This window comes from Leptodactylus fuscus, chromosome 6, assembly GCF_031893055.1.
Source record: "Leptodactylus fuscus isolate aLepFus1 chromosome 6, aLepFus1.hap2, whole genome shotgun sequence".
NCBI lineage: Eukaryota > Metazoa > Chordata > Amphibia > Anura > Leptodactylidae > Leptodactylus > Leptodactylus fuscus.
In genome coordinates this window covers 162,138,154-162,282,332 of record NC_134270.1, presented here as the reverse complement: position 1 = coordinate 162,282,332, position 144,179 = coordinate 162,138,154, and the positions used below count along the sequence as shown (strand labels likewise).

General features: G+C 41.8%; 1 protein-coding gene across 2 annotated transcripts; it reads right to left on the bottom strand.

The window, feature by feature from the left end:
- Nucleotides 1-34,365: 34,365 nt before the first annotated feature.
- PAX7 (paired box 7) lies at nucleotides 34,366-121,635 on the bottom strand. 2 transcript variants are annotated; one of them, XM_075277845.1, is made up of 9 exons: nucleotides 121,227-121,635; nucleotides 119,133-119,368; nucleotides 118,699-118,828; nucleotides 116,468-116,602; nucleotides 74,339-74,538; nucleotides 72,255-72,420; nucleotides 71,892-72,088; nucleotides 39,399-39,645; nucleotides 34,366-34,905 (listed from the first exon to the last, which is right to left on the bottom strand). In XM_075277845.1, the coding sequence occupies exons 1-9, from the start codon at nucleotides 121,309-121,311 to the stop codon at nucleotides 34,790-34,792; spliced, it is 1,512 nt and encodes a 503-aa protein (XP_075133946.1). In that variant the 5' UTR covers nucleotides 121,312-121,635; the 3' UTR covers nucleotides 34,366-34,789. The 2 variants fall into 2 exon arrangements, with proteins under 2 accessions (XP_075133946.1, XP_075133947.1); XM_075277846.1 differs by having other exon boundaries at nucleotides 116,468-116,596.
- Between the last annotated feature and the right edge of the window lie 22,544 nt (nucleotides 121,636-144,179).

Genomic DNA, 144,179 nt, shown 5'->3' with positions numbered 1-144,179 from the left:
CTGAGAATCCAGGATAAAGAGAATGTATTTTCTATCTGACTGTGACGCATTCGATTTTCGGAGGTGTGCTGCACCAGGTATCTATCATTAGTAACACTCTGCTCAGTAATGAATCCTTTTATTTATCCGCCTCATAGCTCATGAATACATAACAAGCCTGTTTCCTGATGCATCTGGCTCCTGCTCCCAAGCTGCACATAACTTAATTTTGCATCCTCTCCAAAAGCAGAGAGAGGGATCACAGCTGTGCTCGGCCTTAAAGGGCTAGAACATTGTGGAGGAACGGATGTAGCAGAGAGGGTTTTGCATTGAAATGCATTCTATCATGGCTACAGGATTCCTTATCGGAATAAGGACCTGTTCTACCTGGAACTCCAATTAGCAATGCCATACAGACATACACATTACAATGATGAACAATCTGATGTGCTTGCATTATTATTGGGATCTACTGTTGAATGTCCAAAGATATCGGGTCAAACCCGCAGAATTCAGTTACGCTCGGCGACAGGGTTGAGCGATCAGGATGGGAAAAGATAGGTGATCGAGCAAATTTCACGATCGCGATCGGCTGGAAAATGATCAGAAATCGGATTTTAAAATCGATCCTGAAATCTCAAGATTGGCTCAATCCTACTCGGCGACCATTTAATATGTATAGGGCAGATGGAGGGGGGACATTGTAATATGGGGGCATACCTGGTCATGGTAATTTTCGGGGTGTTATACTGTTTGGGGGGAACAAAGAGAAACAGAAGCAGGTGGGGCTAAATTCCGTCCCTGTTTCAGTCCTTTGAAAGTTGGGAGGTATGCGACACATGCCGAGTGTGCATGTGTATATGAAGTGGTGTTCATCAAGAATAGCTGTTTGGATGCCAGCTATAGGGGTGTTCACACTTGTGCCGCTGTCCGCCTTTTGTGAGTCCATCGAAAAGCCAGGCACAACCGCTCGTGGACGTTTTGCCGGCGGTCAGTCTAAAAATCCATTGATTTCAATGGGTTTTTAAACCAAACCGCCGGTGTCCATATGCAGCCTCTTCATCATGAAACCGTTTTTTTGCATGGACACAAAGTCCTGCATGTCCAACTCCTTGTCCGTGCAAAAAAAATCCAAAGGTTTCACGACGGAGAGGCTGCATACGGATAACAGCGGTCTGCTTTAAAAACCCATTGAAATGAATGGATTTGTAGACTGACCGCCGGCAAGCCGTCCCTGAGCAGTTTTGCCTGGCTTTTTGACAGACTCACTAAGGGCAGACAGCGGCGCTAGTGTGACTGCCCCCGAGCAGTGTTATGGTAGCATTAGGGTGACTCCTGACAAACCACTTCAGGCTAATACCCCACAAGCCACAGCCAAAGCCAAAAAACAATGCAGAAAAGCCTGCGGCAGAAACACATCACATTTGTTTACGCAGCAATTTTCGCAGGAAGTCCTCAGAGTTCTCCTCTGCGGGTATTCCATCTGTATTATACCTATATAGAAAACCCCAGTATCTGTCGGTATAATTGACAGACTGCCATTTATAAAAACACAAGGGTTTTGAAATCGCAGCTTTTCCGCTGCGGATATTTTTTCAGCAATGTGTGGATGAGATTAGTTAGAATCCCGTCCCCTTTACAGGTACTGTAATATGCAGCAATTTGGGGTTTTTTGTCATAGCGTTTCCACTGTGGCCAAAACACTGCGTATTCACAACATGAGGCCGCAGCCTAAAAGTCACTGGATAAAACAGACTTTGGGCATCTTGCAATGCGTCCAGTCCTGTAAACTTATCGTATACTGAACTTACGTGCGTCCACTTCTACAAGCAACAAGTAGGTTTCAGATGTTTTTGGCCAATGGTGGACGTTAAGGAACCTTTTATGTTAAGGTTTCATTGTTATAAGAGTGTCCAAGCCACTAGATGAGCGGTCGGACCCCATCATGGAACCTCACAGTCTGATACAATATTGCAGCTAAAGAATGGTAGGGACAAAACAACCGTCCTGCTTTACCACTTACGTCATATCACAATGATATGACAAATGAAAATTAACATAAAACAAACATCAACTTAACTAGAAGAATCTCAGTTACATGTTCCACTCATGTTATTTCTCTACGGGGATTTTTTTTTTTCCCCCAATAGAGAAACAACTTTGACAGGTCCAAAAAATGATGAAGAAATGAACTATGGCAGAATAAAACCTATTGTTTGTGTTCTCCATTGTGTTCTGCGTTATCCATCTTTCATATGTATTTGTTCACTTTTTTTCTTTTTTGAAGGACTATTTTTTTTTGCTATTTTTGTAATATTGCTGAAATAAAAATTACGGTATAACAGGTAAACAAATGTGGACTATGAAAACATGGACCAGTCCTACGTACACTATCCATGCGGTCCTATTACAATACGCTCAAATTGGAAGAAAATGTAGAAAGAAAATACACATAAAATAAAGCAAGAATGCGAATTAAGTAATTTAATAATTTTTCCATTATGGAATACAGATCCATAATGTCAGTGTGAATTTGCCTCAAGACAATTTATTTTATTTTTTTTGCTGAATTACATAATCCAAGAAATAGACCTCAAAATTTAAAAGTCCCAAAATCTAAGTTAGGCTAGGTTCACATCTACGTTGGAGTAGGAGACTCCAGCACAGATTCTCCCTAAAATAGGTGGAAAGAAAAGTCCTGCAAGGAGGACTTTTCTCTCCACCGATTTCAAAATAAAAATAACGTAAAACCCGATGGACCCCATTATAGTCTATGGCAGGGGTAGGGAGGGAACCTTGGCTCTCCAGCTGTTGGAAAACTACAACTCCCTGCTGTTCTTGGAACTGCCATGGAAGTGAACGGAGCATGTTGGGAGTTGTAGTTTTACAGCAGCTGGAGAGCCGAAGGTTCCCTACCCCTGGTCTATGGGGTCCATGGGTGCCCTAGGGTAACCGCTTATTAAGCAGACAGGTTCTTCATCTTTCAGGTCCCTAGCCAAACTCTAGTGTGAACCTACTATCAGTTATTTAGCTCTAATGTTTTACGCTGGGGTTACAACACACTGCAAAAAGAATGCATTGCTATCATCGCTGCTGTTGATGGGGTACGACTTGCAAATTTCTTCAAAATCACCGCAGACTAGCGAGTAGCTATCTTATTTTTTTTAGATTTACTACATGCCGGATTTCAGAGCTACTTTATTTTTCTCCATAGAGCAATATGAGAGTCATTTGGAAATCACTTGCAAATTTAGCAGATTTCATAGGGATTTTTCCTCCAGTGATTACGTTGCTCCTGCCACGTCTAAGCTTGTTTGCAAAAGTTACTTAATGCTTTTCTATATACAGAAATATCACTGCGATTTTTTGGAAGGGTGTTAACAAATGATACATTTATTAACAGATGTTGTACGTTCTATTAAATTGCCACTTTGGATTTATGTCTATCGGAGTCCATAATAAATGAATGCTGTCTTCTTTATTTTAAGTATCATAAAAAAGTGAAGCTGTGAAAACAGATGAAGTCCATACAGAGTCTATTTTTACAAGACTTGAAACAAATGTTTTTGGATTGTTTGTACAGAAAACTGTTCCACTGCTCAGTGGTAAGCACTGCAGCCTTGCAGTGCTGAAGTACTGGGTTCAAATCCTGACAGGAATAACACCTGCAAGGAGTTTGTATGTTCTCCCCGTGTTTGCATGGATTTCCTCCCATACTACAAAAACATACTGATAGGAAAAAATATACATTGTGATCTCTATATGGAGCTCACAATCTACATTAAAAAAAAAAAAAGTTCCAAGCAACAAACGCTCAACTACCGCAAACACTGGCAAAGCTAACAGATGAAACTTGGTCAATGTTAATGAAGTGACAAGAAATGACGGACACCTCATGGGATACAAGTAGATGCCCACAACACACAAATAGCCCATGGCAGCCTAGCCCATATAAAAATAATTATACACAACAGGCGGCCAAATGGGAAAAACTTTCATAGGTTTGCTGTATGTACAAACGATTGTCTACCAAACATTAGTTCGGACTGAGTTTTTTGGTCCGGAATTTGAGGCAGAGGCCGCCTCAGGTTCCGGTGCAAAATACGGGTAGCTGCGACTGGAGGCTGGTGTAGTGCATCGGCAGCCAGTCGCGGCACTCCGCTCTGAGTTAGGCCCAAATGAATGCATGTCGCTTCTTTTTTTCTGGGAACCGAAACAGACCGCTTGCAGTAAAAAGAAACGACCGGCTCCCATTGATTTCAATGGGAGACCTTTTTTTGGTCATGATTTTGAGGCGGAATCCATGTGAACTCATTTTAAAATGTGATGAGGAATAAAGCAAATTGTTAACGTTAAGAACAAGACTGTAAAATGGGGCTCCATTGGAATTAATTTGGAAAAACAAGCTAAAATTTTTACTATTTTTTTTTTTTAATAAATACATAAAAAATGTGCTTATACACTACAGTCGAAGCTTTAAATTTTATTTTATTTTTTTAATAAACATACAGATTTGTGCTGCTTTTCTCCCTCCATCGCAAAAATAAAATCATAAAAATCGATGAATAAAATAGGAAATAAACGGTCAAAACAATTCCGGAAAAAAAATTATTAATGGGGTATAAATTGACGTCATATTAACAAGATGATCAAAAAAAAATCTTAACTTTTTAGAGTCTTAAGATTCAAAAACGGGTCTGGAAATAGCGCAAAATAATGCAATAAACCTGCCTTCGGGAGTTAATCCATACCTGGATGGGTCTGCGTGATTAAGATTCTGGTGACAGCGCTGATTCATTCCATGAAAAATTCCTTTTTGTGCAAACTAAAAAAAATAAAAAATAAAAAAAAATCTCCCACACCTAAAGATCACATAGAAAACATACTTAGGAGAGAAAAACGTACGCAGCCGCCCCCTCGGAATAAGCCCACCCCATTTCTGTGCAAATGAAGAGGCTGTGTACAAAGTGAACGGGGAATAAGTGAGTCTGTAACAAGCATGAAGCCACACAGAGCCATTGATACATGCAGACAATTTCACTGCATAATAGACTATCAGGCAGGATACAATTTAAATTAAAAAATGCAATTTTCACCTTGAAATGAACAAATGATTACAATTTCTATACAAATTAAGGCATTCAGTCTGCCTTTGAGTACTGCCACCCAGCCATAAAATCTATCATAATTACCATGAAATACATTTTCAAATATTTTGATTTTTGTCCGCCGCCTTTAAAATACACAAGCGAAGCAGATACGTGCTTCTGTTGCCCCCCACCTCCCGCAGAAAAACACATTAAAAAAGAAAAGAAAACTGTCCAGAGATTAAACTTTCCCTCCTCTATCCGCCTAGTGAGATAAAACGGGCTAAAGGGAGAAAATAATAATAATAATAAAAAAAAAGCAAAGAGAATGAATGAAAAAAAAAAACATAAAAAAAAACCACAAAAAAAACAAAAGACAAGGATTGAGAAGCGCTCGTCTCCAAAGCTGGGAGATTTATCAAAATGATTTCTCTTATCTGCAAAAATCACATTTGCTGCCGATGGCCCATGGTCTGACTGTCGCCGTTCCGTCGCTTGGTCACAATTATTTTAAGGATTCTTCGGCATAGCTCCTCTAATCAAAACCAGCAATTATTTCTTATTTTAAGGGGTTCTTGAGGAGTTAGACAAAAATGTTTAGAATAACCGAGCACGTCTATGGCTCTAGTGTACGTAAAGTTAAAATTCCTTCTCCGATCTTGTCCGCTGCTGAGGTGGGTAGAGGGTTTTGTAACTTTATTTTATGTATTTACTTATAGTTACGTACATTTTATTCCATATATGGACAGCGTATGCATTGAGATGTGGATATATTAGATTTTTCCGAGCTTTTGGGATGTCCAGGGCCATGCCTGTAGGTAGACAAGTGGGGCAGATATATGAAGACTGGCATATTATACGTACAGTATATACTCAAGTATAAGCCGACCTGAATATAAGCCGAGGCCCCTAATTTTACCACAAAAAACTGGGAAAACTTATTGACTCGAGTATAAGCCGAGGGGGGGAAATGCAGCAGCTACTGGAAAATTTCAAAAATTAAAATGGTCGGAGTTTTTGGGTGCAGTAGATGCTGGGAAAGGGGAGGGGGTGTTTTGGTTGTCTGTCTGCCCCTTCCCTGAGCTTGAGGACTGTGAATGAGCCCTAACCATATTGAGCTAGTTTTTGCAGGACAAGGTGCAGCGATTAGAGGCACCATTCTAGGATACATATATATCTCACTGATAAACTTTTATTAAGTGGCACTGAAAACTGCCTCTTAAAGAGGCCTTTTCACCACTTCCAACAAGTCCAGCTCATTGCATCATTTAATAGTCAGTATTCAACTGATTCTGGCACCAACAGAATTTTTCTCTAGCCCCCACCCTTCCTGAACAATCAATGCTGTTAATTTTGATGCCGCATATGCTATTTGGACTTTGTACTGAGGAGGAGGGCGGTGTCAGGCAGGAGCAGACAAGCTGTGTGATTCTGAGCTCTGACACTGGCTGCCTCTGATTGGTGCTCAGAATCACACCCCCTGCCTGACCCCGCCCACCTGACAGTACAGAGGTTAAATAGCATATCAGGTACATTACTTGTTGGTAAGGAATGATGGGGGATAGAGAGAAATTTCCAGCTGTATTAGAATTAGTGGAGCAGGAACTATTAAAAGAGTCTAAGAACTTGGAGAACTTGAAGTTGTTGGAGGTGGTGAAAGGTCCTCTTTAAGTAGAGAATCAATACAACTACATCAGTACCAAAGTTCTCTCTCTCTCACATATATATATATATATATATATATATATATATATATATATATATAAAGTTTTAAAAACTTTTGCATAGCAAAAACTCTTTACCCTATAAAATAAATTATTGTTGCATTACACATTGCAGGAATCAGTAACCCACAAGATAATAATTCATTTAATCCATAATCAAAATCCAAAAAGTTACGATTCCACAAGGAATTCCACTGGCTCTACATCATGTTTTCAGATATTCCAATTGGTTCTCCCAGATATTCCCATTGAGTAATGGAAATACCGTTCTGTGGTTGACTGACAGTGATTTTAAGTGAAATACCAGATATTTATAAATATTAGTAAATAAAGGGTATGTTTTATGGGTTTCCATCAGTCATAGTGTTTGGTTTAGACCTTTATTGGTTTCTGTTATGTTTACAGCTTTCCAAGAACCAAAACTTTTTTTTTTTTTTTTTTGCCAACAGATTTCTGCGAGAGCTTTTATTTTTTTGTGGTAAAACCTGACGCTTTTATTGGTGCCATTTTGGAGAACTTTGCAATTGCTTTTTAAAAAGTTTTTTTGGGCTGAAAGACATACATAATGCAGCATTTCTGGCATTTCAATTTATATAAATATATTTTTATTTCAACATGCAGAATAAGGGCTCGTTCACATCTGCGCCCGGTCTCCGTACTTTAGGTTTCCGTTTCCTGCCTAAAACAGAGGCAGGAGACGGAAACCTGCAGGAGACTTTCTCACCCATTCATTTGAATGGGTGAGAAAGCTGTCCGGCCGTGCGCGGCAGTGAGCATTTTGCGCTCTCCGCCGCGAAACCGGGTTTTATAATCCGGACACAGAGTCGGACATGCAGTACTCTGTGTCCGGATAAAAAAATCCGGTTTCGTGGCGGAGAGCCTAAAACGCTCACCGGCACTCACGGCCGGACCCGGTCTATGGTTTCCGTCTTCTGGCATGCAGAAGACGGAAACCATAGAACGGAGACCAGAACGCAGGTGTGAACCTAGCGTAAGTAACGTGATCTATATTATTGCTTAGGTCATTATGGATTCAGCAATCCCCAAATTTATTTTTTTACTTTTTTTTTTTCTTTTTGGTGGGGAAATTAATGTTTTATATTTGTTGAACCTTTTTTTTTGTAATAAAATGTATTTAACTTTTTTCACAGAATTGTTAGTCACCCAGGGGCAACACGGTGGCTCAGTGGTTAGCACTGCAGCGCTGGTGTTCTGGGTTTGAATCCTGCCAGGTACAACATCTGAAAGAAGTTTGTAGTTTCTTACTTTACTAAATCCAAGGCAAAGAAACCCTGCTGCAATAAAAACACTAGCATATTTTTTACCTCCCGTTCATTTCAATGGGATTTGCAAGGTGTAATCTGCCTGGGGGTAAGTCACGAGTCACGACCCATCTTTTTTTACTTTCATTGAAAAATTAACTAGAGGAAAAAATCTGCTACCAACTCGATAGCCGAATCAGCTTTAATTTTACAGGAAGATTTTCTGAAACATGATTTTAGACTTGTTGCTATGGACAGCTTCATAAATCTTATGGTCACATCTTAAAGGGGTTATCCAGGAATTTTTCCAGGGGTCCGGTGAAGGTGAAAAATAATTAAAAAATAAAATAACATACTGACCCGTTCCTGGTGTAGTTCTCCAGTGTCCAGGCCAGCGGTGCCCCAAGGCTTGTTTTGGCAGAGCTCCTTGCTGTAAACGTGTCCGCTGAGACCAATCAGCAGCCTAAGGAAAGGACCCGGGATGTCACTCACTTAAGCCACCTCTGACGTCCCAGTTCCTTTCCTTAGGCTTCTGATTGGCCTTAAGGGTCACGTGCACCGAGGACTTCCACAGGTACAAGTCCTGGGGCGCTGCTGGACCAGAAAGCGACTTGGGACACTGGAGCACCAGGGACAGGTAAGTATGTTTTTTTTGTAATTTTCACCTACCCTGGAAGAAATATATGATCGCTTTTTAGCTAAGACCCAATGTTAAGAAAGTCGGAAAAAAACTGACTTAAAGTGAACCTCCCATTATAAATGAATAGTGTAAGTGAACATAAACTTTGTGATATAACTTATTAAAGAAATATGTTTCCTTCTCCGCTGATCTGACTGAGGTACTTCTTACATAGAAGTCTATGGAGAGGGGAGTGTGAATGAGGAAGATGATAATTGTAGCTGCTACGGTCTTTTGACATGCTGTATCTTTTAATAATGAGGGGATAAATCCATAGACTTCTGTATGTGAGGCCATTTCAAAGTATCTGGATTCTGATTTGTGAGATTGCAGTTAGCCTTGCCACAGAGTCAGATATTTTCCACCCAGGCTTTCTCCTGCTGCAAACTCACACGAATAGATTCTTCACAGTAGTCAAAAGTTGAGTGGTAGCAAAAGGAGGCCAGCACCAGATATATCTGATTCATTCTCCCTATGCCAGCTCAGGGCTCGTTCACATCTGCGCCCGGTCTCCGTTCTGCAGGTTTCCGTTTCCTGCACAAAACAGAGGCAGGAGACGGAAAGCTGCAGGACTCTTTCATTCCCATTCATGAAAGAGTCCTGCAGTCCTGTGTTCGTTTTTTAAAAATCGGACACAGAGTCGGACATGCAGTACTCTGTGTCCAGTTTTAAAAAACGGTTTCACGGCGGAGAGCATAGAACGCTCACCAGCGCTCACGGCCGGTCCCGCTCTGACAGCTTTCCGTCTTCTGCATGCAGACGACGGAAAGCTCAGAACGGAGACCCGAACGCTAGTGTGAACCTAGCGTCACAAATTTTTTTTAGCCTATTTAAGCAAACACATGAAAATCGAGATTAAAATTGATAACTGCTCTTAAACTGGAATGAAATAGAGATTTTATTTTTAGGTAAAAATTATCCAATTCCAGGCTACAGACAGATACGGATGGTGTAGACTTTGTGAAGGGAAGGAGGGCGGCCTAGTAAGTGGAGAAGGAAACATTTTTTATTAAGATATATTGCAAAGTTTTTTATATTCACTTACACTATTAATTTTTTGGGGGATATCGTCACTCCATAGGGAGAGAACCACCATTTAGATGTGTGGAGTCTTATTAAGCCATGAGCGCTCCACTGTGCAAAGGAACATGGGAAGAATATACAAATCTGACTTCCATGATATAATTAGGAAGCCAGTGCCTCAAGAATGCACACCAATAGAAGGCGCTCCCTTTAACATCATGCCGGCCTTCTCAGAGGCCTTTGTTTGCAATGATGTTGGGATTTAACCAGATACAGTCTTCTCAGCCAAGGACAGCTGTTTCGATGTTATTGCATATTGTCAGCTTGGCGCAGAGAGGACTGACCTGGCAGAGGTGAGAGGCTTAGACAGGGTTGGGGGGATATCGTCACTCCATAGGGAGAGAACCACCATTTAGGTGTGTGGAGTCTTATTAAGCCATCAAAAGTGGTTTTGTACCTGGAAGTACAATAGATGTGAAATTTTGTGATTGAAATGCACTAGAAATAAAATAAATGCGGTGCAAAACATGACATTACTCTTTTGAAAACACAATACTATATGTATACCCAAATTTTTGCACATAAGTCAATTAAAAAGTGAGGTAAAAGTGAGGCTACGTTGACACGGTAAAATTTGTGGAAGGTGAAAAATTCTGCTTATGCAATTCCCGGGAGCTGAATTTTTCCTCTTGACCAAATCTGCTGTGAAATCCACTATGGAATTTGGAAGTTCCACATCAAATTCTGCAACAGCTAGGCAGTATTTAATCGGCCTCCATTTCTTACTATGGAAGTTCTCAGCCGGATTCCAGATAGCGATACAGCTTGATGCTTATTTTTACTTCAGCTAGAGGAAAAAAAAAAATCTGCATCTGCCTCCCATTGAAAGGAATAGGGGCAGAGCATTAGGGTAAGTTCACACGGGGTTTATTGGTCAAGGTTTTGAGGCCGTAATTGCCTCAAAATCCTGACCAAAAAGATGGCTCCCATTGAAATCAATGAGAGAAAGTCAGGTCTTTTTTCTGGGAGCTGGGTTGTTCCTGCTCCCGGAAAAAAGAAGTGAGGTGCTCATTCTTCAGGCCGAGTCACCTCACAATTCGGCCTGACGACACTCCCTCCTCCAGACTAGGTCCATTCATTGGGCCTAATCCGGAGTGGAGTGTGCGCCTGGATGTCGGTGCAGTGCACGGGTTTTCAGTCGCGGCTACCTGGTTTTTGATTCGGAACCTGAGGCGGCCTCCACCTCAGGTTTCAATCCAAAAAACCCTGTGTGAACTTACCCTTACTATTCAGCTGCTAATTAAACAGAGATGAATGGGCCTAAATAGTCTCAAGATAAAACAGCTGCAGAATCTGTGGCAAGATGGAGCAGAATGCCTATTTGTTTAGTGTCGCTACCTCCAATTGACAGTTTAATGTCCCCCTCCAGTTGTCACCACAGTTTAAAACCAGGGACTATAAACTGGGGCACCTGAAGGGGTACATTAAAATGTGGGGACATATAATGTTAGGGTGAATGTACTGGCATTATGTCGTATGTCCGTCTCACAGCGGGGCGAGGTAGGACATAGTGTATATGAGTTCTTGGATATTAGAGAGCTTAGACGAAGGGACAATCCCAGACAGCAGTTGTTGTTAAGGTTTTACTTCTCTTCTCTTCACACAGTCTCCACAGCTATCACATACAGTACATGAGTCTTTCATAACAGATATCACTGTATACTGGCAGTTGTACTTATCACTGGGAAAAGATGGATGTCTCAGTCAGTTCTGGCCTTCAGCTGCTCAGCTAAACTCCCTTCTGTTCTCACTGTTCTGTTCTACAGTCCAGAGTTTCTAGCTTTGCTTCAGGACCAACATGGTGTCTCTTCCCTTTTCCTATTTACTCCCCTGGATCACTGTCTCCCTCCCAGCACACCCTGCTGTGTCACTGACCACTTCCTGTGTCTCTTGCTAGAGCTTTAACTCCACAGGTGCTGGATGATTTTACATCACAGCTGCAGTCTGTCTCTACCTGTCACACTCTCCCCCGCTAATTTCATGTCGTCCCTGACATTGGCTCAAAAATATGGCCTACGTATGGTTAATTTGGACCCAATTGGAACTGTCCTTACTCAAAGGTCAACACCCATTTTTCCCGATTGTAGGACGTCTCCCACATCCAAGATCCCAGTATCTAACTGGTGGATGTCTCCATTGTCCCTTCTACTGTCCTTAGTGAAGAGATGTGAGACAGTGTCCATAGTACTTCCCTTAACATTAACACATCAATGATAACCATAACCTGACTAAACATAACATTAACAATAACCTTTTTTTTCATTCTTCAGCTGGAGCTCTTCCTCCGTCTTCATCCAGCTCTGAATAACTATCCTCAAAGTAGGTTGACTCTATTCAAGATAACCGAACTAGTCTATTCATCACAGTTAAAGTCCTCAGTAAAGTAGATTGTGGGTAAATACCACTCCGGTTGGTTTACCTGATCCTTAGGTGTCCACACCTGTCTGAACTGGACAGTTCTTGGTACTTCTCTTGGTTCTCCTAGAGTGTCATACGTCAGGATTACCGGTTTTCTTACTTCTCTAGTTGACACTTTCCTGCTGGGTAGTTCTCTTGATGGTTCAGTTCCAGAAGCTTCAATGGTCTCTGCTTCCATGTCGCTTGTTAGTTCATTCTCTGATGTGTTCGGAACTGCATCTGTAGGTCCTTGCTCTTCCATTGGACAACCTATTTCTGCATCTTTTAGGGGTTCCTCTGCTCTTACCTCTTCAACCGTTTCTTCAGTAACTGGTGACGGATCATCTGAGACCATACAATTATTGGGTGCATTTTGAGGTACAAACTCAGGAGCCTCAGGACATAACTTACTTTGTTGAGGAATGTTGGTTCCGCGTCTGTTCGGTATACGGAATACAAGGGTTTGATTTTCCTCATCTGAACTCTCACTGTCATCACCTCCATCAATAACTTCCTTCCTAGGTCGTTGTCTGAGAGGTTTTGATTGACGTTTATCAACTTCCTGAATAGCTTGCTGTGGTGGCAGGTAATCACATGGTAGGAGTAGATTTCGGTGCAATATTCTTGTTTTATTATCTCCTATTTCTGTTCTTACTTCATAAACAGGGCTGTCATCAAATTTTCTCCTCACAACCACATAAACCTTCTCTTCCCAATATGATCGAAGTTTTCCTGGACCCCCTTTCTCTCGTAGGTTTCTGACTAACACACGACTTCCCGGTGTCAATTCTGCTCCATGACATCTTCTGTCATAGTATTCTTTGCTCTTTTTCTGCTCTTCCGCATTCACTTTTGATGCTATGTTGTATGCTTCATTCATACGTTCCCTCCATACTCGGACATACTCAGGATACGTCTTGTATGTTTCTGAAACTGGGGTATCGAACATAATATCAATGGGTAGCCTTGGGGATCGACCAAACAAAAGGAAGAATGGCGAGTAACCTGTTGCTTCACTCTTGGTGCAGTTATAGGCATGTACCATTTTTGTTAAGGAATTCTTCCAATCTCTTTTCTCAGCAGTTGTCAGAGTCCTCAACATTGACAGTAATGTCCTATTGAAGCGTTCTACTTGTCCATTTCCTTCTGGGTGATAGGGTGTAGTGTGCGATCTTTGGATTCTACAGTATTTCCCTAACTTGGCAAAGAGTTGGTTCTCAAACTCTCTTCCTTGGTCATGATGTAGCTTGGTAGGAAATCCAAACTTCAGAGCAAAATCATTGAAGATCTTTTCTGCTGCTGTGCTGCCTGATTTATTAGTAGTGGCATACGCTTGAGCAAATCGAGTAAAATGGTCCATCACCACTAGGATGTATTCATATCCACCCTTGCACTGCTCCAGGTGTAGGAAGTCTATTGAAACCATTTCAAATGGGTAAGTAGTTTGGATGTGGCCCATGGGCGCTCTGGTCGCCTTGTTAGGATGTTTGTCTTTCAAGCACCCACATTTTCTGGTCACAAAACTTTCGATATCTCTTTGCATATAGGGCCAGAAAAACCGTTCACGAATTAGGTTCACTGTTCTTTCTACCCCCAGGTGTCCCATCTCCTCATGGAGTTCTTTGAAAGCCAATCTGTGGTATACTCTGGGTAACACTAACTGTTGGTTTAGTCCTCTCTGACGGTATAAGATACCGTCTGAGCTGAAGTATAGCTTTGACCATTCTCTCAGTAAAGTAGTTACTTCTGGTGATTCCGACTCCCTCTCTCGTCTTCCTGGAACCCTGTTCTGGTCCATATACTGGAGGACTCTTCCAATTGTTTCATCTTCTTGTTGCGCTTTCCTGATAGATTCTTTTGACAGTTGTTGGAGGGACATGGGGATATAATCTTGTTCCCTCACTTCCATAGTGCTTGCTACTGTCAATGGACACCACAGTGGTGTATATTCCTGCTTCTGGATTTCTATCGCTTGAGTGGTGCTCCTAATGGTTCCCAGGCAGATTTCCTCTGAGCAAGCTTGCATAAATTCTTCAGGCTCTAACGGCATCCTAGACAATCCATCTGCGTCAGCATTGCATCTTCCTGGCATGTACTTAATACTGAAGTTGAAGTCAGCCAGTTCTGCTACCCACCTCTGACCAGTCGCGTTCAGTTTTGCTGTCGTGAGGACATAGGTCAAAGGATTATTATCAGTATAGACCTCAAACTCTTGACTGTAATACAGATAATCCCTAAATCGTTCGCAGATAGCCCACTTCATTGCAAGGAACTCGAGTTTCCAAGAATGTAGATGATAGTTTTTCTCAGTGGCTGTCAGTGTTCTGGAACCATAGCCGATGACTCTTAGCTTGCCATTCTGTCGTTGATACAGGGCAGCTCCCAGCCCCACCTGAGAAGCATCACAGTGAAGGACGAAAGGGTGGTTAAAATCTGGATATCCCATGATGGGCGGTTTCACAAAATAATTCACTAGTTCTTCTAGTACTTCCTGGTGTCCTGCAGTCCAATTGATTGGCTGCTGCGCAGAAACAGTGTTTCTTTCCTTCGTCTGTGACCCGCCTCTGGTCTTTTTCCTATTTACTGATGTGGGTGAGCTGATTGGTGCGCCCAAGAGGGTATATAGTGGAGCAGCAATCCGGGAAAAGTTCTTTATATATGTTCTGTAGTAGGAGAGGAATCCCAAGATCTTCCTCAACTCCCCCACTGTAGATGGAGGCTTGTCTTTCAATGACATTACTGGAGCGATCTCTGCTGGGTCCATGGTATAACCATCTCCAGACACGATTTTTCCCAGAAATCGAACCTGTCTCTTGAACAATTCACACTTCTTTGGTGTCAACTTTACTCCATGTTGCTGGTAACGTTGGAGTACTGATCTCACATGTTCGACATGTTCAGCAAAGGTCTTGCTGTGTACCACCGTATCGTCTAAGTAAGGCTGGCAAATGTCATCTCTTAATCCTTCTAAACATGTTTCCATACTTCTCTGGAATTCTGCAGGAGCAGAACTAAGTCCAAATGGTATACGGATCCACTCGTACAGTCCCCATGGTGTGATGAAGGCTGTTAAATGTCGGCTGGATTCTTCCACAAAACCTTGGTGATAGGCCTTCCCTTGGTCAAGAACAGAGAACCAGGTACTTCCTGACAAATTATCCAGCATGTCTTGAATTTTAGGGATTGGGTGCCGGTCAGGAATTGACTTCCTATTCAGTTCCCTGTAGTCACAACAGAGTCTCAATGTACCATCTTTCTTCCTGACACATACGATCGGGGAGGAATAGGATGATTTAGACTTTTGGATCCATCCCCTGTTGATTAGATCCTGCAGGTATTCTTTCACTTCTTGGTGTAATGGTTTAGGTACAGACATATAACTTTTAGTTACTGGGGTAGTGTCTCTCAAATTGATCTTCAGGTTCAATGAGGGTATACAGCCTATGTCAGAGTCATCTTTAGAGAATGCATGGCATTCTTCCCTCAGCATCTGTTTCACTACCGGCAGTTCTTCAGCACTCAGCTGTTCCAGAGGTACTGGGGGATCCCACAGTTCTGGTGTAGTTTGTACAGGTCTTTCGACTAGACAACCATTGTTACTGGGTTGTACCACCGAATTCATGGAAGAGAACTGCGCTGGTCTCACATTGGCAGGATACACAGTCTTAATGGTTTCTAGATGGCCTAACACAGTCTTGGGGTTCAGCCTCACTTCATGCTTTGTCGCATTTCTCACCAACACAGCCACCCGAGCAAAACCACCAGTAGGTATAGTCAATATGGTCTCACCTTGGATAATGCCCTCAGGAAGATCTGAAGAGTCTTTCGGTACAAACAGTCTCTCTTGTGGTTTTCTTCAAGGTTCCATTCGTACACCACACTTCACTCTCACCGTTCTATTTGCAGGAATGATGGTTGGACGCGAGCCGAGTTTGACTTCCTTCAACCTCACTGTGTTCTGTGCTTCCTTTATCCTGCTGACCACCTTCTCCGCTTCCCTGCTAGATATGGTAAACGAGGTGGCTATAGCATCTATTAACGGTGTCAAGGAATTAGTTCGCTGAATGACCTCATTGATCACATTGTACCCAAGGATCGGTTCTTCAGCCACCTTTGGATCACTTGTGACTAGAAAGGGTACGAGTAACTCAATAGCGTTGTTCTTCTTAGCTTTCAGCTGAAGCATCACTTCCACCCAACCTAGAAAAGGGATTTCAGTTTGGTTCACGGCTCGACCACAGAGTTCTACCGGACCCATGAGTTCTGCAACTGGATGAAGACAAGTTTGCGGCAAATGACTCCTTCTCCAATCTTCATTTATAATGCTGGCTTGAGCTCCTGTGTCCCACAAAGCTTTCACTAGGAGTCCATTTAGCTTACATTGAATCAAGCACTTCTCACCAATTAAGCTAATGAGTCTGTCTTCACTACCTGAGAACTGTCCTTGGCCTTGGGGATGCCTGATCAGACTATCACACTGATCGCCGAGTGGTTGATGCCCCTGTCCGCCTTGCTGTAACTGTTGAAGACGATCACACACCTGGGGATAAGACTGATACAACTTCTGTATGTCTGAAGCTGTTCTGGGGAGGGGTGGTGTTTGTGTTTGGGACTTCATCTGCTTAGAAGTTACCAGCCGCCCCGCACCAGCAACCTTTTGTCTTTTAAACTCAGGGGTCGTGACTTTGGACATCCACTGGCATAATGCCCTTCTTCACCACACCCCCAACAATGGACACAGGCGGCACTTCGATTTGACACTCGACATGCTTCACCAGCAGGTCGTCTTCTGTTCTGAAAATCCCCTCCAGATCTGACTGGTCTTGGCTCTGGTTTAGCGCAAATCAACTTTTTCACTTCCGCTAATTCAGCTCGGAGTTCCCCAAATGCTTTCTCCCAATTAGTGTCGGCTGTTCTCTCTGTCAAAGATGATTTGGTGTGCACCGCATGTGTAGGAGAATCTTCTTGCCTACCTTCCGGCTGATCGTTAGGCATATTCATTTTCAGCTGGCCCAGCTTGGTCATTTTGGTTATAGAGCCCTTCTTTAATTTTTGTTCACTCTCAGACTCCAAGCTAGCTGCCTCGTTCATCTTCTCAATTAAGGTTTCATCTGGAATGTTAGGATCTTCCAGGTGCTGCTTCATTTGCAACTTTATGTCTTTACTTATTAACCCGGTTCCTAAAGATCTCAAAAACTTCTTCTGTACTAGTCCTGCATCAAACCTTTCCTCTGCATCTACTTCGCTGGATGCAAACAACAGCTTGTCTTTGAGTTCTATGGCTCTGAACAAGAAACTTTGAGGAGATTCCTTGGTATCTTGAGAGATGTTGATGAGTCTATGGAACAGCTCTGAGGTGTTTTCTTCTTTGTAGTGCCCTTTTAAGATCATTTTCAGTTGTGGTAAGGTCAAGTGACTTTTCATTTCTAGCATGTTCCGCAAATTCAGTCCTGGGCTGATAGCTTTTACCACTGCCTCGATAATTTCTTCAGGCAGATAGCCTTTCTGCAATCCTGCCTCTATCTGGTACATCAGGTTTGTGTAAGACAGTTTCTCTTTTTGTTCACGTTCTCCAATCTGTCCCAGGATCTTGAAATCTTTCCTGATGGTGATTTGTGATGCTAGAGAGGTCTGTTGTCTTGACTTCCCTAACCTGGGTGGGCTAAGAGTTCTACTGGGTTCTGCTGCTTGTTCAGGGGTTTTGGTCGATTCTTGCACAGCTCTCTTCAATGCTACCAATTGCTCTTTTAATTCCTGCAGCTCAGTCTGTGGAAGGGATTTCTCACTCTCAGTGTCCTGCACTGCCTCTTTACTCCCCGGTCTCAAACTGGTGATGAACTTCATTAAATCATTAAGGAATGTGCACAAGACATCCTCCTCCTCACTATCCCCTAGCTCATCCATCTGCTTGTTGATGGCTGTTAAGAGCTGTCTGTGGTTGCATGTCTTAGAGACCTGTTCTTCTGGCACCTTCACATGTGCAGCTACAGCACCCAGTTCCTCATAAGTCAATTGAAGGAGCAACTTACTGATGCGGTTAAGCCGTGTCTCAACATCCATAGCTGTCTGTTTGATACTGAGTCTTTAATTGTTGTGGCAGTCTTTACCCAGAATCCCACTGCTGGCAGTCTGATCTTGTCTCTAAATATCCCCGTATGGGCCACCAATGTCGTATGTCCGTCTCACAGCGGGGCGAGGTAGGACATAGTGTATATGAGTTCTTGGATATTAGAGAGCTTAGACGAAGGGACAATCCCAGACAGCAGTTGTTGTTAAGGTTTTACTTCTTCTCTTCACACAGTCTCCACAGCTATCACATACAGTACATGAGTCTTTCATAACAGATATCACTGTATACTGGCAGTTGTACTTATCACTGGGAAAAGATGGATGTCTCAGTCAGTTCTGGCCTTCAGCTGCTCAGCTAAACTCCCTTCTGTTCTCACTGTTCTGCTCTACAGTTCAGAGTTTCTAGCTTTGCTTCAGGACCAACATGGTGTCTCTTCCCTTTTTCCTATTACTCCCCTGGATCACTGTCTCCCTCCCAGCACACCCTGCTGTGTCACTGACCACTTTCTGTGTCTCTTGCTAGAGCTTTAACTCCACAGGTGCTGGATGATTTTACATCACGGCTGCAGTCTGTTTCTACCTGTCACAATTAGACTGTATGGGTGCAAAAAGAGAAATAGATTTGCAATGTCAAAGTAGATGTGGATGGGGCTAAATTTGCCGCATCACACAACTCACCACAAATTCCGTCCCCCATTATGTCCTTTGAAAGTTGTGAGGTTTGCCATTGCATGTAAAGGAAGCAATCTAATCGGGACTGTATACTCTAAGGTCATTCCAAATCTCTGCCTGCTGGGTTGGGACATGTAAAGGGGCTTTTAGTTTACTCTATCTAGACAACATTAGTAAATCTGCCCCAGTGCCATTTCATTTTATACAACATTCGCTGTGTGGGATTCTCCTAGACCTGCGTGTACACAGTCAGACGGCCTATTCTGTTCTAATATCCATATCATCTCTGCTTTTATGTAGTTAACGGTAATTGTTTACATAATACATGTCTCGATGCTCATCTCCTCGGTTTTTACATAACATTTATTAAAATCACAGATCATGGCGAGAACCGAACAGGAAGATGAAGGAGCGGGATGATAATAAACTAGATGTCGGTATATGGAGATGTTTTTGCATGCACATCTTCAGTGGAACAGTAGGAAGTCGTTTCAGGCCTGTACAGTGGAAATAGACACTCGGGGCAAATTCACAGAAAATAGACTTTGTAAGTACTGAATATACTGGAGATTATTCTCTGTGTGTGCTGAACACATTGGTTAAAGAAAACCCATCGTGTAAAAACTCTGGCCTGCCAGACAAACAGCCCAGGATGTAACACTTTCCTTGATATTCTTCTTCCACCCTTCTAATAAGTGGTAGAAAATGCAGCCATTATAATTTGACCGTGATGTTTCTGACAAGATAGAGGAGGAAATACATCATACATCGATCTGTCAGGTGAAAATAAAATGAGAATGAATGTCCATCCAGAGATGAGTACAATGATACTTAAAGAGAACCTTACATGTCCTCGGGCACATGCGGTTTTATATACTGCTAGAAATTTGACAGTGCGCTGAATTCAGCGTACTGTCGGCTTTCCCATTATATGCCCCAGGGGAAGAGATATCGGTGCAATCACCGAGAGCTCTTCATCGTCAGAAGGGCGTTCCTGACAGTCTAGCTGGGAACATCCCTCCTGACTGTCCGTAGCGCTATACTGTCAGGGGGGGCCTTCCTTATCACCCAGTTATGACGCTGAGCGTTGAAGAACGCCTCCCCCCCCCCGGCAGCACTTGTCCATAGACTAATACTGGGGGGTGTGCCTCACCACGCAGCGTCATGGCTGGGCGGTAAGGAACGCCCCCCTGACAGTATAGCATTACAGACAGTACTGTCAGGAGGAGAGTTCCCAGCTAGACTGTCAAGAACGCCCACAAAAAAAAAGCTATCTTCTTTATTTGTCATCATCACATAACAATGTATCTGTGAAAAGTGGCCGATTGATGTCCATGTGCTGCTGTTTTTATCTCAGATCCATAGACTTCAATACATGTAATGGCTTGAGATGAGTAGAGTAAAAAACTAATAAAATAGAGTGTCTCTGTCTGTGAAAATAACGGATGTTTGAGTGGCCATATTCACGTAATGATATTTGAGGTATAGGACAGTGATGATGACACTTGGGGGTACAGGATAGAGATGAGCGAACACTGTTCAGATCAGCCGATCCGAACAGCACGCACCCATAGAAATGAATGGAAGCACCTGTGCCGCTGGCCACCGGCAAAGTCAGCGTCACAGGTGCTTCCATTCATTTCTATGGGTGCGTGATGTTCGGATCGGCTGATCCGAACAGTGTTCGCTCATCTCTAGTACAGTACACGCTGACGTGTGCGGTACAGGATAATAACACTGACATGTGGGATACAGGAAAGACACTTGGGGAAAAGAACAATGACGATGACACTTGGGGTACAGGACAATGTCACTTGGGGGTTCAGTACAATGGCACAATAACACTTGGGATCAGGACAATAAAACTTTGGGCTCAGTAGAAAGGCACATTAACACTTGGGATACAGGACAATGAGACACTGACACTTGGGGTGCAGGATAATGACACTTGTGGTACAAGACAAGGACACACTGACACTTGGGGTACAGGACAATGACACACTGACACTTGGGGTACAGGATAATGACACGCTGACACTTGGGGTACAGGACAATGACACTTGGGGTACAGGACAATGACACGCTGACACTTGGGGTACAGGATAATGACACGCTGACACTTGCTGTACAGGACATTGACACTTGGGGTACAGGACAATGACACACTGACACTTGGGGTACAGGACAATGACACACTGACACTTGGGGTACAGGACAATGACACTTGGGGTACAGGACAATGACACGCTGACACTTGGGGTACAGGACAATGACACTTGGGGTACAGGACAATGACACGCTGACACTTGGGGTACAGGACAATGACACTTGGGGTACAGGATAATGACACGCTGACACTTGGGGTACAGGACAATGACACTTGGGGTACAGGACAATGACACGCTGACACTTGGGGTACAGGACAATGACACTTGGGGTACAGGATAATGACACGCTGACACTTGGGGTACAGGACAATGACACTTGGGGTACAGGACAATGACACGCTGACACTTGGGGTACAGGACAATGACACTTGGGGTACAGGATAATGACACGCTGACACTTGGGGTACAGGACAATGACACGCTGACACTTGGTGTACAGGACAATAGCACACTGAGACTCTGTGGAGCAGACAAAGCCCGTACACTTACATACTGATACTAATAGAGCACTACACACCTTCTGTATTACACCCGTCAGCCATGTCACCTGTGTATTCATCCCTCTCCTCAGCCCCCCGTGTTCTCCTCAGTCACATCGCGCGCCCTCCCTGCCGCAGGGGATTGTGGGAGAGGCCGCGCTCATTACCTCAGGTAGGATCGCACAATCCCCCGTCACGTGACGTCCAGTAGCTTTGGAGGAATACTTTCCCGCCTTTACTGCACAGATCTCCTCGGAGGGGGGCGCAGTCGGGTCTGTGTGCTGTGCTATGTGCTGACGCGGGGGTGGACTTATCTACCATATTGAAAGTGAGTGAGGTACATTTCTAGTTAAGTAGAGACTGTGGAGTCGACCCTCATATGTTACCTCACGTTAGTACTGTACTGAATTGGCCGCCATTTTGAAATGGTTAAAACAAAGCTGCCATATTGGAACTTCTGTGGGAAAAAACATGTTTTCTGAGGTAAATTAAAGGGGTATTCCAGAAAACTAAATGATTCTGAAGTCTTCTTTCTTCTTCTGTTCCTTAGCTGCTATGGACGCCTAGTATATCTTCTCTTCTCAGCTTATGTCTGTTTACATCTGTAATATATTACTGTGTATTATCCTGTATCTGTATTACTATGCTGCTGTAACATGCTGAAATGTCCCCACTGTGGGACTATTAAAGAGGACCTTTCATGGATTTGGGGGGGAGGAATGCCCCCTCCCTCTGCTCACAGTGCTCGTCCATAGACGAGTATTATCAGGAGGGAGCGTTCCTCCCTGCTCACATTGTACAGCAGTATAGGCGCTGCTGTGGAGAAGGACGTACCTGACTGACTGTCAGGAAAGCCCTTCTGACGGCGAAGAGCTACGGTACCGGCACCGATAGCTCTTCACCCAGGGCACAGATCAGGAAAGCCGACAGTACGCTGAATTCAGCCCGCTGTCGGCTTTCCAGTGGTATATAACACCGCATGTGCCCAAATCCATGAAAAGTCCTCTTTAAAGGATTATCTTATTTTTCTATAAAATATTCATTTTAAACCAAAATTGCATGAAGGTGCCATACAGTACCAAGTGAGATTGTGACAATGCTGCAGGTGTCTACTTTCAGAAAATATATACGGGGGGGGGGGGGGGGGGGGGCAAGGTTAGTATGATTTTTTTTAACGTTGCAATTTAGGTTTTGTTTCTCCATATCAAAACTCAAAATTACTCCTGGCTACCAGAGGTGCAAAATATCTGAAAACCTATGGCAGCAAAAGGGTTAAAGCAGAGGGCTGTGCATTTGGTAGACCATACAACCGATTCCTCAAATTTTCCACACACCAACTCTGACTCCAGCGTCTTCATAAATGCGGCTGATAGTCAGGGTCAATCAGAATTGCTAAAGCTCCATTAAAAAGTCAGCGGTTGAAATCCTAATAAAGTAATTATGTAACTAACGCTACGTGTAATTAATTATACAGTGCTAAAAACTGTATAATATTATTAAAGAGAATGAATATTTTATTTTGAAGCTAGAGTTGAAGTTGGAAACTTTTTATTAATCCAAATCCATCCAACATTCCACTCGATTTTGACTCCATAGCCTTATTTTAATTTGGACATGTTACTTAACAAAAGATTCCTTTTGGGGTTTCCTCACAAGACTCCTTTGAGGAGGGGCTCTAAGGATATCAAATCAAACAGGCTTTATTGGCACGTCCGAATAGATATTTGGCATTGCCAAAGCTAGTAAAGTGTGTGTGTGTGTGGGGGAATGGTGGGGTGGGTGGTTTGGGGTATAACAGTCCGTGGAGTCTCATCTTCCTCTTAGTTGGTGACCGCTATATGGGGGAGGGGGGTGGTTTGGGGTATAACAGTCCGTGGGGTCTCATCTTCCTCTTATTTGGTGACAGCTGGACACGTATTGGGCAGCGATCTCCACAGTGGCCTCTTCTTCTCCCAGTAGGATGTAGAGTTTCCTCTTCTCATCTGCAGATATGAAGTCTGGGATGTGGGCCGAGAGTCTTTGGTAGTAGACGGCCCTCACAGCTGAGTATTTGGTGCAGTGTAGCAGGAAGTGGGTCTCGTCTTCTAGGGCCCCCTGGTCACAGTGCTGGCACAGTCTGTTCTCCCGTGGCTTGTACGTCTGCCTGTGTCGCCCCGTCTCCATCTCCAGGTTGTGGGCGCTAAGTCTGTACCGGCTCAGGGTCTGTGTGTGCTTGGGGTGGCGTATTCTTTCCAGGTAGGTGGCCATGGTGTAGTCCCTCTGCAATGACAGGTACACGGTGAGTTTCTTGGAGTTATTTATTGCACTTCTCCATTCTGCCACCAAGTTTCACCCATGAAAGTTGGTCTCTTGGTTTTAGCCAGATTTACCGGCTTGAACGTCATTCTGGGAGCGGTACTCTTATAATCCTACTTATCTATGATAGTAGGAGTCCTTACCTCCCAGCAAGATACTGCCCCATACCAATTACAGTACAAGACCGTATGTTGCTGGGGGGCAGGAACTCCTACCATCATAGACTATACTGCTAAAACTCAGTCGTTTCCAGGGACCCTAAGGGAAGGTGGATTACTTGTCTTGCCCAGTTCCATTGTTGCATCCTTTTAAGTTCTCTTTAAGTTTCTTCTTTCTGCCTGGACTGTGAACCCATTTTAATCCCTTACTTTCATCCCTCATTTTTGTTGCACAGTGAATGTTAGAAAAATAAATCCCACGAAAAAATGGTGCAGTTTTTTTCCTATATTTAATTTTTTTCCAGCTTCCTAGTAAATTGTACAGAATATTGCTTGGTACCTTTATAAAGCAGAAGTTGCTCCGTAAAAAATAAGCCTTCATACAGCCCTGTGAATGCAAAAATTAAAAAAATATGGATTTGGATTGTGGGAAGTAAGAAACTGGCAGAACATACAGCTAGCAGGGTTTTTCTGGCCGGATTTTGACGCGGAATCCACGTCAGAATCCGGTTCAAAAAAACTTTCCATTGAATTCAATGGGTTCCTTTTTCCACAAGCGATTTGTTCCCACTTGCAGAAAAAAGAAGTGACTTGCCCTTTCTTCAGGCAGATTCTGCAGCTGATTCAGCTACGGACGTCCGCCTTGAGACACTCCCTCCTGACTAGGCCCATTCATTTGGGCCTAATACAGAGCGAATAGATGCCGACGCCCTGTATACTAGCCATTTTTTCTGAGGCGACCTCAGCCTCAAAATCCGGTCCAAAAAAGTCAGTGTGAAACAAGCCTAATGTGTTTATGGGCTGATAACCAGTTGAATATACTGCAGTATAGGCAGATCTATCAGCATAGGACAGCATGTATTAGAAGGACAGCAATGGCAGGCCTGGAAGCCTTAAAATGGCTTCTTGGTTTTTTTTTTTTTTTTTAAGGTGCCAAAACTTTGGTAACATCCACCCAAATGCATGAAAAAGTGGGAAGTGTGACTAAAAAATGTGCACAGGAATGCGTCTATCACAACCCCATTCCGAAATGAAATGGGCCCCCTAACAAGCACCAACCATCCGGGCCAAAAGGTGCCAAGAAGGTCAGGCCCTGCCGGAACGGGGAGACCACTAGCTTCTCATTGTCATAGAAGCAGATCTTGCTCCAGGGACGGCTATCCAATAGGATGTAGTGGCGCCTATGCACCGCTGTTCTTCACGTGCCTGAATCACATTACGGCTAAGACCCCATGTAGCGAGCCACAGCCAAAAAGTGCTGGAGAAAATACCGTGGCGGAAACGCATTGTGTTTTTTTTTCCGCAGCGCTTTTCACAGAAAGTTTTCCTCTGCAGACTTTCCGTCCCTATTGTACCTAAACGGAAACTGCAAGTGTTTCCACAGGTATAAGTGGAAAAAAAACGCAATGGTTTTGGAAATTGCAGCATTTTTTTTCTGCAATGTGTGGAAAATACTTTGCAGGTACTGTAATACACTGTGTTTTTTTCCTTGGCATTTCCACTGTGGCCAAAACGCATCGTATTCACAACATGGTGCCTCTGTCTTCTTCTGCATCCGCCCCTTCCTTCTTCGGCTTGACGTTGGACGCCTGCGCAGTACGCTTTGTTCAGTGAAGTTCGCCAAACGTACTGCGTATGCCCGCGGCCATAGTGCTGACACCGCAATTTCGGGCTTGCGCAGTACGTTCGGCGAAGTTTGCCGAACAAAGCGTACTGCGCAGGCGTCCCGACGTCAAGCCGAAGAAGGAAGGGGCGGATGCAGAAGAAGACAGAGGCGGCGCTGGAGTCGGTTTTCGAGCAGCAATGGGGACGCCCCATCGCATCTTCTGCGCTGGGGCCCGCCCCCATCGCTGCGAGAGAACTAATTAGCATACCGGTACAAACCGGTATTTCGAACGGCGCGGCGGAGATCACTTCCAAAGGTAGGAGACGAATAGCTTTTCTAAAGGCTATTCCGACGTGTTACCTAGAAAAAAAAGTTGTTTAATGGTAGAATCCCTTTAATGCCCACAGTCAGGGAAGACCTGGTCTCCAATGCTCTCAAATGGGAATTATGTTTAAAGTCTCAACATCCACCATACTATTATGGCAGATATCAGGAAGTTGTTAAATTATAAAAATATTTATCCCATATGATGAAAACCAATAGCAGGAAAAAAAACCTGTATCATTGCATGTAACATAAGTGAATGGGGTCTAATTCAGTGCTTGCTTTCTTGTAAGTGAGAGTTGCGATAACAGCAACTTTGTAGTCTCCAATCGCTTACATTGCTTGTATCGTTACAGGCGACAAAGTGATCTTTGGTTTAGTGGTGAGTATCGCATGTAGCCCCAGCCTTAGTATGTTCACATGTCAGAATTTGTGCAGATTCTGTGTCAAAATCAGTAACAAATTCCACCCGTACATTGAAGCAGGGCGTAGGATCTGCAGCACGAGCCTTTTCTCTGATAGGTCTCATCCATCTGAACCTACTCAGAGAGGGAAAACTGCAGCGGAAATAGAAGAGGAATTTACAGCAGAAGTCACCTCAAAGACATCTTCCTATATATGAATGTACCATTGGGGTCTATTCTGAATGTCTAGTAGTCGCATGCACACAAAACCCTGCCTGCCTGTGGCGGTCAACGATCACACGAATTTACAGGTAAACACTTGTAGAATTGCTTGACCACTGGCGTTGCTCTGTGCCACCGCAAACTATGGACGTGAATGGAGACTGCAAGTGTTTTTTGTATAATAAAAAGAAAAAAAAAAGTGAATCATTATGTTGGCACCTGTTTGCTTTACATTGTTATCTGCAGCCGAAAATCTGCAGCTTTCAATCTGCTCTACAACCGTCAAAAACAGTCTCAGGAACTGTACTGATGCAGCTAAAGTGTTTTGGTTGTGATAGAAAGCTTCTGTTTCAAGTCTTTATTCTCTTTTTTTCTTCACCCCTTACCCTGCCTTCTCAGGATAGATATTGCAGGGATTCTTGCAATGAAAATCGTTTTGAAGGGGGACGGAGAACAGACAAACAGCGTGATAAGAGCAGAGAGAGGCATTTATCTCTGATAAGATACATTGCAAAGTTTCTTATAATCGCTGATACAATTAATTTAAGCGATGTTTGTTGAAACAGGGACTATTATATTCAAAGGTGCAGAAAAGAGAAAACTGTTTTGCCTTTAGGCTAAGGCCCCACGTTGCAGAAACGCAGAGTTTTTTGTTGCAGATTTTGTTCCATTTTTTTTGAGCCAAAGCCAAGAATGGGTACAAAAGGAATGGGGAATTTATAGGAAGTTCTTATACTTCTACCTTTTGCTCAATCCACTCCTGGCTTTGGCTAAAAAAAAAAGCAACAAAATCTGCAACAAAAAAAGGTGTGTTTCCGCAATGTGGGGCCTCAGCCTTAAATAGAGAGGATTTACTGTTTGGCAGTCATAGGGTGTTTTCCTTTGCTGCGTACAACTTATGTTTTTAATGTTTTTGAACAAAATGAACTTTAACTATTGACACTGGAACATTTACTATTTTTATTTTGACTTTAAACAGCCAATAGTGAACCCCTCTCCTCCCACACCCCCTAAAAATAGGTAATATACTTACTATGTAAATAGCTTACTGTCACTGATGGGTTACCCAAGTCTGCCATAATAGGGCTTGTCTAGTTTTAAACAAATATTGAGAAAAAAATGTTATTGCTTGTATAATTAAATGTTGTGCCATTTTCCAGTATATTTTATGTATCAATTCCTGAGTTTTCCAGGTCCCTGCTTGTTGTCATTTATTCTGCTTACTCCAGTGGATAAATATCAGGCCATGGTCATGTGGTGTTTATACAGGTGCACAGCTCGTTACCAGGCAGATGGCTTATTAATCTTCAGTGACTGGAATGAGCCGTGTATGTGTTTTATTATCACATGACCATGGACTGTACCTCACATGACCATGGACTGTACATCACAGAAGCATGGACTGTACACCACACAACCATAGACTGTACATCACATGACCATGGACTGTATATCACATGACTATGGACTGTCCATCATATGACCACGGACTGTGCGTCACACGAGCATGAACTGTACACCACACAACCATGGACTGTATATCACATGACCATGGACTGTATATCACATGACCATGGACTGTATATCACATGACTATGGACTGTCCATCACATGACCATGGACTGTCCATCACATGACCATGGACTAGATAAGTTAAGGGATGCAGTTGCAATTCAGGTTAGTGAAGCAAGGGTCCCAACCCGTCTCCACAGATGAAAACAAGAGCTTCACACGAAAATGATGTTGGATTATTCACCACAAGTGTTTTAATGGTAGAGTGCAGGTTACATAAACGTTTTCGGTCATCCGACCTTCATCAGACTCTGTACTGTAAGAAATGCCGAGAATGAAATGCTGCACGTAGGTGCCTGTTTATCAGCAGAATAGACGTAGTCTCCACCATGAGCCTGTCCAGGCCCGCTGTGACCGTCCGGTCGAAATACAAAAAATGGCGCCAGGTAAACAGCCTAATCGGCACACGAATAAGTGCTTATGCAAACATGGGGAGAACATACAAACTCCTTGCGGATATTTTTTTTTGCCCTTGGTGGGATTTGAACACCAGGACCCAGTGCTGCAAGGCTGCAGTGCTAACCACTGAGCCACCGTGTGGCCCCTCACCATGGGCTGATTTTTATACACTAGAAATGAGAAGAATGAAAGACAGCAAGCAGAGATCTAGAAAACTGTCAGAAATTGATACAGAAAGTATATTGGAAAAATATAGGACTTTTTATTCTAAAAACAATAACATTTGTCTCTCAATAGTTGATTGAAAGTAGACAAGTCCTTTAAGATGCGACTGTGGTGACCCATTGCTGGCTGTCTTGGTGACTCGTCTTTGGTTGTAACTGCACTGCTGCATTAGTGTTATTGGACAAAATATCAGAGCCCTGTGATAGGATGTAAAGGGAACAAGACTTTGGATTTGAAACAATGGATATATTACAGTTTGCATTCTTTTATAATCTGGTGGATGTGTCCTCTTTTATTGCATTGTCAGAATAAGTGAGATATAAAGGGGTTTTGTAGGGATATATTGTTGATATTCCAATCCTCAAGACCTCCACTTATTATCACAAAAAGGATGTGTGTTACTTGTGTGGTCCCCACACTGTGATAGCAGAGACAACACCACCTATATGCCTGAGACTGTGTATGGTATTGCAACTAGACATATTCAACCAATTAGTTTGTTGTGCTTTTAACCCCTTCCCGCTAGTAGAATTTTTCCATTTTTGTTTTTGGCTCCCTATTTCCCATACCCCATAACTTTTTTTGTTTTTCCATTCACAGAGCCATACGAAGGCTTAATGTTTGCGGGACAAATTGTTCTTCATAATGGTATCATTTATTATTCTGTACAATGTACTGGGAAGCTGGAAAAAAAATTAGAATGGGGTTTAATTGGAGAAAAACTGTATTTGTACGACTTTCTTATGCGCTTTGTTTTTACAGCGTTCACTCTGCAGCCAAAATGATCTGTCACCTGTATTCTAATGGTCGGTATAATTCCAGGGATACCAAATTGATATAGTTTTATTTACATTTTAACCCTTTAACAAAAAAACCCACATTTTTTGGATGCAAGTATGACTGGGTGATATTGGCAAAAAATGAAAAACAAATTTTTTAAAAATGTTTATGGGTGATTTTTTTTTTTTTTTATTCTGGCAATGCTGTCTCTTGTAGTTCACTATTTTAACCCCTCACAGCCACAGACATTTTTTTGCTTTTGTTGAGTAGCAAATAAATACAATTTGTGGTAAAACACGTGCAGTTTTAACATACATCAGATAGGGCTATTTGGCACATGTAAAAGCATAAAAGGGCTTGACTACATATTGATAAGCTCTTATCTATTGTCCTTTCAGAGCATATTGGAGCAGATTTACTAATACTTAGACAGCGCAAACTAAAAATTGCGAAATTTATTGCAGTGACTGATACTGGATAATAAGTTTGGTTTATCTTTACACTGTCTAGTGTAAATTTATGCTGCCTTTGGGACGTTCTGCAGCTCTAAAGTACTGCGGAAAAAACCGCTGCGGGCAAATCGCGGCATTTCTGGCCCGTTGAGCCCCGGCCTAAGGGTCCATTCACACGGAGGAAAATGGTGAGGAATTTGGTGTGGAATTTCAGCGTTGTGAATGGACCCTAAGTTGGCTTAGCGTATATACTCGAGTATAAGCCGACCCCCCTAATTTTACCACAAAAAACTGGGAAAACTTATTGACTCGAGTATAATCCTAGGGGGGGGAAATGCAGCAGCTATTGGAAAATTTCAGAAATTAAAATGGTTTTTGGGTGCAGTAGTTGCTGGGTGCTGGGAAGGGGAGGGGGTGTTTTGCTTGTCTGTCTGCCCCTTCCCCAACTTAGAGGACTGGGTTTTTCTCTCCCCACGTGGAATTCAGCTTGGCTGACTATAGGGTATCTGCAGTGCTCCTATTAACCCCTTCCCGACGGAACAGGAGCACTGCAGATCCCCTATATTCAGTAGACCGGGCACTGTCAGACACAGGGATACCTAATGTCTTTGTGTGTCACAGTCATTTTCTACTTTTATATGTATTCTAGGCAAGGGGGGATTTACAACTTTTATTTTATTTTTTTATTATATTTTTTGAAGCTTCTTTTTTTTTCACTATTTTATGGGAGATTCTATACATTACTATATATACATTACTATTGCAGCTGGTCATGGGAAAAAAAATATTTATTTTTTTTGCTGACTCGAGTATAAGCCGAGGGGGGCTTTTTCAGCACAAAAACTGTGCTTAAAAATTCGGCTTATACTCAAGTATATATGGTACTTTGAGCTAGAGATTTTTGGCACATGAACGGTGCTGCATTTAAGCCACAACCCCATTTTGTGAGAATCACACGTGTGTATCATGTCAAACAATTTTAGCCCAAACTAGACATGCCAAAGATGTGCCATGTTGCGCCATAGATGTGTCATGTTTATTCAAGTGTCTACAGTAGTAAATCTTCAGCCATTGGAGAAGAAATAATCGATTCCCAATTCAAGAACTTCCCTAAAAATTGACTAAAGTTGTCTCAAGCGGGCCTACAAAGTGTATTGAAAATTCTATCCATGTAACATGATTCTAATGAGAGCTACGTTACCTTCATGTTTTTTTTTTTTTTTTTTAAAGGATGTTACATGGCAGCATTTAATTCAATGTTGTAATTTTCTTGTAAGCAACCATCAAAATATAGGTCATGTTATATTTTTATCTGTTTTCATGGATCCGTCCATACGCTGTAATGTATAGGGGATCTGTGAAAATGGGCAAGATTTTTTTCATGGCCGTTTTGCTCCTCGGTCGTATAAATGTAGCCTTTGATCTTTTGCACACATTGGACACATGACGGATGTTTTTGCAGCGTCTGTCACACGTCAGTTTTGACAAAACAATGTATCTGTAGATCTATCCATTTTTTTGATGGTCCATTTTTCACATTCGTTGAAAATACTGACTTGCACTATCTTTGTCCAATACAAGTCCATATGGCCCATTGTTAATAGACTTGTCGACGAAATGGATTGTCATCAGTTTCACAACCGCCAAAAACATAAGAACAGAATGGATCTAAAGTGGCCATCAAAAATGGACATTACTGTTACATTACGTCCATCAAATGTACCGTATTTTCCGGACTATAAGGCGCACATAAAAACCTACGATTTCCTCAGAAATCGTAAGTGCGGCTTATAGTCCAGTGCGGCTTATATATGGATGGAAGCGGCGGCAAAGACTGCGTGCCGCTTCCATACATACATAAAAGGCACCGTAAGGGTGCATTCACACTACCGAACGCCGGCGTGTATCACAACCGTACACGCCGGCGTTACAGCAGGGCTGCCGGACACTTCCTATTCATTTCTACGGGAGCCGGCATGCGAGCGCTCCCTATAGAAATGAATGGAAAAAAGCAGTCCATTCATTTCTATGGGGAGCGCTCGCATGTCGGCTCCCATAGAAATGAATGGGAAGTGTCCGGCAGCCCTGCTGTCACGCCGGCCTGAAACAGAACGTGAAACTTACCCAGCGGTGCAGGGCGGGCGGGCATTCAGGCCTCCTCTGCCTCCGATGTTCCGTCCTTCTCCTCCGGCGCTCGCTGATAATGGCCGGGGCGCATGCGCAATATCATAATGCTTCTACTGCGCATGCGCCCTGGCCATTATCAGCTTGCGAGCGCCGGAGGAGGACGGAACATCGGAGGAAGAGGAGGCCTGAATGCCCGCCCACCCTACACCGCTCGGTAAGTTTCACATTCTGTTTCAGGCTTTTATTTTAAAACGGGGGGGGGGGGGGGTAGTTTAACCTAACGTTTACGGTTGGGCTCTATCAGCATGATTTTGCTGATAGAGCCCCTCCTCGCCTGCCGAGCGCTTCCAATAGAAGCGGCTGGCACGCGGGGGGTTAAGCGGCCGCTGGCAAAGTCTGCCTGCCGCCGCTTTCAATAAGATATAATGCGCACCGGACTGCGGCTTATAGTCCGGTGCGCCTTATATATGAACCGAGACGGACTATAAGGCGCTCATGGGCAATGCGGCTTATAGTCCAGTGCGCCTTATAGTCCGTAAAATACGGTAACCGAATTGTTGGTGAAACCTTAAACAAAACAAGACACAAAACAGAGAATGGTAGGCTTCATCTTCTTTAATGCATAACAGCAATGCCTGAGGTACACAAAAAACACACACAGGCGCAGGTAGTTAACCCTGTCACTGCTGGAGAGGTTATCTGGAGCTTGCAGACACCTGACATCAGCAAGGAGGGTAAAACAAGTACAAGTTTATCTTTCTATTCTACGACTTAATATAGCTGAATAAATTATAGTGGGATTATATATATGTATATATATATGTATGCACATATATATATATATATACACATATATATGTACACGCGCACACTTGGAGTGACATGAAATCAGACACAGTTTGTATGGAATGCCTACTAGTGCTATATAGGAGGATCCTGGTCGGTGGCATTAGACTAAAGGGTTAGAAGCAATTAATATACATTTTTAGTTGGGATGTCGTGACCACTCCGCACAGTCCCTGTGGTCCCACGCCGCATCCCTCAATTGTCCATTTTATAGAAATATATATTAAAAAAAAGAATGTCAAGTGTCCACATGTGCAAGCGACAACTGCTCCGTTTTTGATACGTAAAACTGCACATCGTCTTTTGTTAAATCGTCTTGTAGTTGACCGTCTGTAGGAGCGTATTATACCGAGGGATTGGAGTCTCTTGTAGAGAAAAATCTTGTTATGCTGAGTGCTTGGGAAAAAACATACATGCCCTTTAATCGCCACCAGTCCCCGTTATCCATATTTTTTCTCTTGAAACATAATATATAAATGTTTTTGAAGACATCACATATTTCATATACATCAACCTTACTATACATCTTTTGTTGTGAAATTATTCACAGGAATGAGCTTCAGCACTTGGACTCCTCTGGGGCGGGTTAGCTATACTATGTACATATCCGAAAACCAAAAACTAAACGTGACTTAGATAGGCCCTTGTGGTCTCGACAGTGATTCGTATGGAATGGCGATAAGCCTAATTTATTATTGGTCCGAAGCACATCTGTTCCCCTGACGGCTGTACTTATAAGACACAGAAACTTCAGGCGATCCCTGTGATCTATAGGAGACGGTATAGAAAGTATTCGTCATTGGATAGGTTTGCACAATCGTATATTTTGTATCATCTTGGAATGTGAGGAAATTAAATATCATTACTATATAGGTTTATACAATTGTTAGATACAATGAATGCGCCACAAGTGCCATAGGTTTGTTATTGTAGAAATGACTAAGAAAATACGGTATTTTATACATGGTGATATTTCCTAGACTGTTTGTTCCAGATTAAGTTTTCACACCCCCTGCCCACATTATTCCACATAGTTCAGTCATAATTGGCCGACCAAGCGTGTATGGGACGTCTGGACAGTGAGGACTGCACTTCACTGACTTTGGTCCATGTTATCTGCTACTCTTTTTTTTTTTTTTGTAAGATCTGGGACTGGTTTTACAACCGCATTGTCCTAATTCATATAAAACTGAAAGACGTCGTCAATGACAAGAGCCTTCATTTCCACAATATTTCGATGAAGTAAACAATTCTCCAGAGTATTTCTGGTGGCCGAGTGTAAATTCACTTGCACGGACTAAGTATTTTTTATTTAGTTAGTTTTTGCTCCACAACTTTATGGAATGCCCCTGGGAGTTTTCTTCAAGCCCAGTGTAAAACATGGAATGAAATCATAAAAAAAAAAAAAAAAAATATCTTGCACTCTAAGAGGAATTGTTCCACATCTGGTCGTAGCATCATGGCAGATTTTCCTTATTTGTGCCTTGTTCTCGTGTATTTCACAGCCGGACTGTGTGCCAATTGAAAGCGGATTGGTCCTTGCATCATCGGCCTCGACAATGAATTGGCTGAGAATTCTGGATGGGGTTGGAGAGTATCCCTTAGTCAACCAAAAGCTTCTGAAACATTCAATGGACAAGTGCTGGCATTAGATGGCAATGCTTTCTGGTTGCAGAGAATTGGCTCTGTCGCATTGTCTCAGTAGATGAGAGAGGATGGGCACAAATGTTTACGGAAATGTGTAGAGCCCTCTGACACTGGCGCCTGCGGTGGGAACGCTTCAGTATGCTTGTCCGGTTTCTACAGGTAAAAGGCCCAAGACGGCAGAGTGTTCTCCAAGCTTCATCCGGCGCTGTGTGGACAGGCTGACGTTTTTAGCCAAGTAGTCAACGGCAGCTGTAAAAAAGATCCAGAAATAGTTAGCGGAGTGTTACAGTCCAGTTTGGCTTTGTTTCATAGTAGAGTAGACTGAAGGAAAAAATGGCAACTAGGGTTGAGCCGATCTTGACTTTTCAGGATCAATTTTGAAATCCGATTTCCGATTATTTTTCATTTGAACCCGATCTCGATCCCAATGCAAGTCAATGGGATTTTTTTACTAATCGGCGATCGGATTTTAAAACCAATCCTATTCACTATACAGCATGGAATCTAACAATTGAACGTTTTAATTGTTAGAAGCCACGCTGTGTAGTGATTTTTTTTAATCACTAAGTAGCCAGAGGATTTTTTTTTAATCCTCTGGCTACTTAGTCCCCCCCTGGTGTCCACTTACCTGCAGAGATGGCTGGTCCCGTGCCCGGTGTTCTCGTTCTTCACCTCGCTGCCCCCGCCTCCCAGGTTAGGAGAGTGTGGGCGGGTTAGGAGAGTTAGGCTCTCCTAAGCCACAAGCCCCGCCTTCTTCCTAGCTCTTTAACACTAACCTGGGAGGCAGGGGTAGCCAGGCGAAGAAGAACGAGAACACCGGGCACCGGACCAGCCATCTCTGCAAGTAAGTAGCTACTAGAGATGTTAGCTAGTCTCCCATTAGAATGAATGGACGCAGCCGGCGTGCATGGAGTTAAGGCTGTGTGCTGGCTGCTTCCATTCATTCCTATGGAACCACAGCGGAGCCTTCACACTGAGTATACAGTCCGTTCAGAATGAGCGAGGGCGTATCCTCAGTGTGAAGGCTAACATTGATAGCTTTTCCCACAATGCTTGGCCAGTAGCAAAGCATTGTGGGAAATAATCACCGATCTCACCTAAAAAGATCGTCTTCGGAATTCCGATTGCGATCGTGAAATTTTCTCGATCGCCGATTGGAATCCGATCTTTTCCGAACACGATCGCTCAACCCTAATGGCAACCAAAACTAATTTTACAGTAGCCTGTAAGGTCCAGCTCTCATCTGCATTTGAGCCATTCTGTTCCCCTTTCTGCAAGTAGCACTTTTCTCTCTGCGGAAACCACACGGACCCTATCATAGTCTATGGGGTCTGCGGGTTTTCTAAGGTAACCGCTTTTTTATGCGGATTAGGTTTCCGTTCAGGGGTCTACCCATGTGCAAATGTGAACCGGGCCTTAGACAGAAAGGAATTGGCCAGGGGTACGAGTTTGCTTTCCACTGTCTAAAGGCAAGTAATACTTTTTCCAGGTATTTTTTTATTCATTATTATTTTATTTGTTTTTGGATGAAACTACCTTTTTCTATTTCTCCTGCCATGTGTTGACATTGCACAATAAATAAAATCCTGCCCTTGTACCTCTCACAAATAACTCGCACGCCATGCGATACAAAAGCTTTCCATTCCTGTTAATGTTCCAAATTAAATTAATACTGATTTAGAAGTTACTGCCAATAAGTAAAGAAATATGAGGCGTCAGTGGTGTGTCAGCTGTATCCCTAGGGGAGAACTCATCCAGACAGGACGCTTATTAGAGTTGTCATATCCATTAGGTTTCCTTTCACGCTTCTGTGTCCTATCAGTGTGGGCATCGGAGATAGACCTGTGTGTGCCAAGTGCCCAATAAAGTCAATGGATCTGGTTTAGCCGGAGAAGAATATTGCTGGAGAAATCTAGATAATAATAATATTATAGAGGTAGAGACTTTCACTGTCAAGTTGTGATTTATAATTTTGCTTGTCCTTTATGCATCAGTAGTGTTGGCGTCAGAAATTCTGCATTAGGCCCCGACACACATGCACTTTATTGATCATTATACCCCGTTGCATCAGCACCTATGGTTTCCCAAATGAAAGCATAGAGGGGCCGGTATGCCTGAGGCTGGGGTTGGAATAGATTCTTACTATTAATTGCAGGTGTGCCCCTAACATGCACAAGGTGGGAGAAAGGTCGGGGTCAGCGCAGGAGCAGAGGCGGCTGAGACACATGGTTTTAATATAGGCATGAAAAAGTAACAGGCGCTTAAATTGTTGAAACCATCTGTATTGTTTGGTACTGGCTATGGCATCCATGAGAAGCAGCGTGCCCTCACCCATATCCTAAAATACAGTACAGATTCCTACATGAAAGCTGCATGCTTATTTTTACACTATGTCTTAGATGAGAGGAAGGGGCATAACTAGGAGTTGTATAGTAAGTAACCACATTCATGGTGTGCGGAATGTATTTGGTACGTGTCAGACAAATGTGTTTCCAGTTGAGGCCACAGGTTGTAGAAAAGCTGCGTTTTCTGTTTTTCTGCTTTTTTGGGTTTTTTTGAGCCAGTGCCAGGAATGAATTTAGCAGAAGCGAGAAGTATAAGGGCCCCTTCACACGGAGTAACGCGCCGCTCATTTAGACACGTATACACGTGCCCGAGCGTGGCGCTTCTAAACAGAGCCCATTGATTTCAATGGGAAGCGAGCTTACGCCGTGTGAAGGGGCCCTAAGAGATTCTTCTATATTTCCCATTCCTTTTGAAGTCACTCTTGGCTGTGGCTACAAAAAAAACACATCAAAATCTGCAACAAAAAATGGAACTTTCCTGCAACATGTGGCCTCAGCTTACGAAGCGGTCATAATGAATAATCTCTTATTACAGAACGTCCTAAGGCCCTATTTTGTGGAAAAGCTACCTTTTTGTTGCAAATTTTGCCGCAATTTTTTTGGACTAGAGCCAGGAGTGACTTTGGCTCAAAAAAAAAAAACGCAGCAAAATCTGCAACAAAAAAACAGCTTTTCCGCAATGTCTGGCCTCAGCCTTAGGCTAATGTCCTATGGCCCTGGAAACGCCATGCTAAAGCGCTGAACAGAAAGTTCACAGAGTTTTCCTCCGCGGACTTTCTGTTACCATTATATCTACGGGGAATCGCCAGTGTTTCTGTAGATATAATTGACATGCTGCGATTTTCAAAACCACAACGGTTTCGGAAATCGCAGCGTGTCCGCGCTGCAATTCTTTCTGCAAATTTTTGCAAGTACTGCGACGGGAAAAATCGCGGCGTTTCTGGCCGTGGGGTCCCCGGCCTTAGTGTTTTTTCCCCATGATTTTTACCATGTTATTGGTGATAGACAAGTAAAAGTTAAACATTTTACGAATAAAAATAATTACAAATTTAAAATCGTTAAAACTCTGCAAAATTTTTAATTATTGATATTTGCAAAAATGTTTAAATTGTCTACAAATATAAATATAGTCACATTCCTGGGAAAACCACTTTAATTATGTACAATTTACTGCAGTATTTCCTCAGCATGAAATGATAGATCTGTGACACTGCTTGTAATCCATCAACGCAAATCTGTTACATGCTGGGATCCATTTTCATACTGAAAACCTCTGTACAATTAACTAAAATGGATTTAGCCATAGGTAATGAGCTGCTGGTTATAATGTGCTACACTGTGATACCAATAGCGCCCTCTTATTGGATACGCAGGACGTTTTACAGCCCCTTCTGTAACTATTCTAAGGCTTCGTTCACACAGAGTAACGCACCGCTCATTCTGACATGTAAACACGTGTCAGAGTGAGCGCTGTAAAACAGAATCCCATTGACTTCAATGGGTGCCGTCTTACGGGCGCTACACATTGAAATCAGTGGGAGGCTTTTTAACCCATTGATTTCAATGCGTAGTGCGTGTAAGACGGCACCCATTGAAGTCAATGGGATTCTGTTTTACAGCGCTCACTCTGACATGATGCGTCAGAGAGTTCTCGTCCCCACTGTTGTCCGAGAACTCTCTCCAGCGACGCCTCCTTCTTCAGCTGCGTCCTCCCCTTCTGTGTCGTCTTCCTTCCTTCGTCAGCTCCGACGCCTGCGCAGTCGGCTCTGCCAGCGAGACACTACTAGAGCCGACTGCACATGCTGTCCGGGGCCATATTTTCGAGGCCTTAATTGCGCTCATGCGCAGTACACTCCTCGAAGTCTTCGCCGAACAGAGCGTACTGCGCATGCTCAGTAAGGTCTGTACAGACTCTCCGAAGCCTGGATGACTTCACTCGCACATCGGAGGTCTGTACAGACCTTACTGAGCATGCGCAGTACGCTCTCTTCGGCGAAGACTTCGAGGAGCGTACTGCCCATGCGCGCAATTGCGGCCTCGAAAATATGGCCGCCAACTGGCATGAGCAGTCGGCTATGCTAGTGTTTTGCTGGCAGAGCCAACTGCGCAGGCGTCGGAACTGACGCAGAAGGAAGACAACAGAAAAGGGGAGAATGTAGCTGAAGATGGCCGTTGAGCGCTGGGGCCCGCCCCCATTGCTGTGAGAGAACTCATTAGCATACCGGTAAAAACCGGGATTTCTAAGGAACGGCGCCGCGGAGACCACGTCTAAAGGTAAGAGACGAATAGCCTTTCTAAAGGCTAATCCGACGTCTAAAGCAGAAAAAAATAGCTATTTAGTGCTAGAATCCCTTTAAAGTGCTTCCTATTCACCATGGAAGATGCAATGACACTTACTTTGTCCATACTGTCCATACTGGTAACTCGCTACGGGATCCATGCTGTAGCCTGTTGTGCTGTATGTTGGTGCACAGTAGGACTGAGATGTAGGGAGGCTGTCCACAGATTTGATGGAGTCACTGCGCTGGCTGCAGCTAGCGGACAGGGAGTTACTGGTTTCCAACCCGCTGTGCAGAGGGGAAATGGAAAAGTCTGACTGTGACTGTGGGGCCACTCCGCTGGGACTGCTGAGGATGCTCATTACCTGTGAGTATAAGAAGAGCACATATAAGAATAAGAGGAGCATATATACATGAACCATACTTTAAACAACCACACCTTTAAGGGAGTCTGTCACCAGAACCGAGCCCGGTTGCTAGATATGTTAGGGTCACCTATCTACGCCGTTTTCCCCCTTGAGACCCATTTCCTCCTTGAAGCTCTCTGAAGCAATAAGGGCATTGCCTCTTCGGAGCAACGGCTCATTGCTCCAAATAACTAATCTGCATATTGACAAGAATTGGCAATGGAGGTGGCGATTCACAATGGGAAAACACTGTAGATAAGTTACCCTAACCTATCTGTCTGCAGGACTGGGTTGATCTGCTGGTTCTGATGACAGACTCCCTTTCATAGCAAAAAAAAAATATGTTTTTCTTTAGCAAAGCAGCGGCAGCTCCATTAACATTCAGTTTGGGTTCTGCGAAAATATTGTCAAGTGTAAAGGAAACGGAATCCATTAAGATGCAAGAGATTTCAGAAGAAAAGAATAAAGCAGGCACCTTTATCCTGAGGCTAAGAAGGTTAATATACTCACTAAGATAGATTGGTGCAATGTTTACCCATCTGATAGAAATCACAAATTACTGGAGCTCATAGAGTCTTATAAGTACTGGAGTGATACGGAAGCCGGTAGAAATGAGAAATCTAGATATTACAATGTATTGAGAATTTCTTTTTCTTATAGACTTGAAGGAATAATTCACCTTCTCAACCATTTTCTCAAATTTATTTAGTATTTCTAAAAAAAATTTAAAAAATTTAGTTGCAGCAAAAAAAAAACAAAAAAAAACCCTGCTGAAACCGCGATGCTTTGCTTTTCTCAGAGGTTTCCTTTCTGCCTCCATTATACCTATAGGGAAACCGCCGGCGTTTCCGTAGGTATAATTGACGTTCTGCGATTCCCTAAATCACAACGGTTTTGGAAATTGCAGTGTGTCATCTGCGTGTATTTTTCCACAATGTGTGGATGGGATTCGCTCCACGTTGCGCTGACTGTAAAATGCTGCATTTTTTTCTGCTGCGTTCACACCATGTAGAGCCCCGGCCTTAATGGGGTTTTCCAGCCTCTCGTGTGTTTTGGATACAGATGACCTATGTTTAGGTGGGGTCCATCATGGTATAGTGGTGACCCCTGGGAACTACAGCTCCGCTGCTATTACCTGGTTTTGCTCCACATGTACTGCCATAACTTGTTTTGAGGCAGCTAGGTAAGCGGGTCTGTGTGGAGTTCGCATATCAGAACCCAACAAATCACATACTGGTGGCTTATCCCATGGAGAGTAGTGATGAGCGAGTACTGTTGGGATCAGCCGATCCGAACAGCACGCTCGCATGGAAATGAATGGACGTAGCCGGCACGCGGGGGGTTAAGCGGCCGGCCGCCGTCAAAGTGGAACTACCAGGTGCATCCATTCATTTCTATGGAGCGTGCTGTTCAGATCGGCTGATCCGAACAGTACTCGCTCATCTCTAGTGGAGAGGACATCTGTATCAAACATGCATTTGGGCTTGAAAACTACTTTGATTAAACCACTCTATGGTATACATCCCTAAAGAAACTTATTTGTCTTAATGATAATTATTACTTTCAGCTCCTCCCTACATTTACCGTATATACTCGAGTATAAGCCGAATTTTTCAGCACAGTTTTTGTGTTCAGCTTATACTCGAGTCAGCAAAAAAAAAAAATATTATTATTATTATTTTTTTTTTTTTTTTGGGGGGGGGGTCTATGACCAGCAGCAATATCAATGTATAGGGGGGGGAGGTCTATGACCAGCAGCAATATCAATGTATAGGGGGGGGAGGTCTATGACCAGCAGCAATATCAATGTATAGAATCTCCCATAAAATAGTGGGAAAAAAAGAAACTTAAAAAAAAATAAAAAAAATTTTAAGTTGTAAATCCCTCCTTTCCCTAGAATACATATAAAAGTAGAAAATTACTGTGAACCACAAACACATTAGGTGTCCCTGTGTCTGACAGTGCCCAGGCTACTAAATATAGGGGATCTGCAGTGCTCCTGTTCCATCAGGAAGGGGTTAATAGGAGCACTGCAGATCCCCTATATTCAGCCAGGCTGAATTCCATGTGGGGGGAAAAAACCCAGTCCTCAAGCTCAGGGAAGGGGCAGACAGACAACCAAAACACCCCCTCCCCTTCCCCAGCATCTACTACACCCAAGAACTCTGACCATTTTAATTTTTGAAATTTTCCAGTAGCTGCTGCATTCCTCCCCCCCCCCCATAGCTTATACTCGAGACAATAAGTTTTCCCAGTTTTTTGTGTTATAATTAGGGGCCTTGGCTTATATTCGGGTCGGCTTATACTCGAGTATATACAGTAAATAACATATATATGGCCAGTTACCAAGAAGTATGGGGCAGGTGGATGTCCATATGAGTGCAGGATGAGACTACACAGAGTTTGTAGTTTGTTACTATGTGAACACATAAGTCTGCATCGAAGCTGTGGACACTATATGATAGAGTTACAACAGTAGACATTTACAGCTCTGGATTCATTATCATTCTGTATAGATATACAAGGTAAACCTAGCATTGTAGTCTGTATACCTCTACCTAATACTGGTACTGATGTGAATGGATAGAGATTAGCGGAACACTATAGCCTGGGGATGCCAAACCTTCACCACTCCAGTTTGTTGTGAAACTACACTTCCCAGCAGGCACTTGCACAGTTGTTCTTGGAACTTACACTGACGTGCTTGGAGTATGATGGGTGTTGTAGTTTCTCAACAGCCGAAGATTGCTGTTACCTGGATTAGGAACATTTACATTAGGGTCGGACTGGGGTTCCTTGGACCCACCATATAAAATGATCTGGTGACCCACCCACCCACAACCCTTAGGAGATGGACCATAGTACTCACCACATTTGGGTGTCTTTTGCTAAACCATTACTGTGTTAGTGTCCATTCACATGGAGGAAAATGGCGCTGAATTTCAATGCTGAAAAAAAAGCCTCCCATTGAATTCAATGGGTTCCTTTTTCTGCTAGCAGAACTGATATATTGAAGTCAATGGACCGTGTGAATGGACCCTTAGAGCCTGGTCCTGCTGCAGACACTGCCAAAACATTTATAGACATCAGTACAACATAAACCAGAAGTTTTTACCCCAGTAGATCAGTTCTAGGGGCAATATCTATTGTTCTCCTGTAATTTGTCCAGACCTGAGTATTGGGATGGATTCCAGGATCTCTGTAGAGAATAACTTCTGTAATATCAGTAGTGATGAGCAATAAGACGTCCCATTGACAGCTCCGGTACCAAGGACGACCATATTGACACCGCCGGGCTACTTTTTCCCTCGGTGATCCTGGTAATAGATAGCTCTAAGCATAGACCTATGTCCTGTCCTGCTCCTGACCCCTCTCCTTTGCTATCCTTCCTCATGACCTCTTTTTGCTACCCCCTGCACTTTGCCAAAAACTTGTTTAGCAGTTCCGCCACAGACAGGGGAGAGGAGGAGGAGGAGAATTGGTTGTTCCTCTGGAAACAGGTTAATGTGATTTCTAGAAGTGTTTGAAGCTGAGGTCTTGAGGAAGGGGCAGTATAATCCCCTGCAGTACGGTCCCCCCATCACCTCGCCTCAGTAATGTATTACTTCTTAGTATATTACCATCACTAACCAAAAATCAATTGCAAGGCGACATCTGTAAGACTTTATCTGCAGGGATATCAGGAGCCTGTCAATCCGTGTGAGTGGCAGCTCTCTCTCCCTCCCCTACTCTTTCGGTCACCCCTTTCCTCTCCTCTCTGCACTGCTGCCCCAAATCAGTCACACTCCATTTAGATTAACCTTTCTCCTGCCTGACGGTATGGAATGCTTTACCGTCTATCCCTAGGCGTGGAAAGAGTTAACAGCGCTACATATCGGCTCAACTCTACGTTGAATATTTTCTGATTTTATACCTGCAATAGTAATAGTATAAGCGTCCGTGACTTTATTTATCTTGTTTAATAAGCTCATAACAAAAATGTCATCAAAAACTACAAGTCGTTCATTCCAAGGTAGCGGGGAGATAACTAAGCCCCATGTAAGCGTTTAACCCTTGTTTGCCGCTAAACAGAGATACAGCCCTCAACCTTGCCCATAGGTCACTTGGTTAGTAGTCTGAGATGCGTTCCCTATGACGCTGGGATATGTCCTTTTACTGCCCCTTCCTCTATATCTCTCCTCACATTCACTCTTTCTTCCCTCAGCAGACATTTTTGCCCTCGGGAGGTTTCATCATCCTATCCGTACTTTAAAAGAAGAGGAGTTAAAAAAAATGTAATTAATTCCCTCTATTTCTGAGCTGGGCCTGAGGGTCTGTGTCCGCGGAGGCTCCAGCCAGGGAAATCTGCACCCTTTATGATAAACCAAGTCAGCTTTAGACGTTCAAGTGCAATTAGGATCCCCCATCTCGAGACCATCAGCTCCTCCAACTTCTTGGGCCGCAGGAGGAAGGGAAATTGAGCTGCAGAGAAAACTACATGAAAGTGGAAGATAGGGATGAAAGACTGTCCCTCGTATACAATGCGGACAGGAACCTTATATTATCTCTGTGGATATAGGATCTGCAGTATGCAAGGATATTAGGAGATTAAACACTAACTTTACAAAAAATAACACTTCCGTGCACACTCCAAGGGCATTCTAATTCCAGCTGAAATAAATACTACATGTCGTGGAAAACAGTGTAACCGCTTTGGATACTTCTACTTCTTAAAGAAATGGATCATATTATTTATTTTCTAAATTCGCAACGACGTGAAAACATATATAATTAATTATATCCGATAGAAATGGATGCACTTTGTAAGTACGCTTTGCCGTGTTTTGAGCCGATCTTGAGATTTCAGGATCGATTTTAAAATCCGATTTCCGATCATTTTTATCGCGATTGTGAAATTTGCTCCATCGCCGATCGGAGCCCGATCTTATCCGATCCCGATCGCTCAACCCTAGTCAATGCTTCTCTATGGGAAAAGTCACTTTTAGGGTTGGGCCGATCTTGAGATTTCAAAATCCGATTTCCGATCATTTTCCAGACGATCCCGATCGTGATATTTGCTCGATCGCCGATCGGGATCCGATCTTTCCCAATCCTGATCGCTCAACCCCATCCATCATATATATTATAGATGATCAATTATGTTATGGCGGGGAAGGTTATTGTATAGTGAAATGTTCACAGCACCGTGAACCTACTTGTACATATAAGAGTAATAAGAGTATTGTAACAGATCAACAAGTTAGGAACTAAAGCTTAGGCTAAGGAACACGTAGCTCCCATTTCGAATAGCACACACCCATAGAAATGAATGGACGCAGCCGGAATGCAGGGGGTTAAGCGGTCATTTGTAGTAGCGAAATGTATAGAAAAAAAAAAAGTTTTTTTTTCCATAGCGTTTTCAATTGAGTTTTTGCTGTGTGTTTTTTTTCTTCCCCTATTAAATCTATAGTGAAAACGCTGGCGACTCTGCCGCTAGAAGTAACATGCTATGTTTTTTCCTTAAGGCTTAGGCTGCATGTAGCGAGCCACAGCCAAAAAGCGCTGCGGATAAGACCGTGGCGGAAACACATCACGTTTTTTTCTGCAGTGTTTTTCACAGAACATCTGCAGAGTTTTCCTCTGCCTCTATTATATCTAGATGGAAAGTGCCAGTGTATCCGTAGGTACGATTGACATGTGGCGACGTACAAAGACGCAACGGTTTTTGAAATATTTTTCTGCAAAGTGTGGATAGGATTAGCCAGAATCACATCCACTGCAGGTAATGTTTCCTATATGGGGCCGCAGTCTAAAGGGTTTTTGCATGGATGTAACCATATTTGAATACAGTATGTAGATAATTAAGAGTTTTTTGGAAATATAAATAAAAATTTTGCATCAGTTAAGAAATTTTTTTCTAATCATTTTAGTAGTCTTTTGTCTTGATAAGTTGGCAGCGGATACGACCATGAATCTATAGGAACTTTCTCAATTATTGTGGCCGGGTTATCTTGTCCCGCATTCACTGATCCTGACTTTTTCTATATAAGGCATAAGAACTAGAGAGGAGCGAGTAATATTCGATCGAATACCTCCCCTGCATAGATATTGGTGTAAAAAAGCACCATGGAAGGTGGGAGGGGGATCAAATTTTTACTGCATTTACCACGTGGTATTAGACCGATTACACCAATAACTATGCAGGGGAGGTATACGATGGAATACTACTCGCTCATCTCTAATAAGGACATCATGGCTAAGTGTCTGACAAGTCCCAAACCATAGAAAAGTTCCATCATCCATTGTCATGTCCGTTGGCAACTGATCAAGACAAAAGGCTGTCACCACTAAGGCCCCATTCATATCTGCATTGCGGGGAGTCCGCTTGGGGGACTTTTCTCTCTTTGAAGCGAAAACCACATGGACCCCATTATAGTCTACGGGGTCCACGGGTTTCCTTAGGTAACTGCTTTTTAATGCATATACGTTTCGGGGGTCCCCAAGCAGACTCGAATGCAGATGTGAATGGGGCCTCAGATGGTTAGAAAAATTCTTTAAAACTCAACAATCATTTCATGATTTATATTTTGTAAAAATGCTAATTAATAATCTACAAATAATTTTACACCAAATGTTCCACTGAAAATCTGTATGTTAGAGAGACGGGTCAGAAGCTCAGAATGAGACTGAACGCACATTGCCATACAATTAGAGAACAAAGAATGGACCTTCCTGTGTCAAAACATTTCTGCAACGAAGATCATAATATCACCAACGACATGAAAATTTAGATTTTAAGAGGGAATTTTAAATCCAAGAAGAACAGACGGATTTATGAGTACAAGGGCATGACGCTATTTAACACTCTGGAGAATGGAATGAACTTTTCACATGGGTTCATGGCATCCTACAGAAATCACTGACCTGAGAGAGCCATAAAGACACTCTGAACTGATAAGAACCTGGGAACTGGGGATTTGTTTACGTGTACATACCAATAAGCCTCTTCCCCCTCCCTCCTAAAATTCTATCCCTATGTGTCCTGTTGTACATAAATATGCAGCCTTCAGAAATAGTTTTTAGTTATATCTGAAGACGCCGAGAGCTTCGAAATGTTATAACCTGTCATCATTATGAGTTAGTCATTAAAAAAGGTATCAACTACTGAAAACTTTCAAGTTTTTTGTTTTTTTTAAATATTTCCTACCCACTGGCTAACACGGTACAAAATGGATGATTATGTAGATAATCTGTTTTCCCTGTCGTCCCACCAGCGGCACAAGGCGGGGTATTTTCCCCGTATTGTGCCGCTGGTGGGACGACAGGGAATTGATTATTATGTAGATAATCTGTTTTCTCTTAGACCCAACAGCGGCACAATATGGGGAAAATACCCTGCCTTGTGCCGCTGGTGGGACGACAGCGAAACAACATTTTCCTTATACAAATAATTTTACATACAGTTATGTTCATAGGAAAATCCTGTTAGGTTTCCAGGGATGATAACCCATGCGCGCTATAATGTAGACAATATAGACTGAACGCAGTATGAAATAAAGCTCTTTTCCTCCAATTGCCAGAGCTCACCTTTCTCTCACCCTCCGCTGGCTAAGCAGGTAGCCCTCCCTTCCTTTTATTTGCCCCCAGGGTTTTAGTAATGGAGAGTTCACACTGACTTATTGCTTCAAAACAAGATTTCCTGAGATCTTTTGAGCTACCCCACCAGTGTCCCCCTTCTTCTTTCTGGTGGAAGGTTCGATAAATGTGAAAGAGGCAGAATACAAAGAGTTCTGGGAATGACACATCCCAGCCCAGGGCGCTTTTTCTCCTGCTCAGTCTCTGCACTGTCTCTGATCAATCACAGACTTACTTCTATCTGTTAGCCAAGCTTAGCCCAGCTCCCTAGGCCTGATCTACATGACAAGGAGGTCAGGCCACGATAAAATATCTGAGGACAGAGAGTAGCTGGAGATAAGGAGGAGATTTGTTTTTATAAGATACTGACCTTTTCCTCTTGCTCTTCTGGATTCACTAGACCTAATCCTTGATTTGCCAGGATTACTTATCCCACAATATAATGCATCACTTCCTAAAAGTCTGCTTTTGTTTTTGGCCCTTTTAGATGAAAATATCAACTTTTTTGGATTTTCTCTGACTCGTTATGACTTTTGGGAAAGGGGGGGGGGGTGTAGCCCTATACTACATAAGGATCCACAAATTCCATTAAAAATTTCCAAGATTGCTGCAAAAATGATATCTATAAAATCAAGTTTTGTGAAAAGTAAAAGGGAACCCAGGTATGAAGTCGTGCTGCAAGGATTTCAGCGACATTTGGCCAGCTTTGTAAACGATAATATGTGTCATAAACCTTAAAAATGGGATTTCATACAAAGAAAGTCGATGCTTTACAAGTATAGAGAGAATACAGAGTCTGTGTGCAGGGACTGGACGGGTCCAATGGCAGAATAAGGATTTTCTTCCACTTTGATAGACCCAAACCAAAGTGCCTAAGGGCCCCTTCACACGGCGTATGCGCGCCACTCATTTAGCTCCGTGCACGCGAGCGCTTCAAAACACATCCCATTCACTTCAATGGGAGTGCGCGTCAAGCTGACTTCACGCGTGCTCCCATTGAAGTGAATGGGATGTGTTTTGAAGCGCTCGCGTGTACGAGTCTAAATGAGCGGCGCGCTTACGCCGTGTGAAGGGGTCCTTAGGAACTTTGGTTTGGGTCTATCAAAGTGGAAGAAAGTCCTTATTCTGCCATTGGACCCGTCCAGGTCAGTATCCATTTTTGGCTTTTTTTTTCTAGTGGATTCTGACGCGGATTCAGAGTCAAAATCAGCACCAAAAAACTCTCTCTCTACAAGAGCGTCCTATGTTCTTGGGCAGCAATAAAGGTATTGCTAGTGTTGCTGTATAGAAGTTCTCTATAGTTGGATGCTTCTTACATATCAGAAATGAAGCCACATCTTCGGCCTCTGATATTTTGCAATCTCTTGAATCATTTCATAAATCTAAGACTTGACTTAAATGTTTCTTTCAATCCCCGATCTCTCCTTGACTCATGTCACTCTCGGATACATTGTCTACCATAGCTCACTTTTGCACATACGCTCAATAAGAGAACAATATTGGAATGTTTAGTCCTTTCATTTAGCAACATCTAAAACTTTCCCCCCATTTTCATCTTCCTTCTGAGCTCCGGCTCTTAACACAGTCACTTTGTGCTTCAAGATTGCAAGTTTAGGAGCAATAAGAAACCGAGCAAAAGAAATTGGGAGAATAATATAAAGCAGAAAAAAAAAAGACAGAGGAAGGAGAGGAGATTGAAGAAGGAGGGGGCTGTGAAAGAGGAGGCCTACTGATTGTTTGAAAGATATGACTATTTAGAGAGAATGACTGCATAAATTTAATTAAAGCGTTTTCACGCTGCAAATGGCTGATTGTAATTATGTTCCCAGCCTCACTTAGCAGAGAAGATGTTGCCTCTTTGTGTAATGAAGGACAGCGAGCAGATGACAGCACCTATTCAGCAGCCTCTTTGTGTCAGGTGTTGATCTGTGGGATGAAATCAGGGGGAACGAGGTCGCAAAGATCGAAGCGGGCTCTGGAACAGTCATCTGCGAGCTCGGCTTTTGTGTATACGATACATAGATTATTATTATTACTTATAGATTTACAAGAATTTGCCATCTATGAGAGTGTAGCCAAAAACAATGCACCCAGATACTTTGTATTAGGTACGAATTTCTCATACAACGCCAACCTATTTAGTGAATTTTATTCAGGGTATAATTTCACACCAGATACTCCGATTATAATCTCCTTTAATTGTATAGTTTTATCTTATTACCATTTTAAGGAATTCATAGGAGCTTGGAATTCATAGAACAACTTATAGTGTCCGAGCACATGGCCAAGTTCTGTCCAGACAATTTTTGGGTCTGGGTGTGGGGTGTATTATCCCAAATGAACTGGGCCATATGCATAAAACTCACTACGTCTTGGTCAATTATGGGTTCACTAGTGTAATAAACAGATATAAAGCTGCCACGAGTCTCGGTTGTGTGCATGGCCACTTACTCCATGACGCTCTATACTAAGTATGCAATACAGCGTTAAGAAAGAAGATCTGATGAAGGGTGGTGTTTGTAGTAACAACGTAAACCCCGAAACGCATTATCTATCTACCAAGAAAAGTCGCATCATTTCTGCTACCTCCGACTTCGGCTATTACTGTTAAGGGAAGCGTGCGCCCACCTGGTTTTGGTTGTTGTGGAACACCTCGTATTCTACAACTTGGAGGATCTATGACGCTCTTTTTAGGACCAAACCGTGCGTATGTGTATAATGTTCTTCTGGAATCCATTTCTATGCCTGACCCCATCACCTGATTGGGTGAATGGGGTCAGATGGAACGAACTCAATAGTCCAGTATGTGATAAAAGAGCATGCTGAACAAGTCAGACTAGGCTCTGAATCTACACAAAATTCTATAGTCTTCTAGATGCTATACAATGTTACTTTCACACCGTCAGTATTTTCACTCAGATACACTTTTCATCTTTAGCTTCCATTTCTGGTATTGGTTTACAAATACTGATACAAAACGCTGACCAAATACGAACCGTGCGAACGTGGCACAAGACTGGGGACTTCATAGCTCCCATAAGGGGGTGTAAGTGGAGCCTAATAATTGTTGGACTTGATAAAAGTTGATACTAAATCACTTCTAGTATAGGGGATCTGTTTCATACATATAACTAAGGCTTGGTCCACATGTTGCAGCGTCAGATAGGGGACTGTAGCTAAAAGTAGTTTTATCATTGTGCGGTTAGGGTTAATAGTCTGAACACAGGCCAAACCACCACTGTCGTCACTTACATTCATTTATTAATGCCAACAACTTTTTATTGGCTGGTAAATGTGAAAATGCAAAGCTGGTAACAAGTTACCTATCACTATTCAATTTACTGCAAGGGAACACACCAGCAGTCCGGTCTATTGAAATCTGCACCAGCCTGAATGTTGTGGTAGTATAAAGTTCATCATGGGCAGACCCGTGCCAGACTGGGTTCAATATGTAAACCCAGACTAAATAGTTAGGGGGTAGGGATGTGACTTGAATGCCATATCAGACTCCCAGTAACATAGAGGCAGCTCAGTTTACTACGTTGCATTTATACACTTTGTGTCCTTCGATGACACATTGTGTCCCTTGGATATTACTCTTCCTTACTCTTACACTTGTGCCTTGTGCAGAAAGTCCTTCCTTTGTATACAGGTATGTGTTCTTCACACTCAGGGGCTATAAATCTTTCCGCCCAGTGTCAGGAGTTTGATGGATTCTTTTACACATGTTCTGGAAGCCAAGTGTTGCATGCTTCTTGAGTAGAGCGTGAATATCTATGTGTGGGGAAGGAGGGAGGCTGCAGGCACAGAGTCTTATGGGCTAATTGAGGCAGATTAGGACACAGATTGGCAGTGACAGAAACTGGGCAGTGACAAGGAGGGGACAGTGAGGGCCGATTAACACCCGCGAAAACAAGCTGTCACATCTCACAAGATGTTAAATCCGCACAGCACTGAAACGCGTCAGCTCCATTAACCTCCTTCTCCTCCTGATCTGTCTGTCCATCTATCTCTATTTGCCCTAATTTAATTTGGAAGAACTGTTACTTTATTTCTCACTTCTGAGCCCTTGTTTTGCGGCATTTTCTTGCTATTATTAAGTTAATGTATACTATGAAAATTTTGGACGTGGTCAACCTCTTAATGTGAACAAATTACATGGGAAGAAAGCTAGGGTTGCATTGTAGGGTTTTACAAAGATCTGAGTTACAACATGGTCACAATCTATGATTTTTGTGACAATCTGAGTTACAATATAGGTAGAATGTACAATTTTTTTGAAGATCACAGTTATGATATAGTTAGGATTGCTAACAATTGTTTCATACAGAATAATTGTTACTTGTAAGTCTGTTCTGTTAGGTAGGGCTCACACAACCATTGGTGTCTGTTCTGTTAGTCCGAAAATGTATGAATAATAACTACTGTTACAATCTTGGAAAGTAAATAAAAGATGAGATTCCATTGTGTATGCAACAGAAGTGAGTTACAATTATGTGATGTGAACAATATACAGAATATCTAAATAGTTATCCTGTTCAGAATTGTGATTTTTATCTTTGTACTTTCTGGTATTTCTTTTATGATCAGCCACAAAGGATTTGCGCACTGTATAACCATACATACCCAGGACTCCGGACTGACTACAGGAGTGCAATGAATCCTAAGGTGAAAATTATATATTCAGATTTAGTTTCTTTTCACCTATCCAGCCATTACAGCTACTGACGTCATATTCTGTTTAAGTCACTGTTTAAGTCACATTTGTATCATGGTTTCCATTTGATGGATCCCTGAAATTACAGTGGGGTTACTGTTTAGGAACAGTAACTCTACCAGCAGAGTGAGTGCAGCTCTGAAGTATAATACAGGATGTAACTCAGGATAAGTACAGGATAAGTAATGTAATGTATGTACACAGTGACTATACCAGCAGAATAGTGAGCGCAGCTCTGAAGTATAATACAGGATGTAACTCAGGATCAGTACAGGATAAGTAATGTAATGTATGTACACAGTGATTGTACCAGCAGAATAGTGAGCGCAGCTCTGGAGTATAATACAGGATGTAACTCAGGATCAGTACAGGATAAGTAATGTAATGTATGTACACAGTGACTGTACCAGCAGAATAGTGAGTGCAGCTCTGAAGTATAATACAGGATGTAACTCAGGATCAGTACAGGATAAGTAATGTAATGTATGTACACAGTGACTATACCAGCAGAATAGTGAGCGCAGCTCTGGAGTATAATACAGGATGTAACTCAGGATCAGTACAGGATAAGTAATGTAATGTATGTACACAGTGACTGTACCAGCAGAATAGTGAGTGCAGCTCTGAAGTATAATACAGGATGTAACTCAGGATCAGTACAGGATAAGTAATGTAATGTATGTACACAGTGACTATACCAGCAGAATAGTGAGCGCAGCTCTGGAGTATAATACAGGATGTAACTCAGGATCAGTACAGGATAAGTAATGTAATGTATGTACACAGTGACTATACCAGCAGAATAGTGAGCGCAGCTCTGAAGTATAATACAGGATGTAACTCAGGATCAGTACAGGATAAGTAATGTAATGTATGTACACAGTGACTGTACCAGCAGAATAGTGAGTGCAGCTCTGGAGTATAATACAGGATGTAACTCAGGATCAGTACAGGATGGGTAATGTAATGTTTGTACACAGTGAGTGTACCAGCAGAATAGTGAGCGCAGCTCTGGAGTATAATACTGGATATAACTCAGGATCAGTACAGGATAAGTAATGTAATGTATATACACAGTGACTGTACCAGCAGAATAGTGAGTGCAGCTCTGGAGTATAATACAGGATGTAACTCAGGATCAGTACAGGATAAGTAATGTAATGTATTTACACAGTGACTGCACCAGCAGAATAGTGAGTGCAGCTCTGGAGTATAATACAGGATGTAACTCAGGATCAGTACAGGATAAGTAATGTAATGTATGTACACAGTGACTGTACCAGCAGAATAGTGAGCGCAGCTCTGGAGTATAATACAGGATGTAACTCAGGAGCAGTACAGGATAAGTAATGTAATGTATGTACACAGTGACTGTACCAGCAGAATAGTGAGCGCAGCTCTGGAGTATAATACAGGATAAGTAATGTAATGTATGTACACAGTGACTGTACCAGCAGAATAGTGAGCGCAGCTCTGGAGTATAATACAGGATAAGTAATGTAATGTATGTACACAGTGACTGTACCAGCAGAATAGTGAGCGCAGCTCTGGAGTATAATACAGGATAAGTAATGTAATGTATGTACACAGTGACTGCACCAGCAGAATAGTGAGCGCTGCTCTGGAGTATAATACAGGATGTAACTCAGGATCAGCTCATGTTGTAGAAGTAGATTAATTCTATATATAGACTGTAATACGGTGATCATAGATGAAGATACAATAAAGACTTTTTCCAGAATCCTCTATACTGTATATGTAAGCTGATGTTTTATAAACCTTATATTATGGGCTGTGTCTGGTAACATGACAACTCTTGTCCCAACGACTATATGTAGACAGAATTTATAGGGATTTGGGTGAAATTGCTGTTGCTTTGTCTTTAGTGTAAAAAAGTATTAGGAAAGAGGTCAATTGCTTTCTACAGAATCATGGGTGGTCTCCAGAACTTCTCTGTGCTACAAGTTATTCTCAGAACTTTTTTTAACCTTTTGTGCGTGCTGACATGTTACATAGCCATAATACAGCACTGAATGGATCATGGCAAGATTGTGTTTCTCTCAGTTATGGACAGAATCCTACAGTATGCATACAAGCTGTAATATGCCCTTGCATATTAGTCTTGAAACTGACAACCAGCAAGTGATAAATATTATGCAGCTTGTTCAGTCATTGTTCTAGGATTGTGACCCTGACCATTTATTCAGTATTTTGTCACGGCCGCCTTTAGTAACTTCCTGTTTCTAAATCGGTGACAGATCCGCTACGTAAAGCTCTTATGTGTGTTGGTCCATCACTGATACATTGTAAACAAACCTAAAAGATGGTGTATATACAATACTATGTATCATGTATACTAAGATCTTATAGGTATCTATTGTACTCATAACGGCCATCTTCTATGAGAAGACCACCTCCCCAAATGACCACGTTTCAATGCAATGTTTCCATGGTCGTCTCCTCTTGAAATATGACTATGTATCTAAACTAATAGCAGTGAGCCAAACGCTTCCCCATTGTCATCCTTGGAAATACAGTGCATATAAATAGTCAGGGTACAGCCACTTTCTCCAGTCAGATGGACAGCCGAGGAGGGAGGGAGCGGCTGCGGCTGCTGTGCTGGAAATGTCAGTGCAAATTACTCTTGACAGTGTTAATATCTGCACCTCCTCGCAGTAATTACATGTAAATAAATAGTGAAGTGTCTCTCAGCTGGAGCTGGCTCCCCTAACCAGATGGGGCTGCCCTGTTTACAGAGCACCTCCACAGATCTCCCGCTCCTCCATACCGGGGTGCACACGGGACATTCACCCTTTCACTGCTGCAGCGGAGCCAGCGTTCCCCATAAACACACTTTGTTTTTTTCTGATTGGTTTGCATTTTTGCAAGAAGTCTGCAAATGTCAGCAAAAATAACCGAGGTTTTCTGTATCGCTCCAAAAATTATACAAAAGCAAAGCATTACAGAAAATGTGGTTTACACCAAACGGCGCTTATCTGATGCAGAGTTAACAGAAAAGATACTTTGTGCTTTTATTTATTTCTTCCCCAGAAATCTGTATTTTCTGTTACAAAAGATAAGCCTAAAAATTAGTGCGTTTAAGACCTGATCAGCTTGCATGTATTTTCCTCCTTTACAAAGAAGAGATAGAGAATGCTTTTCATCCTGGTGTTTAGTAAGCTGCCCCTAGTACTGGAGGATAAAGCTATTCTAATTTATTGTACTGAAATCTGGGATATCGCAAGAGCGGCAGCGTTCTGTGGATTTCAGTCAGAGGGAGACGATAAAGTGCAAGAGCGAAGACTATAAGAACTGTGGGGTAGATTTACTACTATGTTTGCGCCTTGAATGTGGTGTAAGATGGGCCAAAATTGGTACATTCTTAGCAAAAGAATTTGCGCCTTGTTTTAGCCTATAGTCACTATCTCCCTCACCAATGGATGCGGAGCCTTAACTTAGGGGGATATGCAAAATATTGCACCAAAAAGAACTAACTACGTCAACAAATACGTGATGTAAAGAGGTTTTCATGGAGTTAAGCATTGATGAGGCCTGGTCTGATACCTGGGACACTTACAGATTAGGCACATGGAAGTGGCAGCGACACTTAGGTGACCATATAACATTCATTCGTCACATGGCCTGTTTGCTGCTCAGTCCCATTCAAGTAAATGGTGCTGATCTGAAATACCAAGTACAGCCATTATACAAATGTACAGTTCTGTGCTTGTTTTTTCGATATAGAGACTGCAGGACTCACCCAAACACTGCAGTCACCTGACTGATGGGGTTCAAGTGTCGGATCCCGTCCAATCTTCAAATGATGACGTCCTTAGGAGAGGTCATCAATCTGTAAGTCTGTAAATCTCCTTCAAGAGCCTTGTACACAGTAGTCTGATAAGTGCAGGCGTAAAAAACTGCTTGCGTTCACATGGAGTAACGTGCCGCGTGATGTGGCACGTATACGGCGTGTGTGACTTTCCGTGCTGTAAAAGCTCCCATTGATTTCAATGGGAGCCTGGATCGTAAACGCCGCAAAATCACGGCCGCAAAATAATGCAGCGTTTACGATCCAGGCTCCCATTGAAATCAATGGGAGCTTTTACGGCGCGCAAAGTCACACACGCCGTATACGTGCCATATCACGCGGCACGTTACTCCGTGTGAACGCACCCGAAGAGCTTAAAATATCTATTCATTGTCTGTACTGTATGTATAATGATTGAATGATAAGGGGCGATGATATGTGTTTCATATATGATATGCTTTGTATTATAGACTGTTCCACAATACTTTTATGCTGTCAGCCCAGTAATGCTGAATCTAAAAGTTGAGGGGTGACCTGTGGATTTCTATTTTAGGTGAGATCCTTAAGGCAAAGCAACAGTGACACCTGCAGGTCTGAGGATTACCACTGCTGCTCCTGGGAGATTGTAGGTTTACCATTAATATTATAAAGTTGTTTGTTTGTTTTTGCTGCATAGAAACAATAACCCAGGTCAGTGCTGTGTGATCGATGCAGATACAAGCCGCATCTTTACCTTCATGGTTTAGGTTTGTAGACTAGTAAGAAAGGTGATGGTAATGTAGGACACATATCCTGAAGAAAAGTCCTTTATTTTTTCTGCTGCAAAACACAACTAGGCTATGCAAAGTCTTTATTGTATTAATGATTTTTAATCTGGATTTATTATGTTTATAAAAGGTAGAACTAGTTTGGATGCAAAACTTTATATAACCAGAGGTTGCTGAGTAATAGGCTCTGATCACATCACATCTGAGATTTTTTGGGTGTGTGTGTGTGTGTGTATATATATATATATATATATATATATATATATATATATATATATATATATATATATATGTCTCTATCTATCTATCTATCTATCTATCTATCTATCTCCTATCTATATATCTATCTATCTATCTATCTATCTATCTATCTATCTATCCTTCCAGCTATCTATCTATCTATCTCCTATCTATCTATCTATCTCCTATCTATCTATCTATCTATCTATCTATCTATCTATCTATCTATCTATCTATCTATCTATCCTTCCAGCTATCTATCTATCTATCTCCTATCTATCTATCTATCTATCTATCTATCTATCTATCTATCTATCTCCTATCTATCTATCTATCTATCTATCTCCTATCTATCTATCTATCTATCTATCTATCTATCTATCTATCTAATATCTATCTATCTATCTATCTATCTATCTAATATCTATCTATCTATCTATCTAATATCTATCTATCTATCTATCTTCATATATGTCTGGGTTCAACTCATAAATGTCTGCCATAAAATCTGCACTGTACCATATCAGCTGTTTGCAGGATGCCTCTGCATAGAAAACCTAGTTTATATATACATGCTGTGGACCCTTATACACTTACATGTATGAACCAAATGTAGGCTTGGGCAACATAAACAAAGTTAATAGGAAAGTTTTGCTTTTTAGGAAATTGCATCAAATAGTGAAGTACGTCTCATTCTCCAAATTTTTGTATTTTTTGTTTTTCATGCTTTTTATGAAACCCTTGAAAGTTTTGAAAAATATCTTGAAAAGGTGCATTTGGTAAGCTGTAAAATGGCGCACATCCATATTTAATGTATTCACATAGGTAATGTATACTTACCTGAACTGTGCCTAGAGCTGGCAGGTAGCATAAACTTGCCAATAACTATATAGATCTTGCCAACTAATGCCCAGCCTTAAAAAGAAATCAAAGCATGGATGTGCAGATCATGTTTGTGCCATGAGACACTTGGAATAGATTGGCATGCTTGGTGCCATCTTCTTTGCTGAGAACAAAAGATCCCCCTGTATTTATAGAAAAAAGTAGGGAATTGTCTCAAGGATCATGGAAGTGACATGGAGGGGAACCAATACCATGGAAAACCAAGCACGAAAACAGGGACACATTATAATGTATACGCTTGTGTGCCACTGACAGAAAGGAGAATATGTGTCTGGAGACTCTCAGTTTAGACACACCTAATACTTTTTGTTCTCAGTTCTGCCTTATACTCTGCTGTATGTTTTATCCTCTTCTGTAAACAATAGACAGGACCTACCACCATTTGTATATACCCGATATCTCAAAGGGATATCTTCTTGCAGGCAACACTTTTGGAGACATGATAGGTAAACATACGTGGTTGAACAAATTAGCTGCAGAATTGCGTACAACAAAAACTGCGCTGCAGCAGCTTCATTCTGGAAACTTTTGGGTCCCCCCTCGTATAGTAAGTTCTTTCTAGAAACATTTCTTGGACATCATAACCTCACTGTCGAGCAACATCTAGACTTAGTCATTGACAATGTGTGCACTTACTATTGAGAATGTCAAGGCTATCAAAAACTACTTATACCCTAAGGTCGGGATTAAGAGGCGTTAAGTATAATTGGATAGGCTTTCACTGCAGTTTCTATATAGAGAATATATATATTATTTGTTACAGGGCACAGTCTATTTGTTATGTAACTAAATGTCCGAGCATACTCGGAGAAGCTGGAAAGCCACAGGTTGCCCTCAGCTCTATTAGAAGCTTCGACTTTCTCACGCCAGGGTTGAGGCGGTTTGTGGTAAAGCACTTGTTCCTATGAGTGTTGTGGCTTGGCAGTGACCTAGTGGCTTGTGTACCTTCCTAGAAGGAATGAGACCTGCAGGCTCCCTCAGCTTCCGAACAAGAGGATCCTGGGTGTACATTGACATACAAACATGGCTCCATTATTTGGGAAACAAATATCTTCCTTCCAGCTCCTTCCTTGTCAAACACCTTCTTGTTCAGCTTGCTAACTAATCCCCTTATCTGAGCAGAGAGCCGCCGGTGAGAAGGAGCCGGATAAAAGCAGATAGAAAATTAGCAGAATTCCGCCCCTGGCTTCTGCCACATAACAAACACACAAGGGTAAATACATCAGCTGCTGCACAGACGCGCTTTCCTCTGAGCCCGGTGCTGATCTCTCCTACCGATAACAACAAGAAACACTTTTATTTAGTTTTCTATTTTCTTTTTTTTTTTTTTTTTTTACCCCAAGAACAGAAGACGGGAGATGCTCGCAGTTGATAAGGAGCAGTTAATAAACCTAAGTTAGTGATGAGCTTGACTGAGACAAAACCAATTCACTGCCAAGAAACTAAACAAAGAGGTAAGTATCTCTCTGGCCCTGGCCTTCCGTATACGCGTACTGCCAACCACATCCATGTTAGAGAGTGGTCACAAACTGGCATTGCTAGTTATAGGCTTGTCCAGGATTTAAGGAAATGTGACCCTTCGACGTTATCTGATGTTTTTGTTTAATTCTTTGCAGCCATGACATATCGAGCATGTAGGGAGTGCAGATTTAGTAGACGTTACATGTCTCTGGAACCCAAGGCATGTCCAATGGTCCCTCTGCCACATAAAAGATACCAATATCCTAAAAGGCGCATAGTAGATTACAGATTTTGCATTGGGGCCCAAGAACTTCAATTGACACCACTGCGCATAGGTATGTGACTTTGGTAGGCAGTCACCTACTAAAGCTACATTCACATCTGCATTGGAGTCTTCATTTGGAGACTCCATTGCAGCTTGCATCCAAAATTGACGGACGAAGAAGTCCTGCAGGTCCACTTTTTTTGTCTGGTAGGAACAGACACACAACAGATCCCATTATAGCTAAAGGGGTCCATTGGGCTCTATTTGTGACAACAGAGGGACCAGAACAATGGATTGGCCCAATTCTAGTGTGGGCTCAGTGTCACGAGACCGCAGAGACCATTGCTTTGCTTAAGCAGGCATATGCGGTGATGTAAGCAAATAGTGCCAGGTGCCGCTGGAGTATTGGCTCTGGAGTAGTAGGGGATTAAACAGGTCAGTATTGGGTTTTTTTCCTGTTTTTAGCCATGTTTTTCACCCAGTTCATGATGATTCTAGACCAGGGGTAAGGAACCTTCAGCTCTACAACTGCTGTGAAACTACAACTCCCAACATGCTCCATTCACTTTCATGTGAGTTCCAAGAACAGCAGAGCCAGTATGCATGCTGGGAGTTGTAGTTTTGTAACAGCTGGAGAGCCAAGGTTCCCTACCCCTGTTCTAGACCATTGAATAAACTAAATATTGCACTGACCTTAGTTATTGGTGCAGCCATATCTGTATGATAAATGATCATGGAGAAAAGTAATCCCCTTTAATGTATGGCCCAGTCAAGTCTTCCACCCATTTATAAGACTTTACCAGGTTTGCTTGAGAACCCGGCTCTTGTTTAATAGCTCATCCGGCTGTATTTGGTTCCTGGGAAATGGAGCAAATCTCTGATGACTTGGTCCCTGTCTGACGCCTGTGTCCCATACAGGACTAGGATAGCTGGCAACTAGTAGGGAATTTATCACTGGCTCACACCTGTCACATCGGCATCTGGAACTAAGTGGAAACACTTGCTCTCAGATGACCCTTCACCTCTAGGAGGTCGGAAGACCCTTCATTACTATTTGTAGGAAGAGGTATTACTTGTGTATGTTTTTCACATCAGCTGTGTAAGAGACTAATCCACAGGTAATAGGGGTCTGCATAAGGGAAGAGAACGATTCACTTCACACAAGTTTGTGGGCTAGGTGGTGTATGTTATCTTAAAAAAGCTCCGGTGGGGTGGAATAGTTAGATTAGTATAGGATATCACATTCTCTTCCATACAAGGTATAGAATGATGTCACATAGCTTTGCACACAGGTAAGATGCAATACTGGGTGACTCCGTTTTATGCCATCGCCATGTTGCATTGCTCTAGGACAAGTGGGATCAGAAAATAAATTAGACTGTCCCTCGACTGTAAAAGAATCAACAACCTAGTTCTGTTGCATTGCTGAGTCCTGCCCAGATGGGCTCACACACTGCCATACAAACATACTGACACTTGCACACACAAAAGTAACAGCAGTTGTGCAAAGTGCAGCTACACAAGTCCTAGATCTTTACAGCCAATCCATAACACAAGGGTCCAGCTAGGCTTAAAGGGGTTGCATTAAGGTGCGCAGTTATAATTAAAATTTTGAATAACTTGGTGCAACCCCTTTAAGTGTGAAATTGACTGACCCATATATATTGTGATCATGTGTGAAAATGCTCTAGTTTGGTTTATATATAAAGATAGTCCAGATTTTATCAGTATGCCAATGTCAGAACTGGTAACCAAAAGTATATTAGGCTGCAGTCACGTCACTGATGCCTTCATTTTACATGCAGTCAGTGTTAAAAACTACATCCTATGCAATGCCTTCTGACACAAAGAGTGGTATGCTAAAAAAAAAATCTTTTTTTTTTTTTTTTGCTCTATGTAAATGGATGGCAATGGCATCCTTTTTTTTGCATCAGTGATATAAAAATTGTTATGTGAATGTACGGCAGCCATGATGTAAATAGATCTATTACATGCTTGTGAAAAACATTGTACCCAAAGCCATATGGATAAAACAAAGTTATATAGGCAGTCTGGTCATTGGCATAAATATAGTTGTGTGGTTGCGCCTTGTTTCTGACTTGCATCCAATTTTTGCCTCTAAAGGAATAGTAATTTGTGTCATATTTACTTATATTTACTTATTTATATAATGGAGTTTGAGTCTATTGTGACTTAGCTTTGAGTTTATTGTTACTGTGCATTGAGTCTATTGTGACTTAGCTTTGAGTCTATTGTGACTTAGCTTTGAGTTTATTGTGACTGTGCATTGAGTCTATTGTGACTGTGCATTGAGTCTATTGTGACTTAGCTTTAAGTCTATCGTGACTTAGCTTTAAGTCTATTGTGACAGCTTTGAGTCTATTATGACTTAGTTTTGAGTCTATTGTGACAGTGCATTGAGTCTATTGTGACTGTGTTTTGAGTCTATCGTGACTTAGCTTTGAGTCTATTGTGACTTAGCTTTGAGTCTCTTGTGACATAGCTTTGAGTCTATTATGACTTAGTTTTGAGTCTATTGTGACAGTGCATTGAGTCTATTGTGACTTAGCTTTGAGTCTATTGTGACTGTGCTTTGAGTCTATTGTGACTGTGCTTTGAGTCTATTGTGACAGTGCATTGAGTCTATTGTGACTTAGCTTTGAGTCTATTGTGACTGTGCTTTGAGTCTATTGTGACAGTGCATTGAGTCTATTGTGACAGTGCATTGAGTCTATTGTGACTTAGCTTTGAGTCTATTGTGACTGTGCTTTGAGTCTATTGTGACACATTACAAATATTTGTCATTGTTTTGCAGTGGTCAAATTGTAGCAAAATGTGACACACAGATATCATATTCCTGGCTATTTTACAACATGATGATTTCCTATAAGTATGTTTACCTGTATACATGCATGTATGATACACATTAAGCCAGGACTGAGCATGTTTCCCATGTCGTGAGTATTGAGTGAGTAGTTGCAATAATTCAATGTCTCCCCTCCCTGTTTATTTTTATTGTCTTGGGAACTATCCTCATGTGCCCCTAGTTACATATGTTGTTCGCAGCCAGCAGTCGCCATGTTGGACCGCGGGTCCTTACATGTCTATATTTCTGCTACTTCTGAGCCATGAGGCTAGTGAAAAGGCGGCCACAGGGAGCTTAGAGATACAGCTTCCGTGTATCATTCCCATACAACATGTCTTGGCTGCTGCCTCTCGTTTAAAGAGACTCTCCTTCATATAGCAACGGAGAGGAGGTATTAAATAAAAAAAAAATCCCAGGAAGAAAGAGGCTCCCTTATCTCTGGGAGACAGTTGTCAGGAATCACTTTGGCTGAATCGTTTTGTCTCCATGCTGCTTTGCTGTCAAGCCGGCCTCAGGACATGGATCAAAGGAGAGAGACGAGCTCTGCTGACGCTACTGATCCCCTCAGTTCAGAAGAAGCAAGCGACAGAGAGGCTGTGCTCCACATCAAATGCTAGAGAGAGAAAGTGATAGGGATGGAGGGAGGGAACAGGGGGATGCGCAGGGGAGCAGATAACATGAGCGCCGAGTCTGGATGAGTATGCCCAACACTCTCATGGCTCTGACTCACAAAGTTTTCATTGGACCCATTAACCCATTTTTCATTTGTACATTTCCTCCATTTACAACTTTTGGTGATGTTTAAGAGTTAAAATATTTATTATCCTATGAAGCCATGCTCATGTTTTTTTTCCAAGTAGGATGTCTTTAGTAGAGACTTACTAAAATATGCTCAATTGTAGAGGAATTCCCCATAATTTACTCTATAAACATGTTGCCATTTTGCCATAGTTTTGATACCCTGTTTCCCCGATAATAAGACACACACCCCTTCACCTCCTGGACCACCTACAACCGGCAGTCATGCCAGAGCTCTGCTAAGGAAGCGCCGGCATGACTGCCAATTGTCTCTCACTCCAGCCGCTCCATAAGACATCCCCCAAAATACGGTAATGTTATAAGACTTATATGAGTCTAGAAAGCTGAGATCGAAGATGCTGATTGACCTGCAGAGCTTATTCCCTTTCTCCTAAAAAATAACTTAGGGGTCAAAGAGAGTCTCCTTATGTCAACCCCGTCAAACAGCACCTCAGATCTTAGCTTTTTGGGCCTTTAGAAATAGCGTAAAGTTTATCTGGAGCTGTATTTAATGCATTTGGAAAACAATTGTTTAGTTAAGGGTTTTCCGTTACTACGATATTGATGCTATTGATGACCTATCATCATCAGTATTACATTGGTGGAGTATGAAAACCGAACACCCCCACTGATGAAAGGGGTGCAGAACCAAGCACAGCGCTGTACATTGTGTAGTGGCTGTGTTTGGTATTGCAGCTACATCTTATTCATTTGAATAGCATGGCCATGTGACCAACAGACATGATATTACTGATCTGAGAAGTGGAAATGGGGATTGACCAAGGCCTCTTCAAACACCTGATAGGTGGGAGTGCCTGAGTCAGATATATTCCCCACCACCAGTATGATATTAATAACTTATTCTAAGATCAAACCCCCTTTAATACTAATCAGTTATGTTTCATTCTGTCTATCGTCATTTTGATATGTTTGTGATTTGTGACTACAACTTAGCTCCAGTGCCTGCAAGGAGTCAGAGGTAGTCACAGACACACCCCTTGTCTCACCATTGGTTCAGGCTTCTGCTCGCTACCTCCCCCTGTAGTTCTGCCGCCTAATACTGGATAACAGAAACTATGACAAGCTCCGAAGTGCTTGTAGAGCCGACCTCTGTTACATCATGTACCGTATGGGTTACTGAAAATTATCCGACAACTGCCACACACAGACTCAGGGGAACAAGTCTTGGAAGGTCATCATATAGCCTATGTAAGATTATTACCGTTATCATGCAAGCAGAGTTTTGGAGAATAATTTAGTAATATAATATAATATATAATAATTTAGTAATAATATAGTTTTTAAACTATAAACTATAGTACATAATGTATTTTATTGAAGAAATGCATTTCTTTCATTTATCAGGGTGAATTACTTTTTACATAGAGGTCTATAGAGAGGGGGAGGAGGAGGCTGCTGGAAAATACACAAATAACTGCCGCTGCTACACTATGAGTGAAGTAGAGCTCTTCTGACACTGCCATCTTTCAAGACAAGACTGCACAGACTGGAGAAATAAATCAATTAACATACTCCCCTCTCCATAGACCTCTTTGTATAAGGCTAAATACAGGTACAGACACTATAGAGATAAACAGCCTGAGTGAAGATAAGTAGAGAGCAGTCTAATAAGTGGAGTAGGAAACAGATTTCTGTAATAAGATATATTACAAAGTTCCTTATATAAAGTGGTCTTATAATAGAAGGTATACTTTAACATGCAATATAAAATACAGCAGCTGCTGACGTGACCGGAACATACGGCAGACGTTGGGATATTGAAAACTGCTGTTTGTTTGGGCTGCAGAATATGGACTATAGCTATAGTTCACACTAGGATGTAGAAGTGAATCTTACCCCTCGTTCACCTCTGTGTTGGTATTCCGTCCGGGGGAGTCAGGATGGGAACCCCCCCCCCCCTCCCGACTGGACTACTGAACATAATTGCAAGCGGTGAAAGCACACGGATCCCCATAGACTATAATAGGGTCCATGTGCTTGCCGCCAGATCTCTGCAGGGAACATGCAGACAAGAAAGTAGTTCACAATCTATTTTCCTCTCCGCATGATTTGTGCGGGCAGCGCGCGGCAATCACACGGACCCCATTATAGTCTATGGTGTCCGTGCACTTTTACTGCACAGCGCTTGCAAATGCGTTCGGTATTCCATTCGGTGGGTCCCCATGTGGACTCTCTGAACGGATTACCAAATGCAGATGTGAATGAGGAGTCTATCCTGGCAAGCCCGATTCATTCCAGCATGTAAAGTAATATTATATCGGGCAATCGCTATTCCTACAATTCCCAGATCCTTTACAAAGTGAAGCTTTACTTTTATTATTGAGGTTTGATCTGTGCGAGTCTTTGATCTGCTCTCTGTCGGTCACTTTTACTCTTCTAACAAATGTACCGACAACAAGCGGTTAATAAACACTTCTGCTAGAGACAAATGCAAAACTTAATAAATTGTATTTTTTTCCATCCCTCTGTAGTTTTTGAAAAGAGCATCGAGACCATCCAGAAATCTTCCCTCTCTGGGGACATCAGGAAATCCCAGCTCCGGCCTCAGAAAATAGAGAGGTTTTCTGTTTTTCTCATGTGTAAAGGAATGCGCAGCTCTTAATACCCTGAGTGACGGCAGCAGGTGGCTTCCCATTGCCCGGCATCCCGGATTCTTCATTGTGATGTAAGTGTAAGAACTAACAGTAAAATATTGGAGAGATGCCCATATCCTCATGTAGGGAAAAGGCCTTCATGTATCACACCCATCCATACCGTATGCATTAACATGTCTGCTTAGCATAATAACCTAAAATGTTACGTCGCAGGTTCTGATAAGAAGGCAATGAACCTATTAGACTATATCAGCAAAATGGAAATAAAATCAGTAAAACCTAGTTAACATATTAATACTTACTGCTCATGTCCGGCCATCCAGCATATACCTCCGGCAAGGTGCAGGAAAGCCAGAGGGAAATTGATGCCTATTATTTTCTGTGGGATTGGTACTGACGCTTCAGTTTTGATTGCATTATACAGGAAAACCCTGCATGCAGTGCATGGATGCTGGACCGGTCTGATATCTGCAACTGGTTGAGAAGCTACATATTGTATAGGGGCCGTGCTTGATATTGCAGCTGAGCAGCTGCTGTATAATGCAAGCAATGAACACGATACCATGAGCACAGGGAAGAGTGCTGTGGCTTTCTCCAGCAGCTGATCTGTTTCAGTCCGGGTGTCAGACTGACCCCTCATTCACATCTGCGTTTGGTAATCCATTCATGAGGACCCCCTCAAATGGACTACCGAACGCACTGTGCAGTGAAAGCACACGGACCCCATAGACTTTAATGGGGTCCGTGTGCTTGCCGCGCGCTGCCCACACGAATCATGCGGACAGGAAAGTAGATTGTGAAGTATTTTCCTGTTTGCATGTTCCCTGCGGAGATCTGGCGGCAAGCACACGGACCCCATTATAGTCTATGGGGATCCATGTGCTTTTACTGCACAGAGTTTGCAAATGCGTTTGGTATTCCAATCGGGGGGGTCCCCCGGACGGAATACCAACGCAGATGTGAACCAACCCTTACCAGGTTATGGTAATATTTGGTTTATATGATTGCAGGACAGTATGGTTCCACAAAAATAATGGTGACGCTAAGACTGCATACACATGGGTGAGTGTTCACACCAAGATAGGATCGATTTCATAGCAGAAAGCACTGAGATGACATCCGAGTAACATCTGAGTGCATCTATGGGGTTCCGTTTCGATGCTGCGGATCAGGGTAATGATTGGAACTGAACAGTGCACTGGAGCCCCATCGGGAGAGACTTGACCTCCATACTTGGTTGTGTGGATGAGACCTAACCTGTCAGAAGAGACTGGGCAACAAAGGAAAGCAAGTGGATACAGGTGTACTTACACTACCTTACATGTAGTCCTCATTCGCACAGTATAAAAGACCCTGCTGTGTATTTACTGTTGTCTAATATGTGACATTCCCTATATTATTATTATTAATCATTATTATTATTATTATTATTATTATTATTATCGTTTATTTATATAGCACCATTAATTCCATGGTGCTTTACATTTGGGAATATATAGAAGCTTGTGCAGAAAAGTCTAAATAGTAAAGCTTTACTGTCCGCATGTTGGAAGGAACGTCATTGCTCCTTAAATGGGTTTCCAGGATTTCTGATACATTTTTCTAAAAGATAACATTAAAAATTGTCCATAAAACCAGAAAGTTTGCATTGTGTCCGTGTGCCTTCTATGTGTCTGTTATTTATGTCTGTAGGTCATCCGTTTTTCTCATCTACACTTTTTTTTATTTCCAATGCTGTGTATGAGAAAGCACATGGCTGACATCTGTGTCTGTCTGTGTTTTCACATGCTCATACATGATAATGGGAGAGTCTGGTCTGGGAAAAAATAGAAGGAGCTACTTACAGCGGACACACAATCTATATGAACCTCTGCATTGACTTGTGTGGGGCTGTGTGTTGTCCACTGGAAAAATAGATTGCACATGGATGACACTGGCTTGTAAGATTTACCTGGTGACTTGTGGGCAATTTTTGCTGTGGGGCAATTTTTTTTTTCTTTTAAAGCAAAGCACCCACCTATGTTCCCCTTTCTTGATATACTCGAGTATAAGCTGAATTTTTCAGCACAGTTTTTGCGCTTATACTCGAGTCAAGCAAAAAAAAAAAAATTTATTTTTTTTTGGGAGAGGGGGTCTATGACCAGCCGCAATAGTAATGTATAGAATATCCCATAAAATAGTGGGGAAAAAAATAATCTTTAAAAAAATATAATAAAAAAATAAAATAAGTAAAAGTTGTAAATCCCTCCTTTCCCTAGAATACATATAAAAGTAGAAAATGACTGTGAAACACAAACACATTAGGTATCCCTGTGTCTGACAGTGCCCGGTCTACTGAATATAGGGGATCTGCAGTGCTCCTGTTCTGTCAGGAAGGGGTTAATAGGAGCACTGCAGATCCCCTATATTCAGCCAGGCTGAATTCCAAGTGGGGGAAAAAAACAGTCCTCAAGCTCAGGGAAGGGACAGACAGACAACCAAACACACCCCCTCCCCTTCCCCATCATCCAGCAACTACTGCACCCAAAAACTCCGACCATTTTAATTTTTTTAATTTTCCAGTGGCTGCTGCATTTCCCCCCCTCGGCTTATACTCGAGTCAATAAGTTTTCCCAGTTTTTTTGTGGTAAAATTAGGGGTCTCGGCTTATATTCGGGTCAGCTTATATACAGTAAATGACCTCCAATGAACAATGTGTTGAACAGATATTTTCCGTATGTTGGATTGAGCCTAAATCATTATTAAAAAAAAAATAAAATTCTGGTGTATTAGCCCTCCACAAAAAAAAATAAAATATAAAAATTGGTCATTTTACACTGTGTGTGAATTTGGGCAGCGTTTAACCATTCCAATACTGCAGAGATGCTTTCTAAAGTAAAGGCACCCTATATTACTAGTGGACACGAGCGAGCCTCTTCCATTGCAGAGAAGTAATACCCTGCGCTGGGTCTTATCACACTCTGACCAATCACAGGCGCTCTCAGCGGCTCATCACATTCCTCTGCCCTGTCGTCTCTGTCTGAGTACCACTGTGTTATCCACACAGAGCAGCCGGCAAGACGCAGGGAGCAGGGCTCACTTTCAGAGAGGGAAAATCCTTAATGCTCGCTCCCTCAGCCTCTGTAATGCTAGGATGTCGCCAATCTGCTTTGAGGGATGGAAAGATTAAGAAGAATAAAAAAATTGCAATAAAATATGTGTGAACGAGGGGGTAATTGTGGACAAATGCAGCATTGAAATTCATTTTTCAGCTCTTTTACACACCATTTCAATCTTATTTTCTGCTTGTTAATGAGATCTTGTTGGTCGAGGGTGGGCCGAGCTGCCCAATATCGCTGGGTAATTGCACATAATTTTCTCTTTACCAATGATTTGCATCAGTTTTTTTTTTTCTAATTTTGTAGTATTTAACATCCCTTGCAGTTCCCCTCCCGCGCCCAGCAAGTCTCATTTTAAATGCCTATTATAAGCACAGCGCCTTGGAAAAGAAAAGAAGCAGGGCGCGATAGGAAGAAAGGGGGAGCACATACAAGAGGACCACGTGATGATTGTCGAGCGCACAACCGGATCCAGGTTAGAACACCAGTACGTTATAGAAATACTGCCTGTGAAATTTGCCAGTTAAAGAATTTGAGAATTGTTATGCTAATGTTCCAGAATTTGTGGACTACACCCTTTCCCTATAGAAAGACAATTACATTCGTGTTTAACACACGCAGGACAAACATAAAATCTAGTAATGGGTGTTACATGCGCTGTCAACTACTGGAAATCATGCTTAATATATTAATGGATTAAGCTCTTTATGTCATACTTCAGCTCTTTGCCATGACTAAGTGTGAGCACTGTGGGCTGGGATACTGTCCATCAGAAGGGTTTGGAGATTAGGACAAAACCCATGTTTCCGTAAATCTGAAACAAGCGAGAGTACGGATCTGTGCGTTTGCCGTAAATTTGCAAATTTATTTTAGTCAAGGCAGAAGCAAAGACGCCTACGTTTACGAAAATAAAGCCGCAATACCGTACACAGATACCATTCCTTAGGTTAACAACCTTGACCATCGTCTATATGATGCACGGCACGGAGAACGCGCTTTTTACAAGGCACGTCGCAATCCTAGTGTTAACCCTGCCTTACTCTTGTGTGGCCGACATGCCACACAGTGCTGGCAATTAACTACACTAGATTAAATGCATGTCATTCTAGATCAAGATAATGAGATATTGGATATCTAGAATATTTTCCAAGAAAAAAAAGGGGGGAAAAAAGTAATTTTCTGATCTTTAATGAGTGTGGAAAGCATGGCCTTAACTCCTGTAGTCCCTAACATATTCCAGCGCTTCCCGGAGCAGAGTATCTCCTACTACCAACAGTCCCCAACCCGTTTATTACTCCCCACTGTGCTCCATATCTTCCACTCCTACAGTGTCCAATATATCACAGTCCTCACAGTATCCAATATACTATACTCTGCTCCTTATAATTATTTTCTATTCCTTGAAGTTTCCAACATGCTTAAGGCTCCCTGTAGAGCCCACTCTCTGCAGTCCCCAACATATCCCCGAAGACTTACACTGCTCAATATCTTTCCCTTTCTGCAATTTAGAAAAATATCGACGGCCCCCCACAGTGCTCAATATTCCTTTAGTGCTATTATTTAGTATCATACACAAGGTATACAACCCTCCAACTATATCACATTGCAATGACCTACAAAACCTGCACTCAAAAAGTATCTGTCGCCTCTCCTGACATGTCTGTTCTAGTAAATACCGTATATACTTCAGTATACAGTTTTTGTGCTGAAAAAGCCCTCCTCGGCTTATACTCGAGTCAAGCAAAAAAAAATATATATATATATTTTTTTTACTATTGCGATAGACCAGCCGTAGTAGTAATGTATAGAATCTCCCATAAAATAGTGGAAAAAAAAGAAGCTTTGAGAAAATATAATAAAAAAAAATAAAGTAAATAAAAGTTGTAAATCCCTCCTTTCCCGAGAATACATATAAAAGTAGAAAATGACTGTGACACACATACACATTAGATATCCCTGTGTCTGACAGTGCCCGGTCTACTGAATATAGGGGATCTGCAGTGCTCCTGTTCCGTCGGGAAGGGGTTAATAGGAGCACTGCAGATACCCTACATACAGCCAGGCTGAGTTCCAAGTGGGGGGGAAAAAAACAGTCCTCAAGCTCAGGGAAGGGGCAGACAGACAACCAAAACACCCCCTCCCCTTCCCCAGCATCTACTGCACCCAAAAACTCCGACCATTTTCATTTTTGAAATTTTCCAGTAGCTGCTGCATTTCCCCCGCCCCCCCCCCCCCCCTCAGCTTATACGCGAGTCAATAAGTTTTCCCAGTTTTTTGTGGTAAAATTAGGGGCCTCGGCTTATATTCGGGTCGGCTTATACTCGAGTATAAGCCGAAATAATGCTTTAAGAGCATCTGTGCACATACCTCTTCATTGTACTGGCCCTCAGTTATTCTCCCTTGAAATTTAGGAATACATTGACAGCTGGGCATTACCTTATTCCTCGGGGGTGGTCCCTACACAGTCAACACTGAATAGACATTGTCCGTGCACAGGAACAACCCCCCGACTGTAACACCCGGTTAGCAAATTATTCCTAAATTTGTTGGAGGAGTAACAGAGGAACAACACAATAGAAAGATAAGGAAAGACACTTCAGAATTGTTACGTCATGTCAGATAGATCTATCTACTATGTCAAGTTAATGGATATAAAAGTAACAGCTTTGCTAAAATGACATAGAAAAGGTGTATTGTACATCTGAACACATGCAAGAGCATTACCGAGACTGACAAGACTCCAGATTTTTCTACTGTTTTTTGTATATAACATATATACGTATGTTCAGGTAACTAAACCACCTGAAAGGGACGCAAAAGTGTCTGGAAAGATAGAAGAATACATATATTTGGCACTCCTGTACATTGCATTGTGATTGTCACCTAGCAAGAAGTGCCAAGCTTTGCATTCTGTTATTTGGGCTGGACATTCTGCATATAGGCATTAAACATGTAGAGTAGGCACAGTACATTTAGGTAAAATGGCATTTGTCACTTCTGCTTTGCAAAAAGAAAAAAAAAATCAATGATATATGAGCCTACTGCTGCTTACCTGTGGCGAGAGGCCATTACCGACTGGGTTCATGTGGTTGGAAGGTCCTCCGGGGTTGATGAAGCTGTCCGAGTAGGTGGAGAAGCTATGCCTCGCTCCATAAGCTGCTCCGGTGTCTGCAGTTGCAGCTGATAAACCTCCTTGGTGCATTGATGATGGGGGAAGAGGTTGAGGTCTGTGGACTGTGCTCCCGCCATCTATTGGGACAGACACACAAGTGTTATTTTATTTGCCAGGTATAAGACCTAAGCATTATATAACTCTCCCATATATACCTGCATGTAAAATAACAGTATCAAGATAACATTTACATAAAACAGAATCTATGCAGAGCAATTGTAAGAAAAGGACAAAGATCCTGACCTTGAGATAGGCTGGCCGTTGGGTACGACGTCTCAGAGAGCTGGTATGGAGGCAATGCTGGCATCCCTGTGGGAGGAAAACCTCCAGGCAGTAAGTGGTTAAATGCTGCCAGTTGGTTGGCTCCGGCCTGTTTGCGCCACCGAGCTCTTCGGTTACTGAACCAGACCTGTATAGGACAGAGACAATGCTTGATGCAATCTGACAACCAGTTGTCCTGGATAGAACACAGTTTATTTGCGTCTTTTGTGCTACTTTTTGGTATATTTCCGTTCATCTAGTTAACTGTATAGGTGCAAGATGTGTAATAAATATTAAGTAAATGCGATTGCAATACTGTCAGATATTTGGAGGTTTTTCTGGTGCCCATGTACAGTAGTGCAGTTGTTATAAGTGTTACTCTAAGTAAACCACTCCAATTCTCTCCATCAAAAAAGTTATGCAAAAGTCATAGGTAACTCCTGTGCACACAGCGTAAGGCAAGGTGCAAAATAATACAAAAAAATTTCCTCCCATTAATGGCATAAAGTTTTGTGAACGTGCAGCCACTCCTTAGGTTCTTCTATAGTCTAATTTGCATTAAGGTGCATCTTAGTATAAGGTTGTACTATGAGGCCACAAGTACCTGCCACCGGTTATGGATTTCATATGCCATTATGTGACTAGCAGGGCAAGTTGTCCTTTCCCTGCTCTGTCATAGCTTAGGGCATTGCAGTGGGGTGGTCGTCTGAAACCCGATGGGAACGCTCTTCAGCTGCCAGGATGTTAGCGTGAGGAATGGGACAGGAATGTGCCAAACAGCTGCTGCAGGAACACTGGCAGGTTTACTGTACAAGCTGCCAGAGGCCGGGGGTAATGCGCTCATGTGGAATAGAAATATCCAAGGCAGTCTTCCCAGAATCCCAGCTGAGTGGGTGATTTCACTTCACAGACCCCTCCATTTGACCTCTGCACTCTGGTGGTCTGCAGTGTTTCTGCCAAATGTCTTGGTGAAACCATGGACTCCATTACCACCATAATAACACCAGAATTTCCGATGATCTCACGAGCCAACTACTCCAAGCAGATAGCTCGCACATGAGACACGTATTACCGCTCGTTTCATTCTACGTGTACCCTGCACATACTTCCCATATAGTCAACTCTTCTCCAGTCCCGTAACCCAATCCTTACACTTCTGTCAGAACAAGCACTTATATCTCCATCTCACTGTACCCTCTGCTCATTCTCTGCCCTCCCCGTCCTCTAGAGACCCTATTATGTGCACAAATCTGTTCACACCCTTCATCCTTTGGATCTTTGTGTACATAACTGACCTGAAATTGCTCTGTCAAATACAGTCCTTGTCAGAGTTTTCCCACAAGTTAGCTCCATCCCTCCATATTGTCAGCACCTGCTCTGTGTATATTGTTATACTCGACCATTTTGCAAAGGACCTACTACAACTGTGCCCGCTACGCTTACGTGTGCAGGAGATTTCATAGACCCAGATGATGCAGAAAGTGTATTTAGAATTATAAGGCTGCTTCTGATAAATGACTAGTACAGGTGAATAGAAGAAACTTTGTAATATATCCTATATGAAAGAAATAGGTTTCCTTCTCTACTTATCAGGCTGTTTCCTTCTCCTTCCGTTCTCTTATCTCTAATAGTATCCACAGCCAGTCTCACACACAGAAGTCTATGGAGAAGGAGGGGGAGTTAATTGATTTATTGTCTCATTCGGAGCCTTATCTTACACTATATATATATATATGTTTGTGTGTATATATATATATATATATATATATATATATATATATAGCATCCTTAGTTACAATATGTAGCAGAGCTTAGCAGTGACATTATGTGTATGTCTTTTCCAGCAGCCTCCTCCTACCCCACCTCTCTCTATAGACTTCTATGTCCGAAGTAACTAAGCCTGATATATGGAGATTGAAGCATCATTTTAATAAGATATATTGCAAAGTTTCTTATAGCTTAAAGCATTTATTATTTTTTATTTTCCAGCATTGGAATACAACTTATAATAACAAAGATGCCGCAAGGTCTATCTGCAATTGTATATAGTAAGCTGGCATGCTTACCTGCACCCTGGCTTCGGTGAGCTTGGTCCTCTGTGCTAGTTCTTCCCGGGTGTAGATATCTGGATAATGTGTCCTCTCGAAGGCCTTCTCCAGCTCCTCTAGCTGCTCTGCAGTGAATGTTGTACGGCTGCGGCGCTGTTTTCGCTTCAGAGGCAGATCTGGTTCTGACTCCACATCTGACCCCTCGTCCAGACGATTCCCTGACAGAAGAACAACGCAGGTTCATGAGCTTGTAAGCGCACCATCCCTGGCTAACTACACTTTACAAAAGGGTTGCTAAAGAACTTATATTTTTTTGGTATTAAATACACAATTATTTTCCATCTTGCACCCTCTGCTTGCCGTCATTCAGTGACAATAACTTTCCTCTGTTCATGTCCTGTTCTGACATTTGCACAAGAGAGTTGTGATACACAATGGACCATGCATCAGTGTGGACCACAATGTTCCTGCCACTGACAATGGTGAAGAATTGAAACACAAAAGATTGCAAAATTGCATAACTAGAAACTAGAAAATCTCTTTACAGATGAGGCCATATGTTGCACAAAAACTCTTTTTCATTGCAGATTTTGCTACATTTTTCTTTGAGCCAAAGCCAGGAGTGCATATAGCCTAGAAGGAGAAATATAAGTGTATCCTTTATATTCTCCATTCCTTTTTGAATGCCGTTAAAAAGTAGCAAAATCTGCCAAAAAAGTAACTTTATTGCAACATGAAGAACTGTGCAATACAACCGCTACACATGAAGTTATGTATATACAGTAACAGTCAGGGCTGTGGAGTCGGTTGGCCAAACCATCAACTCCTAGGGTCCACTAGGACTCTGTCTCCTTCATAAATGGCTGACAAAGGCAGCAAAGCTCCTCTAATTCACAAAAAAATCTAGCCATTCCCTATGAAAGTCAATGCAACAAATAGACATGTCATAAATGATGAGGAAAGATTTGGAATTTGGAACTGCCTGTCTGTCATCTTGCGATGAGAATGAACAGAGGACACTAGAAAGACGTTCTTGTTATTAGGGAAGGAATTCTCCGTTGTCAGAATTGTCTAAGCGTTGGATTAGGATTCAGGTGCGCGAGATCTTGGTGTGAATCTTTATAATTACAAGTCTCCACCGAAATCCTAAATTTCCTATTTAAAAGCGACTATATAGTGTAGAGCGGGTTTTCCTAGCTAGTCAAACTGAGCGCCCTCTGGCTGTGAGTTTGAGTCAATGTAACTCAGCGTCTATCTCAAGGTATAAATTAGTTTTGAACTAAAGATATTGGAGAACTGGCTTAAAGCCTTTCATCCTTATTACTTCATAATGATGCAATTAACAGCCTCCAGCTCCCAACTATTAACGTCCCCGGCGCTGCGCATGGTACACGTATCCCCATAATCTCTGGAAATGTGCCCACCTTGTCTATATATTTGCTGCTCAGTAATTTCACATAATCCTCTTAGCAGGGAAGGCAACAGAATGAGTGGGGATGTGACCTTATCGTTCTCAGGTTAGCTGACTTTTAATGAAAATGTATGAGTCCACTGGAATGCGATGGGCAAATCCTCCGTCTACGAGTTCAGGACGCAGAATAATAGCCAAGACATCAAATGTGCAGAAATCGCCAAAAAACAAACACAACTCACTTTGTCTATGAGCAGTTTAAATGTTACAATGTTGCAATTTTTTTTTTCCTGGGGAACAAAATTTTTTTAAAAAAACCCTTTATGGTGTAAGACTTGCCAAGGGTATTTATCATGACTATGGAAGATGGAGGGCTGGTAGACAGGCTGCAATCCACACTTAATCTCTTGGTGACCTCTGCTTCACTTTGTAAGAGAAGAAACACAAATATCAAGATTCCCAGCTGCTCTTTTCTTTGCAGTTATGACAGGTCCAATAGAAGGGGGGGACGTGGAAAGGGGCCTTGGGTGGAGCTATGCCACAAAACATCCAAATCCAGGGCACGGAGACCCCAAACTTGCAAACAGCTGGGAACATATTGCATATGCTCCCATCAACTCAGGGGCTAATAAATAGAATTTGTCTTAAGTCAGACGCTGGGCCGCATAAATTCGTAAAAGTCTGGTACCCTTCCTTGGTAAACGAATGCAGAATGTGAGGTACACCGCAACAACTCTGCACCCCTCCCCCCCCCCCCTCGGACTTTATTACAGTTTAATGTAGCTTAGAATCCATAGCGTGCAGCAATAGAAGGAAAATGAAGCCAGTAATAGTTTATATGCGTTTTAATCAAGTAATTCGGCCAAAGCAGAATGACACTCTGGGTCGGTGTAGTGCCCTTGAATACCAAACAGACTGGGGAGCAGAGTTCGGAAAATGAAAAAGTGATTTACAGCTCAGCTGGAGTCCGAGAAGCTGCAGAGCTATATTGTAGGGGGGGGCTCCGGAGGCTAGGCTTATTTCTTATATTTAACCAAAGCTAAACCAGCCAACTGTGACACAAGAAACATCTAAGTCGTAGATTTCAGACCAAACGCTGCTACTCTGGCCATTCTAGAAAGTCTTCCCCCCGCGCTTGTACGAAGAAGCTCTCGAGCCCCAGTCAGGAGTGAAATCTGGTTTTATATTGATTTCAATGGGGATTTTCAGTTGATAGAGCCGAATCTGACATTCTGGGACAGAAAAGCTTGTTTGATCTCCGATCGGATCGACTAATGAGGTTTGTGAATATCACTAAAGATCCCTAATGGAGTTGGCGGCTTTACTTCTAGATGTCCAATTAGAAAGTCATCTCTTAGCTCGGGAATCAGATTATTCTTAGAGGATAGTCTTCTGCACTTCTTCAACTATTATACCCCAAAGCCCCAGGAATTACATGGAATTGAAGCATATATTTAAGGCCTAAATACAGTCTGATCCGTCATGGACAGTGATGGGGCCTGTATTGTACAGGGGTGTACAGTACATATAGGTATCCTGTGTTCTTATAACTAGGCCAGGGATTAGCAATTTTTGGCACACCAATTCTTGTGCTTGCTGCGAGATCTCCACAGGGAACACGCAGAGAGGAAAGTACTTCACTATCTACTTTCCTCTCTGCAAGTTTACTGTGGAGATCGCACGGCAAGCACACGGACCCCACTATAGTCTATGGGGTCCATGTGATTTTACTGCACAGTGCTTGTAAATGCATTCGGTTGTCCCCATGCGAACTCCCCTGAACAGAATACTAACGCAGATGTGAACAAGGGGTTAGAGCTCCCACAAAAAGTAAATGGATCAAACTAGAACTTAGGACCTATTCACATACAGCACGTGACCGTGCTCTCAAAAACAATGAGAGTGAATTTAGTCACATGGACAGAAAAAGCAGTCCCTCTTCTATATTTGTCTGTTTTGATGGGACACAGACCCAACGGAAATCAATGGGTCCGTTTTTAACAAATGTAAAAACAGCTTGACGTCTGAGTTAAAAACAGATCATGGTGTTGGGTTCAAGACAGTAAGTAAGCGGCCATTTTCTTGTGGCCGGTGGGCATGCGCAGTTGGCTCTGCCCTAAACCCAAAGCCTAGAAGTTTGACGGCCCACGCCGGAAGAAGAGGCCGTTCCTGAAGAAGATGGAGGCGGAGCTGGAGAGTTCTCTTGCAGCATTGGGGATGCCCCCAGTGCTGTTTGAGTGCTGAGGACCGCCCCCAGTGCTGCGAGAGAACTCATTTGCATACCGAAATAAACCAGATTATATACCGAACGGCGGCACGGAGAAGACATCTAAAGGTAGGAAGCGAATAGCCTTTCTTAAGGCTAATCCAATGTGTCAACGAGAAAAAATTCAATTTTAATGGTAGAATCCCTTTAAAGAACAGGCAATAAAATCCATCCTATCTTTAATGGTCAATAAAAATGGATACAAAACAGATAGCACATCAACAGTGGATGTAACAGTAGGGCGAAATATAAGTGTTTCCTATATATTCTCCATTCCTTTCATACACTTTGGTTCAAGAAACCCCAGCAAAATCCGTAGCCAAAATGCCGATTTAGCATCACATGTTGCCATGCACCTGTCAGAGCCTGCGCTGGAGCAACCTCCTAACACCACACTATAGTATCCCTACAGATAAATCACTGGGACATTGCTAGCACTGATTTCACATGGACTTATGTCAGCCCATAAATCACTCCAGTAAGTCTGTATTCGGTGAGTGTGGGTTATTCACTTGAAAATGGACCATCAAAATATAGATGATGTTGTCCTAGTTATACCTATTTTCACTGGTACCTCAATGCACCCAATTGTATGAGGGATCCCTGAAAACGGGCGTCCTTTGAGTACAAAATGACTCTGAAATATGTCTATTTTTTACAGCACCTCGGTCATGTGAATGTAGGGATAGCCCTAGCCTAAAAGATTTGTTTGGACCAAAAGTCTTCTGAAGGTCTCCCCAGCTCACAGCTGACTTCCCATACGCCCGCCCGTCCCTTCCCATATAGGAACCTCCTAATTAATAGATATAGTGCATTTTCCACCTGCTGTTCCCAGCTGTAAGGATCAGCAGTAAGTCTTAGAGGGGCATGTGACATTGAACCCGCCCGTCAGATCTCATTCCCACGTACAGTTAGGATATTGGAAAAGTAAGCGAAATATTCCATATATTGAAGAGGCAAGGTGGATGAGTTAGTGAGATCTTTACATTGACCTGGGGTTTGTGTCCTACACTTCTGGGTGATGGTTAGAATAACAAAGTGATTGGTGTGAATAATGCCCCATTGTTGTCCCATATACACATTATGATGCCACATTGTTGGCCCATACATAATATGAGACACCATTGTTGTCCTTATGCACAATATGATGCCCCATTGTTGCCCCTATACACAATATGATGCCCCATTGTTGCCCCTATACACAATATGATGTCCCATTGTTGCCCCTATACACAATATGATGTCCCATTGTTGTCCCCTATACACAATATGATGCCCCACTGTTGTCCCCTATACACAATATGATGCCCCACTGTTGCCCCTATACACAATATGATGCCCCACTGTTGTCTCTATACACAATATGATGCCCCTATACACAATATGATGCCTCACGGTTGTCCCTATACATAATATGATGCCCCATTGTTGTCCCTGTACACAATATGTTGCCCTTATACAAAATATGATGCCCCACTGTTGTCCCTATACACAATATGATGCCCCTATACACAATATGATGCCCCACTGTTGTCCCTATACACAATATGATGCCCCTATACACAATATGATGCCCCATTGTTGCCCCTATACACAATATGATGCCCCACTATTGTCCCTATACACAATATGATGCCCCACTGTTGCCGACTACACACAGAATCATGTCCCAAGTGATCCTTATTCTATATTTCACACCTCTGCTTTATACCTGATGATCGCACAGCCCTTCCCCCGTCAGGCTTTGACACCTGTAGACACCAGACAACTTGTCGGGGTGAAGGACAATGTGACTGTACACTCGGTGTCCTCTATAGTAACACCCTGTGCTCTGCAAACTACAACAGGTGAAATGGAAGACGTGGAGTGTCCCCTGCTCTATAACAACAGACCGGCACATATTTCAATGGGAGTTTTTGGCTAAATACGTTTATGGTGTAAAAACACTGCTCCATTTTTAAGGGTACGTTCCCACTTTGCAATAGTAATGGCAATCTGTAGCAAAAAAAGCAGCATGTGGCCTCATCCTAATGTCATTTCTGATGCAGATCCTTTCTTCTTGATCCACTTCTGACTTTATCTTAAAAAAAAATAAAACTGCATCAAAAACTACTATAAAAACGGGGACTATTTTCCAAAGAAATGCGAAGTGTGAAACCACCATGGAGTCATCCCAGGCTGACTTCATCGTGATACGAGGGTGTTCACTGGTCCTCCATGAGCCGACTTTCTTCTAATATCTTCAGCCAGCTTAAGAGTTTTCTTTTCTGCCCAAGATAAGGAATGAATTGTAAGGGAGAGTGAAGGCAATGAATGACAGGGACTTTGGGGGGAGCCGGGCATCTTTGGGCTTTTCTGAAGCATGTCCGACACTGTGAGATGTCTTTTATTGTCTCACCTTGCATGAAACTCTGAGCAGTTTTTGTGGTGGATCTTTTGGAGGCGGCTCAGGCTGCACCTTAGGGGGCCGTTACACGCTGAATGTCCCAATGACAGCCCTGAACAGTCCAATGTGATATCAATAAACCCAGACGTGTGAACACTGCCTTGCTGCGGCTGGGGAAGGTGCACTCTGCATATTAAAACCTCTGGGGGGGAATGGAAGCAGGAGGGGGCTCGCTGGGATGGGGCGACAGACAAATGATCACTTCAGGAGCCTCTGCACTTGTTGTGTTTTTACCCTTTCAGTGCTGTGATGTGTGGACACTAATGAGTCATCTCAATCCCTAGGGGGTGCGCTATGGGAAGGGTCTTACAAGTCGGGACCGCTCCTTTAAGAAAATTAGCTGTTAAAAGCATTGATTTAGTCACACAGCGATCGGACAAGCGTAGAATCTTAGAAATTGTAGCTCATGTTGGGAAAACTTGTCAAATTTATTCTAAACATCATTTTTTTTGTCCTGTTTCTGCTCATTTTCATGAATCTCTCAATAGATTCCTTGCATGCTCCTTGGAGGAAAATGGCAGTGAAAACCTTATTAGGACATTATGGGTGATGAGGATTTGCCTGTGGGGCCGAGCAGGTTTTTTATTTTTTATTTTTAAGCCACTTTCCCGATAAGCCTTTTTTTTTTTTTGTGCTATTATTATTATGCTTACTTATATAGCGCCATCATATTCTGCAGCGCTTTACAGACATTGATAGTCACTGTCCCATTTAGGGCTCACAATCTACATTCCCTATTCCTGTGGGAGGAAACTGGAGTACCCGGAGGAAACACAGGGAGAACATACAAATTCCTTGCAGATGTTGTCCTTGGCAGGATTCGAACCCTGGACTCCAGTGCTGCAAGGCTGCAGTGCTAACCACGAGTGAGTTGGTTTGCAACAAATTTATGAAAATAAATTGGTTGCAATTCTGTAGAAGGAAATGTACAAGATTGCATTTTGTAAGGTAAGTAGGGAGTGGAGTGGGCTTGCGCAAATATTTTGCAACTTTTTATACAAATAATAATTTAGGCTTAAACCTATATACAATGTAACCTCACCTACATGGCGAGACAGTTTGGAAAAGGTGCAAAGTGTTATAAAAATATCACACAACCATAGTAAATTTGCCCCAATGTATGAAAAAGTTGCAGAAATCACTAAAACTCGGCACAAAAGGAAAAACGAAACAATGCCTGCATTTCCATAATTTGCACCACTTCTATCAGATGTTGCCTGATGCTTGATAAATTTTGCAATTTTTCGGTCGATATTTGATTCCACTTGTCTGTGCCAGCCCCCCACCGGAGACACCATTTTTGCAAAACTTTAGAACATTGCATTTTACTAATCCAGGATCTGTTCCCCATCTGACTATGCCGACTTCTCCACCCATTTTTGCAGACGTGGAGGGAGTGCCATCAAAATGTAAAATTTATCTAAAGTGTTTGTTCAAAACCTTATATTGCAACTTTTTGATACCAGGATTGTGGCATAAAGGGCCTTGTGTGAGCCATATGTCCTTGTGTGAACCCAGTCTTATGATCTCTTCCTTACTAGATTACAATTACTCAGATTTCGTCATATGTCCAGCTCAGACACTAAGGACAAGTTGTTGTTGTTGTTGTTTTCAAGCCTTTACTTGATTTTTTTTTCTCATTATTTCTCCTTATAAAACTGACAGAAGTGATGGCCACCACAGGGGCCGCTCGTTTTTCTATAGAGAAATGGACTCCTGCCTTGTACAAATAATACTACCTTATGCCCCCTGCACAGATTTCATTCCCTCCTCCTCCTCCTTCTGTAGTTTTATAGTGCAGAAACCAAACCGCAGCCCCAAGTCATTTCATACAAGTGCTCTCGGCCTCCCGCAGGGGAGGAAGTGCAGCCCCGGGAGTATTAGCCAGGCCTGTAATTTCTGTCCACCCTCTGACCTGTCACCGACCGCTGTGTGTCTACTCGCTTGATACACTTGTTGCAGCCGATGCAGAATTCTAGATGGGATTTGTATTCACTCCTCTCTTTCCAGCGATGTGAATTTTACTTCTGATTTACTATTATTTTTGATGCTGGGCTAGCAATAGTGGAATAACATAGGCAGAGATCACTAACAATAAGTGTCAGCTTCTAGGAAGAATTGGTGAAGTGTAAGTATAACTGCAATACTTCAATATCTTCCTATCGTAGCCATATTCCGCTTCTTCTGTTCCACCACCGCCCTACGGTGCATTTTGGCCACCGAGCTCTTAGACCAAGCAATTCTGCTCTCACTGGAAGATGGTGGAAAAAATGGGACAAATTTCTGATTCGTAACACTCTGGGAACGTGTTTATTGTCATTGTTTAAGTGCAAATGTATAAATACAGCAATGTGACGATTCCAGTCCACAGCCGATGAAAAGCAGAAAATAAGAAATTTTCTGGCCGTAAGTGGCGTAGGCTAATGGTGATTTTTGAGGCATTGGACCATGGAAGTTACTTAGCACATTGATTACTGTGAAACTGGGCAAGAGGCTTATTTCTTAATTACTGTTACACATTGTGTCAAGCTAACACTCTCAGGCACTTTCCCAGCCGCAGAGATAGCCAAGACATTAGGAAAGACAGCCTGGCTGCGTGCGCAAAACGGACCCATCATGGCCGATGAGACGACAACGAGAATGCCAAAACCACTGAGATCGTAGCTACCGGCAGTCACTGCTCTACGGGTCACATATTATTTGGGTTAAATTTCTGGCATCGATACCCAAAGACATAGCAGAAAACCAAACACGTTACAGATCGTCTCTTGTACGTTGAGCAATCCACAATTCAGTGATGAAATACCGCAGACCGCTCCGATTATTTCCGGTCGAAAACTCCCATTTCCTTAAACAATGTCACAAGTTTGCAAGGTAGGAAGAAAAAAAAATACAAAGAAAGAACTTTGATAGAAAAGCTATGGGGCAAAATGCAGATCTGTAATGGAAAATTCCTGGTTTTAATAGAAGCGATTCATTTTCCATAAGTGGTAACCTGAAGATTTGTAGTGGTGAGGGAAGTGCAGGGGTGCTTCTCCCAGTGATCGCCCCACTTCTTCCAGGCGGCTGGCTGCTGTCCCAGAATCAGGTTATATACACTGGAAGGGGAGAAGGTCTGATGCCTGCGAGAGGACTGGACCAGCTCCAGTACATTGTGGATGGAAGGGCTCCACCAGGTACAATGTATAAATTGCAAACAAATGGTCACTATTCTTGTTTCCGCCCGCTTCCATCCTCAAGTCGCTTTCCTCCTCCTAACAAACATCTGCGGATGTTCTTGACAGTGGTAGAAGTTTTTTCTACCTCCTGCGGTTCATTACATTTACACCACCTCAACCTTCTGCATGGCAAAGCAATTAAATGACATGCCTGAATTCCTCCCTAATGAAAAGTGACTTTTTAAGGAACTTGTCATGACCTATGGCTGCGGAGGGATACTTAAAAGGGGTTGTCCGGGGTTTGGTCAAAACCACGTACAAGCAAGGAATGGTATATCACAAAAAATCAGAAGTCATCCATTAAGTCCCCCCACCACTTTGGTGCTCCGCACCAGTCCCCATGCATCATACCCATCACCTCTGCGGCCGTCTCTGACCTCAGTGCTCACATACCTTACATGTATAAGACATCATTATTGCAGCGGGTGCAATGGGGAGGCGCTAGTTGTTTTATTGTATTTTTTACCATGCCCTCCTAAAATCCTGGAGAACCCCTTTAGCCACCCATTGCTAATGCAGCATTTTGCCAGCATGAACAAAAGCAGTCCCAGCAAAGTGAATGAGATTTTATTTCATCTCATTATACTTTCAAAAAAAAAAAATGTGCTGGTAGATGCAGCGTGTCCATTTTACCTGCAAAATTCAGTGTTTTCTCCATTGATTTATATGGGCAAGACAAAAATGCAAAAGAAATCGACAAGTTTGCAAGTTTTTTGGGTTTGTTTGGGTTTTTTTTGTTGCATTTCACTACTTGTGGCTTTAGGAGATTTCTGGGACTACACTATCGAAGACATATAGGTCATCAATATGCGATCGCTGGGGGTCCAGAACCCCAGACCCATACAGATCAACGGTTTGAAGAGACTGTCACATTCAGGTGAGCGCTGACTTCTCTTCACTTGAATTGGAGTGAGCTGCTGCTGTATCATGTGACCGATGAAGGTGGTGTTATTGGCGCCGGGAAGAGGGCGCAGTGCATCAGAGTCCTATGGCCTCTCCAATTAGCCTTATGCTTGGTTCACATCTGTGTTGATATTCCATCCAGGGGATTCCACATGGGGGCCCCCTGAACGGAATACCAAACACAACTACAAGCGCTGAGCAATAAAAGCACATGGACCCCATAGACTATAATGGGGTCCGTGTGCTTGCTGCGCACTGCCCACACGAATCATGCAAACAAGAAAGTAGATTGTCAGCTACTTTCCTGTACGCATGATCCCTGCGGAGATCTGGCGGCATACACAAGGTCCCCATTATAGTCTATGGGGTCCATGTGCTTTCACTGGCACATCGCTTGCAATTGCGTTTGGTATTCCGTTCGGGGGGTTCTTGGACTCCCCTGAACGGAATACCAATGCAGATGGGAACGAGGCCTTAGGTGTTGGACCTCCACCGATCACACATTGATCCTACGTCATCCTAGCCCCCTTTAGGCCATAGGATGCCATGGGTGCCATATTTTTAATGGTCTCATTTATTGGACAGTCATAGAAAATAATGCCAAATTTGGGGAGGGTAAAGCGCCTTGGCGAAGAAGTTAAACGTCTCAGTGTGACTCTGGTCTTAATCGGCTTCCTCTGTTCAGTCTTCTGGTTCTGGTTTTGTGAAACTGAAGATTATTATGAAGTTTTATGTAGGGAACAAGAGCTGGGTTATGAGAACTTCAGGATATTCTATATACTATGTCCAGCTCAGTACAAGAGCATGAGCATAAAAATCGCCTTAGATACTTGGCCAGCTATATTTGGGCAGCACATAATGTGCGCATGAAATTCTGTTTTCAGAAAGATTATCCATCAATAAAGCGTCCCGATTGCTTAATGTTGGCAAAAATCTTGTTATTTCACTTCTAAGAATACAATGCGACATGAAATGGTTTACATCATTTGTAAAATTCGGCTTGTCATTTAGAGCATGTTCCATATCTTTGTAATTTCACTTTCATTAGCCATAGCGTCTCACATCACAAATCCAGGTCAATACACAATCTATATTCTCACAATGAAACAAGCCGATGATTTACCATACACAGCGGCCTCACGTGACCGCCTGAAATACATACAGAATCCTAACGCCATCTCTCAAATCCTCTCATCAGTTCCGCACCGTCACCTTCTGGGAGCCATGTTGTGTACAGATGCGGGCTATAGGTACTCCTATACGCTATATACAGGCAGAAGGTCAGGTCAGATACAGTGTGCCAAAAAGGAACAACTCACGTGTTGACGGAACACAGTATTTTTAGCAAAATGTTGCAATTTACAATCCTAGCAAAGTGAGCGATTTTATTTTACTTCATTCCTAATTGACTGAGGGATAAAACATTGCAGAAAATGTAGCAGGATAACCTCATCTGCAAAAATGCTGCATTTTCCACATGGAACGTAGGGGGGAGGCAAAAATGCCAATGCAGCAGGGAAAAAATGAGGTTTTTTTGCTGCTGCATTAATAACATTTTTTCCGCAGGGTTTTGTTTTGCCTGTGATTTGCTACGTGTGGCTTCAACCTTTAGTAGGATGCAGACGAACCTGATGCCAAACTTCATCCTAGGGTGGATTCAACCAGTAAGGGCCTCAAAATCTGCTGCAAATTCTGCCTGAAATCTGCATTACAAGGCAGTGACGAACACAGAGCCCTGAAAATCATGTTCTGCTCGATCTTGTAGCGCAAGAGAAGGGAACATCCGGCACTCCAGCTGTTGCAAAACTACAAGTCCCAGCATGCATACCTGCTTTGCTGTTCTTGGAACTCCCATGGAAGTGAATGGAGCATGTTGGGGGTTGTAGTTTCACAGCAGATGGAGAGACAAAGGTTCCCTACCCCTGTTGTAGCGGATTCCACGCCATGGAAACTGCGGCACGAGGAATATATTTGGTTAGCCCCATTATATACGAGGATTATCATTGCGGAAACCCAAGGCTCGGATTCAGTGTTCAGCAGGGCTAGTTACGGAGAGGAATTTGAGGCATAAAAGAGCCTCAGATTCCTCCGTGTATACGTATCCTTACCCAAGCTATTACCAGCGTGTTCTAATAAGCGTCAGGCTTAGCTTACAATATATCCATTGAGCCGCACGTTTATTAAATATCACTGTACAATTACACCTAAATCTTATCATCCTTGTATGTGTGACTACAGATCGGTACAATACAATCTATAATCAATGACAATTATCTAGATTTTTCTGACCCCTGATAATGATACAACACAGTCGAGCTCAGGATTTTTTTTCCCGGATTCTAAGATGTATTTGACGTTAACCAAGTGGGTGATTTAATTTGCGCTCTTGATGGAGAGCGGCGATCCTCTCTAAGTATTCCTAATGATGAGTAAGTAAATATCAGCGGAGATGAAATGATTATCGCCATCTGTAATAGACGCCATCTTACGTCACTCCTCCCGGTAATTACTGAGAGGAAGAGCCGAAAGGTTATGTCGTGTAAATACAGGGGCAATCCTCGCTATCTGCCCCGGGCTGACATTCTTGTTTCCTCTTATATAGTACATGTGCTCAGAGGGTCTCTAAAGCCCCAGTCAGTCTGTAAGGTCAGGCTGGGAGAAGGCTCATCTAGTCTCAGGAGGATCCTCCATTCTCTTGACCTCTCAGAGACGCTTTCATTTAGACCTCAATAGTAGACAAACCATTCAGAGCGCTTGTTCAGTGATGTACGTAATAATACACAACTGCTGTAACAGTATATACGGTATACCAATCTCTACTGACAATTATAGGGGTAAAATTGCAATCCGTAATCTATATGGCAGCATGGATGGTTATAGAAAAGTGTGTGCAATGCGCAGGAAAAAGTCTCTGAGCTTCCATAACATACTGACATATAAAGAGACCTATAGGGGGCGATTTATCATATCTTGTACACCAGTTGTCTGGCATACAAGGCATGACACAAAATCAGCATTTTGGTGCATGCCATTTTTTCACAAAAATTGCAACTTTTTGCAAAAAATATGGCTGGACTGGAGAATGATCGAGGCAAATCAGAATGGACAGAAAACTGGTCAAGTCCTACCTGAAGAGTATAGCAGATTGCAATTTTAGCACAAAAGGTATAAAAATTAGCAATTTTGAGGGGGAACACCATGGCCTTGCAGCGCTGGAGCCCTGGGTTCGAATCCAGCCAGGAGCAACATCTGCAAGGAGTTTGTATGTTCTCTCCGTGTTCGCGCGGATTTCCTCCCATTCTACAAAGACATACTGATAGGAAAGAAAAAAAGTACATTGTGATCCCTATAGGGGGCTCACAATCTACATAAGAAAAAAAATTGCAATTTTGTCAAACTTGCTTGTATTCCTGTGCAAAAATGATGATTTTCCCCATGTGCCCCGCACTACACTTTTCAAATGAATGGAGTGGAATGGGGCAGGAATCTAGGTGGCCTAGGATTGGGGGCGCCTTGTTCCAGAAAACTGGCATGTGTTACACCAGAAATATATGCCAGTCCCTGACATTTTTGGCACATGGGTCCTCCCCTTGGTTTGCCAGAGCCTCTTAATAATTCTGGCACCTCTCGCGCCAATGCACAAATCCAAGCCAATCTTACTGTAGTAATGTACAACATTAGATCTAAAGGGATCCCATAGATCAGCGATACTGAGGCAGCATGGAAGAGCTTTGCTGCTCACCCGCCATACAGTCTGTAGGTACGGTCTCATAAGTAGGCCATCAATTGTAAAGAGTGGATCACCCCTTTAATAAATGGTGAGTGCTGTGCTAATACAGCAAATACTCTGAAATCTATTCACGTCAGGGGAAATTTACAAGATGCTAATTCTGTTGACATGTAAACAGGTGCCTTTGTATAGCTGACATGAGTTCTGGTGCTGCAGGCTGAGGGCATGTCACCATATCTGCCAGAGATAAGTGGGAGTATATTTTGTAGGATATATATTCTCATTGAATACTTTATACTTCCTCCCGGCACGACAATCCTCAATAAATGCTGCCTGGATTATTCCCAGGGCAGATAACGTGCACATGTTCTTATATAAAAGCCAATAAACTGCAGCTCCCAGCTTTACAGGGCCAGCGTGTCTATTACACTAGGAAACACAACACATAGACAGAAGTAAGGGAGCCTGCGGGCCGAGGGTGACATGTGCGACTCCGCAGCTGACTACATCACGTCTAGTTAGGTCAAGTCATCTGCAAGCCATTGGATGGAAGTGAAGAACTAGGAGCTGGATCACGATAACCATCAATGTCAGGGGAGGTGGGAGTCACATGGGATCACATTGTGTAGAGATGCCCTTCATTCAACTACAGGAATAGTCCGTTTCCAGGAGGAGCAACAGAGGAACAACACAATGCACCGTTCTAGTTTTTCCAGATTTGTTATTTTAGGGGGATTAGAAGTATTTACTGAAACAGACAGGTCCTTGGAAGGCTGAGGCCCCACATTGCTTTTTTGGTTGCAGATTTTTGCTGCGGTTTTTTTGAGCTAAGAATGGATTTAGTAGAAGGGAGATGTATAAGAACGTCCTTCATATTTTCTATTACTTTTAACACCTCGCTTTGGTTTGGTTTTTTTTTGTTCAGGTCTTTTTATTAAGATTATATTATAGAAAAGGAAAATGTGTGTTTAAAAAACGAGAGTTTCTAAAAATGCCCTAAAAAAGATAATGCAACATGTTTTTTTTTTATTGCATTTTTTTAGCCTTAAAGGGGTATTCCCATCTACATAACTATTTTTACATTTGTAGATAATTAAAAGTTAAACATTTTTGCAAATATCAGTAATTAAAAATTTTGTAGAGTTTTAAAGATTTTCTCTAAATATCTTGTGGTCTTGATCGGTGGCCATTGGATACGACCATGAATGCAGGAACTTTCTAGGTCAGAAAATCCGCCATGATTTCTTTATTGTGGCCGGGATATCTTGTCATACATGTAGTGTCCCTGTCTGATAACCCGACTACAATAAGAAAATCATAGCTGGGCTCCTGACAAGTCCCAGACCGTAGAAAGTTTCTGCATTCTGGCAACCGATCAAGACAACAGACTGTCACCACTAAGAAAGTTAGAGAAAATCTTTAAAACTTTGCAGAATTTTTAATTACTTATATTTGCAAAAATGTTTAGCTTTTAATTATCTAAAAATATAGATATGATTATGTACATGGGAACACCCCTTTAAAGGGTACGAGGTGTGATCTATAGTGGAGCTGAGATGTTGCAGCAACAGGTGTAATTCAGCCGCTTTCCCTAGGTGGGGCGCAGTAGGATCAGGCAGGATTATGGGTGTCTGCTGGGGTTACCCTTAGGCTGCCCCCACTGTATCTGCACTGTATAGAGTCTTTCATGTAGACATTTTCTGTACTGAAAAATTCCAAGTTGCCCAAATGGGTTCCCTCTGTTTTTTCACTTTCCAGCCGGTCCTGTCCCTCTCACGCGCCCACTCCTATTTTATTCTGATCTTGATGCAGGTTTGGGAGTCAGTTCCTGCCCAGGTCATCTCTCCAGGGCTCCCGCATCCTTTGAAAGTGTTAAGTAGTGGCTGCAGGGGTCACAAGTCAGAGAAAACCCTGGAGGGGAGTTAGACTTTACTCAGCCGTGAAATGGCAACTGTTCTATTCAGCAGGGGAGGGGGCCCGGACGCCTTTTTCTGTTTTGTTTTTGCCTTTTTGATTACCACTTGACCTCCTACCCATCCCCTCCATGCTCACTCCCACTAGGGCATCTGGCCTTTGCATGGCTGTGATAGAAGTGAAGGCATCACATTAACCCTTTGCGTCTAACAGATTGTCATCCATTAGCCTTACAAGTTGCTGTCTGCCATCTGATAATCACTAATCATTTCACATGCAGAATACGTCCCCCGGCTGCCGCTGTGCTACACGTAGTATTACTGCGTTATGTCATATTGTATTAGTAACTTATCACATTTTTTATTCTCATTTTATTGTACAATCATCGCCAAAACATTAAGACCATAAACAATGTTCAGATTTTACGGGTTGTTGAAAATGTTCTAGTTAGGCAAATGCAGAATTTATTCCTGTGCTTTATAATGATGAAATGCACCATAACAACTGTCTGGCTCTTACACCCCCGCTCTTATCTGGCTCTTACACCCCCACTTCTTGTACAGGTTCATCCTACTAATAACTTATGGCAGATGAGCTGCACAAAACAGGGCTCCTGGACCTTGCACTGGATCTCCACATCCCATGATACACTTGCATGCTCGGTGCAGCTAAACTTATAGATTTCTTTCAATAGATACACCTCTAGTGGCTTACCTGTGCAAGAATCAGCCATCAGAGGAGACTCGAAATCGGTGAGTACCATTCTTATCGTTTTATTAAAGGAGTTATGTGGAGGGAGCAAAGACTCTTTGCAATGCATTCCTTGCACTGGATAAACCTCCTTACTATATACAGTACCTCAATGACTAGCTATATACAGCTGTATGGGACAAGACTTGTTCCTCTGCCTCACCTGCTGATGCTCTGACTCTGCTCTTCTCTATGTAGAAGTAATTGGAGTAGAGCAGAGATCCAAAGCAGCAGCAGAGGAGACTCTGCATAGCCAATAATCATGGCGTCAGGGATGTTTATTCACTGCACTGTATGCACTGCGAAAAGTTTTTTTGTTTTTTTTTTCCATATAACCTATTCCATTATGTGAATGAGAAAAATTATCAAGAACCTTACAGAGAATAGTAACATTGGCCTATAGAATATATAGAATCCACTGTGGTCCCCACAACAAAGCCATTCTCACCTCTGTATACAAAGATCAGAACATTATCCTATATAGCAGCGGATACTCTCCATTGCCAGATGTTGCAGAGCTGAGTTTGTTATACGGTTTCATGATGTCATAACAACACATCAGAGTTGTCCCACAACTGTAGGCAAATGTAGTGTGCTATCAGGGGGCACAAAATAGTTCACTAGGCATTTATGTAACATAAATCGGTAGGAAAGGAAAACATAAGGAGGTCTGTAATAGATCCGGTCAGGGATCGGGTCGCAGCTGTTTTTAGAACTCTGGAGAGGATAGGGGATGGCTGATTTTTAAGCAAAGATATAGAAACATTTGGATGATTACAGCTTCTAGTGAGTGTTGTACCTCATCACAGTGCAGGACTCACAGCTACACCGCTCAGTACTGCTGAATAATGTCCTCCATGCTGCTGCTTCTCTTTATGTCTATGAGATGTAGAGCAGCATCTCCTCTTCTACATGTCTGCAGATTGTTAGAGACAACTAGAAGCTAGACTCTATCCTCTAGCCGAGGGGCAAATGAAAATGACTTATTCTGAATTGTCTCATCTACGCTTTCAACAAATTCAGCTCAGTTATCCCTGCTAATGTTTAGCGAAGGTATGGGAGTGGATGGGAAATATAAGTGGTCTCCTGGACCGATTCATCACATAATCAAATGATATTTTGTTTTCAGTTTTTCTCCCTGTATTTATTCTCTGAAAATATCTCTAAATGATCTGACCTTGAGAGTGACGGCTATCTGGTGTGTAATGAATGAGTCACAGGCCGCAGGAATGAGCCGTACAGAGTTTGTCCTCCTGCTTGTATCTATTAGACTCTGTAAGTGGAGAATTTGTATATGGGCTCGGACTGACCCATAGGTGGACAGGTGAATCCCCCTCTGGCATAAAACAGTTCGCTCACTGTACATACAGACACTCATTGTATAGCATCCCAACCAGGCTATGTGTCACTATACTTTAGAGGTAGATTATTTAAGAAATGACACAGTATAGACACATTGGGCGGCTGAGATGCCATCCTGGTGCAGAGTCAGGCCTATCCAGTACCCTTCCTCTTCCTCCCTGGGCCCCATCTTCTCAGAATCACCTACCATAGATTTATCCTAAAAGTGTGAAAGTAAACTATGTATATAATGATGACGATGTGGACAGTACGGCGCACTCACCCTTTATTAGGGCTAACCATAAAATACAGATCAGTTGCTGAAATTTGCTATCTATCTACTGTATATATCTATCTGTCTGTCTATCTATCTGTCTCCTATCTATCTATCTATCTATCTATCTATCTATCTATCTATCTATCTATCTCATATCTATATATCTTCTATCTATCTATCTATCTATCTATCTATCTATCTCCTATCTATCTATCTCCTATCTATCTATCTATCTATCTATCTATCTATCTATCTATCTATCAATCATTATTGGTGAGATGTACTTTTATATTATATCATTATATTATATAGGATTACCCCCTAGCAGTGGGATTATATCAGCACATATGAGTTACTGACCACATAGAGATTCTTCTCCAGACCTCTAGTATTTAGTATTTTCTGATTTATTGCCATATCACTACAATAAAACGCTTACTTTGCCCATATACATTATTTCCTATCACCATTTACATAGTGAAACCTAAATGATGGCTATCTTACACAGATATTGTGCCGGATACACAAATATTGCATTGGTTGGTTGTGATGATTTCATTACAGACCATCAACATGAAGACTTGGTCATACTGTATTATGTGGTCACGCATGTAAAATCATCGGCAGATCATGGCTAGAAGGACGTGTCCTCCTGCCTGGTGCTATTATCTGGTCCTGAATATCACAGACTCCATACTTTGTAGCGAGAAGAGAATTCTCTGCTGTTACTCTGAATCTTCGCCTTCTTATTCTAAACTTTCGCTGCTTCATTTCCAGGGATTGCTAAATGGTAATGCCAACTGGTCCTCATTGACCCTCTTAGCGCAGACATGTGAGATTACCCATGTCCCCCTGGATGTTGTTGGTTTACTAAAGATCTTTCTCATTTGTGGCATATGGTGTAAGAAATCAGGGTGTTGGCGACGAAGGGGTCTGGAGACACAAATCCCCAGTATTTATTCCTCCCACTGCAGATGTACATTAATGCAGACCCGGAGAAGGGACAGATCTTTGGCTGGAGAGAGAAAACAACCCTCCTTTTAACATGCTGTTGTCTAGCTTGATCTTGTCACTCTAAAGAAGGCCATTCAGGGGTATTCATGCATCCGCCTTAAAAGGACAATGGCACCAAGTTTATATACTGGCCTGCAGTTGCAGAAGCCCTTTACAGCCTTTGTCTTCTCTCGCTCTTAATAAACTTTTTGGTCGAGTTCATCAATCCGCTTGAATAGGTGATGTTCTCATTTGTAAGAACTGGGGGGGGGGGGGAACCTGACGGGAGTGTTTTAGGGGGTAGGGGCTTTCATACGTCCCACCATCAAACACATTTTAAACTCTTTTTCTTTTTTTTTTTAGTGTGGGATAGATAGGAAAAAAGAGAACTCCATTTACTTTGATGTAACAATACATCAGTATCTAGACGGCGCTGGAAAGACGTCTTCTTGTCTTTGCTGGATGCTACATTTGTCTTGTTGGATTTTATTCTGCGCAACTCGAAGGGCAGCGTGCATACAGTATTATTGAGAGTTCACATCACTAATATTTCAGTATCTTTTCCTGAAATACGTTGGCTTACGCTCCCATGTCCATGCCCATTCTGTCTTACTTGCTGCAAGGGAGGTTGGGTTACGTTTATCAAAAGGTTTTGCAAAAAGTGGTCAGCTTACCTAGCTTTATATGCGCCTGTGACAGTAACTTTACTCTGCAGCTATCTCTAGTGTTGGTGTTGTGTTTTTAGGAAAAAAAAAAGTTGCATTTTTTTAAAGTTTATTTTCCTAAGCATTTTTTTTTTTGCAGCCAACAGCACAGCGGCCAGATGTTTGTAAGAAGCGTGCTACAAGCAGTGCCTTGACGGTTTATTTTTTTGGTATTTTTTTTCACATAGGTTTCCATTGTGGTTTTTGCATGTGTCAGGCCAGGGCCCCACATTGCAAAAAATGCTGTGCTTTTTGCATGATCTGCAAAGTGGATGGGATTCCGGCATCCGCACATGGCAGAAAAAAAATCTGCGACTTCAAAAACACTCACATTGGTGTAAATCGCAGCATGTCAATTATACCTATGAAAATGTTGTCTACTGTATAGGTGTAATACAGACAGGGGAAAACTCTGCAGATTTTCCGTGAAAAACGTTGCAGAGTAAAATACAATCCATTTCTGGCGCGGTTTTTTTCACAGGATTTTTCGGCTGTGGCTCGATACGCGGGGGTTTAGCCTACAATGTGTAATAACCCAGGATTGGTAAATCTCCCCTTATGTGTGAAGGAAGTTTAAAACCTTATTCACACGTCAGTAATTTTAACAGTGATTTCACAGGCCATGTCAGGTCACTTTACATCTCACTCCCATTGATGTGAATGGGGCTGAGGTGCGAGACCAAGCACAACTGCCATACAGTGTACGGTGACGTGTTTGGTTTCAACGCACTTTCGAATAGCTGATCAGCAAGGGTCCTGGGTGACAGTTCCTGTTGATCTTGATGACCTATCCTAAGGATAAGTCATTGTGTGACTTCAGCCTTAAACCGGTTGCACATTACTGTGTGCTAACTGGCTACCATGAATGTGCGGCGCATGCATTGGCCCTATCATTCAATAAATAGAAGCCGCAGAAGCAGGGACGCAAAATCAGACAGGTCCGGGTGTAATTCACAGTCATGTATACGGGCCCATAGAAATGAATGGGTCAGTGTGCTATCCGGGAAACATCCATTTTTCACAGCCATCTTGCACCAAAGGGACACCAGTTTTCATGGACCAAGCGACCGTCTGTTGTCAACTCCAATGGTCCTCAGGAGTGTATGACAATGTAGAAGGTAATGGAAGCCGGAGAGATTTTGAGCAGCAGGGATCTCCAACACCCACACGGGATGGTAATGCAGAGAAGGACGACCAACAAAGGGAACACACCGCGCTTACTCCCAGAGTATTGGAAAGCACACGCAATTTATTTCGATTACAACACACGACGCCTACACCAGCGTTTTGGGGTATTCCCCCTTTGTCAAGTGTAATTGAACTACACAAGGGCATCCTAATCCTAATGATACATAAAAACAACTCATATTGTATCGCATATTACAGGATAATAAAAGAACACAATATGAGTTGTTGTTTTCTTGTTTGTCTTGTTTCTATGTATCATTAGGATGCCATTGGTCGTCCTTTTCTGCATTACCATCCTGTGTGGGTGTTGGAAATTCCTCCTGCTCATCATCTCTCCGGCCATTTTGCATCTTATTTGTGCAGAAACACAGTGGGAAAAAAAGTCTGTATTTTACAGGAACAGCAAAGGGAATGAGATTGCATTAATCCCATCCACACGTTGTGGGAAAAAAGCTGCGGAAAAAGCTGCGTTTCTGAAAATTTCAGCTGCGGAATTGTCAGTGTCTTCCCTATAGATCTAATAGGGGAAGAAATAAATGTAGCAAATGTGTTTTTGTAGCTGTGATTCGCTACATCAGATGTATCTCTCTCTCTCTCTCTCTCTCTCTCTCTCTATATATATATATATATATATATACAGTATACCGTACATTTTTTTTTTTTGCTTGACTCGAGTATAAGCCGAGGGAGGCTTTTTCAGCACAAAAACTGTGCTGAAAAATTCGGCTTATACTCGAGTATATACAGTATATATATATATATATATATATATATATATATATATATATATATATATATATGCCATCCCCTATGTGGTATGAGCAAGACAGGAAGTCATAGTTAACCTTCCTACCTCAGTGTAACAGATATGACCCTATACTACCATATGGCGTCCATTGCGATATATAGTAATATTTGTCCTCCCCCACCATAGCAGGCAATAACATTGTGATTAGATATAACAGTGGGCAGTGCGAGGGATGAATGGTAAGATGGCAGCAATATATTTCTCCATCACTACAGGCTTGTGTGATTGTGTATTTGGGAAAGGTCAGGTTCAGAGAGGGCGGCTATTAGTACCAACTATTTACGTCTCTAAAGAGTTTCATTAAATGTTCTGCTTTTTCATCTAAGTAAACAGCTTTCCCGGCAGAGTCCGAGGTCACGCTGAGCCACGGATTCCGAGTGCCTGAACTTTGAGACGCTCTGATTAGGGGTTTCTCGTTTTTCAATTTCTCTACTTCCTAGGTCTCTCTATTGTTCCCCTTCCAAGCAGCTGCTGCTACTAATCTTTTGGCTATTTGCAATCAGAAGGAAGGAATATTCACACCCCAGAGTGCTGGATATTAGCAGCGCCAGTGGGGTAAGGTGACCACTGAGATCAGGCGAAAAATAACCAAGAAAGCACTTCATTGAACTCAGTTTGACTCTGCTGCTTTCAGGTAGATCTAAGTCACAATCCTAACATGCATAAAGTTATGAAAATCAAACAGAAAACCAACCTAAAGACCCTCCGAAAACCCATGACACACTCAGCACCCCTCACGCTGGACCCCAAGTTAAAGGTTGACCTGCCATGTGACCCAGACTCGCCGTAGCTGTTGTCAGATGATAAAGTAATTAAAAAAAAATAAATACATTTCTGATGTCATAAAATATTTCAGGGGTTTTACAGTTTTGCATTATTTAAGAACCAGGGAAATATTATTCAGATCTGACATGATAGGGCCTGTGTATATCCAGGACTATATATTAATCACCCATCCAATACCCTGAATACCTGATTGGTGAAAGTCTATGGCGCTGCCCTCTTTGGTCACCTGCTGCAACAGCAGCTCAGTCTCATTGAAGTAAATAGGGCTGAGCTGCAATACCAAACACAGCCTCTATGATATGTATGGCGCTGTGCTTCATATGCCTTCAACCAGCTGATTGGTGGGGGTCTCGGGTGTCAGACCCTCACTATCACATATTGATCACTTATCCTAAGGAGATGTACAGTATATATAATTGCTTTAATGCTTACACCACTGATAAGGCTACTAACCCTGTATCACATCTGAAAGACATAAATGACTGGAAATGGCGACACCCCCAGAAGTCTGGATCACTGTAGTCAGAGTTATAATGAATAATTGCATAGATCTGACCTTCTATATCTCTATTGTCTATAGGTAACTCCAGCCCATAAATATAAAAATTATTTGTATTTACACTTATTAGAATAATGCCTTTCTTCCTAGATATTCCAGGAATAATGCTAGAATAGCGCCATCTGCTGTTTCTATAAGTAGTCTTTATTGGGTCCACCTTTCTTGGGTACTCATGCTCAGTCTATAGCGAGATCCCCGGTGTGGTGCGGTGACCGTCTCTTGAAGTGTCAGGGTGTCCTCTACTTGTATGCTGAGCAAGTGCCAAGTGAGATAGCATTACTGCAAGTGCTTAATGTCCTCTGAAACAGCCGAATCACCACATCAGGGATCCCTCTGCATTCTCAGTGGACTGACCCTGGATCTCCACCTCCGCGTATTTAGGCAACTTTGGCCAAAATTACTGTGACTCCTTCAGTCATATCATTGAATGGAGTAGCGTACCCCCAAGAGTATCACAACTTTTGCAAGAAAGTTGAGCAACTGTCAACTTTTTTGCAACTAGAAGTTGTGGTTGTGGCACCCTTGCAACATGCGTGAAAGACTTGCAGGGTGACACAGTGATCTTTGGTTGCGCGATGGGAGTTGCAGCCAAAGTTGCCATGTAGCCCTCGCCTTACCGAGAAGCGCACAGATATGGACACAGCCTTTCAAGCCAAGGTATAAGTGGAGTGTGTTCTTGAGAAAATTTTGCTAAATTAAAAAAAATCCAAAAATTAAAAGTTACATAGTGAATTAGGTGTCTATACCACACCCACAGGACAAGTCACTTTTGTGAAAAGGTGCACTAGGCGAAACCCAATGCCAAGGGCACGTGAGGTAGAGTTAAGGAGTTAAGCAAAATTTACCAGAAGTCTGACGTAATTTGCACCATATAAAAAACAAAAAAACTTTGCAAGTCTTCAGTAGGTGATACCTTTTTTAATGGCTAACTCATAATGATGACAGAATATGACATTTCAAAGCTTCCTCTGAGCTTCTTCTTCAGATATAACTAAAAACACTCTGTCCAATTTGCACCAAAAAGTGGTATTTTTGATAGTTTTCAAACACTTTTCCAACTTGTGCGAAAAAGGGTGATGGCCTCATGGAAAGTGCATGACCCGAGCCACGAATCTGTGCGCCAAAAAAGTTTTAAGCCAACTATCAAGTGGTGTCGTATTAGACTATACATTACATTTATCAAACAGCATCCGACGCCTTGATAAATTCAGTGCCGTGTAGGTCTGTCTGTCTATATTGTAGACACTATTAATAAATCTGCCCCAAGGTGTCTGTACCCAGTGGCCGATGGAGCCGTGTACCAGTCACGCTGACCAATGTTAACCAAAATAACCAAACCTTTATGCGGATATCTAAATGGCAATGCCTTGTATGCGGATAATGGTGATGTGACTGTGACAACCTTATTTCATGGAGGATCAGGAATTATGATTTGCGATGTAACCTGATGGCGTTTGGCAGCAGCGGAAGTGACACCGGCTTGGGCAGTATTGAGATTGCTGCGCACGTTGCAGATGATCCTGACAGATTCCTGACTATTAACACTCAGCGCTCTGTTATGTGAAGCCTTTCCAGGCCAGCAACAAGTACTTATCAGCTGAGCCTTGGCCTTTATGTCTCTAGTAAGGTGTTAATCCCCAAACAATCGAGTTACCCTTCTCTATTCTTATCTGCTCCTAATTAGAACCTTCAAATGTCACTTTCTTTTCTTCCCTCCAAACCACTTCCATCCCCACAATTGCAGTGCGGGTAAATCCTGCCGTCCCTTCCTGTGATCTGAGCAATAATTAAGGCATTGCCGAGGAGCCTTGTCCTATAATCTGCCCCTGTCCAGGTGGCCGGTGAGTCAGGTAAAAGTGATTCAGCTGCCGTGCTATTGTAACACTGTCACTTCCTGCGTTCTACATGATCATCAGATGGCGGAGGTGAGAGTTCACACTTTGCCCTTATCCTCTTTAAAGGATTTTTGTACTTTTCTAAATGTCAATACGTATTCCTCTAGGTATATTGATTTGGAGTTACTGTGCGGTAGGGCACCATGTAAGAATCAATGTGATACTACCTTTAGGCTGGTCTTACACGACCGTAGTGGTTATTGCGGTCTGCAATTTGCGGATCCGCAACACAAATTTCACTCAAATTTCACTCAGAAAACGCGCCCATGTCCAACCGCAAAGTGCATCCGTATGCAAAAAACAACACACCCCCAACCAAAAAAAAAAAAAAAAAGGGGATGTCCCAACCCCCTGCATAGGTGACATTGTTGGATAGTGGCCATCTTTGCTTTGTGCAGAGCAGGAGCTCTTCCACAAACTGACGCGTCATCTTCTGTGCTTCAAGTCTTGAAACTAATGGCTCCTCGGCTGTCGTCTTCTTCTTTTCACTCTCCTGCGTCCTGACATAGTTCCGGCAGCGTCCAGTCTTAACATCCGCAATTACGGATACACACTGAACATGTGTTGTGTGTATCTGCAAAAATGCACGTGCCCATAGACTTCTATTGGACCTTCCGTGCCGTGCTGTAAAAGCACGGCCATTACGGACATGCGGTATACTGTCCGGAGCACGGTTGCGGCGCGCCACACCACTGACAAAATCTACGGTCATGTAAGACAAATGTAGCCATCAACATCAAGGACAACGTTGTACAATAGGCTTCTCACAATGTATGCTGGATGATAACTATACCCTACAGAAGCCAAATACATAGGATAGGCGATAAATATTTGATCGGTGGGGGTGTGACCGATCCTGATTGTGGTAGGTGGGTCACTTGTTGGACAGGATGAATCTGAGCTCACATTTACTTCAAAGGGAGCGCCAGAGATAGTTGAGGACATTGGGAGCACAGGTGTAAATAACATGGCTACATACACAATGTAGCCCATTCTCAAGATTAAGGGGGGGATCTTAAAAGGAGGTATTCCAGTGATCAAGAATTATTCCCAGTTTTAAGGTGATGACTTTAAGTCAACGGGGGGTCCAAATGCTGGGCTTCACACCAATTGCCACAAAGGGAATTCCAAGATCAAGCATGTGCTACCACTCCATTGACTGTACTCAGCTATTTGTGCCCCATAGACAGTGGATGGAGCTGTAGTGTACATGCTTCACCATTGCTCCATTGTATGAGGGATCACGTGGTGTTGGGTGTGGGACGCCCACTGGTCTAACTGTTATCATTTACCCTGTGTATTGGTGAAAACTGGTTAAATCTCTGTATACCCCGTATGCCTCTATGACAGGGGACCGTCAGGGAGATGTTTAGTGCAAAAGAATGGTGAAAAGAAGTGTGAATTATTAATCACATCATGCTAAATATATGCATAGAATTACATTAGCCGATTTGTCATTACAGCTCTTGTCTGGCCAATATACATCTGGTATAAAAAGGTATACAATAGCCTAATAGACTTCTCTATTACATGCAGTATCCAAGTATAAGGAAAACGTTTGTTCTCGTACCGTGCTAGCCAGTGGGTAGGAAATATAAAAAAACAAAATACTTGATAGTCCTCAGTAGTTGATACCTTTTTAATGGCTAACTAATAATAATGACAGATTACAACGTTTCGGAAATCTCGGCTCCTTTCTGAAGTAAATTTAAAACCATTTCTGAAGGATGCATATTTATATACAAAAGGACACATAGGGATAGAATTCTAGGAGGAAGGGGGAGGGGTAGAAGGTTATTAGTTATTGGTAGAAACAATGTAAACAATTCCAGTTTCTTATCAGTTCTCAGGGTCTCAGGTCAGTGATTTCTGTAAAATGCCATAAACCCATGTGACAGATTTAGCCCCTTCTTCAGTGTTTAAAGCAGGGTCATAAATTTATACTCATAAATCTGTCGTTCTTTCTTTGATTTGATTTGATTTGCAGTATCCAGTAAACAACATACAAGGGGATCTTATCAATGATGTATAAGTTATAAATGTGAACATAGGTTTACCCAGAGAACGTTTATTGGAATTGAGATAGTATCAAGTGAGCGATCTATACACCTGATGTTTTTGCTATGTCAGTAAAGGGGTCCCTATCTACCTTGCCCCATTTAGAATAGTGTTCTGTTTTATATGGTAGACCTTTGGGGATCCAGAGCCCAATAGTGACGGCTACCTCCACCCCCAGTGTGTCAGTAAGACTTCCTCAGTCCCGGGTACATATAGATATCTTGTAGGTGATTCAGTCCTGACTTATTTGGAGTTTTCATAAAACTAAAGAAGCCAAAGCTTTCTGCATCAGATCTGGCAAATTATAGGAACTCGTGAAATAAGGATAAGAGCCCGAGCAATGACAGCGCTGAATTGTTTTGTGCGGTGATTTAATCTCGGGGAGGAGTGTTGTCACCCACATCACTCTAATCTGCTTTAAACAGTCATCCAAAAAGAATGGAAGTAAAGGGGGGGGGGGAGGTAGGAAAAGAGGGAAGAAAAAAATCAGATACAGGTTATAATGCTCGGGACGCATTAAATTTCAAAGGAGCAATTCAGCCATATTGTAAGCGACATTCTTTGCACTGGGAGACACCCAGCAGGAGAGGGCATGGAAGATTCTTGCCGTGATCATCTAACCAGCCAGGCTCTATTTGAAGGCAGAGGATATTATTGCAGTCTTACAAGTATTGGAAGATTCAGTTAATTTAATTAATTCCCTGGCCAGGGGAAGCCTGCTCAGATCAGCCTTACAAAAAGCAATTCCACAAGCAGCGTTAACAAGGGGAATTGTGCACTTAGAGATTTGGCTGCCGCCAGGGTCTAGAATGTATTATTCCCTACAACTCAACTCTCTTAAGCTGTAGCAGCACCTTGACAAAAATGTGTCATCCCGCAGATTATTTAATTGACATGTTTGAATTGAAGGAATCTATTTATAGGACGTCGGGGTCTCTCCTGCCGCAGGGCCAATTAACCTCTTCCCTGCCAGGGCGGGGACAAGGATCGTATTATTTTTGTTCCCTAAAGTGCTGGAGGACTTCGAGATCCTTCAGCGGCACTCAAGAGTTTTACGTAACAAGTGGCGGCGGGATGGGACGCACTTCATCAGATCTTGTTCTCAGGGGAGGGCGTTTGTGAAATACTTTAATGATGATACAATCTGATTTAATACTAGATCGTAAACACGTAGGCGCTTGCCAGGCTCAAAACGTGGAGGCCAAAATATTTGGCAGTGATTTGGAAGGGGAAATTAGAAAATAAATGGAGCAAAACGTACGCACGACTGTGTATGTATGTATGTATAATGCACAGGAGAAAGGATAATCATAATAATAATACATTTTATTTATATAGCGCCAACATATTCCGCAGCGCTGTACAATGTGTAGGGTTCAAGTGCAGACAAAAAGAGACATTACAAGGATGGAAAAAGAGGACCATTGATAGCAACAGGAAATACCAGGCCGCGGTCCGGTATCAAAAATTGGCACGGACACGTAAACAGAGTCTATTTATTTAAACCAAGTTTTTAAGTTAAATATATTTTTTTTACAATTTTTTAATTTTTTTATCTATTTTTTTTTTTAAATAAAAAAGCATTAAATCATGCATTTTTTTACTCTTGTTGCCTAATAATAGATTGACACCTTCCAATTTATTTACACCACAGACAGTATCACAGCGAAAGATAACACCTGTATAGATAACACCACTGACCCATCATTACCTCCATTATTGACCATAGATACTGTCCTATCTTATCTATTTTCCCTCCCTGCACAGAAAACTCTCCTTTGGACCTCAATGAGCGTATTACAACCTAAAGCCAAGCTGTTAACAGGGCAAAGAAGAAGTTCAGGCAAGATGGCCACCCCCATAGAAAATAGAATATACAGTCAGAAAATAACAGATTAGAAAAGAGCGACTCTCTGGTTTTAACAAATAAAACAATAGCAATGTTCATACATCATATTTCAAGTACAGTAACCCCAACATATCCCCTGCTACCTTATTGGGCCTGCTCTTATTTCAGGCCATGTCCAACCCTATCTAGATATATGCAGATTGACACCATGTTGTGCTTTGCTCAGTAATGTATCAGTCAACCCAACTTCTGTCTCCTACTAATACAAGTCTACAGCTAGCAAATACAGCAGCTCCATGAAGTGCATCAGAGCAGTCGGACCCCCGGGCTCCCCCCAACCCCATGTTACACTATCGGTTACAGCCCACATCCCTCTCAGGACAGATTTCCCAAAGCTGAGATCCTGCCCTGGAGAAGTGCTGAAGAATAGGTCCCCCTCTGACAAGCAGACCAAGCGCCATTGTCTGCCCTGGAATTTCTCCTCTACCTCATAGCTATTCATAATATTTTCTTTAGATTGGTATGTTAGAAATAAAATCCCCCAAGCAGGAAACAGTTGCGTTCAGCAGTCGCAGCCCCTCTTGGAAGTAATCGTGGCTTTCACATTACCGAGCCCTTCTGTCACATGTAGTTCGGATTCTTTACTTTTGCTAATTACTAATTTACTCGATGCGTTTAATAGGTAGGAACAGCAAGTTCTGCTTTTGTTAACTTAATATTGATTTCTTAGTAGCGATGAGGGACTTCGCCTGTGGAAACGGGAATTAATTGTAACAACACCACACGGATACATTGTATAGGTTGGCTAGTGTTAGCCTTCGGTCGCCCATCATCTGTGTTATTCTCACACTCAGGATTTCGTTTCAGCTTCAACTTCAGAATATTCCATATTAAATACATATACGCAGTTGTAACTTTTGTTGTCTGGCTCATATAACTTCTTAAATTTGGTGCATTGCTAAAAACAATGACCCTGTACCAACAATAGTTCCACAATCCGTTCCGACCACGTGTATAAAACCAGTAACTCGTTTTATCGGACTCGATTCTGCGTTTCTTAGATTCTAGACATTACCTGTAATTAAAAAGTTTCCTATTTGAGTAACGTAGAATTCTAATCGCATAACAATCGTTCCATAGAAGTGACACATTTGTTCCTGTAGCCGTACAATATTGTATCGCTCTTATGATTGACACTTCGGTCCTTGGCCGGCCTTCTTTGGGGTGGCGGGAGGCAGGGAAAGGGTTACAGCTGCGCTTTTGCCTGTGTTTGCTCTTGACTCTACAAGTCAATAGTTAGGAGATGCTCCCAGCACATAGAGGCGAGACCCTGCCCCCTCCCATTTGGCTTCTGTGGATAATGGGGGGCTTTTGTTGTGTAATCAGGCCCCTGATGGGCTAGGAGACAGATACAGATTCTTGGCATTTGTCGGGGAAATGAAAGCCGGATTAGGCAGACCCCGCTGCACACTCCATGGCAAAAGTAAGACAGCTATCCCCCCCATTCAAAGACCTATTCTAGTTTGGTTACTTTATCTTTAAGATGTTTGTATTGCTAAAGTGTCTATTGATAGACTCAAACGTGCAGCAAGCTGTAAAGAGTCACTTCAAAGCTCCGGGGAAGGAAAGGGAGTTTATTAACCTACAAAGGGACTCAATTCTGGGGACAGGAGAGGGAGTAGTGACACTTTCTCAGAGTTTTATATACTTTGTACATAGATAGATAGATAGATAGATAGATAGATAGATAGATAGATAGGAGATAGATAGATAGATAGATAGATAGATAGATAGATAGATAGGAGATAGATAGATAGATAGATAGATAGATAGATAGGAGATAGATAGATAGATAGATAGATAGATAGATAGATAGATAGATAGATAGATAATAGATAGATATTAGCTAGATAGATAGGAGATAGATAGATAGATAGATAGATAGATAGATAGATAGGAGATAGATAGATAGATAGATAGATAGATAGATAGATAGATAGGAGATAGATAGATAGATAGATAGATAGATAGATAGATAGATAGATAAGGAGATAGATAGATAGATAGATAGATAGATAGATAGATAATAGATAGATAATAGATAGATAGATAGGAGATAGATAGATAGATAGATAGATAGATAGGAGATAGATAGATAGATAGATAGATAGGAGATAGCTAGATAGATAGATAGATAGATAGATAGATAGATAGATAGATATTAGATAGATAGATAGAAAGGAGATAGAAGATAGATAGATATTAGATAGATAGATAGATAGATAGATAGATAGATAGATAGATAGGAGATAGATAGATAGATAGATAGATAGATAGATAGATAGATAGGAGATAGATAGATAGATAGATAGATAGATAGATAGATAGATAGGAGATAGATAGATAGATAGATAGATAGATAGATAGATAGATAGGAGATAGATAGATAGATAGATAGATAGATAGATAGGAGATAGATAGATAGATAGATAGATAGATAGGAGATAGATAGATAGGAGATAGATAGATAGATAGATAGATAGATAGATAGGAGATAGATAGATAGATAGATAGATAGATAGATAGATAAGGAGATAGATAGATAGATAGATAGATAGATAGATAGATAGATAATAGATAGATATTAGCTAGATAGATAGGAGATAGATAGATAGATAGATAGATAGATAGATAGGAGATAGATAGATAGATAGATAGATAGATAGATAGATAGGAGATAGATAGATAGATAGATAGATAGGAGATAGCTAGATAGATAGATAGATAGATAGATAGATAGATAGATAGATATTAGATAGATAGATAGAAAGGAGATAGAAGATAGATAGATATTAGATAGATAGATAGATAGATAGATAGATAGATAGATAGGAGATAGATAGATAGATAGATAGATAGATAGATAGATAGATAGATAGATAGGAGATAGATAGATAGATAGATAGATAGATAGATAGATCCAGAATAAGACAGCACGTGTTACAAAATAGCAATGAGTACCAGCCCATACAGGCCATTATCAAAAATACAATAAAACAAACTAGGCAACACTCTGAAGTCAAATTGATGGTGTGGGCACTTTATTGCAAAGAGTCAAGTGCGGCCCTGTTTGATTTTATCGATAGATTTTACATGAATATTGTATAGATATAAGATACATTTTAGATAGATTTGAAAGTAGACAGATCAATATCAGTTAGTTATAAGACAATACTAGTTATCAGGCAATGCCGCTCCACTTCATCACTTTTTCTTCATCCCTTTCAGTCAGTCCTTAGGCCATACACATGCCTTTAGTACTGAATTTCTCTTGGATTTCGGACTATGGTTTATCGTGAGCTATTATTATGATATTGTTGGCTGCAATTCCAGTCTTTTTCTCTTTAGCATACAGCAAAGCTAGCAAGCTGACCACGACTTGTCAATACTTCTCATGTCAGAGTTGGCCTAACCAGAGAAGACCCCTCCAAACTGTTGTCCTCCTCCCTTCCGGGCAGGGCTGTCACCCAGTGTCTGCTTATTGTGGATTCTGCCAAAGACACCAGCTCCAGAGAGCAATTACTCCCATGTAATTACATTAGCTAGATCTCCCCTCACCAAGCGCTCAACAAGTCCGACCGAATGGAGCAAAGTGTGGACTAAACACCCAAGACCGTACCCAAAACACACAAGGAAATCTAAAATCTGTCTATTAATATGAATCTTTACAAGGCGTTGCTGTTTTACCCAGGATTCTAAACTATTTTATTGCAATCGGTTAAACTGCAACAAAAGAACATTCGATAATGAACATTTAAGCTGTCCTATGTATGTGACTATTACAGGTACAGGCTATTCGCCTACATAAGGGCTTTGTATTAGATGAGTATATTAGGGTGCAGCCTTCTATAGGAGGACTCTACTGTATCTACCTCTGTCTTTTCTTCCATACTATCCACAATCCAGACTATTCCCTTTATCTCCCAGCAAAGCTTCCTCTCACCCTCTGTACTAAGATAAATTCAATAAGAGTCTACTAAGTGATAATCGGGATCAGACAGAGGCAGGCAGGGAATCCTATCACAGGCAGGTTGCAGAATGCAGGAGATAGAAGAGAAAATTAATACAGGTCAAGTTATTACCATTAGACTCTATTTGTGTCTGACAAAAGTAACTTTAAAGGCTGCGTGCAATAGTCAGGTATCTCCCAGCTGTAAGGACTCTGGGATATGTGATTTCAAATCCTGCCATGTAAATTTCTATGAAAATTTGGATAGCTGTGAGGGGGGAACTAGGAGGTTAATCCCAGTTTAATGCAATGATGCAGTCACAGGACCGGGGCTGCTGATTCTGTTATCTCTTCCCAACATTTCAGTTCCCCATATTTCACCCAGCCAAATAGCTTGAAGAAAAGTGCGGATGGAGGCAATCCTAGCGCCTCAGGAAAATGTGTTATTAATATCTAAATAACTTCCCAATACTGTCTCTAAATCTCCCCTTCACCAGTCCAGATGAATTCTTTGAAGTTGTACCCTGTCTCATCTCTTCAATGTCTCTTTTTTAACTGGGCTTATTTCAGACTGGTAAACATCTAATTCCTTAAACCAAAGCCCCACTCACACTGATCCCCCCTATCCCTTCTGAAGAGAGGAACACAGATGCACACAGCCAAGTTTATCCCCATACACTCCAATTAAGGGGCTCCGCTCTCTGCCATTAATTGGACACAATCTATCGAAAATGGAGATTTTCACCATTCCATTTTTTAACGAAAAGTCAATGATTCATCGCTAAGGGCTTAGTAAGAATTTGGTAGACACAAGGCGACCTCTTGGCTGCCACAAACTAAACTTTTTCCAAGCCGAATGCTAAAGGACAAAACTAAGCCGGGGCCGTCTATACCATGTACGCCTATGGAGCTTGGTCTACTCTACTCAACACTAAAGACTTCATCTATCCAACTCCATCATAGTACCTGTTACCCACTCCTAACTAATGGAAATCTAAATTTTTTATTAAACATGAAATTTTTGTTAGAAAGGAAGGATCCGTCATAAAGATGGAAACCGTTTCAATAAATCAGTAACAAAGTAACGAGAATGGAAAACCATATAACACGTCCAGTAAGGTGTCAGTAGGTATTACGGCGTCGGAGACGCAAGAGATGTTCATAAAGATGGTGGCCTATATGGGACATAGTATGTTTTTGTACCGTGTTAGCCAGTGGGTATGAAATATAAAAAAACAAAAACTTGATAGTCTTCAGTAGTTGATACCTTTTTTTATGGCTAACTCATAATGATGACAGATTACAAGCTTTCCAGGCTCTCGGCCTCTTCTTCAGGTATAGCTGAGGAAGAGGCCAAGAGCCTCGAAAGCTTATGATCTGTCATCATTATTAGTTAGCCATTAAAAAAGGTATCAACTACTGAAGACTCTCAAGTTTTTGTTTTTTTATATGGGACATACGCAGTTCTGTTTCCTTCAACACGCATTCTTAGTGGTCATGCACATTAGACAGAAGTAGGTTGATGGTTCTTGAACCACCAGATGAACAATGGTCCCGCAGACACGACCATACACATTTTAGTCCATGTTGGATATACATGATCTATGACACCTGGAAAAGGACAAATCAACTTTCCCCGGGAAAATCATTTGTGGACTAGCCACTATAACTCGACTATTGGCCCAACAAACCGGTTGGATAAGATAAATTGTTAAATTTTACACCTACTTTGGTTTGATTTTAAAGGGGCAAATATTGTAATATAATTCACAAGACAATCGCTCTCCCTTATTTTATTCTGTACATCTATATTCTGTATATATATTATTTCACAGGATTATTTGATTTTATTTCTCCGTACTTTGTAACTATTTCGGAAAATTGAAGCAGGCCCAAAGCTTGTTCTGACTCATGGATGGAACTGATCGTGGATAGAAAGGTAATAATTTATGGTCAGTGTTGATTGATGGATGACCAATGGATATCTCTACACCAGTGTCCAGATTTAGCCCCAAATTCCCACGAGTGACGAACCATTCAGGGGTCTTATCCTGCGCCCACCGCACACTATCCTAAGTGTAATTCGCAGAAGAAAACGATGACAACTGACCCCACTGAAGAAAATCAACCAAGATGAAACATTAAGAAAAATAGAGCAACACTTGCTGGAGACGGAAAGCGCGAGCAGTGTCATTAAATTCCCTGTGTAATAATAATAATAATATGCGCCCTTATCTGCGCCGCTCTCCTCCTGCCTCTGTCGCTCCCTCTCCTCCCGTCACACTTGATTTAGGCAGAGTTTATCTTGCAAACATTTGCCTACTTTGTTCATGTATACCGTCTTCTCCCGGCTACTCGTTCCCAAAAGCCAATGTTTGTCTTTGTAATTGTTATCTTTGTTGTGTTATTGTTGTCGCTCATTTGTTTCAGGCTGCCTTGTGACATGTAAGCTTCATCAGCACGGAGAGGATGTCCCTGGGTTTGTGTCTCTCAATATGCGCGCACAGAGCCAGGGAATTGCTTGACACTTGTCTAGGCCTTTCTGTGCCCCCCATTATTTAAACTGATCCCACTCACAAATCCCAGGCTGTGTCGTGTTTGATTACATTGGCAACCTTGAGTAATCCCCTGACTTAATGAAGTGAACATACAACCACTCACACGCGGGGGCTTGTTGGTTTAATGAATGCAGATTGGTTGTGATAAATGGTAGGGGGGTAAAGGCAACCCCTGATGTACCATCCTGCAGGTGATACAAGAAACAGTTTCTATCTCTGTCCTTCCATGACTTTCACCTCTACGTATAATTACACGTGCCAGGCCTTGACTGTATAGTGACCTTCATCCTAAAGCGGTCGCCGGACATGTACAATTATATTGTCTGATTGTGAGCGTCCATAACAAAAAGCTATGACCCAAGTCATTGACATAACTAAGAAAATGTATCACATATTTTGTACAGATGTGGTTGGGTGATGTATTGCACTGTGTATTTGGCAATCTGAGGACTAAATGGTAACTCACACGGTAACATGGAATTGTTCCGGTTTGTAAAGTGCTGCGGAAAATTTTGGTGCTGTGTGTGAATAAAAAATAGATGGTAACCTGATCCTGGTGTAACCAGTCCGCCAATCCTCTATAATACACATCGCTTGCAAAATGTGGCCGGTTTATTAAGACCAGCTCTTCTTGGATGTGCCAAAATTGTTAACAGATTCCATTCTCTTAATAGCTCAGACACAATGCTGGAGAACGAAGGCACTGAAACATCCTCCAGTGGTGGATTGGTGCAGATTTCAGCTATAACTTGCACCAGGTCTGGCCAAGGCCCTAGCCTAGCTTCAATCCCACCCGGCTCTGTCCACCTTTATGAAAACTATTGAGTAGGGCGGAAAATCAACAAATGTCACAGCGAGCATTCCAGAAAAATTGTGATTGCTTGTTCATGATAAATCTGCCTCAATGGTTATATAAAAACAGGAGAAGAGACACCTTGATCAGCTGGGGCAGGAACAGGCTTCTATGGACCACCAACCACAATAGACGGATACAGAATGGTGACCCATGTACTAAGCAAATACTGCATGGAAAGACCCAGAACATAGCAAGGTGAGTATGGACTGAGAACACGGTGAATGCCACTACATGGACCCAGAAGATGATGGTGTGACTACCAGGGCATGGATGGACCAAGAAGATTGGACGGCTACCAGCACACAGAATGAGACTATAGCCAACAGGGTAAATACAAGTTCATTGATGGACCTAGAACATAGTAAAAGTGTAAGTACTAGTATGTGAAGAACCTAGAACATGGTCAATACGATACATATCAGTGCATGGATGAACCGAGAACAATGCTAAATAGGTGCCCAACATAGTCTGGACCCGACACATAGGCTGATACATGCACCGAGAACATGAGATGAAGAAATTGAAGACATGGCTGGGTGCAAAATTTAACACTACTAGATGGGCCCAGAACATGGTAAGCCAGGTGACACCACTTCTGTGGCAGAGATCAACCATAGAGCCAGAAAGTAAGAAAGGAAATACCAATTTATAGATGGACCCAGAACATGAGCAAGTGTATGGATAAATACAGAATAAATACTGTTACATGACCCCACAATATAATAACTGGTCGAATACCAGAACATTTACCCAAAATAAATATTATTACATGAGCCCAGAATATAACAAGAGGGCAAATAGCAGAGCATGGACAATACAGAGCACAGGTTGAATACCATCACATTGGGGGACAATACACATAAAATATAGAAAATCAATCACAGTAAGTGTCAGTAACTCTGGTAATCCAATAGCAAGACTGTACAGAAGCTGACAACACCCCCAACTAACCCCATTAGTGACCACTAGAAACACAGCAAATGTGGACAGCCCTGTGACTGACCACTGGGTATATGACCACACTGAGAGGATCCGTATACAGGAGTGATATAACTGGTGTCTGAGGAGACATCTCAAATATCCAAACTAGTGTCTATAGCAAGGTAACCGTCACTGGTTCACGTCCGTTTAGGGCGCTATTAGATAGTCTGTCTTATCAACACCAAAGGAGATGACCAAAACTGATCCAAAATGCAAAACGTGCGGTTTCAAAAAACGTATTCAATCTGTGTAATAAACAGACATGTAATATCACTCTTATTGGATATATTATTGCGTCTATTCCTTATTGCAGATCCCTGTTTGCACAAAATTATTTTTATATCCTCATAAAAGAAGTAATAATAATAATACATTTTATTTATATAGCGCCAACATATTCAGCAGCGCTGTACAATTTGTAGGGTTCAGATACAGACAGAAAGATACATTACAAAGAAAGTCATTTCACACAATGGGACTGAGATCCATGACCTACAAACGTGTACATTGGGCAATGATTGGGATCAAACCCTAGACATAAATAATTAGACGTCCATCTCCCATTATATACAACCTCACAAATACACATTTACATGATATAACCACTATTGCTATAACCTATGCTGGCTACAGATGAGCTTCTAGCCACAAGAACCAAAATATGGCCATGTGTGCTCCGAAATAGCATCTGATCCTAAGATGTGGTGAGCTGTGATGTCTCCCTTTAAGTCTGGACCCCACAGATGGTCAGGTAACTCATGGGGTAATCCATTATTGGTATAGAGTAATACATATACACATGGTAGGCACGTCCAGGTCCTGTATACTGTATCCTATACATGACCTTCAAACCACACTGCATCATATGGCTAAGCATTGGCAATACTGTAAGATATGCACTAAGTAATAGCCCCATGGGACAGGGCAGGTTCTCCATATTTTCTGGATTTTTTTGTATGATATTTCATGACTATTTAGAAAACCCTCCTGATACCTGAGTACTGATGTGCCTAGATGTGAGGTGTGTACAGGAGCCCAGGGCATAGTGATGTGTATGTAAGCTATAATGTGAGGCCTGGCAGAGAGCAGGGTAAGTGTCCCTACAACCCCCTGACACCGGCAGTACCGCCTCTATGCACTCATCTACACCGCAGCGTGTGTAAGAGGCCGATAAATCCTCTCAGCAATTAGTGCTGATAAATCGGGCGTCTGCTCCGGAGGGAGATGTGGGCACCGGCAGCCTGTGCCCTCGGGCGAGCTCCACTGAGCCGTTTAAAGATGAAAGTGGAGAAATAAAGACTCAATTTAATCTGCCTTAAAACCCTTCAACTTAAAACACCCGGAGAGTGAGCGCTGATGGGGGATAAATGGGAATCTTACCGACGCCCCCAGCGATGACATCGCCCCCCGACAACCCTCCCCAACCGACCTGCCACAACTTCCTGAAGAATGTCATCAATATATCAATGCTACTATATTATATCACCAATATTACTATATTATATCATCAATATCATCAATATTACTATATTATATCACCAATATTACTATATTATATCATCAATATTACTATATTATATCACCAATATTACTATATTATATCATCAATATCATCAATATTACTATATTATATCACCAATATTACTATATTATATCATCAATATATCAATGCTACTATATTATATCACCAATATTACTATATTATATCATCAATATTACTATATTATATAATCAATATTATTTTATTATATAACCAATATTACTATATTATATCATCAATATTATTTTATTATATAACCAATATTACTATATTATATAATCAATATTACTATATTATATCATCAATATTACTATATTATATTATGAGTATATTAATACTACTATATCATATAATCAATATTACTATATTATATCATCAGTACTAGTATATTACATCACCAACATTACTATATTATATCAATTTATCAACGATACTATATTATATTAGCAATATATCAATAATACTATAGTTTATCAATGCTACTATTTTATATTATCAATACTACTATATTATATCATCATCATTATTATCTATATTATTATATTATATCATCATTACCATCAATACTATTATATAATATCATCACTACCATCAATATTACTATATTATAATTATCATTACTATCTATATTATTATATTATATGAACTTTACCATCTATATTACTGTATTATATCATTATTACCATCAATAGCATATTACTATCATCTATATTATTATATTAAATTTATCAATATATTATAATACTCCATTTTATATGATACATTTTATCATATTATTAAAAGCCATATCCATATTATCATCATGGATTATTTTTCTGCCCCCACACACTTTGACCTCCGAATTTTGCAAAAGTGTGACCATGTTATTCTGTAAGGAGAGTCAATAAATACATTTATAAGACATGGGAATCTAAGAAGATAATTTAAAAGGAACAAGTTTCCTTGTACTAAGTCTAAAATAATAATAATAATAATAATAATAATAATAATAATAATAATAATAATAATAATAGTATAATATAGATATGAACTAGTAACATTGTATCCTCTCTATAGTGGTTGTCGGGACGGATTATTGCGCCTCCTGGTGTCATTGGCGGCCTCCATTAACCCTTGTGAACCCAGCAGTTGAGCATAGAGTGGCCCCCGGCGGGGGGGGGGGCAGCATTTAGTTTCTCCCTTTGATTACAGCTCAGCTCCTCTTAAGATTTTGGTTTCTATAAAGAGCAGAGAAATCTTCCAGAAATCTGCAGCAGAGCCCGACAACAAGACCCGGTGCCCAAAACCCCGAATATCTGCTCCCCACAGACAGCCCAAATATTACATTACACAGCAGTGATGGGAGAGCAGCGGGGGGCCGGGGGCACTGAGCTCATTGTGCCGCACACAGAATGGGACCCTCACCCCCCTCAGCCCCCTGTATTATAGGGGGGAGTAGTCTTTGCTTTGTGCCCGGGAATCTTCTCCTCCTGATGCTTCTATACAGCGCGGCCTTTTGTCAGCCAAGTTCATCCTCAAGTTTGAGATAAAAGGGGAAAGAGGAGAGAAGGAGCAGCCATTGTACTGTGCCCAAACTACACAAGAGAGCCCTGCACCTATATACTGTCAGCCTGGGAGCGGCACATATACACTGACCTTTCTGTGCTCAAGGACAAAGCTTTCTGCAACAAATTTCGTTACAAAGTAATTGTTAAAGTTGCACCATAAGAAAAAATGGCATCTCACAACCAGGAGGAATCTGCTAGAGAATATATATATGTATTAATAATATATATATATATATATATATATATATATATATATATATATATATATATATCAGCGGTATGGTTCAGAAAGAATCCAAATATTGTCACATTGTTAGGATCATTGTACAAACGAATATGGCAGGGCCAACAATAGCAATAATGGTATTACAGCATTATAGTTACAATAGGGGAGCTCATCATCTGTATCTATAACTATAGCTTTTGGTCTATCTATCTCGTATATATCTATTTATTTATTTATCTATCTATGTATATTATAGACTAATATATATATATATATATATATATATATATATATATATATACAAGAATTCATTTTTATAAGATAGGGAGATATATAGATATATAGATATATATATATATATATATATATATATATATATATATATATATATATATATATATCAATGATAGCTTATATTTTGATGTAAATATCTAAACAATAATATATATATATATATATATATAAATATATATATATATATATATATATATATATATATATATATATATATATATTTCATAGAGCTAGATAAATCTAGCTATACATACACAGATAAACAATCATTTTCTGTGCCACAATTTCCCGGTCCTTCTTCCATGTGACAGCCCTGCTCGTCCCTCTTCCATGTGACTGTCACCCCAATTATCCCCCCCCCCCCCCCCTCACTAATTGCCAGTGATGGCTCCTCGGTTGCTTTCTAGGGAGCATTTATAGACTCACAAATATGTCTGACACATTAACCAGCCATAGCCCTGCAGCCCAATGTAAATAATTCATCCCGGGCCTCAGCGCTGTGTATGGGGTGCAGCTGAATCCAGGGGGCACCTGTAGATCAGTACTCCAGGCAGAGGAGTACCCACCTTCCCCAGTGAGATCAGGCTGGTCTGGAGGGGATGTTTGTCCTTCCGGACATTCCTGACATTAGTGCATTCATTCCTAACCCCATGGGGGACATCCATGACACTTCCTAAATCACAGCTCCATTATCCATTGTCAGCACACCCCTTCCCCTATATTTAAACACTTAGATCAGTGACCCCCAGCTGGTAATAACACTACCTAAACCTTATATCCACCACATCCTAAACAACAGGCAATAAACTAAAGCCCCTGCGCCATTACAACTGCACAGTTGTCGTGGTATGACGTCATAACTGCAATTCCCTACGCAATATTATATATACTTGCAGAATTCGGTGCAATAATAACAATAATGACATTGCTGAAGGCGCAGCTCATGGACATTGACTTCCTTGGAATTGTATTAGAAATGATATTATCAGCGCAGGCTCCTTATAGTATAATATCATGGCCCTGTATAACATGGCTCTTACCTTTGTCGCCCAGAATACCATCGATACTGTGCTTGGTTTTCTTCTCCCCATCTTCATCCTTCTTGTCACAGTCATCGTCTTCCTCTTTTTTCCCGAACTTTATTCTCAGGACTCGGCTAATCGAACTCACTAAACCTCAGAAATGGAAAGAGACGGGAGGGCATATAAATTGGGGTGACGAAATATACTAGTGTATACACTATATATATATATATATATATATATATATATATATATATATATATATATATATATGTGTGTGTGTGTATCTATATCTATCTATGGCTATCTAATAAATATATATATATATATATATATATTATATACACTAGTATTTGTACACTATGTGTGCTCTATATACACTACATATGTAATTTATACTGTGTACACTTATGTTGTTTATGTTGTGCAAATTATAATACAGTCGTTACAATACACACATATAACACTGCACTGTATTACACATAAAACAGGGAGCACAATCATCATCATCATCATCATCATCATCACATAATATACAATGTACTATAATCACTGTGGCCAAACTCATCCTATATACATGTATACACATCCTACTATGGTATACACATTCATAAAGTAATATATTTGTCATGTAATGTAACATTTCTATTAAAAAGTTATAAATATAATTTCATATATATATATACATATATATATATATATATATATATATATATACATATGTGTGTGTGTTTTATATTTGATCATATAATATACAGTGAGCTGTAAAATGTAAGCACGCCTATACAGTATTATCCTATAATATACAGTGTGCACATTTATAATATATAGGATAGCACATTGCATACGTATCCTGTAAGGTAAAGTGAATACAATCATTATATAATACTCTTTGTGCAAACTGATATGAATTGAATATTAAATTATACAAATTTATGACAGTGTGAACACCTATACAGGAGAGGACAGTAGTCATGGACACTTCTAAAAGATATAGGGAACACTCCTCATATACAGTGTGCTTTTATATTCATAGTCTATACAATGTACATAGATCCTGTGATATAATACAGTCATAATATACATTGTATAAACAAGTTTAATCGTATAATATAAAGAGAAAACATGAATCCCTTGTGTATACATTACTCCAATAATCTACAGTGCAGACACCTATAACATCGTGTGTTCAAGTATAATAATATACAATATATGAGAACACACTCATCCCATAATATCATACATCTATTACATACCTGAATGTATGTATAATCTTATAATATATATATATATATATATATATATATATATATATGTGTGTGTGTGTGTATATTGTGTTCCTCTATATACGTGTGCTCAATGTATGTTATAGAATATACATGCTGAGTGTACTCTCCTGTATACGTGTGCACAATGTATATTAAGATATACATGCTGAGTGTGTTCCACTGTAAAATATTATAATATATTCGATACCTCTGTCCTCTGTATAATTGTGTACAATTAAAATATAGCATGTACACAAGTTTATTCGTTTGTATAAACGTAAACCATACTTGTACTATAGTATAACATTCTGAGTATTCTCAGTATAAGTGTGCAAAATGTAAAACACAGGATATACATCATACATGTGCTCCTCTGTATAAGTGTACACTATATATTATAGGAGACACCTGAAGAGTCTGCTCCCTTACCTATGTACAATGTAATTTATATCATGGTCTTGCACCCAGTAACATGTGTGCGCTCACGTTATATAATAGAATTGTGCACACTTTATGGTATGACTCGTATGTTATTTTCATACATCATATTTCTCAGTGTGTTAACAGATTAAATAACTTCTTAGTGAAAAATATATAATACACGTGTAGACTGTATATTAAAAGTGTATTCACTGTATTATTAGATGAGTGTGTATACATATAATATATACACATATAGTATATATACATTATATATATATATATATATATATATATATATATATATATATATATATACACACACACACACACACACACACACACACTCATGGGGTATATCCTATATACATTGTGTACATGTATGCAGTGGAATACCCTTCTGCCTCTCCTATAATATTCTTTGCACACATCATGTATATTCTGTGGTGAGCACACACTCCTATTCACATCCTCAGCTCTTCCTGACACATGTATGGGCTGGTATATATAATATACTCCTATATATTCCAGCAGCAGGTGTAGTGCGGCCCCTGCGCTCACCTGAGGGGACAGAGCTCCGGTCACAGTGCCCGTCCTTCAGTAGTCGGTCCCGGATCTCCCAGCTGAACATCCCGGGGTTCTCCCTCTTGTATTCCTCGATCTTCTTCTCAACATCGGGAGTGGCCACCTGCTTTAATGGTCAACATATAGGGGCAGAATGTCAGTATGGACGGGGGCAGAGGCTCCATGCTACATCTATCTATATATCTATCTATATTGCCGCCACACGTTACTATGTTTATACATGGATACTATATAATATAAAAAAACAAAAAAACAAAAAAGTCTTCAGTAGGTGACACCTTATATTTCATACCCACTGGCTAACACGGTACAAAAACAAACATTTTCCTTATACTATACAATAGTAATAGTAATGTCTCCATGTAGTTGTCTCATAGATACAAAGATCCCATTCCCTCTGGGACACTCACCCTGGGCTTGCTGCCCCCGATGGCCCCGGGCCGGATAGAGCCAGTCTCCTGGTATCTGCACAGGATTTTGGACACGCAGCCATGGGAGACCCGGAGCTGCCTGGAGATGACACAGGGTCGGATCCCATGGTGGGCCATCTCCACTATCTTGTGTCTGATGTGGTTGGGTAAGGGTCTGCCGTTGATGAAGACTCCTCCGAGCTGGTTCACTCGACCCTGGCCCAGAGGAGTAGATACTGGGGGAGAGGAGAGAGAAAAACACCAAAAATACATCAGACACCGACATCCAATGTACAGAGAAAAGAGCCAACACTTTATTACATCTCATAGCTCTATTATTCTTATTAACGACTCAATGTATTCACCACATTCACTATTCACCACACATCAAACCTGATATATATATATATATATATATATATATATATATATATATATTATACTGTATTATATATAAATATATATGTGTGTGTTTTTGAAATATATATAGTTGGTTATATTTATATAGCTGGAATATAATATTTCTGAGCACATCTGGGAATATTCTATAAATACTACACACCCTGCTGTGTACTATAATCTCTACAGAAATCATACCCATCACTCATATACAATGTACAACTCGATAGATTATCACATGTTATGTATAGACTATGAAGTAGTGCAACGTATATCATACACTATCTGGAATATTCGTTTGCATTTCATATAAACAATACCCATAAATATGTTGTGTTTGTATATATAAACCACTTGTCCAGTATATAGGCCCCCTGCTAGAATAATCCAAGAAATATACATTACACCAAGTCAATATTCCTATAGGGGTATGCGTCATATCCATGTGATATATATATATATATATATATATATATATATATATATATATATATATATATATATATCATCATCATTCAAATATATATCTATATGTAATATCTCTCTCACTATACTGACATATATTACACTCTGCAGCTTTATAGCAGATCTTTCTGTCCTTGTGCAGCAATTTCTGAAGAAATATTTCAGGACATTATTCAGACTATGTATTTAGTGATCCTGTAAAAGTTTTCGTAGTATTGGTGAAGCTGATGATGAAGGCTTGTAGATACAGATGTGACTATTAGTAGACAAAGCTGATGTGTTCCAGGCACCTCTATATTGGGGGCTCAGGTACCTCTATGGGGGGGGGTATATTTCTGTATAGCTCAGGTATGTTATACACTACACCGCATCAGTGCGATTTTCTGGTGCTGTTATAAAGAGCTGTCGGGTTCTGATAATCCGGCAATTTGTTTAATATCGCCTCATTCAGATGGAGCAGATTAGGGCGATTTTCCGGCCTGGGCGCTGCATAATTTAGCGCACCGGGGAGGACGCAGATATTTGGAGATTTAATGACAATCATGCGCCGCTAATTCCCCGGTCACTCGGCTCCTCCACTCCGCAGCGCTGAGGACAGACAAGGGGCCACTCCGAGGGCCCATCTGACAGTTAAGTGGCCCCAACAAGCCGCGCTCATTATTCGCAGTCATGTTGAGCAAACATGGCTCTAATCCGTTGATCCGTCTCTTTGCGCCTGTTTTCCTTTCCTCCAGCTCTCCAGTAAATCCCCGCGGATTGTGTGTTTTGCAGTTTTCGTGGCTTTTCACAGTTTTATGGCGGCCACTTGATCACGGAATAGATGGAGATGGATTTGGAGAAGTGCGAGCTCTGAGGGCGCACAACACACAGCTGCTCCACTGGACTCAAGTCACACACTGCAGCCTGCTGCGACACTCTCAGGGCCAGCGGGAAAGTTAGAGAAAGCAAGGCAAGACTTTCCCAGGGCTCTAATATAGCAGAGACCACTAGAATTACAGGGGAAACTCCTATAAAACAAGCTCATATAGGAATGATAGAATAGGATGATATTATATATGACATAACTAATATAATACAAGTATATTATTATAGAAATATATATATATATATATATATATATATATATATATATATATATATATATATATATATATAGTACATATGCAATATAGTTTATATGATGAGCACAATCCTGACAAGTCATCAGGAGCCCGCACCGAGGCCACTTACCTTCCAGAGGGAACCCTGTCCGGGGGTAATTCTGACCTGGAGCCGGCCGCATCATTCTTGGGACAGTGCCAGGCAGGGCAGCCATTCGCGGATGGTCAGCTGGATAATACACCTTGTCCTCTGTGCTGCCCAGCTAATGCCCAGCGAAATCTGTCAGTCTGTGGAGAGGTGGCAGGGATGTGCCTGGCTGGGTGCAGACCCCCAGCTCTATGGAATCAGAGTTACTAAAGCACAGACAAGGGTGGTGGTCTCCACAAAGTTGGGCTGAAGGTTCCCAGAAGCAGAAGAAGCCCGGGGGACAGTGGGGTCTTGTGATGAGGTGCAGGGGTTTGGGGGGCACAGACTGTCAGCTGAGAGCTTTGCAAGTTGTTAAAGTGTCCAGAAGTTAGTGTCAGTGTGAGGAGGAGAGGCTGTGAGCACTGATAGGCTCTCCTGGGGTCTTTTATTCATGAAGAGGGATGGGGCAGTGGACCAATGGCAGGCAGAAGCCACAATGCACAGGCTGGGAGGATTCTCACTACTTTATACCCGGCCTCGTTCTCACTCACACATCACAAGGGAAAAAAAAGGCATTTATTTTACAGTGTCTTATAAGGTGTCCTGTAGTTGTCAGGGGAGGGGGAGTTATACATGATAAGGAATCAGTATGGTGACTGCTACCCCAGGTACACTGACCTCTCCTTATACCTCAGGACTCCATCTGTCACCCCTTCATGGGCAGTTGGGTTAGTATATAGAGTATATAGTTTATCTGTCACTACCTGTCTGGTGCCATCTTGTGCAGACACTGGGCAGTCACAGGACAATAGCTGCCTCAGGGGGTGCACATTTTGGGGGGTGAGGAGCTCTGAAATCCCTCACAGCAGGGGATGACGCCGAACTCACAATCAATGTTTTCATATGTAAAATGGGGGGTTCTTAATATTCAGAGGAAACTTTTCATTCTGTCCTGGATTTTATTCTGCATTGTCCCAGATCACATAGATAGATAGATACAAAGAGGGGAAGAGAGAAAGAAGGCTGTGGGATCGCAAGAAGTAATGGCTGCTATACAGTATACATTGTAAGGGATATGCCATTCAAATAGATACATATAGAATCTCTTCTGGAGTCCACGCTGAATACCTCTGTGCTGCTGTTAAGAGACTTCAGATCTCATCACATATAAGTTCTGTTATAAAGGGGTGAACAAATAGACCCTGGGAATGTCCTGTGTATCCAACAAGTGCCATGTTATGTGCTGCCCTCAGTATTAATAACCAGGGGCCCCCATTAATCTCAGCCCCCAGCCCCCTGTCTGTGCCCAGTGCCGGCCTCTTAATGAAGCTTTTAATTTCTGCCTGTAATTTGGGGCTTGTGCTGAGGCTGCAGAGACTTGTCAGCTCCCCGGGATCTCTTTGCAGCCACGACAGGCGTGCACTGATGTCCTGGTGGAGAGCAATTTCACAAATCATCTTTCCAACAATTAGACAGTGTGGAGGGGTGAAATGGCGATTTCACATGTAGATGTGGGGGTTACCTGCCTGAGAGGACGGGGGCTGCCCTGACTGTGGCTGTGCTGGAGGATCACCCTGATACCTGCTAGGTAAGTGGCTGCAGCCATTCCTTACTATTAGCGGGGCCGGTCAGAGAGGGGTTAAAAGTGAGTGCATTAACCCTTGCATCAGCCTGGATTTACTGCAATGATTTCATTTTGCTTAGAACTAAATGAGCGAGGTCAATTTTTTAATTGCAAACTATAACATTAGATTAAAGAGTTTTAGTAACAGTGTTCTGGCTAAAGTCGCTGTTTGGGATATATTGTGTATAAAATTACTTCTGAGTGACCTGCAATGTATTGAGTAGGAGGATTATACAATGGGAGGTTAATATTAATACCCTCAATATTATTATTATTATTATTATTATTATTATTATTAGTTATGTATTTATTTATCATTATTATTGACATTTATTATTATTATTACTATTATTATTTGTTATTATTTTAGACAATTATTGCTATTATTATTTATTTATTTTTATAATTTTTATTATTATTATTATATATCATTATTGTCATTTATTATTACTTATAATTATCATCATTATTGCTTATTATTGTAGTTTTTTTTTTACATGTTTGTTAAGTTTCTTGACCATATTTATTAGTAGACAATTGTATGAGGACTGTGAGTCGGGCCATATATTGTAGGACGATCCTCCCATTGTATTGTCGGCTGTGGCCATCAGTGTGACATTGTAGCCCCCTATTAGCACAGTTATTACACAGGCAGATTGCTCCTGTCACTTCACATATAATACCATTAAATGGCTATTCATCAGCAGGAGAAGGAGACAGAATCATAAAAGCAATGTACTAACAGCCAGGACACTATAGACAGCGGGTACCTGTACATGGTGGGGACAGGTAATGATACACTGTGCACACTGCAGGATCCTCCCTGTCTCATCATCTTCATCATCATCATCATCACCATCATCACCACCACCATGCCCGCAGTTCAGCTAGAGAAGCTTTTAATTTGTGTGTAATGAGAATTAATTTCTGTTCACAGGGATCCTCTCCAGGGAGAGCAGCAGAAGTGCAAGCCTCCTCCATGTCAGGGTTTACAGGAGAAGCCGGACAAAGGACCAGAGGTGTCCTCCTTTGTATGTCCGCCGCTCCAGGCTCTGCTTTGTCCCCTTAACTTTCACCAATGACCTTATGGAGGCAGCTGATCGGGCGCCGACCATAGACAAAGCGATCTTATATACGATCGTCTATACAAATTCCAATCCCATCTTTTCATTTGAAGTCGGGCCACAGTTACATCGTATCGGTTCTTCATTTTAGAACGCTTCAGATCGATTTAATACACGATTTACTAGACTTCAGTAGGTTCGATCCAATTGTTCAGGATTTCAAATGTGCAGATGATTGTTACAGTTCACACGGGAAATACATGTGGCTACTTTAATCTGGACATCATTGCGTTATGGATGTTTTCCTTCTGTTTTGCTTAGGGCAGTTGATAAAAATAATCATCCTCTTGTTTTTTTTAATTTTATTTATTTATTGACTTATTTTATGTATTATTTATCTATGCTTGTATTTAATGTAGGTTCGGAGTTTATAAAATCCACGTCCTGGTTGAATATTTTTATCAGTTTATTTTCATTTTAATTGAATGAGATGTTCTGTCCTATTTAGTTATAAATAAGTGAAATAAAAATATATTAAAGTGACAGGTAAAAGAAGTGCAAGCAATACAAAAGATTGCAAATAATTGGGGCAGATTTTTTTTTACTGTATTTGTTTTATTTACTAGCAGAAATCACTCAAGATTCCAGATTAAAATTGTCCTAAAAAAATAAAAAAAAATAAAAAATCATAACAATACTTGTATACCTGGATCATGTATAGAATATTTTATATATTTTTTATATATTTTTTAATCTATCTAATATATATATATATATATATATATATATATATATATATATATATATATATATATATATATATATATAATATATATTATATATATATATATTATATATATATATATATATATATATATATATAATATATATTATATATATATATATATATTAGCTAGATTAAAATATATATATATATATATATATATATATATATAATAAATAAATAATATATATATAATATATATTTATTTAAACCGTTGATTCACAATTATGCAATATGTTATTACTAAAATTGACCAAGTCTGAGGCCACACATTGCAGAAACACATAGTTGCAGTGTAAACATAAGGGTGAGTTTATAATCCCTGCAAAATGAATTTTATTTCGGCTCATAACCACATTGCGAAAATAAAATTCTGCAGAACAAACAGCCTTTTAAAAAATGCGCGTGTTTTTTGAAAAATGTAGCATGTTAATTTTACTAAAACGGTTCATTTTTATCATAAACTTTTATTGGGGGAGGGGGACAAAACATAAAGGAAAAGTAGTGAATTGGGGATGGGGTTGCCTTTTTGGCTGCGTTTCCATTGCTTTTTTCCAAAGCTCATTGACCTTCATAAATTCGGCCATGATCGCTTTTACAGGATCCATCAGGATCATTCTCCTTCCTGTCAGTGAGATATTGATTTGTAGAATTTGTTACCAGATTTCAAGCAACAAAAAAATGCTTGAAGTCGGCCTCATGCTAGAATGACATGGCGACTTTGGTCATGGGACATGAAGATCGCCATGTGACGTTGCATCTATTGATCATCAGGTGCCAATAATGTGACTGCGTCGCAACGGTCACCAAAAAGACAAACTTGGTGGATTTTTAGTAGCAGATAATAATATGGGAATTTTAGGGAATTTTTTTTAAGACTGGCGTTTGGTCCATTTCCCTGCTGGTGCTTATTTGCACCTGAATTATTAAGAGTCCCGGTTTCTGGGACATTGGGTGCAATGTGGGATGACGTACACCAAAATTAAAATCTACGCCAATCACAGACCAATGTAGATTTCTTGTATAACTCAGACCAGTTTGTGGTGGTGGGCTGAGGCCGTGGTACACATAGATGACGGTTTTATACAGTAGTAATAGGACATAACAACTCACTATAATGCAGTGAGCTCTAGGCGCACAGATGTGGGCAGTGGGGATATACAATATACACCTGGACTGTATTTTCTGGCCAGAATACAGCCGTGTGTATGATCACTCAGGGTGCTATTACAAGGGATCTTTTTACTTGCATTATCTTATGCATTTGTTTTAACCATACATGTATTTTGCATTTTTGGTAAGTTTTTGTTATTTTCAGTGGCATAGAATATGTAGGACATGGTTTACGTGAGTAAAAACTAGATACGTCATAGGACCCCAACCAGTTCTCTTGTCTCCTTCACTTATTTTTGTTGCTTACTGTCCATTTGTTCACGTAACGATCATCACCCCTAGATATCCAGTGTAAAATCCACCAAATAAAAGAAGGCAGCCGTTCCTGACAACTCCCATGTTGCATTTCAGTCTGTCTGATTCTAATGACTCCCATAAGGCAGACGCATCTTGAGATCTTTAGCAGTCACTTAACCTGTATCAAAGTTACCTTTGTGCCCAGCTAAGGCAGGGTTCATGTCAGTCTGTCCTTTCAGAGAGTCCGAAAATTGAAAATTGCCATCCGAAAAAGTCCTGCAATCCCGACTTTTGGTTCAACGAAATCAACGAATATCCAATGAACCAGATTATAGGATCCATAGGAGTCCACCCACTATGTCAGCGGGCCATTTATCCATTTTTCAGGTCCAATGGACCAGAAGACCTGACACCCGGCACTAATATGAGCATAGCCTAAACCCAGTTCTACCCGTGCGCCATAAGCAGAAAAGCAGTAAATCCGCATGGTATATAATATATGTAACCTTACAACAACCATCTTTCTAAAGCTGCCGATGCACATAAGATAAGAGTCATCTGAATTCATAGATTTCGCCTAACCATTGTTATAAGGTTGTACCCAAATGATCTGCTGTAAATATAATCTAGAAAATTCGGCAGTGGCGGCTAAAACGACTTTTTGGTCAATTGTTATGGAGAGATGGTTCTTACGAATGACCGATCTGCCACTTTCGTATATGGCCGACTTTCCTCTACCAATTGCGCTTTATAAAGAACACCCAGACTGTTGTAATGCGGCAAACGCTTCATTGCACTTAGCAAAGTGTCCGTAAATTACCATTAAAGGCTTCCATGTAAACACGATGGCACCCTGGCCTGGATGTAACATTGTCACCTATTCCGGTCTCTGCCTTTGGCTTTGGCTAACAGTCGTACTGATCTGAGGATTCTTACATGAAATGGAATATACAGGAATTTCAGATGTAAATTGCTCTTTCTATCATTACTTTTAAACTATTGGGGAATAATTCATTATAGCATGTGGAGGGGGTTGGCGCCTGTGCAGACCTCGCCGCGCTCCGCATTGGCTTGCTTCGCCACAGGGCTGAAAGAGCTATTGGTGCATTGACTTTACAGGTGTAAAATGGTCCTCTTTTATCATAGTATAATGACTGTCACTATATAATTCCATTCTCCGGATTTCAGAGTCCCTGTGAACCCAATTCTCCAAACCTCTATTAATTCCCTCACCATAAAAAAAGAAATCCCCTCAATTCTTCCTCTAACAGCTGTTAAAAAGGATCACAAGTACGACTCAAAGAGATTGCTGTTTTTTCTCTCTTTTGCATGCGGCTGTAATAAAATACCAAGAAGATATGGATTTTATGTCCCTTAGAACACAGCCAACTCTTTTCTTCACATATTTCTCTTCTTTAAAGTCGAGTCCACTTTAGGGACACTTTACAGGACAGATTTGGGAATTGTTAAATAGCAATCCAATGTTATAAGGTGTGATTATAGAGCTGTAATGGGAATCATTCCTATTAGTTATAGCCATGGCGAAGAATCTATTGCAGAACTGCAAATTTCACTGTTAGTCTGGTATACACAGGGGCGGTACAGACAAAGGGTTAACCTCTGCAAGCTCAACGGCAGCTAACCTGCTGCAATGTACCGCAGCGGCATAATGATCTGCCACTTATTGCAGTGTCTTTTTACTAGGGTTGAGCCGATCTTGAGATTTCAGGATCGATTTTAAAATCCGATTTCCGACATTTTGCTGCCGATCCCGATCGTAAAATTTGCTCGATCGCCGATCGGGATCCGATCTTTCCCAATTCCGATCGCTCAACCCTAATTGTATATTATATAGACAGTAGGGTTGCGCTATCTTGAGATTTCAAAATCCGATTTTCAATCCTTTTCCAGCCGATCCCGATTGTGAAATTTGCTCAATCACCGATCAAGATCCGATCTTTCCCAATCCCGATCGCTCAACCCTGATTGTATATGGTTGATCCGATCTTGAGATTTCAAAATCCGATTTTCGATCCTTTTCCAGCCGATCCTGATCATGAAATTTGCTCAATCTCCGATCGGCATCCGATCTTTCCCAATCGCTCAACCCTACTTTTTACCTTTGCAAAACAAAAAGAAACAACTGGATTTCAGGTGTTTTTGGCTGCATTGATGGGTTTCCCTTGGAGAAATTCAGTCACTGTCTCTAGCCTTAACAGCGGAATTGCGGCAGAATTTCGCACCCGTAGGGTAAAGAAGTGTCTTACGCTGTGGGTTGGGACCAGTAACTTGTCTATTATTGCGGTAGTATTTAGAATTTGCAATGCAATGTCTGAAAACCACTCGAACTGCGGTGGCGAAAACCAACCGATATTGCTGCTGCGGGGTACCCATCCTGGACATCCCATGTGTGGCCCTGTCTTTTGGGTGCAGTCACACTTGGCAGATTTAGTTGGAGAATTTTTTTCTTTTTAATGCAGATTGTGAGCCCCATCTAGGGATCACAATGTACATTTATTTTCCTATCAGTATGTCTTTATAGTATGGGAGGAAATTCACACAAACACGGGGAGAACATACAAACTCCTTGCAGAGGTTGTTCCTGGCAGGATTCAAACCCAGGACTCCAGCGCTGCAAGGCTGCAGTGATAACACTGAGCTACCATGTTGCCCCATTTAGTTGGAGAAATTTCTGCAAGTTTCCATTTCCCTGAATGTGACTTGCAGAAATCCGTATACTTGCTGCCAAAGCACCTGCACGATAAACTAAACTGATATTCAATTGCAGAAATGGTTGCAATAAAATCTGCTGGATGTGAATAATTTCTTATCAGTCTAATGGTGCCAATGCAGAAATTTAGGAATTTCCATGGCAGCTCTGCATCAGACATCAGGAACGTTTCTGGTACTATTATAATAAAGGTTCCCAGGGTGGTTGTTCTCTGTTCTCCTGTATATACTTTGTTTCTGTATTCTGTATCAAACCTTGGAGTCTGTTGGTAAAGTTTAGATCTACAACAGTCCCAGAAACTTCTGTACAATTGTGGCAGTTTGGAAACACATTGCACATATATAGTAGAGCCGCCATAATGAGGCATAGAAATAGCAGCGGCCTCCATCGGTCTCCTGTAGCCTTATTGCTGGTGGGTAAATGAGTATGGAGATGAAAGGAGCCCCAGCTCTGTATTGGTGAATGTGGCAGGACGCCTCTGTCTCACTGTACGGCCCTGACAGCTGATTAACTAATGATGACTCTCAAAAGGTTTCTTTACATATATTAGAGTCGGCTTTGAAAAGTTGAGCTAACCCCCCCCTACCCCCTGGTCCTCAACCGGTTTGGTGGAGGGGTGAGAGCCATGGTAGAATAGAGGCTTGGTGTTGTCTCCCTTGGATCCACAGACCCCTCCCAGTCCTAGTTCCACTTTTAAGGCTGCTTTTTTTCCCCTTGTCCAAATGAGGTTTTTACAGAAGTATCCGAGCCCTGCCAGGACTTGTTGGCACTGGAACCAAGAGTAAACAAAGGCCTTCTTTGGGCAGTACAAGGAACGGATCACCAGGGACTCTGCCCTATGTGGCAGCCTTTTTCCAGCCATGTCTGCAGAATAACAGCTTCATCTTCTGTCCCGGGTCTCTACAGGATCCCCCCCACCCCCTTGTTCTGCTTATTCATGGGTGTAAAAGACACGACAGTCCAGGAAATAAAGTGGCAAATAAATGGAGGATATTTAGAAATATGAATGAAGCCCTCGTATAGGGTAAATGTACAAAGCTACGCATCAGTATAGGGCTGTATGGAAAGAGGCAGTCTCAAGTAATCTGTCCCTAGAAAGAATAGGATCATCTTCAGATCACAGCAAGAACACTTCACGTGACTTCATATACAGGGAACTTAGTCCGTAGATCTGGATCATTGGCCCAGATTTACTATTGTGGTTAGAACTAGACTGATGTAAATGTGGCACATCCTTGGCACAACGTGTCGCATCTTGGGACATGGTAGATGTAATTTGTGCTAAGATTTTTAGACTTAGATAGATGTAGATTCTGCAAATATATAACCAGATTGTGATGTCAAATTCTGTAAGCCAACTAAAAGGTAGACTAGACAATGTAAAGATACACCAGATGTATCAGCCAGCATCGGTCACTGCGGTAAATCTAAGTTTACACCGTCTTATCTAGTAAATCTGGGCCATAGTGTATCGATGAGTTCTGCAAGTTTCTAATATACTTAGTTATGTCTCTCAGTTCTGTACCTATTTCTAAATCACTACTTGTCAGTGACTAGGAAGATCCTTCTCTATAGTCATAGACTGATATAGTACAGCGTGTCAAATAATCTCTACTATGTGACATATACAAATCAGCCGCACCAACCTAAGGCAATGTCCAGGATTATAGATGGTAGCTCTGCAAGTCTCATATATATGAGAACAATGTTGGTTTAATCCACTGAATTCGGCAGGACTGGCTATCCATCTCAGGTGTATGCTTCTGTCCCAACTGTCCTAATAGCAGATATCAGGGGAACGAAGGATTGGGCTGTATATGAATGGTGGGGTTGGGAGGAATAGCTGTCAGACCAATGAGTGTTCTGCTCACCACTACTTACCTAGGAAGTCTCCAGGGGTGAAAGGAAGCCATCAGTCCTGTCCTCGCTCCTGTGAGGTACCAGGGTGCCAGCAGCAAGACATGTAAGGTCTCATGCACAAGACTCTGTGAAGTCTATGGTGCAGAGAATGGTTGGTGTGTCTAGTCACTCAGCTATACACTGTAATGAAAAACTGACGGGTATAGGACCTGATCTATATTTTGCGACTCATTTGTATGGCCTAGACAGATGGCCCCCCTGGGGCCCAGTAGCCAGGGGGGCCCGCTGCTACCTTGAATGCAAGTAACAGATAATATGCAATTTTTTGTGGTGTCCTTTAGAAAAATTCTGAAGTCGATGTTTTTCAATCCATTGAAATAGCGGTAACCAGAAGTAAACCTGCCAAATGCAATATATTTGCTACATAGAAGTCTATGGTTACTGTGCAGTATATGTCCAGATACCCCAGATAATATTGCTGTGTATACAGGTTACTGCTTTATGACTGCCCATTGTCTATGTATGGCAAATATATACTCATTGTCTATGTATGGCAAATACTGTATGCACTCATTGTCTATGTAGGTTCGGATGGTCTATGTGGCTAGGTAAAATTTGTAGAAGCTGAAAAATTCAGGAATTCAGAAACAGAAGTTTTCCACTTTAACAAAACTACCACGGAAGGTAGAGGGATCTGAGGGGGTTGGGCTGGTTTTTTTTCCACCTCTCATTCTTTTCAATGTGAGTTGTCAGGAGGAATCTGTCTGAAGATCAAGCATGATGCTAATACTCTCCACTAGCTGAAAAACTCAGGCAGAATCAGAAATCAGCACCAAATTCCAATGTGTGAACATAAGGCCGGGTTCACACGGGGGTTTTTCGGTCAGGATTTTGACGCGTGGCACCCTCAGAATCCGGTCCAAAAAATGGCTAGCCGCGACTGGATGTCAATGCAGTGCATACAGTGCATTGGCATCCAGCGGTGGCATTCTGCTCCGGATTAGGCCCAAGTGAATGGACCTAGTTGGGAGGGAATGTCGCACCGTGGACGTCCAAATCCTCCTGAAGAAAGGGCATCTTGAGGGAAAAGGAACCCATGAAATCAATGGGAGCCGGTCAGTTCTTTTTCCCGATGCCGTTTGTTCCGGCTCCCAGAAAAAGAAGCGCCATGCTCATTCTTCAGTGGATTCACCTCGCGACATCCGCCTGAAGACACTCCCTCCTCCCAACTAGGCCTATTCACTTGGTCCTAATCCGGAGCAGAGTGCGCGGCTGGATGCTGGTGCAGTGCTCTGATCGCCGTCTCCTGTCTGACTGACGTATCTCTTATTATACATTTTCTGTAAGGAGCTGCGGGCAGAGTGACTCTGAACAACATACCTACATCTTGAATTTCACGTTCCACATTCACATGCATTACGTTATTAATACCGATCCCCTCAGAAGTGACTTTTATGTCCTGAATTATGAGCGTGTTACACTAATTCCCATGTATCGTCCATGTCAGCGCGGAGGAGAAGAGGATCAAACCTGCTGGTCTAGTGTAATAATGGGGGAATGTGGTAATTGTCTGTATGCAGGATATAGAAGATACACCTATAGGATGGAGGCCATATATACTATACAGTCAGCCATTACATATACCGTACCTATATTCTTTATCTGTGGGTCGCATAAGGGTCAAAGGGTCACTAATAGGGTTGGCCGATCTTGAGATTTCAGGATTGATTTCCGATCATTTTCCAGCTGATCCCGATTGTAAAATTTGCTCGATCGCGATCTGATCTTTCCCGATAGCTCCACCCCAATTGTATATTATATATACAGTAGGGTTGAGCCAATCTTGAGATTTCAGGATTGATTTTAAAATCCGATCATTTTCTAGTCGATCCCGATCTCGATTGTGAAATTTGCTCGATTGCCGATCGGGATCCGATCTTTCCCGATCCCAATCGCTCAACCCTAGTCACAAAGATGAACAAATATAAATTTTGCGGTTTTTGACTTTTCTTGAAGTTTAATAAATATTACCAAAAACTTTGAAGTCAATTTATCTAAATTGTATCTTTATTCAATCCAATCCATAATCATAAATAATAAAAAAAAATAAAGTCGCAAAAATAACAATAAAAAATTAAAATCACTTAAAAAAACTTCTATAACAGTGTGGTACCCCGGGATATCCAATAACACTCTTATATCACATAGACATCACCATAGGTGATCAAATAATCCATCAGCTAGGTCTATGTAATATAAGAGTATATTATTGGATATCCCGGGGTAACACACTGTTACGGAAGTTTTTTTTAAGAGATTTTAATTTTTTTAAATTGTTATTTCTGCGACTTCATATATTATTATTTTTCTTATTCCTTATGATTACGGATTTGATTGAATTTTGGTTTGTGTATTAGTATATTCTGGTTCCCAGGTTTTTCACTTGGTGTTATGTGGAGGATGACGCCTGTTATTCTTTCTTTATTGATTTTAAGTTTAATGATTTGCTTATCGAAGGGTTCACTAACTTTAGAATAGAGATTGGAGGGGATTTAGGCCACAAATTGGGCCAATGTGACTTTTTTGGTTTACTTGTACCAAAAACGTGTGACATTTTTACGTATGATAAGTGTACATGGTTAGTCTGACGTTCAGATATTCACCACATTTATCTAAAATGTAATAAAATTTACCAATTTTATTTTTAAATGGGGGGCGGCTTGGCATAGAACATGGAGTATTATCTCAGGAGAGAAGGACTCATCTTAAAGAGGTTGTCCAGGCTAAAATTTTATTTTTTAATTAGGCCGGGAAGGTAAAAAAACAAAACAAAAAACAAAAACATACTCACCCATCCTCAGTGCTCCGGTGTCCTCCCAGCGTGGTCCGCTCTTGTTGTTCAGCTCTCTTCCTGCAGTTGAAGTCCTCGATGGCTGTGATTTCCTGGGTCACTTATGCTGAGGTCACTGATTGGCCAATGTGGTCATGTGACTGCAGATGCCAATTGGTGGCCACAGGCCGGGACTTCCACTAGAAGACAATAACAAAGCTGCAGGACTAGACCACGCTGAGAGACGCCAGAGCACCAGGAACAAGTGAACAAATTTCACCTCCCCGGTCTTAAAGGGATCCTATCATTTAAACTCATTTTTTTCTGCCTATCACGTAGGAATAGCCTTGAGAAAGGCTATTCTTCTCCTACCTTTAGATGGCTTCTCCACGACACCGTTCCGTAGAAATCCCGGTTTTCGTCAGTATGCATATGAGTTATCTTGCAGCACTGGGGGCGGGCCCCAGTGCTCAAACAGTTAAGGGGGCGTCCCCAATGCTGCCAGAGAACTCTCCAGTGCCACCTCCATCTTCTTCAGGAACGGGGTCTTCTTCTGGGGTTTGGCTTCAAACTTCTAGGCCTCGGGCAAAGCCAACTGTGCATACCTGCTGGCTACCAGAAAATGGCCGCTTACAATACAATGCAAAAATGACTCTAAAATAATCTTTAATCTTAATCCCTTTGTTTTTTGATATTCTGCTTACTGCCCATTGTTGGGATTGTTCATTCGTTCCATTCTGAGGTTTTTTCTGCAACATTTTCCCCAAAATGTTCTGATTCCTAAAGTAAATAATAATTTTCCCTTTGAAGTCAGTGTAATACAGCCTGGTAAGATGTCACTATTAGAGATGAGCGAGTAGGTATTCGATCGAATACTACGGTATTCAAAATACTCATACTCGTTCGAATACTACTCGCTATTCGCAGTAAATATTTGATTCAGAGCCAGCGTTGATTGGCCGAATGCTATACAGTGTATAGCATTCGGCAAACCAAGGCTGGTTCTGCAGCAGGCTCGTCCTTGCTAGTCAGGAGAGCTGGCAGCTTGCGGTTACAAGGGAGATGACTTTTTCTCATAGGAATGCATTGACCAGCGTTGATTGGCCAGTGTACAGCATTCAGCCAATCAACACTGGTTCTGCCAGAGGCTCGTCTGTGAGGAGGCGGAGTCTAAGATCGAACCACAGCAGTCTCCATTGTGGTCTGATTTTAGACTCTACCTCCTCCTCTCCTCTTTGCTAGTCGGGAGAGCTGGCAGCTTGCAGTTACGAGGGAGCTTACTTTTTATCAGTGCAACTGCAAGCACTGTGCAGTTAAAGCGCATGGACCCCATAGACTATAATGGAGTCCGTGCGCTTTAACTGCACAGCGCTCCTTCTAAACACTCTCCTCCTGCTACTCGTGGACTTGGTGACTCTCCTTTAGTCAAATAGTGGTTTCCCCTGAAACGAGCATTTTTTCCCATAGACTATAATGGTATTCAATATTCGATCGAGTAGTCGAATATTGAGGCTCTACTCGAAACGAATCTCAAATCTCGAATATTTCACTGTTCGCTAATCTCTAGTCACTACCCTCGGTGCTTTGTGTGAAGACGGCTTTTATCAGATGCTTAATAAATATTCGTCTCAATGTACAAGAAGAAGAAGAAGCCATTATTATAACCCGTCCCCTGATATACTGAACATTATAACGAGCAGATCCTCTCCCAAACACAGAAATCTTTAGGTGAAAATAACTTCTCATTGTCTCATTGCTATCTATCAGCTGTAGACATCCTCGCTCGCTCCTCCGCCTTGGCCCTTCAAATCTAATTTACCAAGGGTCAGGCAAACCTGAGGAACACTTAACCCGGACCCGGCCTTGCAGCTTCTTAACATGTTGCTTTCCATTTATTATGTCGGTGTCCATTGTCAGTCCATCATCTCTTCTAATAATACTGCTGTCTGTAGTCCATAAGACATAATGAGAGCAGAATTCAGGACTCGGGGCGGCTTAGTCCTGCAGGTTTACGTGTCATACATGCCACTGCTCAATTGTAGCCTTTACAACATTTGATCAAATTGGCGAAATATTGCACGATTGGGAATGCGGCATATTACTACAGCAAGGGACCGAGACACGCAGCAATGGATGAAGAATTTATACTTTTAGTAAATTGCAAAGGTTTTTATCTTAATTAAATAAAAAATAAATAAAAAAATATATAATATTAATATATATTATTATATATTATTTATTTATAAATTTTATTTATTTATTTTATTTTTTGACTTTTTTTTCTCCAAAGTCTAACTCTTATAACAACCTCAACTATTAGATGTAAATAAATCCTGTTGTAATATTTTTATTTTTTTTTTATTTTTTTTTATGGTAGAGTTGGAAGGGACCTCAAGGGCCATCGGGTCCAACCCCCTGCGAGTGCAGGTTTTCCTAAATCATCCCAGCTATATGTTTATCCAGATTCCGCTTGAAGATTTCCATTGATGGAGCGCCCACCACCTCCCGTGGCAGCCTATTCCACTCTCTCACTACCCTCACTGTCAGAAAGTTTTTCCTAATGTCTAATCTGTATCTCTTTCCCTTTAGTTTCATCCCATTGCTTCTTGTACTTCCTTGTGCTAATGAGAATAGGGTAGATATTTATTTTTGCCAAGATGTTTGTACATGTGGGACTAATGGCGTTAACTAAGTACGGTGCTTGGTTGGTGCACTGGGGGCGGACCTTCAGCTCACACAGTATAAGTCACTGCTCAGACCCTTACTATTTGCTACCTTTGCCACCTTGTACAATGAGAGTTGCTCCTCAGACTTCTATGACATCATCCATCCTGCTTGAGCAGGAAGAGCAGCACTCCCAGGGCTGAAGCCCCGCCCCCAGTGCACCAGCTGCCTCATTTGCATAGGACTTCCAAAATGGTTTTATAAAATCTCATGTATAAAAGAGATATGCATGTGGCCATGTGATAAGAGATCGCAAAAGCACGGTCACATTGAAACCTGCAGGTTACTGCCACCATAACACCGCCGTCAGCAGAAAATAAATCCTGCTGGATTCCAGGGCAACTACATTATTAGCATTAGTTGTGACTAGTAGGGTGACTTGCAATGTTAATGTTGCACTGTCACAAGTTGCACCTTTAGACAATTTGCAAATTTTGGTTGCATTGGAACAATAAAAAGTTAATTGCAAAAGTGAAAGCACCATTTATACCAGAAAAATCTTTGCAGCAGTGTCCCCTACGTTGGAAACACTTGACATGATGTTGTTGGGTTACTTTATTGTCAATCATGTCTGCTCCTGATCCTAAAACATGTCTAGTGGAGCAATTGTTTGGTCACTACAGACACAGTCTTGGAGTTTGTTCCTTCTACTTCTTGTTCTCAGGCTGTATCCGAGCTCCTGCGATGCGTGCCGGGTGGACTGGTCCTTCCTGAAGTTTCTTTGTATTGTTGGTAATACGTCCTTTGACAATGCTATAAATTCATCAGTTCTTCATTTCCCTTCTGCTGGACATGGCCTATGGCCGGTGCCTCCAGGACACAGACGTACATAGGATGTAATCTATGTTCTCTCTGCTTTTTGTGCATGTGACATACGTGGCAGGGAAGGTGCGTTACATATAACCAGCGTACAGTATATTCACCTCCACATTCACTCCCTATGGGAAACCGCTGTCTGCTGAACAACGTCGGGATCTGTAGACAGAGATCAAATTGGGAAACAATGTACTTCTGGTTAAACGAAGAAAATAAAACATAAGTTGCAGTTCCAGATGAAAATGTACCAGATTCCTGGGCTCGCGCCTAAGGACATGTACACCACCAAAAAACAAGACTTCTGGAGCCGTATTAGACATGCTCGCTGTCTCATAAACACGGACAAGATGTAGACAATATTGGTGTCTGCTTTTAGAAAAGAAGCCCTGTACGTAAGGAACGGATTGGAAGCAGGAGGTCAGTGTTGATTCAAGACAAGAAATCTTGCATTTTTTCCCCTTGGTGGTTAAGTTGCTGGTAGTTTATAATCTTCTGTCCTTGTAATGGAGATCAGATCCTTGTGTACTGACTTTCTGCTGACCCCACATATATGTAGTAACCCATCTGAACAGGCATCAATGCAGTGTAAAGTAAGTCATGAGACTGGAAACAAATGGCACATAGAGTGTCGGAGATGTGATTGCCGTCATACATTAGTGTCACGGCAGAAACACCATTTTCAGCTTTGAACTAAATATAAATGTATATATATATATATATATATATATATATTATCAATACCCGCGACTTTTGTCCACGACCCCCTCCCTCCTTGCGTGACCCACCTGCAGCGCGGCTCTGGCTCCTCCCCAATTGCCTTGCGGCTAACGCTACCCCGGCTTCCCCTTTCTCCCCCCCGACTACCCCAGCCACTCCTCCCACACCACTACCCGCAACCCTATGCTCCTCACCCCCACCACCCCGGTCTCCCCCTCTTCCCTCTACCCTTCTTGATGCCTTTTCAGCCTAACATATTTGTCCATGCTCTATCCACATGTTACAGGACACCACTAGTGATGGCCCATAAAGCTTTGTTTGTGTAATGACAGTCACCTCTATTACAAAATTGTCTGAACACTGTATAAGCAATGCCGCCCCTGCTACCTCTTGTGTCACCCCCTCTACCTCATAGATTGTAAGCTCTTGTGAGCAGGGCCCTCAGTCCCATTGTGTGAAATGACATTCTTTGTTTTGTATCTGTCTGTATCTGAACCCTACAAATTGTACAGCGCTGCGGAATATGTTGGCGCTATATAAATAAAATTTATTATTATTATTCTTCCCCCCTGCCTCGTACCGTGACTGCGGCCTCCCCCTCCCCATGCCTCCCAGCTGCAACCCTGGTGGCCTCCCCCCAAACCTCACTCCCCTGGCGCAACCCTGGTCCCCCCCCTTCCGCGACCCTGCCTCCCCCCCTACAGCGACCCTGGGCCCCCCTTCGGTGACCCCAGTCTCCCCCCTCCCCCCACCCACTGCCGCAACCCCAGCTTCACCCCCCCTTCCCGCCACCCCTGCCGTGCCCCCGGCTTACCCCCAGACTGTACGGTCCTCCCGCGCGCCGAGTGTGTGCATAGGATGTGCTGACTGTGCTGCGCAGCAGCTACGGATTTGCACGGGGCGCCACGGGTAGACGGCGCGTTGGGGAGGTATCTACCATTTCCTGGGGCCCCGGCTGGACTTACCGATGGACGCAGCCTCCTCTGATGCCCGCATGTTCGGGAGTCCTGTTGTTCGAGTCGCGCGGTGCCTGGGGTGAGTTTCTGTAGCTCCGCCCCCTGTATTGGCCACTCCAATCTGAGATTGGTGTGAAGGGTCAGCGGCCGGCTTGAACCTCCACAGCACCGCCCCTTCCGTTGCATGCTCCAATTGGGAAACAGCGCGCATGGCTGTGATGATGTCATCGCAGGTCCTTCAGCCTCCGCCGGCCATGCTTTCGGGGCTCGCGGTTGGAAAACCCGGCAACCTACGGTGATGTTAAGGCGCCTATGTTTTTTTTTCGGGTACCATTGGAGGTATATGTCAAATTTCACTGTAATCCATTGGGGCGCTTCGGCGTGATTCGGGAACAGACATCCAAACACACAAACTTTCACACACGTCACACATTTAGGGACTTACATAAACCTTCTTATCAGTTTGGAGCCATCACACATGGACACAGATTTTCGATATAGTGAAGTGGTTTCTTTCACGCAGTCCTCGCACAGGGTTACGGGAATATATTAGGACACTTTTACAGTTCTTTCACAAAACCCTTTTTAATTTCTGATTTTAAGGCGTCCTTATGACTCTGTCCGAGGCGTGCGAGAGGAGCGCAGACACTTCACTGGGACTCAGCAGACTTTGCTTTTCATCTCCTTCCAACAAATGTTTATCAAAACCAACTTGCAAAGTTTTTCATTGATTTCTGGTCCAGGCCTGTCACATATAACACGAATCATATCATGTCTGTGTGTTCTGTGTGTTACTAATCCGTGGAAGAGAAATACATGGCTATAATATCACTACTAACCATTTACCAAGGCTCTGAGGGATGAAGTCTACGCCTAGGACACTACATAGAAAGATTGGGGCAGATTCTCTAATACGGACGTGCCAGCCGTATCATGGTGGCTCATGCTTGATGATAAGATTGCAGAATCTTTAGACACTTTACTTTATGTCACCTATGTGTTTTACTTTTTCCAAAGATGTTGGCGCATGCTGGTGCGTTTAAAGAGGATCTTTTACCATCTCTATCAACTCCAGTTCTTTGCCTCCATCAATAGGTGGCGCTCCACGGATTCTGGAATGTCTTTGTCTAGCTCTTATACTATGTTAATTATGCTCTGTGTAATCTGCAGAGTTGGGGCAGATAATCTGGGACCGCCCACTTGACAGTAGCGAATGTAACTATTATATCGGGTGCTGAGACTAATTCCAATTGTAATGGAATCCGTGGAGCGCCACCTATTGAAGGGTGCAGAGTTGGAGGTGTAGTTCCATTAGAAAAAGTTACCACAATACAAAGCAGGGGGGTAATTTGCTGACTGTTGAGACTACCACCGATCTCGAGCTCTTTGGTGTTTTGCACCCCAGGGTGCCTGGTCATACAGGGCTCCACTCCAGGACTGGTGCACAAAATAAAAAAAAGGGTCTAAGGCCCCATGTAGCGTCCCATTGCAAAAAAGCACTGCGGGAAAAACTGCAACAGCAATGCATTGTGGTTCTTCCCGCAGCGATTTAGACAGAAAGTTCACATAGGTTTCCTCTATGGACTTTCTGTTTCAATTACACCTATGGGAAAACCGCCGGCATTTCCGTAGGTATAATTGACATGCTGCAATTTCCATAACTGCATTGGATTTGGAAATCGCCGCATGTCCACACCGCGTTTTTACTGCAAAGTGGGCATTAGATTCGTTAGAATCCCAACCACTTTGCTCTGACTGTAAAATTTTTACACAGCGATTCCGCCACGTGGGGTCCCGACCTAAAATTAAGGTCACACAGTGCAGAAATGCAGTTTTATTGGCCTCGGGGGAAAGAAGCAGAAGAAAAAGCTGGTTTTACAGTCCCAACAAAGTAAATGAGGTTTTATTTAATCTCATCCGCACACTGTGGGAAAAAAAAATAATGCAAAAAATGCGTCAGTATGTGTTTTTGAAAAACGTGGCATGTAATATTGTTACCTGTGCAGTCTTATGGAACATCTACATTGATGGCCTGATCTTAGGATATATCATCTATTGGAGTTCTATGGGGATCTGCGTGTTTCAGTATGACGTGGCCGCTGCCCTACAATGTATGGTGCCTGTATGGTGCCTGGTATATAGCGCAGACCCTATTGCTTCAGCCGGATTGGCTGGGGGCCCGGGAACCCTGCCAGTTTTTAACTGATGACCTATCCTACCTACCCCTTTAATACTAGATGCTGCAAAGAGAGACTCACTTTGTGATTTTATGTCTAAATAGTTTTTCTCTGGAAATTCCTGTAGATTTCAGACACAAGCACAGACTGACGGATTCTCAAAAGGAGACACCACTGGGCACATTTCAGAATCACAATCGATATAGAGTCAGAAATGATCATTCATTACACTCTATTCCTAATGTAACTACAAGCTTTTCTGCATACGTGCAAGATCCATGCGGTTCAGCAGAAGCAAACCTGTAATGAAAGCCATAAGGTGGGTGCCTATAGACAGCGGAGCCTCAGGACAGCAGCAGTATAAGCCAGACCTTACACTTACACTGAGCTACAGCCGGGATATATCCAATCCTCTGATGCCGAGTTCCTTCATTACATACAAGGGGGCAGACATTGTCTTCCTGGATGTGAGATTTGTCCCATTGATTGTAATATCCTGTGATTACTCCTCCCTATGGATATACAGTATATTCCGTAGTATATGATAACACACGTCTGTCTTAAAGCTGCATTCACGTGAATATTGGCTGGATGACGGCTGTGTTTTTATTTCACGGATGTCACGCGGCTGCGTTACAATTCATTGTGAATGGGGGCTATTCACATGAGCGATATTTTGACCATCCGGGGGTTAAATTTACTTTCTTGCGTTCAGGCAGACACAAACCTCGACATTGCTCCACGAAACCTGGTTGGATGGCTTCTGTAAAAAATACACAAAAACCTAAATAAAAAAAATTAAAAAATTAAGATTCAAATAAAAAAAAAATATCATATGAAAAAATAAATACATTACAGATAAATCAAAATAAATACCAATATCATCAATCGTCGGTCTCAACAGATGAATACACATTTACTGTACATATATACACACATTGTAATATTGTAAAGGTTTTTTTTTCCTTTTTGGGTTTTCTGGACAGTTTTTATTTCTTGTGAAGTTCCCACTGAAAAGAAACAAAATGTCAAATAACTAAACGAAATATACAATAGTTGTAGATGTAGAAGGAAGCAAACGTGACTCTCCTGACCTTATGAATCTTAGGCCGGGGCCCACGGACCGGAAACGTCGTGATTTACTCGCAGTGGAGACGCTGCGGGAAAAATCGTGGTGTTGTACAGTGCAAGCAAAGGGGATGGGATTCATGCGAATCCCACCCCCACTTTGAGGAAAAGATTGGAGCCGCCGGCATTTCCGTAGATATAAATCGACATTCTGCGATTTGAAAAACCGCAACGTTTTTGGAAATCAAAGCGTGTCCGCGCTGCAATTTTTTCCGCAAAGTGGGGATGGGATCTGCATGAATCCCATCCACTTTGCAAGTACTGTAAAACGCCGCGATTTTTTCCACGGCGTTTGCGCCGTGGGCAAATTGAGGTGTTTCCGACCCGCGGGGCCCCGGCCTAAGGCTGTAGCCCCATGTTGCAGAAACGCAGCTTTTTCTGTTGCAGACTTTGTTGCTGAGACAATTCTTGGCCATGTTTTTCATGGATCCATATTTTTTTTTCTGACAGATCCATTGACCTCAGTGGGCCAGGTGAATGGATCCATGAATCAGAGCGAACCAATAGCAGAGTCAATGTATATGTAGCTGGTTTTATTTTCAGTTATTTTCATCCTCGGGGGTCCCAGATATAGAGGATCTTACTGTTTCCTGGACATCATTGTCCCAGATAAGGCGTTGCATACATTTTGGATGGATTTTATCATGATGATTCTGTAGAACAGGGATCAGCACTCCAGCTGTTGTGAAACTACAACTCCCAGCATGCTCCAGTCCCTTCTGTGCAAGTTCTAAGTGCAGCTGAGCAGAGTGCATGCTGGGAAGTGTAGTTGTACAACAGTTGTAGTGCCGAGGGATGCGTTTTTATCACATTTAGGTTTTATTGGGTGCAATATTACATCTAACTTCCTATATCATGCAGACCTAGATCCATGATTTCCTATAGTTTGGGTAATATCCAGCATAGTGGCCACCAATGGTGCACCCTCTATGACAATTGCTATGGGCCCCTAGATTTTTATGTACATCACTGGTGGCCACAGTGCAACCAGCCATGTGGCCAATATCGCACCCCGACTGAGGTGGGCAATAGTAGTTGAAAGTTGTATGACCCGCAGTCTCAGGTGGCCATTGGCCTCTACAGATAGGAGCCATATTAGTTGCAGTTCGGGCAGTGTGTGCGCCTGTACTCATAAAGTAAGTAGAAGAAATACAATATTATTTTAATTAATAAGTTAATTAAAGTTGATTATTCTAAATACCATAGAAATGTTGCTGCAGTCCATTAGATACATAGTTATCCTACATGGAGCACTTCATATAAGTGATTAATTACAGCTATTAATGGTGAATATTGCCATGTCCTCCGAGCAGCTGCAACTGACTGAATTATACCATGCTCTATGGATGTCTGTGAACAAAATACAGGGAGATATCAGGGGTCCGTGTCTATAATATGACGCCTTAAAGGGAGTCATCCTCTAAATTACCTTTAAGAGACTTTGAGCTGATGACGTCACAAGTAACAGATCTGCCATGTGGTATGATGTAAAGATACATGAACTTACTGATGTGCGATACGGATTTGTTAGGGCATTGCTGGGATGGAAAGAACATGTTATAATCAGAAAGGGGCCTATTCATACTTAGGAAAATGAAGATTATATCATCCGCCTCAGATTCCTCCTCATTTTCCACTCCCTGCAGCAGAATACTAAAGCAGAGCATTGATATTCCGTCGCGGATTTTCATTGCAGATGAGGCACAGATGTGTAGACGTAACCAACGGGAGTCTCGAGTAGTAGAATCTGCGGCAGGAGCGAGCAGGGCGCTTACTTTGTCAGTATCCTGCTCTGATCTCTGCCATCCATTGTATATATAATTATAAGGCAGAAACTGCCCCTGACTTTGGGGCAAAATCCGCCTCAAAATCAGCGGCAGATTCTGATTCGTGAACGGCCTTATGGCTAAGGCCCCACGGGCCGTATCCGCAGCGCTAAAGCACTGCGGGACGAACCGCTGCGTGACGCATTGCTGTTCTTTCCGCAGCACTTTTTTCAGAGAAAGTTCACAGAGTTTTCCTCTGCCGACTTTCTCTTAACATTATATCTATGGGAAAGCCGCCGGCGTTTCTGTAGATATAATTGACATGCTGCGATTTGCAAAGCTGCAACAGCTTTGCAAATCGCAGTGTGT

Coding starts and splice junctions, on each gene's coding strand:
- PAX7 (XM_075277845.1), bottom strand. CDS start 121,311: ATGGCTGCCCTGCCTGGCACTGTCCCAAGAATGATGCGGCCGGCTCCA. Junction 118,829..119,132: donor TCGGGGGCAGCAAGCCCAGG/GTGAGTGTCCCA, acceptor TGACCATTAAAG/CAGGTGGCCACTCCCGATGT. Junction 72,421..74,338: donor TCACCGAAGCCAGGGTGCAG/GTAAGCATGCCA, acceptor TGTCCTATACAG/GTCTGGTTCAGTAACCGAAG.